Source organism: Mustela nivalis, assembly GCF_964662115.1.
Source record: "Mustela nivalis genome assembly, chromosome: 1".
In the NCBI taxonomy this organism is placed as follows: Eukaryota; Metazoa; Chordata; class Mammalia; order Carnivora; family Mustelidae; genus Mustela; species Mustela nivalis.
The window spans coordinates 207,736,371-207,876,442 of record NC_139020.1 but is presented as its reverse complement, the minus strand read 5'-3'; the positions used below and the strand labels follow the sequence as shown (position 1 = coordinate 207,876,442).

The 140,072-nt window shown below is 46.2% G+C and overlaps 4 protein-coding genes and 2 long non-coding RNA genes across 10 annotated transcripts; 3 read left to right on the top strand and 3 right to left on the bottom strand.

The window, feature by feature from the left end:
- The first annotated feature begins 10,373 nt into the window (after positions 1-10,373).
- CNN1 (calponin 1) lies at positions 10,374-16,985 on the top strand. 2 transcript variants are annotated; one of them, XM_082730902.1, is made up of 7 exons: positions 10,374-10,541; positions 12,631-12,752; positions 14,882-14,948; positions 15,051-15,188; positions 15,368-15,478; positions 15,961-16,107; positions 16,212-16,985. In XM_082730902.1, exons 1-7 carry the CDS (start codon positions 10,479-10,481, stop codon positions 16,455-16,457), a joined length of 894 nt encoding a protein of 297 aa, XP_082587028.1. In that variant the 5' UTR covers positions 10,374-10,478; the 3' UTR covers positions 16,458-16,985. The 2 variants fall into 2 exon arrangements, with proteins under 2 accessions (XP_082587028.1, XP_082587029.1); XM_082730903.1 differs by lacking the exon at positions 10,374-10,541 and adding an exon at positions 11,458-11,605.
- A 3,119-nt stretch (positions 16,986-20,104) lies between these two features.
- Positions 20,105-25,804, bottom strand: ELOF1 (elongation factor 1). 3 transcript variants are annotated; one of them, XM_082730932.1, is made up of 4 exons: positions 25,679-25,804; positions 21,287-21,420; positions 21,055-21,125; positions 20,105-20,746 (listed from the first exon to the last, which is right to left on the bottom strand). In XM_082730932.1, the coding sequence occupies exons 2-4, from the start codon at positions 21,400-21,402 to the stop codon at positions 20,682-20,684; spliced, it is 252 nt and encodes an 83-aa protein (XP_082587058.1). In that variant the 5' UTR covers positions 21,403-21,420; positions 25,679-25,804; the 3' UTR covers positions 20,105-20,681. The 3 variants fall into 3 exon arrangements, with proteins under 3 accessions (XP_082587058.1, XP_082587060.1, XP_082587059.1); XM_082730934.1 differs by having other exon boundaries at positions 25,675-25,759; XM_082730933.1 differs by having other exon boundaries at positions 25,422-25,756.
- Positions 25,805-25,867: 63 nt separating this feature from the next.
- Positions 25,868-32,594, top strand: LOC309864962. The gene is made up of 2 exons (XR_014311869.1): positions 25,868-26,177; positions 31,629-32,594. It is a non-coding gene; the product is annotated as an uncharacterized lncRNA (long non-coding RNA).
- On the bottom strand, positions 32,148-34,512 carry ACP5 (acid phosphatase 5, tartrate resistant). Its single transcript, XM_082730891.1, has 5 exons — positions 34,426-34,512; positions 33,920-34,180; positions 33,597-33,724; positions 33,129-33,474; positions 32,148-32,747 (listed from the first exon to the last, which is right to left on the bottom strand). Exons 2-5 carry the CDS (start codon positions 34,178-34,180, stop codon positions 32,475-32,477), a joined length of 1,008 nt encoding a protein of 335 aa, XP_082587017.1. The 5' UTR covers positions 34,426-34,512; the 3' UTR covers positions 32,148-32,474.
- Positions 34,512-36,680, top strand: LOC309864957. The gene is made up of 2 exons (XR_014311867.1): positions 34,512-35,291; positions 36,413-36,680. It is a non-coding gene; the product is annotated as an uncharacterized lncRNA (long non-coding RNA).
- A 52,238-nt stretch (positions 36,681-88,918) lies between these two features.
- Positions 88,919-115,449, bottom strand: LOC309864806 (uncharacterized protein). Of its 2 annotated transcripts, XM_082730620.1 has the most exons (6): positions 115,258-115,449; positions 94,203-94,472; positions 93,729-93,850; positions 93,257-93,383; positions 93,017-93,077; positions 88,919-91,870 (listed from the first exon to the last, which is right to left on the bottom strand). In XM_082730620.1, exons 3-6 carry the CDS (start codon positions 93,729-93,731, stop codon positions 90,139-90,141), a joined length of 1,923 nt encoding a protein of 640 aa, XP_082586746.1. In that variant the 5' UTR covers positions 93,732-93,850; positions 94,203-94,472; positions 115,258-115,449; the 3' UTR covers positions 88,919-90,138. The 2 variants fall into 2 exon arrangements, with proteins under 2 accessions (XP_082586746.1, XP_082586745.1); XM_082730619.1 differs by lacking the exon at positions 94,203-94,472.
- Between the last annotated feature and the right edge of the window lie 24,623 nt (positions 115,450-140,072).

The following is a 140,072-nucleotide window of genomic DNA, read 5'->3' as shown; positions in this document are numbered from 1 at the left end:
CTCTTACAGAGTCAGTGGGGCCTGGGCCCGGCTAGGGTGGGCGGGGGCGGGGCAGGAGGGCCGCGAGGGGAACATTCTTCATTGCACTCCCAACGCTTCATTGCACTCCTGTGGGTGTGGGGAGCTGGCAGCATGGGGAAGTGGGGTGGACACGGCTAAGGATGGCCAGGTGATAAGGGTGAGCAGATGACAAGGGATCTCTTCAGGAAGGTTCTCAGATTGAGGCTGGCCCAGCTGAGGAGGTTCATTGGCCAGCCTGTTGTCTCTCTACCCTAACCCAGGCAGAGGTTGACCCAAGGCCTCCACCCCTCCATGCCAGGCCCCTAGCTTCCCAGTCCAGAGCTGTCCCGGGTTCAGTGAGCCGCCTGCTCACCCCACGGACTGTAGCTGCTGCCTCTGGTTACCTGCCCAATGTCATAGAGGATCCAGCTGGGTGGGACCCCAAGGTCACATTCACACAATTCCCTGCACCCTTCTGACCCCTGCTTCCTCCAGATCTGGTAGAGATTCTCCACACCTGGGATCAGATACCATGAGGTTTCTCTCTCTGGCTTCTACTGCTTTGGTAAAGACCCCTGGACATACACATCCCTCCCCTGCTCCATACCCACATATATTGAACATTGCCTGTGTGCCCAGTTACTATAAACTCCATGAGGATAGGGGGAGAGGGGGTGCGGTTTGTTATGTGTGGTGTTCCCAGCTCTATGGACAGGGCCTGGAATGGGGTACACACTCAATAGATGTTAGTTACAATAATGAATAAATTAATGGATGAATGGGCCTGATGCTCCTCCTGATCTTGAAACCCTACCAACAGTCACTTGTGACAGCCCCATGCAACTCGCCTTCCACATGCCTGACTAATTACCCTACCACTGCCTTTCCTCCTCTTTCCCCAGCCCCAGGGCAGTCTGCATTACCTTGCAGACTTCTATGCCAGTGGGGTCTGCTCAAAGCCCTTCGTTAATCGTGGGTACTTGGGTTTGGGTACTTCGGGTTTGGGACCTTCCTGGTCTTCTCCTGCATCCCCCTCCCCTGCCTTCAAGCTCCGAATCTCCAACTGACCTGTCCACAGTTGGTTCCTGAGTACATCGAGCTGCCCCTGAAACTCACTAGTGGTCTTGCTACATAATCTATGTAGCTGACATCGTTATGATGCTGTTCTCAAAGCCGAGGGGTTTTGACCATGGCTCTGCTGGTCCTGGACCTCCTCAGCATGTTGTAGATGTACCACTTCACATGGTCCAAGGCCTGAGGCAGAGGAACTCTCATGACCCAGAGCAGAGAGTGGAAAGTTATTGAAAAGATCCAGAAGAGCTTCCTCAACCCTGCAGCAGACTTGGACCCTGGGCCAAAGAGTGTAGGGGGTTGTACCCAGGAGCCTGTGGCTCTTCCCACCCCACCATGGGGAAGACTCATACTCACTCAACAGGAATTCATTAAGTGCTGCCTTTGTAACAGGCACTGTTCTAAGCATTGAGGAATAACAGTGAGCACAGACAAATTCCTGGGGGAGACAGACAAAAGACCCTCGTTCTATAGAAACATCTCACAACTACTTACAACTTGAAAAAAATTAAGTGCAACTTCAAATCATCTTATTGACATTAATTGCTTCTCAGCCTTTTAGCTAAGATCAAGTGTATCATTTTGTTAATGTCAATCTACCTGGAACTTGGAACATTGACCTATTGTAATTAACAAAAAATTTTAATCCCTTCTTGCTTGTGTATAGAGCCAGATTCTGTGTGTCCTGTGTATAATTTATTTAGATTTATGCCTTCCATCAATCTTTCATCTCCAACAATACATTTATCAATTCAACAAATATTTATATGTTTTAAAAAACAAACTCAGGTGTGTGCCAGATCTAGAAGGAAATGTAATATTTTTTTTTTTTAAAGATTTATTTATTTATTTGACACGGAGAGATTACAAGTAGGCAGAGAGGCAGGCAGAGAGAGAGAGGAGGAAGCAGGCTCCCCGCTGAGCAGAGAGCCCGATGCGGGACTCGATCCCAGGACCCTGAGATCATGACCTGAGCCGAAGGCAGCGGCTTAACCCACTGAGCCACCCAGGCGCCCCGAAGGAAATGTAATATTAATTTGAGAATAGGTAAAGAGATTTATGTTCTCCAACTGGGGGTCTGGGTGGCTCAATTGGTTGAGCGCCCAACTCTTGGTTATGGCTCAGGTTGTGATCTCAGAGTCATGGGATTGAGCCCTACGCTGGGCTCTGTGCTCAATGTAGAGTCTGCTTGGGATTCTCTCTCCTTTTCCCTCTGCCCCTCCCCGCCGCTGGCATGCACTCCTGCACTCTCTCCAAACAAATAAATAAAATCTTTAAAAAAAAGAGAAACTTAAGTTCTCCAAGTACTTAGAATTTTCCAAGGAAGGACATATTTTCATGAAGTAAAAATGTAAAATGCTACACGTGATTATAACTGAATGTTGACATTAATAAAGGAATTTTAAAAAGAAATATTTTATAGTTTGAGCTATGTGATGATTACATGGGTGTATATGTATGGAAACATTCATTGAGCTCTCCATTAAGATTTGTACATTTTTAGGTAATAGCTCAATTTAAAAGTTTTTAAAAATGATAAATGACTCATTGAGCTATAATTTACACACCTTTCTGTATGTATAATGTATTTTAAAAGTCTAGACAAGTGTCTGAGGATTTGAAGAAAGTGGAATGCTTGTACATTGCTGGTGGGAATATAAACTGGTTCAGCCACTAAGGAAAAAAGTATGGCGGTTCCTCAAAATATTAAAAATAGAACTACCATATGATTCAGCGATGCCATTTCTGGGTATATACTCAAAAGAACTGAAAGCAGGGACTTGAACAGATAGTTACACACCCATATTCATGGCAGCATGATTCACAATAGCAAAAGCAACTCCAGTGTCCTTGGATCACGAATGGATAAACAAAACGTGGCATATACATACAATGGAATATTATTCAGCCTTAAAAGTTAAAGAAATTCTGACACACATACAACATGGGCGAACCTTGAGGACATGGTGCTAAATGAAATAAACCAGCCACAAAAGGACAAATACTGTATTATTCCATTTATATGAGGTCCCTAGAAAAGGCAAATAATACCGACAAAAAGTAGAATGGTGGTTGCTAGGAGCTGGAGGGAGGAGAGCATGGGGAGTTAGCATTTACCGGCTACAGCTTCAGTTTTAGAAGATGGAAGAAAGTTCTGGTGATGGATGGTGGGATGGTTGCACAGCAATGTGAAGGTACTTAGTAACACAGAACTGGACACTTAAAAATGGTAAATTTGGGGGCGCCTGGGTGGCTCAGTGGGTTAAGCCTCTGCCTTCAGCTCAGGTCATGATCCCAGGGTTCTGGGAGAGGGAAGCCTGCTTCCTCCTCTCTCTCTGCCTGCTTCTCTGCCTACTTGTGATCGTTGTCGGATAAATAAATAAAATCTTTTTTAAAAATGGTAAATTTTATGTTATGTACATTTCATCACAATTTTTAAAAAGACTACTTAAAAAAAAAAAGACAAAAAAGACAAGTGATGGGGCGCCTGGGTGGCTCAGTGGGTTAAGCCGCTGCCTTCGGCTCAGGTCATGATCTCAGGGTCCTGGGATCGAGTCCCGCATAGGGCTCTCTGCTCAGCAGGGAGCCTGCTTCCCTCTCTCTCTCTCTCTGCCTGCCTCTCCATCTACTTGTGATTTCTCTCTGTCAAATAAATAAATAAAATCTTAAAAAAAAAAAAAAAAGACAAGTGATAAGGGATGAAGTCAGGCTGGAGTACGGGGCTCCTGGGCTGAAGGAGCGGGGATGGGGGGGGTGGGGGGAGGGGTTGGGAAGAGCCAATTGAAGGCTATTAACCTAAGCGGATTAGCGCACAAAACCGGGCTTGGCAGTAACAGAGGCTCCAAGCGAGTGAGTCATCCGCCCCCGAATAGCCGTATCTGCAGTCCCTAGGCCTTCGTGACACATGGCACTGCCCTGGGGACCGGCAGCTAACCTTAGCCACGGGTAGGATGCCTCAAAGACTGCTAAACCTCCGCACTTCCGCTTCACTAAGAGTCCTGTGATTGGCCAGGCTGAAAGGAGCGCCAGCCAATCACCTGCGGGCCCAGGGGGCTTGTGCACCCCCACCCCAGCACGTTGACAGCCACGTGGGCAGCTGCTGGGAAAGCTCCTGCCCCTGGCTCCGGCGCCCAGCTCTGCGCAGGCGCACTTCGTTCTGCTCAGCTGGGACGTGGGTGAGGGCACGCGTGGGTGGTGGTGGTGTCGCCGACCTGGCCGCGGCCTCCGGAGCTCCCAGTGTCCCTTCTCCTTTTGAGGCAGTTATGGCTCTCTTTTTCTTATTTATCTTTATTGAAGTAGTGGATTCAAACACAAGCGTTTACATGGATTTTTTTTTTTTTTTAATTAACACAGAGCCCAACAGTTTGCGTGGAAACCCGATATAAACCCTTTAACGCAGAGTCCTCAAAACAACCCTAGGAAAAATAGCAGCTTCACAGGTTTGGATCCTGGCAGACAGCTCCGTAACTAGGAATGGAGGTTAAAATCACCAGCAGTGAGTCACTGTGACATCATAAGCCCCGGGTATGAGAAGGGAACATCACCTCTCTGGTATCCTTCCCAGTAATGTGAAAACCTCAATCTAATCGACATAAACCAAACTGAGAGGGTCTACACAGTCACTGGCGGGCTCTCTTCAAGAGCGTCTGATCATGAACGACTGAGACTCCGTCACCGACTGGAGAAGTCCAAGGAGACATGACAACATAATGCAATGAGATCTTGGATTGGGTCCTGGAACAGTAAAAGGACCAGCAGAAAACCTGGAGAAAGCCAAATCAAGTCTGTAGTTTATTAATAGTATTGTACCAAGGTTAAGTTCTTAGTTTTAAGAAATGTATTATGGTTATGTAAGATGTTAGCACGGCGGGCAGCAAGGTGAAGGGTATACGGGAACTCAGTGCTATTTTTGCAACTTTTCTGTAAGTCTAAAATTATCTCAAAATAAAAAGCTAAAAAATAAACCTAGGAAACAGGCACTATCAATATGCCCATTTTCCAGAGGAGGAAACTGAATCACAGAGAGGTTAAGATACCTATCCAAGGTCACACAGCCAGGAAGCACAAGGGCATGCCCCAAACCCATGGAATATGGATCCAGGGCTCCCCCCCCCCAACTCTTAACCACAACACCACAGAACTGTTAATGTCATTGACACAAAATGCTGCATACTCTGCCTTTATCTGTGTCTGTCTCACCTGTTCCCTGTTGATGGACCTACAGAGTAATTTTATTAAAAGGCCACTGCAGGGGCACCTGGGTGGCTCAGTGGGTTAAAGCCTCTGCCTTTCGCTCAGGTCATGATCCCAGGGTCCTGGGATTGAGCCCCACATGGGGCTCTCTGCTCAGCAGGGAGCCTGCTTCCCGTTCTCTCTCTGCCTACTTGTGATCTCTGTCTGTCAAATAAATAAATAAAATCTTTAAAAAAATAAAAAAATTAAAAGGCCACTGCAATAAATGTTCTTTTCACAACTACGCTTGTACTTCTTAGGTATATTCTTAAAAAAGAGATTTTTCTGGATCTGAAGGTGTATTAGGTAGCAGGATTCTCCAGAGAAACGGAACCAACAGCAAAGACAAAGACTGTGTGTGTGTGCGCGCAATTATAAGGAAATGACTCACATGATTATGGAGGCTGAGAAGTCAAGTATCTGCAGTTGGCAAGCTGGAGACCCGGGAGAGCAGACGATGTAGTTCTAGTCCCAGTCTGAAGCCCCGAGGACCCAGGGAGCCCATAAGTTCCAGTGTGAGAGCTGGCAGGCTTGAGACCCAGGCTGATGTTCCAATTTTAGTCCAAAAGCAGGAAAATACCAATGTTCCAGCTCAAAGAAGTCACATATAAGGAGTTTCTCTCTTTCTCTCTCTCTCCTTTCTATAGATTTTATTCATTTATTTACTCTTAAAAGATTTTATTTATTTTTGCGTGCACATGAGAGAGATCACGAACAGTGGGGAGGAGTAGAAGGAGAAGCAGACTCCCCGATGAGCAGGGAGCCCAATGCAGGACTCAATCCCGGGACCCTGAGCCAAAGACAGACGCTTAACCACCTAAAGATCTTATTTTTAAGTAATCTCTACCCCCAATGTGGGACTCAAACTCACAACACCAAGATCAAGAATCTCATGTTCTACTGACTGAGCCAGCCAGGTACCCCATGAGGAATTTCTTCTTATTGAACAGAAAAGGTCAGTCTTTTTGTTCTATTCAGGCCTCCAAGTGATTGAGTGGGGCCCATCCATATTGGGGAGGGCAATCTGTTTTACTGTCTATAAATTCAAATACCAATCTCATCCCCAAAATACCCTCACAGACACAGCCAGAATAATGTTTGAATCTCTGGGTACCCTAGGGCCCTATCAACTTGATATGTAAAGTTAAGCACCAGAAAAGGTAAGGACTGGGGCAACAGGGTGGCTTAGTGGGTTAAAGCCTCTGCCTTTGGCTCAGGTCATGATCCCAGGGTCCTGGGATTGAGGCCCACTTTGGGCTCTCTGCCTGGCTGGAAGCCTTCTTCCTCCTCTTGCTCTGCCTGTCTCTCTGGCTACTTGTGATCACTCTCTGTCAAATAAATAAATAAAGTCTTAAAAAAAAAAAAAAAGAAAAGGTAAGGACCTTGTCATTTTGAAAGATATCAACACATCGCCCACACCCATCAACCCCGTTACCACAGCTTCCACAGCACCACCTGTTGTCAAATGTTCTGAATTTTGCCAATCTGGTAGGCTCTTCTTGTTCAAGCAGATGTTTTTCCTACAAAACATCTTGCAAAGCTCACAGCTGGGCAAGGCAGCGGTGGAATGACCTACATAACCCCAGCCACATCCCCCATCCACCCTCCAACTGATCTTCTAGGGGAAGGTTGGTATGGAAACACAAAAGAGACACCCAGCTCCACTGTCTTTAGTCCAGCAAGTGCCTGGAAAGTATGACCTTCCTCTGGGCATGGTTAAACACCAACATTTCAGACAAATGTGGTTTGAGTCCTGGATCACAAGCTTTAATTCCATTTATCCAGGGAGCATTTTTTGTTTGTTTGTTTGTTTGTTCGTTTGTTTGTTGAGCCCCTGTTGAGTGCAGACACTGTACTGGCCACTAGAGTCAGAGCAGTGAACAAAACAAGCAAAGTCCAGGGGTGCATGGATGGCTCAGTTGGTTAAGCAACTGCCTTCAGCTCGGGTCATGATCCTGGAGTCCCAGGATGGAGTCTGACATTGGGCTCCCTGCTCAGTGGGAAGTCTGCTTCTCCCTCTGACTCTCCCCCTCTTGTGCTCGCTCTCTCTCTCTCATTCTCTATTTCTCTAACAAATAAAATCTCACAAACAAACAAAAACCAAACAAAGCCCAGGATCTGTGGAGCTTTATATTCTCATAGGATGAAATAGAAGTAAGCAAAAGGAGATGATAAGAAAAAGAAAGTCTGGAAGCGACATAGAGAGCGGTGTGGTTTTTAAAATTTATCTAATTTTTGTCATTAAAATACACTTAACATACAATGTCATATTAGTTTCAGGTGTAAACGGGGGCTTTAAAAATGATATACTGTTAAAGATTTATTTATTTATTTGACAGAACTCAAAAGAACACTAGCAGGGGGAGTGGCAGAGAGAGAGGGAGAAGCGGGCTCCCTGCTGAGCAGAGGTTTAACCAACTCAGCCACCCAGGTGCCCCGTTAAAAATGATTTTTTTAAGTAAAAGTTTTTATGGAGGCAGACATAGCTAGGTCAGGTGCAAACGCTAATTCAGTAGTTCCTCGTGCCCCTCTTTTCCCAGTCAGTCTGAGGGCGGGAGATGCTATTGTCTTAGAGCAGGTCTGGAGCAAGGAAGGCCTCTCCAAAGTGAGTGACATTTGAGCAGAGGAAGTAAGGGAGGGGCCATGCAGGCATCTTTTGGAAATGTGTCCACTGGAAGGCACTGCTAGTGTGTGTGTATGTTAGATGGCCCTGAGAGAAAGGAAGGTTTGGGGGCTCTCCAAAGAGTAAGGCAAGGCAGAGATTTTCTTTTCATGACTGTCCTAGATCCTTCGGGTAAACTCCATTTCTTATGAGATCCCACCTTTCATTTATATGGGAAACTGAGGCACAGAGGCGCTGGAGCTTGGGAAACACCAGAGAGGAGTTAAGTAGGGGACTGAGCAGGGGGCCAGTAATGTTGGGGGGGGGTGTCCCCAGGGGTTGGACCTCTGGATGGGTTCAGCCTTCTTGTTCTGCTTCTGCCCCATCAACCAGACAGAGACACACAGAAAGACAGAAACACAGAGACATCGAGTGAAAAAAACAGTGATTTAGAGAGGTGAAACAGAGACCCGGGGATGGCAAGATATTGGAGAGAGACGGGAACAGAGAGAGAGAGTGAGACAGTGAGATAGGCAGATTCATATACAAAAACAGAAAAAGACTAGGCAAGGTCGAGACGGGCAAACTGCAACCTAGAGACAGCAAGAGCTGCAGACACAGAATCCGAGGGACACTCCAGACCCAGAAAGGGCCACCCCCTAGGGAGACCCCGGGCTGCCCCGTCGGGGGACGCGCCACGAGCGTCCCCGCCCCGCCCCCGTCGTGCCTGGGCCGTGACTTCAGAGTCCGCGCGGATTCTATAAATGGCCAAGCGGCCGCTGGCCGGGGGCGGAGCCGACTGAGTCAGCGCTTTGCGTCACCGCCGGCTCGACCCCGCCAGGCCGCGGCCCCGCCCTCGCCGCTCCTGGGCCGCCAGGGGGCGCCGGCCGCCTGCTCTGTCACGGCGCCGGCTCTCACTTGCGTAGTAGCGACCCGCGCGGCCCAGCCCGGGCAGAGGTGGGGCGGGGAGGGGCCGCGCCACTCCGCGTGGGCAGGATCCGGGAATCTGCGCGTTCGAGTCCTGGCCGCATCGCTCTTGTGCTGTGCAACGCCAGGCGCTCGTCTTCACCTCTCTGTGCTTCATACAGGCCCCACCTCCGAAGGCTGTTGTGAGGAATGTGTTAACAGACCCAATGCACTCAGAATATAGCAGGAGCTAATTGTTAGTTCATTCTCCCTTGTCCTATTTTAGTCCCCTTGTCCTTAGCATACTGGTTTAACCCAGTGGTTCACAAACAGGAAGGATATGCCCTCCTCCCTCCCCCCCCCCCCCGCCCCCGAGGGACATTTGGCAATGTCTGGAGACATTTCTGTTTGTTAAGACTAAGGGAGTAGATAGAGGCCGGAGATGCTGTTTAAAGTCTTATCCAGCCTTGATGTCCACAGTGCTGAGGGTGAGAAACCCTGACAGCCTGGCGACATTAGGCACAGGGCCTGGCTTCAAATTCTGCTCTGCCACTTGGAAAGGGATTCCATGCTCCGTGCCTCAGTTTCCCCATCTGTAAAGTGTGCATAAAAACAGCATCCATTTCTGAGGGTGTTGTGAAGCATGAATTGATACACATACAGTAATTGGAACAGGGCCTGACATTAGCATGTTACAGCCATGCCCTAAGCATATGGCCAGCAAACTGTATGTCCTTAAGATATCTTCAGTGTTTGGCAGGTTGCTGAGATGTCTGTCGTTCAAGGGTCACTAATGTTGCCTTGACATAAGTGGCATGATGTGGTCTTGTCATCAACCTCTGTGGTCCTGGGGCTGTTTGCAGGTGTTTCCTCCAGGCCACCCTGGCTGGGACAGGGAAACACAGGGGGTGTCCGCGGCCTGAAACCTACTAACACAGTCACTCCATGATGACCCACAGGTAGATGGAGAGGGTGGCATCCAGGATCTCTGCTCCCCCAGATCCTTATGAGGGACTGGAGGGGACAGAAGGGGGGTGCCAGATGTTCATTGGAAATATTACAATTTTGTGTCAGCCACTACACAGTGAGTACGCACTATCCATCAGTGCATTACATAGACGTGGCAGCAGAGGCCCACTTAGAGCTTAGAGACCGTTGGTGTCTCAGGTTAAACCCAGGGTGATGCTCACTAAGCTACCACAGGCTGCAGGGAGACCTCAGAGATGACCTCAGAGATGAGGAGAGATGGCCTCAGTGACCGACACAAAGAAACCAGGAGGCCTAGCCAGAGGTCCAATGAACAGTAGAGGGTCGGCAAGGTTGGGGAACACTTCATCTCTTATGACCATGCCCCCCTCCCAAATAATAACCCAGGCTGCCCCCCTAGGTGGAAACAATGACACAATCAGCTCCCAATACCAAGGCCCTGACATCACGGGGTGGGGGGGGGATGGGGGAGGGAGGAGGATGGCCGAGGTTGGGGGGGGTGCCCCGCCCCTTGGCAGGCCCCTGCGGCCAATGGGAGGGCCTTGGAAGAGGCCCGGGCCGCCTCCGGAGCTTCAAAAACATGTGAAGAGGGAAGAGGTTGCAGAAGGAGCCTTAGCAGCTGCCTCGGTTCTCAGAGGGTCCTTGGAGCTACTGCCACTGCCGCCCACCGCGAGCCAGCATGTCCTCTGCTCACTTCAACCGGGGCCCTGCCTATGGCTTGTCTGCTGAGGTCAAGAACAAGGTAAGGCCCCCCCCAATGGGTCGTCAGCTGAGGTCAGGAATGAGGTAGGGCCCCCGCCTGGCCCACACACCCTAGCAGGCCAGAGGCCCACTCTTGGGGTTCCCTGGACCCCCTCTTGCCTATCCCATGTGACTTGGAACCAGAAAGGGAAAAAGGACAGATACAGGGTAGGGTCCGCCTTAATCCCCACCCTGAGCATCCCAGAGCCCTCAGCTACTGTTGGGGGGCGGGCAAAATGGGGTCATACAGGCAACCACAGGTCAACCGAGGGAGTCGGTCTCTTGTAAAGATCCCCACTTGATCAGAATCTTCTGTTAATCTGTCACCTGTTGCTTATGTGTTCCTGGGGTGCTGGGAAAGGGCTTGATTTTCCTCACACACCCCCATCTCGGAAGGAAACCGGAGAGTGCTTTAGAGCTGGGATTCTGGGGAGATCCTGAAGGGAGAGGCAGACAGCTGGGGAGATCAGTGTTGTGTGAGCATTAGGGACACGGCAGGGGTCTCCTAATTTTGAGCTGGAAAAATATCCAGACACCGCCTTCCTGATACGGCTGAGTATACTGAGGTCCCGAGAGGAGAGGCGAGGAGCTTGGGTTTCTACATAAAGGAGTTTCAGAACTAGGATCCTGGCCTCACGTCCCTGGAAACACACACACACCACGGAATGGGGTTCAGCTTCTCCAGGGCAGTGAACTTCCAACTCCCTGGAATGCTCCCGTGAGCGTTGCCAGGAGAGGAGTCCCAGCGCCCCATTTGACAGAGGGGATCATTGAGGCCCAAGGTGGCTTTTCCCAGCGTACAGGGAGGAAGTGGGGAGCTGGGATTGGATCCTGGGTCGGGGGATCCTCGCGGCTGGAGGAGGGGGCTGGTGGGGGGCGGGTGCTCGGGCCAGGCGGGATCCAGCGCCCCCCTCCTCCCCCCGGCGCCGGCCCCAGAGCTGCGCGAAGCCGCCGCGCCATATAAGGCGGCCTCAGGGAGCCCGGCCCGCGGGGCCGCGCTATATAAGGGCGGTTTGCTTTATAAAGCCGGGCTGGTGGGGAGGGGGGCGGCAGGGCCGGGGCCAGGTGAGGGGACTCCCTCTCCCACCTCCTCCTCCCCCAGCAGAAGGGCCAGCTGGGTCCCCCAGAGTCTTGGAAGCCTGTCTGGGCTGGGGCGGAGGGTTCTGGAGAAACGGAGGGGGCAGGGTTGGGGGGGTGGGGAGAGGGTGAGAGACGCAGACAGAGATTCTGGGAGCCTGAGACTTGAGAGGGACGGATGGGGAGGGGAAGCCGGGAGCCAGATAAGACTGAGACAGGGATGGAGAGGCCGAGAGAGGAGACAGACGAGCCCCACCCCCACAGAGGCAGGGAACCTGGAGTCGGAGACCAGAGCGACTGGCGGGAGAGAGGGGCGTGCCAAGCGCCCTGACCCAGCCAGACACGAAGAGATGGGGACAGGAAGACAGGGCCGTGGAAAGACAGAGCTGGGGAGAGACAGAGGCCATGGGGATGGGGATGGAGAGAGAGAGAGAGAGAGATACAGCCATGCGTGCATGCGGCCAGGATTAAGACAAAGACAAGCCCCCCCCTCCAACCCCAAGCCTCCAGGGAGAGCCCAGGGGATGAGGACCTAGGGAGACACTGAGGCATACAGACATGCAAGACAGAACAGTCCCAACGCAACGCAGGACTCAGAGCCACCTCCCTAAGGCTCCTCCTCCCCTGCTTGAGGCGCCCAGGGTCCCAGCAGAGGGTTGGGGGGGCAGGGCGGGGGGTCGGGGGGGGGAAGCTAAGCCCCAAGTTTGGCTTGGAGGGGGAACCGAGAAGCCAGGCACCGCCCCCCCCCCAGCTGAGTACCCCGCTCTCCACCCTCCCCTTGTCTTCATCCTCTGGTGCCAAACCTCAGAATGTCCGGAATGGCCCCCTGGGCAGGTGCCACCTCAGCCCTGGCCCTCAGCCCACTTCAGCGCCCCCATGGACGCTGGGGCAGAATTGCCTTCATTGGGAAGGGATGAGAAAGATCAGGCCTAGGGAACCTTGAATTGGGTCCGGGGAGCTAAGTCTGCTCCCCAATGCATCCTTACCACCTTTTCTGTGTCCCCCACCCCCAGCTAGCCCAGAAGTACGACCACCAGCGGGAGCAGGAGCTTCGAGAGTGGATCGAGGGGGTGACAGGGCGCCGCATTGGGAGCAACTTCATGGACGGCCTCAAAGATGGCATCATTCTTTGCGAGTGAGTGGAGCTGGCTCTGCCTGGGCTGCCCCCGATCTGGGCATTGATCCCTTCCCCCTCCCCCACTCAACTGGGAGCTCAGAGCTGGGTTAGGCACTTTATAGCTGAAGCCCTGAAAGAGCGGTGGTAAAGAATCATTGTACCCATTTCACAGGGAAGAAAACAGAGGCTCAGTTCAATAAAACACATCACCCAGAGTCCCGTTCTGTTCCCAACAGAAATGACCAGAATCTAGGCTTAACCACCATGCAGAGAGGGCAGGCCCATTTATGGTCTCCAGAGTTCCAAGAAAGAGGTTCCAAGAAAGAGTTCCAAGCATAGTGTGCTCAAGGAGCAGCTAAAAGGCAGCGGGCAACAAGGGCCTTTCGTCACTGGCTTGGTGACAAGAGAATTATGCCATGGTAATTTGAGTAGGTCTTGGTTTTCTACTCTTCTCAGAACTTAAATCACCGAGAGGAATGTTTCCCTGGTTCCAGATTCCACAGTGACACTACTGCAGGATAGGGCCCTGAGGCCATTGGGGTCCTGTCTGTATCTCTGAGTCTCATCCAGGGCAGGGTGACTGTGATGGCCAAAGAGTGACCTTGGGAAGCTTCCCAATGGTGCAGGCATAGCAAGATCTAGGTGCTAGAAAGGTGGCACGGTGTGGAGATGTTGTTCTACCATATCCAGTGGGAATAAGGAGGACGGGGACATCTTGGTGTCCCAGCTCAGACAGGATTGCTCGGGCCTTAAAGATCTAGAACTACCCACCCACTCAGTCATTCATGCACCAAGAATTTACGGAGCACCTGCTGTGTGCCCCCTCTAGGCACTGGGGAAAGTAAACAAAACAGACTCACCTCTGAGCCCACATAGAGCTGGAGTCCCAGAGGGGGAGAGTGATCAAGTAATTAATGAAATAATCCAGTACTTGCCTGTGGTGGCAAGTGCCATGGAGAAGAGAAGCAGGGAAGGATGGGGGAGGGGAGGGGCGGGTAGAGCAAGGGGTTGCTGCTTTGCACAGAATGGTCTGAGAGGTCTTTCGGAAGAGGTAGCATTTAAGCAGAATCTTGGATGAAGTGAGTGAGGGGGCTGGGAGGGCATCTGAGGAAAGAGTGGGCCAGGCTGAGGGAGGAGGAGAGGGACAGCTGTGCAAAGGCCCTGAGGTGTGAGCAAGCATCTTGTGTTGAAGGAACAGTGAGGAGAGATTAGGGGAAGTGGAGGGAGTTAGCTGGGGGTCTTTTAGTCACGCTAAGGATTAGGATCTGTATGCTAAAGGGAGACTGGGAGGCAGATCTGAGCTGGGAGTAGCTAGAATTATTTTGGAAAGGCTATTCTAGCTACGAGAGTCTGCAGGGGACAAGGTAGAAGCTGGACACCACAGGAGGCCCCTGCAAGAGCCCCGGAGAGACACACCGGGCAGCTCAGAGCAGGGCAGAGGTGGCAAGGAGCCATAGGCTTCTGAATATCTTCCGAAGGCAAGAGCCAATGGCCATGTGGAGGGGTTGGGTGTGGGAATGGGAGAAAGGGATAGGAGAGTCAAGTGCAAATCTGACGGCTTTGCCTGAGCCCCTGGGAGGGTGTGTTTCCTGAGCCTGGGAGTATGGAGGGAGCTGAGTTGGGGGAAGTGGGTGCCAGGAGTCTGGAGTGGGGTGTCTTTGATTCAAGATGCCATGGAGGGCGCTGGACTGGGGACTGGGAGGCCCGGCTGCAGGGAAATAGGGGGGAGTTGGGCGGATCAGTGGCATTGAAGGGCGAGAGACTGGAGGAGATCAAGGCGGTGAGTGTGGCCAGAGAAGGGAAGTCCGAGGCCTGAGCTGTGGGCTGTCCACAGTGCAGGTACCCCCTAAAGCTCAAGGAGATGGAAACGTGGTTGCCAGGGAGATGGGAGCGCAGCGGGAGACTTGCTTAGGGGGGGATGAGGGGGCTTTCTGCTAGAGACCTGAGCCCAGCTTCCGGGAGGTTCGTTCTCCATCTCAGCGCTGCCTACGTGTGCGGGGTGGATCGGGGGCTGCGGCTGGGCTGGCTGTGGTAGGAAAAGGCAAGATGGCCACTGGCTGTCATTCCTACCCCTTTGCCCACGGCGTTGGGCATGGGTGCGGAGGGCGGGGCTCACCTTTCTCCCTGCCCTCGCTGACCCCTTGTAGGTTCATCAATAAGCTCCAGCCAGGCTCCGTGAAGAAAGTCAATGAGTCGACCCAAAATTGGCACCAGGTGAGCCCAGGCTCTGTTTTACCTCTCTCAACCCCTGGCCCATAGCCTCTCAGCCCCCCCACCGTGCTCCCCCTCCACTGACCGCCTCCTGCTCCCCTCCAGCTGGAAAACATCGGCAACTTCATCAAGGCCATCACCAAGTACGGGGTGAAGCCCCACGACATTTTTGAGGCCAACGACCTGTTTGAGAACACCAACCACACCCAGGTGCAGTCCACCCTGCTGGCGTTGGCCAGCATGGTGAGTGGGGCCGAAGGGTAGGGGTGTGGGGCTGGGGCGGGGGTGGCTTTGGAGGGTCTAGGCTGTGAGGGGGGACACCCAAAGGCAATGTGGGTGGGAGGGGGAGAGAAGGAGCCAGGGGGGGACAATGTAGCCCTGAGGCTCCCCCGCCAGCCCGCTGCTTCCTTCGCCCTCTCCAGGCCAAGACGAAAGGGAATAAGGTGAATGTAGGGGTGAAGTATGCAGAGAAGCAGGAACGGAAATTTGAGCCAGAGAAGCTAAGAGAAGGGCGGAACATCATCGGGCTGCAGGTACTGGCCCTTCCTCACCGGGGTCTTGCTGCTGAGCTGAGCAGGGATGGGGATGGGAGGGGTGGGGGGCATCGAGGCGGCCAGGAGGGCACCCAGGTCCTGCAGGCTTTGTGGCACAGAATATTTGGCTTTAACTCACACGTATGGTAGGTACCACGCTTGCCATTTTCGTACCTTAACTCACTCCTCCACACAGATGGGGGAACGGGGGCCTGGAGAAGCGAGCTCACTTGCCGGGACTGCCCAGGAAGATAAGTGGCTGGGCTGGGGCTCGAACCCTGGAGGTCAGGCCCTGGTGCTCTGAACCACTTACAGATCATGGGACATGCCTTCTCTAGGCCTCAGTTTCCAGTCCGGACCCCTGAGACTGGACGCCGTGGCTTGTTAGAGGGCCGCGCAGGCATCCGGTGACATGTGATGTCTCATGGCTGGGGGTGAGGCTCTCTGCGATCTTTGGGGTGACTCTCCTTCTGCTTTGCTAGATGGGCACCAACAAGTTTGCCAGCCAGCAGGGCATGACGGCCTATGGCACCCGGCGTCACCTGTACGACCCCAAGCTGGGCACGGACCAGCCCTTGGACCAGGCCACCATCAGCCTGCAGATGGGCACCAACAAAGGAGCCAGCCAGGTGTGTGAGGGGGGATCCTGGGGTGGGGCTGGTGGGGCCCCAGTCCTCCGCGGTTCCCCCCTCCCCCGCCCCCACCCCAGGCCTGACCTCTCTGCCCTCTGCAGGCCGGCATGACTGCACCTGGGACCAAGCGACAGATCTTCGAGCCCGGGCTGGGCATGGAGCACTGTGACACGCTCAACGTCAGCCTGCAGATGGGCAGCAACAAGGGGGCCTCGCAGAGGGGCATGACGGTGTACGGGCTGCCGCGCCAGGTCTACGACCCCAAGTACTGCCTGACGCCCGAGTACCCGGAGCTGGGCGAGCCCACCCACAACCACCACACGCACAACTACTATAACTCCGCCTAGGGCCCTGGGCCCCCACCCCGCCTTCCCCACCAGGGAGGCTGGCTGCTGCTCTCGGCAGGGCCAAGCTGGCCCCGCCGACCCCCTCCCCCTGCATGGCGTCCTCCAGCCCCCTGGCACCTGCCTACAGGGTTAGCGTTTGGGGGGGCAGACTGGGGGGAGTTGTAGGTTGGGGGGGAAGGGAGACCCTCTTCCCCGGAGCGCCGCAGGATTCTACATTGAGCCGGGTGTGCCCAACAGCACCCAAAGGACGCACTAAGCGCAGCTACCCCAGCTGTCCCCCCTCCACTTCCTCCCAGGTGGGTCCCCGCAGGACAAGAGGTCCCCCCAAGCAAAGCCCCCAGAGCCCAGGCTCGGCCTGCCCCCACCCCATTCCCGCAGTGGGAGCAAAGTGCATGCCCAGAAACCCAGCGGACACACGCGGTTTGGTTTGCAGCGACTGGCATGTGTGGATGTGACAGCGGCGTTTGTCAACGCGAGCACTTTCTTTTTCTATTTCACTGGAGCACAATAAACAGCTGTAAAATCATTGCCTCGGGGCTGCTCTGTCCTGGAGCTGCGTGGCTCTGGCGCATGCGCCGACAGCCAGGCCTCAGAAGCGCTCCGTCTCCCCCCATACGCTGGGGCGCGGGCACACATACCACACACACCGTGAGATAGACAGACAGACACACACATGGAGCCCACAGCCCTCGGCTGGACCCAGGACAGGCACGCACTCACACACAAAATCCACACGCACGCACTGGTGTGTACAGTGTGCATATACTCTGCAGCCTTGGGCACACACACACTCCCCTTTCACAGACAGATTCATGCAGGACCCGCTTCCATTCAAGACACATCAACACACAGCCTCCCCCCCTCAACACACATGGTACCCACACACACGCTCAGCTCTGGCGTGCCTCTCTGGGAAGCCTGGGGTTGGGGTGAAAAAGCGCCCTAGCACTGGGACAGGCACAATGGGGTGTGAATCACGGTTCCGCTTCCCACTAGCTGGGTGACCTGCGGCAACTTGCTTGCCTTCCCTAGGCCCATTTTCCCATCAGGAAGAGGACAGACAGCCTCCTGGGGACAGGGGGAGGTTGACATGAAACAGATGGGGGATGACATTTGGCACTGACTGATGAAAATGGACAAGCCGGGTCCTGGAGGCTCCTGTGGGCAGCAGGGCCCCTTCCGCCATGGGAGGGCAGGTGGACAGGTGGGAGGAGATGAGGCAGTGGAGGACGTGGGCACTTTGGGGGCCCAGAGCAATGGCCCTTTGAACACTGGCACGGAGCCAGTGAGTAGCATTGCCTGGCACAGCTGCCCTGTGCACTCGGCTCACCTCTTAGGGCTGATTCCTGAGCCTGGCCTGCCAGCCCAGGGCCCTAGGAATGTGTGGACAGCCTCAACCTCCCCACATTTCAGAGGGGACCCTGTCTTCCCAGGGATGTGGGCCCTATGTCATCCTGCCTGGAAGCCACCACCTGCAGAATTCTAAGGAGAGAATGCAGCCATGGCGGGGAGGGGGTTAGAGAACAGTGCTCTTCCCTTCCTTCCCCATAGCAGGGATGATGCTGGGACACGGGGACTTGCAGAGACAGACACCAGACGACCGACACGCACAGACGCATGCAACCCCTGGGGCCTCGTAAAAGGGATTCCAGGCGCTCTTGGCCTGTCCAGGGCAAGTCCTGCTCCCCCAGGACCAGCCTGGGGAAGCTATGCCGAGGAGGATCCACGCCTGGCCCAGGGCCTGCCTCCTCGGGAAAACAGCACCATATTAGCACTTGGCCTGTGTGCTTGGGGTGGGCGGGCCCTGGAAGCCAGAGGAATGAGCCCCCTTTCTGCTGGACCCCTGAGGGCACCCCCCGACCCAGGCTCCTGTCCATGGCTCTGCCCACCCCCACTGGCTCCTTCCTGGGCCAGATGACCTTACCTGGGACTTTGGAGGGGGAGGTGGGAACACCAGGGAAGGGCATGTCAGGGGCTGGGTGGGCCTGTGGGGGTGGGCCTGTGTGTGGGGGGGTGCATGCCAGACCCAGCGCCTGGCCTAGTAGCCCAGGCTTTCAGCCAGCTCAGCATCTCCCTCCCTTGGCTGTTCACACCCCTTACTGCCCTGGGTGGGTTCCAGAGTCATTCAAACCTAGGCACTATGCTGGGGCCCTTCCAGCCTCAGCATGGTCCAGAAGGTTCCATCATCCTTCCTGCTATACCAAGGAGGAACGCAAAGCACAGGTCACCTGGTGCCCAGGCTGGAGGCTGGGAGCAGGTGCCGATCAGCCCCAGGCAGCCAGAGCACCAGGATCTCCATAACTGCGGGACTGCCTAAGGCCACCGTGCAACACACAGCTGGTCACCATAAGCTGGGTTCAGAGGCATTTTTTTCCAGAATCACCAAGCGATTCACTCAATTGCACCATGACCTAGAGGCCATATCAGGTCCCACAGGATAAGGGCTCCATCTCATGAGACTGTCCCTCTGCTTTTGGGCCCATTGCCAAGTCCAGGTTGTCACCTGTGCTTCTGATCCATCAGTAATAGGTCAGGGCTTCCCATGACCACCTCCCCAGGTTTGACTCAGTTACTAGAGTGGCTCACAGAACTCAGGGAAACATTGTATCTTACTAGATTAGCAGTTTATTAGAAAAGAACATAAATCAGGAACAGCCAGAGGGAAGAGGCCCCTAGGCCGAAGTGCGGCGCACGGAGCGTGCAGCTCCCACTCCCTCTGCAGGTGCCCCGCTCTGCCGGCAGCTCCACAGCTCGCCAGCCCCGAGCTCAGCGGATCTCACTGAAGTCTTTATACAGCTTAACCTGCAGCTCTCCTTGATCTCCTCAGAGCGCGTGGGAGTTACTGAGGGGCCCACCTGGTGAGCACACCGTCTTTTTGGTGACCAGCATCAACTCAGGTGTGTTCAAAAGGAGCACTGTTGAGTGACACCATCATTCAGGAAACTGCAAGGGTTTGAGGAACTCTGTGCCAGGAACCAGGGACAAAGGCCACTATTTATTGTACCTCGCACGTGCAGCTGGCCCCATGTCCAGCCTTCAGTGACCCCTCATCGCCCCTGGAAAAAGGTCCCTTCTGTGGACCCTACCCTCTTCTACCGTGCTCTCAATTCCTCCCCAAGGAATCTGCGAGCTGCTCCCTCAGCCTGGACCCTGGACTCACAGGAAGACAGACTCTGGGCCATGAAGCCAGGCCTCCCGGGCTCAATGCCCAGCTCTGCAGCCTTCTGGCTGGGGGACTTCAACCAGTAACTTGCCATTTCTGGCCCAATCTGTCACCTGTGAGCCTGGAGCACCTGCCTCATGGGGGGACAGGGTGGGCCTGGAGTGTTACTTCTGTCAGGTCACCCCCCCACCCCAGGAAGCTGCCTCTGATCGTCCTGATCAACCTCCCACCCCACCCCAGGCTCCACTGGTCCCATTTTGTTGTGCGTAAGTGCCTGGCCAGATGTCCGTGGGTTCCTTGGGCCCAGCACTGCCCTGGTTTCACCCCGAATGCGTGTCACGTGGACAAGATGGGACAGTTTGGACTAACCAAACCCCATCTCCAAAGGCCCGCTGGGCCACCTCCAAATGTCTCTGTCTCCTCCTCTCCCTCACTGAGCCCCTGGGCCTGACCCAGAAGCCAGGAAATCACAGGGAGGCAGGAGTTTGCATCGGCTGTTTTATTTAAGGGCTTGTGGCTGACAGCTAGCCCCGACCCAGCCCCTTCTCAGCTACAAAAGCAACTGAACATGAAAAGGGGCTGTTCTGCCAGGGCCTGGCCAAGGGGGCTACGGGACCGTGGCTCTCAGTCTCAGGCCACAGGCCTTGGAAGGCAGGGAAGGAGGGAGGGCAGTCCAGTTCAAACGGGCAAGGTGCTGGTGAAGTGGCTGAGGAGGCCGGAGGGTCCCGAGGCAGCCTCTGCTGGCCTTGCCCTTGCCCAGGAGGTCAGGACACCGGTTCCAGGCAGGAGCAATCAAGTTCAAGGCTTTCAGAGCCCAGTGATGCACTTCAGACCCCCAGGGGGCCCAACAACCCCACCTCACCTCCAGTCCCTGCCCACAAGCACACCGCCAAGGTCACACTTACAACCGCACTCACTCACAGCCACACACACTCCATATCCGCAGAGGGCTGGGAAGGCCCTGGACCCACACCCTGGACCCTGGAATGTCTCTGGACTGGCAGCCAAAGGGGCAGGTCCATGGCAGGTGGCGCTGCCAGGGGAGCGGGTCCTCTGCGTCGCTACTGATTGGCTGCCTCACAGGCATCTATCCAATCGCTGTACACGTCCACTGGTTCTGACAAGTCTAGGCCGCTGAAGTCAAGGACGACCGGTGGCACTGGGCCCCTTCCCCGTATACACCTCTCACTGGTATCAGCCAGGTCCCCGCCCTGCACCCTACGGAAACCAGCAGGTGGCTCCTCTTCCCCTGGGCAGCCCCAGCCCTGCACTGCGGCAAAGAGCAGGGCCAGATGAGCAGAGACCTGAGTCCGGTCCCTCTGCTCCTGGCCAGGTGCCCTGGGGCAGCCCACCTGGGGCAGGGGAGCCCTGACTGCCCCCAACCCTTCCCACCCGACCCCACCTTCCAGGAAAAGCCTGGTTTCCCAAGGATACATGTGATGGGCGTCTGGAATTCCTCTAGGCACACGGTACAAGAGATGACTCCAGTGTTGCGGGCACGATCCCTGGAAGAGGAGGAGGGGGAGAGACTGTGAGTAAAGGAGCCTGTGTCTCTCGGTGATGATCCCCCCACCTGGGAAGGCCTGGGGCAGAGAGGAGGATGGTGGGAGCAGGGAAGCCGCCGCCCGACTTTGGGAGGAGGGAGGAGGCCGGGGCCCCCACTCACATTTTTACGTCACAAGACTTCTCGTGGTTGCAGAAGGGGCAGGTGAACTGGGTCTCTAGGGTGCCGGTCATCTTCTTTTTGGGGGGTGGCTTCCGTTTTGACTTTCTGCGCCCCATGTCTGAAGGACGGCAAACCTGGGGGGGGCGGTGGGAGCGGAAGTCAGCAACTCGGGGAATCCACAGAGCCCTCCAGCTTGATGCTCTAGGAGGCAGGCTGGGAAGGCGGCCTGGCTGGCACCTCAGGCCCTGCCCCTGAGGGAGAAGGCGCCCAGTCCCCAGGCAGGTGGACAGTCCGGGCACACTCTGGGCAGGGGCCATGGCAGCAGGCTCTGGCATCAATCAGGAAGCCCGAGTTCTTTTTTTTTTTTTTTTTTTAATTTTTAAATTTTTAATTTATTTGACATAGAGATCACAAGTAGGCAGAGAGGCAGGCAGAGAGAGAGAGAGGAGGAAGCAGGCTCCCTACCGAGCAGAGAACCCGATTTGGGACTCAATCCCAGGACCCTGAGATCCTGACCTGAGCTGAATGCAGAGGCTTAACCCACTGAGCCACCCAGGCACCCAGGAAGCCTGGGTGACCCCAGGCTGGTGACTTAAATTCTCTGTGCTTCAGTTTCCTGTCAGTAAAACAGAGATGAAGCTGCTATTTCAGAGGGGTCTTGTGGAGCTGCTACGACACATGATAAGTGAAGTAAGTACAGGACCTGGCCCGTCCATCACTGGCGCCCAAAAAGGACGCCACTGTTCCTGGTGAGGACGACACAAGGGACTCCAGCCGACCAGCTGCACAGGGCTGGGCAGGGCCTAGGCACTCAGAAGCCGATGATTTTAGGAGCAGCTGCTCCTCTCGTCAAAGGGACATGCAAGGAAGGAACGACACTCAAGGCATTTGACAGATTCTCGGGATGAACCTCCTGGGCTGCTCTCCACAGATAAAGAACTGGTGGGCAGAAGAGATGGGAGAAGCATCAAGTCTACAGAAATGCCACATACCAAGTCTGAGGACAGGTGCCTGAGGCCAACATTTGGGGACTACACAGGTGGGGTGAGGAGCAGGGTAAGGAGGGAGGAGGGGCAGGTGGGGGGGTTTGGACGGAACCTGGGGGCAGTGAGGAGAGGAAGGATGAAATCTCTCTCTTTTTTTTTTTTTTAATAAAAGATTTTCTTTATTTATTTGACAGAGAGAGAGAGAGAGATCACAAGTAGGCAGAGAGGCAGGCCGTAGGGAGGAGAAGCAGGTTCCCCGCTGAGCAGAGAGCCCGATGCGGGGCTCGATCCCAGGACCCTGAGACCATGACCCGACCTGAAGGCAGAGGCCTAACCCACTGAGCCGCCCAGGTGCCCCCGAAATCTCTGCCTTTCTAAGGCATCATGGAGAACCGGGCAGAGGTCTGGATGAAGCCAGAACCAGGGCTGGGCTGTTCAGCGAGGAGGGACCTCAGTGGCTCAGAGTCTGAGATGCGTCAGCTGAGTGGGTGTGGCGAGAGGAGGGGTCCAGGATGACTCCCACAATGGTGGCGGATGGAGAGGGTGAGTGGGAGAGAAGGTGGCATCGTTCTCTGATGTCTAACACACAGGAAGAACAACACATCTTGGAATGTCCAAGAACAGACATCTTGGAAGCAGGGGGGACCACTGAGCACATCTCCCATGCCAGACACTGTGCTCAGGGCTCCATGATCACCGAACCTGGGAGTGCCTTCCCAAAGCACTCTCCCCCCTTGCTGCTGCCCCTCTCCCCAGTCCGTGTGGCTTTAACTATTCCACACTGACTCGAGAGGCCAGAAGCCTGCCACAATCAACAGAAAAATAAATTTCACTCATATTTAGTGATCGCTCTCTACATCCCATCCTCATTCTTGACCTGGGGTGTTCCCAATTCTCAGAGTGTCCAGAAGTAGTCACACAGAATACCCACAAGCCCCAGGAACCCCCCATTCTGCCTCCCCTCCTTTGCTCTGAATCCCACCAATGCTGTCTCTCTCCTCTAGCTCATTAACAAACACAGTTATTATATACATCCTTAAAAACCACCACCTCATGGGGCACCTGGCTGGCTCAGTGGGTTGAGCGTCTAACTCCTGATTTACGCTCAGGTTATGAACTCAGGGTCACGGGACGGAGTCCCGCGTAGGACTCCCTGCTCAGCACACAGTCTGCTTGAGATTCTCTCTCTCTCCCTCACAAGCTGGAGCGCTCTTTCTAAACAAAAAGACAACCACCTCTTCACTCTCTGGGCTTTTCTAGAAGAGCTGTCTGCACTCACTGTCTGCATTCATTTCCTCCCACTCTCCCCCTACCTCCCCACCATTCTGCTCATCCCCGCCTCAGGGCACTGAACACTGTTGGTCCCTCTTCCCACCCTTCCCCCTGCGGTTCTCAGAACTCACTGATGGCTCCTTTCGGTTTCTGCTGCTACTGCTCCCCCCAGCCCCAACGTCTCTAATGGTACATGAGCCCCCAAGGTCAATCTTTGGGGGTCTACTTCATTTGCATTCACCTCCGTGGAGATCTCGCCCCACCTCAGGGCTTCAAATGCCTCCTCTATACTGATGCCTCCTGATCTCACCATCCTCAGTGTCTCCTCTCAGCCGCAGACTGGCTCGTTTAACTGCCTCGGCTACACCTTCACCTGATGCTAAGACACATTTAAACATAACTCAGCAGCTTGGTTTTTGTTTGTTTGTTTTGTTTTAATTTATTTGACAGAGATCACAAGTAGGCAGAGAGGCAGGTGGTGGCGGCGCGGGGGGAGCAGGCTCCCTGCCGAGCAGAGAGCTGGATGTGGGGCTCGATCCCAGGACCCTGAGACGAGGACCTAAGCAGAAGGCAGAGGCTTAACCCACTAAGCCACCCAGGCACCCCAGCAGCTTGGTTTTGGGATGCTCTTCTGGTCTTCCCCATCTCAGCAGACAGCAAATCCATCTATCCAAAAAAACTTGGACTCACCCTTGATTCCTTTCTCTCCCTCTGACACCCGTTATCTCATCGTGATCTTACCGCTCTACCTCTAAAAGAAATCCAGAATCTGTCCACTTCTCGCCAAGACCAAGGTCTGGGTCCAGAGTCCCCGTCATGCTCACACAGCCTCCTCACTGGTCTCCCTGCATCTCTTTCCCCGCCCACCTCCCTCCAAATGCAAATTATGTGGCGGCAGGGATTTCTGTCTTTTCTTTGTATCCCCAGAGCCTGGAGCTGCTGGCACACAACCAATGTTTACGGAATAAATGAATGAATGAACCGATGCCAGGCCCTTTGCTAACCACAGCAAGGCTGCATTCGAGGCAGACAAAGTGCATGCTCTCACGGAACTTCTATTCTAGTAGAAGACGACAGACCCTCAACAACATCGTGAGAAAAATTATTTCCAACATCAGTAAGTGCTATGAGATTAATCAATCAGGGCTAAGTGAATACCTCCGGAATGGGGCTACTTCAGGTATGAGTGGGGTGGCAAGGACCCTTTGGCTAAAAGTCATTTAAGCGGAGGCCTGAATGATGAGACAGAGCAACCACGTGAAACAGTCCAACCTGATGGAACAGCAATTGCAAGGGCTGAGGTAGAAGCAGCTTTTCCCCCGCCCTTTTCCCATAAAGGGAAAGATTGGTACAGCAGAAGCTCAGTGAGCAATGGGAAAGGGTACGAGATGGGGCAGCCGAGGAATGCAGCCAGACCTCAAAGGTGTGGCCATTTCTACTGACCCATGTCTCTCCACTGCTAGGGGCAGTGTTTTGTTTTCCCAAAGCCGGTCGCGGGTACCATCTGTAACAGAATCACCTGGCGGGGGAGATGGGGGTGGTGGTGGATATTTCCGAACCTCATCTCAGATCTGCCCCCAATGGAACAGCGTGGGAGGCACGATTTGCCCACCGCTGAATCCCCAGCACGGGTAGTGCCTGGTATGCATTAAGCGCTCAATAACTACTTGTTGAATGAATAAGTCTCTTGAATCAGAAGGTACGGATGCACCCCAGAATCTCCTTTTACCCAGCATCTGCAGCAACCCCACAGCGAAAAAGGGGTCTGGCCTGTACACAAAGATCCAGGGGCCTTAGCCTGCCCTGTGGCGACCTAAGTCCAAGCGCGCCAAGGGGGCCCGGAAAAGGAATCGGTCCTCAATCCTGCCGTTACTCACGAGGCGGCGGGTGAGCGGTCCGTCCAAGCTCACCGAGGTTTCGGTGACGTCTCCCGCCGGCCGCCAGTGGGAGCCCGGCCACCGTGCAGCCGCGCTTAGCCGGCTGGGGTCCGAGGGAGCCAAGCTCCCCGGCAGGCCACCCCCACCCCCAAGCCCCAGGTCCTCGACGCCTCCTCTGGGACCCCCTGAGCGTCCCCAAGCGGAAGATCGCCCAGTCACGCCAAGCCCAACGCCCGCCGGTGCGAACAGTCACCTACACTCTTCTCCCCTCGTTGCGACGGCTCGTTCACCGGGAGACAGTGACTTCCGTCTCCCGCCGGAAGCGGAAACCCTTCTCCTCTTCTTACCCGCGACGAGGACCGCCCCGCGGGCAGGCCCCGCCTCCTCCAGTGCACACGCGTACTCGCGTACCGGGCCCGGACGGCAGGGTCGCAGTGCGCCTGCGCGGAGGCGCGTGCGCCTCGGTATGTGGTACTGCGCCGCATCACTTTTGCTGAGTTCTCAGGAGGGGCGATAACCGAGTTTCGGGAGCGGCGGTGACTGAGTTTCCAGCGAGGGAAAGGCTGACTTGCTCTTGGCCGCAGCATCTTCACTTGTCTTTTCTCCTAGTTCAAGCCCCAGCCCCTCGCAGCCCACCAGGGTCTCCCCAACGGCGGACACATTCAAACATCTCAGGGCTAAGGAATTGCAGATACCATTACGGCGGAATCGGTGACGGGGGAGCTTGTCGGACTGTCTTCTCAAACTTTAATAAGAGTCTGCGGATCTTCTTAAAGTTCAGGTCTGATTCTTTAGGTCAAGTGTGCGGTCTAAAAGTCTGCATTTCCGACAAGCTCGCCCGTGACGTCCATGCTGCTAGTCCACGCACCACGCTGGGTGCTGAAGTTGTAAGAAAAGACTGGATAGGCATATATGGACCAGACCACGTGGAGTGTTGTGGGCCATGTTAGGGACCGCTTTGGAGTTGGAGGTAGAAGGAATAAGGCTTTACGAATCCCACAACTTAGGGAAGAGGCTGGACATAAAGAATCAATTACTACACTCTTCAGGGTAGTACCGCACTGCCGCAGAGGAGAATGTGTGGCTCTCAAAGCATATGATGGCGGTGGGGACTGCCAAGCCAGCCTGAGAGCTTAGGGAAGGCTTCTCTGGGAGGCTGACGTTAAGGTTGAAATCGAAGGCTGGGCCGGAGTTACACAGAAACATGAAATTTCTGGAGTGAAGGAGAGAAAGGAATCAAAGATGAAAGCCACTGTCTGGAAGCCCTGGGTGCTGCCTCTCAGGGAGATGATTTCGAGGAGAAATTAAGCATTGTATTCTAGCCATGATTTTTGAGACAAGCAAAAAGAGGTATGGGACAGGCCATTGGAAGTGGAGTCTGGGGCTCAGAGGAAGGATCTGGATGTGATTTTGAGAGCCACTCACCTATAGAGGTGATCTGAAGCCTTGGAGCCGGAGGAAGTCATCTGGTTTCAGGGTGAGGGGCAAAGTATGGCCAAAGAAGAGGGCTAAGAAGGAGACTAGGGGCACCCCATCCTTGGATGTTAGGAAAAGGTGTCAGCAAGAGACAGAACAGACTGATGAGGTAGAGCGGGGAGAGGTAGGTGTCCTTTTCCAGCAGCCTCCAGAAAAAGGTATTTCAAAACAGGGAGAGTTGGTTAGCTGTCTCACATGTGGTTGAGACATTCACTGAGATGAGGAAAGAGAATTGACTCTTCTGACTCTGCAAGTATTTTGGTCTCTGGTGACCTTGATAAGAGCTGTTTTCATTAGAGCGTTCAGGAAAATAATTTGTATTGAGAGGTATTTTAAGTTGAGCTATCTTCAAGGTAACCCCTAGGGGGCAGTATTAGCCTTGGAACTGACTTAGCGACCTTTTTCAGTGCGGATACAAACTTGTATACCCTGTGGATGGGATCCCACTGTATGTTACCTTGAAATTTGCTATTACCCTGAATAGTCAAAACACATCCGAGTAGCTTTTGTTTTTAGTAGCTACACAATTCGTATTGCAACTCAGCCATAGTATATATGGACAATCCCTTATATGCTCATGATTGGCGGGTTTGTTAGTTTCTTTTCTTTCTCCTTCTATTTTCTATTTCTGTCTTTCTCACTTTCTCCTACCTTCCTTCCTACCCAGCTTTATTGAGATAATAAGTGACAGAAAATAAGTCTCAGGTAAAGTACAAAATTTCACGTTTTGACATAAGTGTCCACCCATGAAACCATCACCACAATTAAGATAGTGAATGTATCCGTCACTCCCAAAAGGTGTCTTTTTAAAAATTTTTTAAGATTTTATTTATTTAGGGGCACCTGGGTGGCTCATTTGGTTTAGTGGATGCCTTCGGCTCAGGCCATGATCTCAGGGTTCAAGTCATGATCTCAGGGTCCTGCGATCAAGCCTCATATTGAGATCCCTACTCAGTGGGGAGACTGCTTCTCCATTTCCCTCTGCCTGCTGCTCTGCCTTGTTGTGCTCTCTCTCAATCTCTCTGTCAAATAAATAAATAAAATCTTAAAAGAAAAGAAAAGAAAAAAGACCAAACTCCTAGCATGGCCCATAGGGTCCTGCATGGCCTGGCCCTTCCTATTAAAGAAAAAAAAAAAGATTTTATTTATTTGAGAGACAGAGACAGAGCATGAGGAGGGAGGAGGAGCAGAGAGAGAGAGAGCAAGAGGGAGAAGCAGACTCCCTGCTGAGCAGAGAGCCCAGTGACAACATAGGGCTTGATCTCAGGACCCTGAGATCACAACTTGAACCCTGAGATCATGGCCTGAGCCAAAGGCAGAGGCTTCTCCGACTGAGCCACTCAGACGCTCGAGCAACCCCCAAAAGTTTCTTTATGTTTCTTTGTAGTCAGTTCGTGCCCCTGCCCCTGCCCCCAGCCCCTGGCACCAACTGATCTGTTTTTAGATCCTATAGCCCTTATATTTTTCAGAAAGTCCTATGGACAGAATCATACGTTATGTACAGTCTTTTGACTTTAGCTTCTCTAGCTCAGCTCAGTCAGTTTGAGACTTGTCTGTGTTGTGTCTATCAGTTGTTTCCTTCATTCTGTCACTAAGTTGTATCCCATTGTGTGGATGGACCACAGATTGTTTATCCTCGCCCCTGTTGATGGCCGTGTGGGTTGTTTCCAGTTTGGGGCAGGTTATGAGTAGAGCTACTCGCAACCGTCTCATTATTATCTTTGTGTGGATGTACTTTTTCTTCTATTGTGTCTTCTTTCTTTCTTTCTTTGATTTTATTTATTTATTTGACACAGAGAGAGAGAACACAAGCAGGGCCAGTGGCAGAGGGAGAAGCAGGCTCCCCGCTGAGGAAGGAGCCTGAGCGGGGCTCGATCCCAGGACCCTGGGATCAGGACCTGAGCCAAAGGCAGATGCTTAACCAACTAAACCACCCAGGGGCCCCTGTGTTTTTTTTCTATACTAAAATATGTGATCCCTCCGGGTTTTAATTTTTGTCTCTTGTCTGAAGTAGGGCTTAGGCTCTGTCTTCTGGGAAAATTGACGAGGCAAATAACACCTTTCTGCGAAGTTACAGCACTGCCTTCAACCTGCGTCACGTTCTCATGTGTTCTTGAATTTGTTTCTGGATTTCCTCTGGATGTTTTCTCTGATCTGATGTCACATTGTTTTGATGACAGTGCATTTCGTAAGGCAGGTCTCTTACCTTCTTATTTCCGATTCTTGGCCTGCGAGGTTGTGGAGGGTATACACTGACCTCCACGACCAGCTGCTGGCCTCAAGAGAATGCTACTGCCTCTCCTGGCCCTGGTGTGAGGAGCAGAGTTGGGGAGATAATAACATCCATGGTGATGGTGGTCGGATCACTAGAGGTTGCCTGTGGAGAGTGAGAGGAGGTGAGAGCCTGTGAGTGGCCTTGAGGAGCTCTGCCATCATGTGACAGACGTTTAGAAGGCTTCTTTCTAACAGTGGCTGCATGCTAACTGGCATTCACCCCGGAGCAGGATGGAAGCCTTCCGAGGGTGAGGGTCTGCCCTGTCTTATTCTTTTTGGCTTTTCTTGGGTCTGCAGCTGCCTGACACAAGGCTAGGTGCTTGGCAGCAGTACTTGGTCGTTGCAGAGAAGGGGGCCTGGCTGACCATCCCGCTCCCTGCCCCTCATTCCCTGTGTCAGCTTGGATGTGTCACTTCTCCTTTCCATGTGCTGGGCCTGTGAACAGGGACATTGGGCTAATTCCACGCTCTGGGCCCTGTGAACAGGGACATTGGGCTGACTTCTGATTCAGATCCCCGCCTGCCCGGAGCCTCTGAGTCAGTGGGAAGAGCTGGGTAGCTGTGAACCGCCTGGACAGTTGTGGTTAAGATTAAGGGTCTGCCACTTCCTGGGCTTGACCTTGGGCACATCACTTAATCTGTCAAGCTTCTCGAATATCCTCAGAGAAGCAAGGATGACTCTGGCCCTGGCCTCATGGGTCGGGACTAGAGTGATGGTGTTTTGTTGTTGTTGTTGTGTTTTGTTTTGTTTTAAAGATTTTATTTATTTATTTGACAGACAGAGATCACAAGCAGGAAGAGAGGCAGGCAGAGAGCGAGGAGGAAGCAGGCTTCCTGCAGAGCAGAGAGCCCGATGTGGGGCTCGATCATGACCTGATCTGAAGGCAGAGGCTTTAACCCACTGAGCCACCCAGGTGCCCCTTTGTTGTCAGCTGGAAGGAACCCAGGGCTAGCATTTTGGTGGGAGGGCTTTGCTTCATGTCCACAGGAACCGGCCTGTCTATAACAAATGTAACAAGATCGACTTCTATTAAGTAGCAAATGAAAGGTGCCCCTTTCAGCCTGTTCCTCTCCCTGGAAGTAACTCAGTTGCATTTTGTCCAGGGTGTTATTTCATTTCTCTTGGGGGGGGGGGGGCCTGACAGTTGGAGCCCCACAGATGGGTCCCTGCCCTGTGGCAGCTGAAGTGACAGTTGAGGGCGGGCCAAGGGAGCAGCGTCTGTGACCGGCCTCTCCCTGGCTGGTTCAGGCAGTGTGTGGGTGGGTGTTACTCAACTCCCCCCCACCCCGCCCCCGCAACCCCCTGGGGGAACTAGACTTCTCTGCAGTTTTCGACTTAGGATGTCCAATGTCCATTCTGCTTTCAACATTTTATTGTAAGAAACGGGGCCTGACATAGTTCTGCTTCTGTAAGTTTTGCTATGTACCTACTTGCACAGATATACAAAGGCACATGGCTCCAAGGGTATCCCCTGCAGATGTGTGTTTTGTTTTTGTTTTTGTTTTTTAAGATTTTATTTATTTATTTGAGAGAGTGAGAGAGAGATTGAGAGAACAAGTGGGAGGAGGGGCAGAGGGAGAAGCTGGCTCCCTGCAGAGCGGCGAGCCCAATGTGGAACTTCATCCCAGGGTCCTGGGATCATGACCTGAGCCAAAGGCGGGGCTCGATCCCAGGACCTGAAGACCATGCTGTGAGCTGAAGGCAGACCCTTAACCAACTGAGCCACCCAGGCACCCTGAAGCTGTGCTGGAAAGAGGGAAGGATTGGGAAAGATTTTCGCCAGACCCCAGCCAGGAGCCAAGTTCCATGGCCATTATAAAGAAGGGCGGTCCTACTTGTGGGAATGTACCCAAGTTATCCTACAAACATATTTGTACACGTAGGTAATGAACGCATAGAGGCATTTCCTGCAGCAATGTTTGAGGATAGCAAAATTATTGGAAGCAATCCAGACAATCCTCAGTAGGTAGCTGGCTAGTTAGATAGACAGCGGGACCAGGCGGGGCCTTTGTAGCTGGGGCAAGAGCCAGAAGCTCCCCTGAGAGCTGATGGGCAGATCTCCAGGTGTAACAGGGCAGCAACAGCCAAGTGCAAAGTGAACCTTTGGGGCTGTGGGAAATGCTTCTACCTTGGTGGTGCGTTTGTGGCTATGTGCCTGTGTTAGAACTCAAGGAGCTACACCCTTTAAATGTGTCAATGTGTCAATGACACGGCCATACCACAGGTTTGAAAACAAATAAGCAAGACGCAGATCCATGGGAGAGGGGGAGAAAACAAGGTCACGTACGCTCTTCTTTGAACAGAGAAACCCTGGAAGGAAACAAGGCATTTACAAAAAGGTTTGTTTTTTTTTTCCTTCCAAGAGAAGGGGACGGAAGAACAGGGAGGGGAGCAGATAGTTCATTTTTCTTTTTTTTTTTTTTTTCTTAAGATTTTATTTTTTTATTTATTTGACAGAGAGAGAGATCACAAGCAGGCAGAGAGGCAGGCAGAGAGAGAGGGGGAAGCAGGCTCCCTGCCGAGCAGAGAGCCCGACGCAGGACTCGATCCCAGGACCCTGAGATCACAACCCGAGCCGAAGGCAGAGGCTTAACCCACTGAGCCACTCAGGTGCCCCGATAGTTCATTTTTCTAGAAACCTTAGATTTTTTTTTTTTTATTCCCATGATGGCATTACCAATTCCACACAGAGATGAGCGAAAGGGAATGTTCTGTTATGGACAGTCACGTTGTCGTGAGCAGGAGGGTGCGTCCAACTCTGTTGTGTCTGTCGTGTTGTCTTATGCAGGAGGAAGGCTTGCCTGGCATGGCAACCCTGCTTTCTGTTTGGTCTTTCCTTAAAATCTCATCCATGCCTCAGGCCAGCTGAGAGCTGGAGACTCAGAGCAGCGAGGGGGAGGGTCCCCAACCCTCTGGGACCCAGGTGATGGGACATGCCAGCGAAGGGAGGAAAGAGATGCTCAGGGCATACGTTCAGCCAGTGCAACTGTTCTTTTATTGAATATTCGGCAGTGACAGAAAGATGCTCCATTCAGGAGAAGGCTTTCCCTCCCTGCCCCCCATGCCCAGAGCTTGAGTTGCACAAGCCCGGCTACAGGGGCGCAGCGCTCCAGCTGGTACACGTGTCCCTGTGTTTTCCACATACGTGGGCGTCTTTGTCACAAGGGCCACCAGGGACCACAGCTCCTCGTCTGTGGTTCTACCCCTGCTCCGCTGCGGCCCGGCAGGCCTGTGAGAAAGCCTGCCCATGGGCATGGGTCCCAGCAGAGCCCACCCACCCCCTGGCAGGAAGGTTCCTCTGGCTCAGGCCTTAGGGTGGTGGACTCGTGGGCGCTCGGGCCTGGCTCGCCTTGGCAGTCTGGTCTTGAAGAGGGACTTGCCTGAGGCTTCGATGTAAGTGACGCTCATCTCTTTGGGGCTGATCTCCACGTAGGCAAAGCCACCCAGCGAGTCCTCAGCCCCATAGTGGAAGCGCAGGTAGCCATTGGGGACCTTGCGCTGATGCTTCTTTGAAGGGTCCATGAAGTTCCCGGCCCCGCTCAGCACGTAGCCCACGCCATTCTCATCCTGAAGGTACTGTGCGCGGAGGGCACCGGGTTAGTGGGGGGCCCCAGCCCCTTCGAGAGTTTGTTTGTGCCCCCCTGTCTGGAGTCCAGGGTCAGGTCTGTCCCTGACCAGAGAGTCACCCTGGGCAAGGACCAGAACCCCTTGGGGTCTCAGTTTCCTTCCCTATGGCCATGTATCCATCCTGCTTCACAGCGGGAGAACTGAGTAAGCAATTGGCCACTGGTGGCTAGGATGCTGACTTTTAGGAAGCTTTGGGCTGTTTCCGTGGTTAGACAGCATACAGCTTGAGGGACATTTGGGAGCCCCCCCCCGCCCCAGCAGCAGAAGGATCCCATGAAGCACATTGGCTGGGCTGGGCTCCCCTTCCCCACCTCCCCTGCAGACCCTCACCTGCAGGTTGTGGTCATGGCCACACAGGTAGGCGGTGACCTTGTACGTGGCCAGCAGAGGCATCAGATGCTTGACCAGGCAGCGGGTGGGCCCGTGCTCAGCGATGGACCACACGGGGTAGTGGCCGGCCACCAGCACGTAGTCCTCCTTGGCCGCTGCCAGCTGCTTCTTGAGCCAGGCCAGCTGTGTGCGGGCCAGTGCCGGGTCCCGGGGCCTCTCGGGCTGCTGGCTGAGGAAGTCGTCTGAGTTGCCACACAGCGTCACCGTGTCCAGCATGAAGATGGCCACGGACACGTTGGACCGTGGGACTTTGAAGCGCAGACGGTAGTAAGGACTGGGGAAGTTCCTGCGGGGGAGGCGGAGGCAGGGGGTACGTGTCTTGAGCAGAGGAGCCCCAGGTTCAGCGCAGGCCTGGGGGCCTCTCTGTCCACTGGGGCGAGGCAGGGCAGGGGGGTGGGGCAGGCTCACCAACGCTGAGAGATCCTGGAATAGGCTATTTGTGCCGAGACGTTCCCCAAGTGGTCGTGGTTTCCAGCCAGCACGTACCAGGGCACATTGCGGAGGGAAGAGGCAGAGAACACATCCTCGAAGGTCTCCTGCAGCCCACAGAAGGGACCCCCCCCAAACCCCACGGTCAGGCAGCTACCCAGGTGCTCCCACCAAGTTGGGGGCTGGAGACAGGGAGTGCTCTAGGTACCCACAAATGCCCGCTTCCCCCTGCCCTCTCCCGAGCCCACAGGTCAAGTGGCTTTTCCACGTGGGTCCCCCACCCCACTCTAAGTGGCACACACCTGAAACCTCTTGTCGTTGGCATCCTGCACCCCACTGAAGTAGAAATTGTCCCCCAGGGACAGGATGAAGTCTGCACCGAGAATCTGCACGGTCCTGGCAATCTCCTTGGCATTGGCCATTTCCCTGGCAGTGTGGAATGGGGCATTGGGGACTCCTCCCCAGTCCCCCAGGGCCACAAAGCGCAGGACGGGATTGGCTCCATCAGCCAGGGGGAGCACCAGCCAGGCTTGCAGGATGAGCAGCACGGTCTGTGTGTCCATCTGGGAGGAGGAGAGATGAGTCCTGGGCTGAGGCACGGGCAGTGGCCTTTGGGACCCCTGATCAGAGAGGGGGAGACAGCTCCCTGCAGGGCTGGCCCAGGGGGAAGCCCTGGGTGTGGCCCTTGTTCCCAGGACTTCAGGCAGGAGCCCACTGGGAGGGTCAGAGGGTAGGCGGGTTCCAGGGGCAGGGAAGGGTGGCTGTGCTGGCCCATTCTGGTCACCCTCATCCCACACCCAGCACTCACCCTGGGGGAGGCACAAGGCAGTCAGCCGGGGGCTCAGAGGCAGGTGAGCTCCTGGGCAGAACTGGTGGGTCACCGAGCCTTTATTCCCTGGGGCGGAAATGGATCATTAGTGAGGATGATGCAGTTTCTCCACAGGCTGTTCCAGAAGCCCTCCCCTTGGGTCATGTGAGCTTTGGAGTTCCCCAGTGCTGGACACGGGATTCGGGTGGGGGTCTGGCCCCCGAGTGAGTGCAGCCTCTGTGTTTGCCCACATGAGCTTGTTTGTGTCATGGGCCCGAGGCTCCCCGTTATCTGTGTGTGCTGTGTCTGTGGCTGTATATCTGTGTGCCCCAGCCAGACCCATCTTGTGTGTCCATGCACTCCCAGGACATGTTTGTCTGCCTGTGTCTGGGTGTGTCTGCGCTGTTTCCTGTGTGTAGCCAAGCGTGCCTGCCTGGGTCACATGTCTGCGTGTGCCCGGGAGTCCTTTGTCCCTGTAGATGTGCACAGAGAGCTTGGCAAGGCCCGTGTGGCATGTGGGTGACCTTTGCCTGGGATCTAAAGTGGAACTGCGTGGGCCATCGATTTGTGACCCTGCACTGTGGACTGACTTGTGTTGTGGGTCTATGTTGTGTCTCACATGAGTTGTGTGTTTGACAACATCTGGGTTTGAGTCCCAGGGTCACCTCCCTCCCCCAAACACCAGGGTCTCCCTTTTCCAGGAAGTCCTGCCCACATCTTCCCCTCTTCCCCACCCCCCATTCCCCACAGGAGGAACCCAGGCGGGGGCAGCTGGTGACACGCCACGTGACCACCGATTTTTGACCCTCACACACTCAGCAGCTGCTTGCAGGCCTCCCAGTGCCGGCTGCCCAGAGAGTAGGCAGGTGGGTGCTTGGGCAGTGCCCCCCCCCCACCTCCCTGCCCCGGTGCCCTGTCTGACCTGCCTGACCTGCCCCTCACCTCCCTGCCTTCCTCCTTCCGCTCTGACTTGTCCCCTGCACACTCACGATGGGCCAATTGTGGGGGGGCCCTCTTTTCACGCGGAGGTCACCGGCTCAGGGAGGTGAGGTGACCTGCCCCAGGTCAGCCAGCAGAGGCCGGCTGTTTGTGCCTCCCGCCCCCGCAGAGCCCGGACAAACAGGAAGTGGGTCACCCGGGCAGGCGGAGCACCCCCCCCCCCCCCCCCCCCCCGGGCCCCAGCGGCGTTCACACCCGTGGGGCCGTCTCACCTACCGTCTGCGGCCGGAGTAGCAGTGGGCCTGGCGGCAGGGGTGCGGGGCGCTCGCGGTGGCTTGCAGGAGGCCGTGCCTTCCCGCCAGGTCCGCGGGCCCTGGGCAGGCCCAGGTGATCCCCCGCGGGAAGGGCAGGCGCCTGGGCCTCTGGCCCCCGGCCGCCGCGCCTCCGAATCCGGCTGAGCCACCCAGCGCCGCCACGCCTCCTCTGGGGCGCAGGCGGCACATCTATAGAATGGGGGTCAGCACCCCAGGGGGAGGCGCCCACTGGGCTACAACTGGGGCCAGCGACGGGGCTTAGCCACCGGAGTTCCTCCCTCTGCCCCCACGCAGGCCGAGTCGCTCCCCCTTCCTTCACACCTGGGGCGCCCACAGCCCGCGATGGCTGGGTAGGGCCTCACTCTGGGCCACCCTCTAGTGAGGAAGTATGTTGTCTTCAACCTCAGCTTCCTCGTCTTTAAAATGGGTGTGACTGGCAGACAAGTCAAATCTTCCCTAGAAAGAATTCCAAGTAAGTGTTAAGTGGAAAGGGCCCTTCCGGGAGCTGGAGTTAACCCTTCCAGCCTCCTTTTGAGTGTGGTCTAGAGTCAAAGGAGTTAGTGACTTTCATCCAAAGAATAAAGTATGGGAAAGCAGAAGGCAGGAACCTTCCCAGGGGAGACACCTGGCAGACACCCTCTTAACCAAACGGTCCAGGCTAACAGCCCTGGGGATAGGTCTCACTGACATCATGTCCTGAGAAGGACACCTTGCCTCTGTGGGTTTCTTCCCAGGAACCTGTAACCACAAGTGGAGGGTGAGAAAAATAACACCCAGCAAACACCCAAATTGAGTGATATTCTACAGAATACCTGACCTGTATTTGCAAAAATGCACCAGTCCTGGAGAAGAAAAGTTAGAGGAGTGGCCACAGATTGCAGCAGATCAAGGAGACATGAAGGACAAATTGAAATGTGGGATCCTGGACCAAAAAAGCGCCAATTGTGGAAAAACTGGTAACATCCAAATAAAGCCTGAATTTCGGTGGAGTACCCTGCACCACCTTTTGCCACTTTTCTGGAAATCTAAAAATATCCTAAAATTAAAAAAAAAAAAAAAAAAAAGTTTTCTTTTAAAAAGGGGACTGGTCCAAGAAACCTAAAATTTTATTCAACACGTATTGAACACCCACTGTATGCCCAGTACTGGCTGACCCAGCAGTGAACAAGACAGACAGGAAAACCTGCTCTGTTGGGGCAGGGAAATTTATACGCTAGCTGTTAATTACTTTCCTTTCTTTGGGGATAGGGTGGGGCATTCTCTTTCCATTTTATATTTTATGTGCTGTTTGGATTTTGGCTTGAAAAGTATTGTTAGTCATTTTGCTAGACGTCCTCTTGACATATCTATATGTTAAAATGTAAACCCAGGAAACAAAGATCTCATTTCAGATTCAGGGCAATGGGTGTTTTCTGGGGAGATGTGCTGGGGACAAGGGGGCTGGGAAGGGGGCTTCTATTTCTCCTTACTGTTTCCATTCACACACCCACACAATACCTGAAGCATTTAGGACTAAGTGTTAATATTTGCTTCTTTATGTGGAGGGTATTGGGGTATTTTAGGGATTATCTTCTTTGCTTCCTGTGTTTTTTTATTTTTTATTTTTGAGATCCCACAAGATTATATGTATTATCTTTTTTAGTACATAGTCTTCATAAAAAGGTTAGAAAATACTGAAGTCTACGGCCATACCACCCTGAACGCGCCCGATCTCGTCTGATCTCGGAAGAAAATACTGAAAAACAGAAAGAAAACCATTATACTTACCTGTCATACTCCTGCCCAGAGAGTCACTATCCATTAATTTCTTTTTCCTGTCAATTCCTGTTAATTTTTCCTGTTAATTAATTTCTTTTTTCCTGTCAATGTATGCCTACATTTGTCTTCAAAAAAGTGGGAAACAGTATTACATACTATTTTATAGCTTTTCCAAGTGTTAACATTTTCTATATATTTTTTAAAATGAAAAAGTGCAGGGGCACCTGGGTGGCCCAGTTGGTTGAGTCTGACCCTCAGTTTTGGGTCAGGTCCTGATCTCAAGGTTGGGAGATCAATCTCCATGTCAGGCTCTGTGCTGAATGGCGAATCTGCTTGAGATTCTCTCTCCTTCTCCCTCTGCCCCTCCCATGTCTCTCTCTCATATAGATAAATCTTAAAAAAAAAAAAAAAAAGAAAGAAAGAAAAAGTGCAAAAGCATGGGCACATGATCAAAATAAACCAGACTTTGTGTTGAGCATGTAAGGAAACCTGTGGATTCCTGGCTTTATCTCTCTGGTCGCCTCCTGGATTCTGAATAAGCTCTTATCCTTCCATTTGCCCAGCAGAGCCCTGTTCTGCCCATTTTCTATGGAGGTGGATGAGGATTTGGCTCCCTCTTGCCTTGTGTCCCAACACCAACGTCAGTCCTATGGCTGAGTTCCTTCTTTGGCTTCTGAAGGTCCTGCCCCCCCCTCCCCCCCCCCCCCCGCCTTGCAGTCACACTTCTGTGGCCTCTCACCCTTCCTGGAATAGAGCTGACCTCAGGGCCTTGGCTCTTGTCATTCTACTTGTCTAAAAGGCCCTTCCTTCCCCAGAGACTCTGAGGCTCCTCCCCATCGTATTCAAGTTCATGTAACGTGTCAAAAATGCATCCCACCCCCACCTGACTCCCTCTTACCCTCTTCACTCTCTGGAACCCTTATCACTGGCCGACAAACCCCACAACTGCTTATCTCATTTTCTGTCTCCCCACCAGAATGATCTCTTAGGGGACACAAACTCTCTTGGCCTGGTTCCCTGCTGTTTTCTTGGGCATCTGGAATCTGGAGCACAGAAGGACCATTGCTGAGGAATTATTTGGGGAATGACGGAATAAGCAGCACCCTCAGGACACACACACTCCTCCCTTCCATCTGAGTGTCCAGCCTCCTCCCCTCCTCTCCTGGCTCCATCCCTTGAGTGGGTGCCACCAGCTCCCTTATAGCTTGCTTTGGTTCTAACCTGGTTGTTGTTGTTGATGATGATGATAATATGCCCAGGACAAGACTCTTGGAGATATTTCAATGACCCCTGATTAGATTCTGCATCTCTCTTTTGTCTGGGTCACAGTGCTCAAGGAACACCAAGGACAACTAATTCCTACCTCAGGGCCTTTGCGCTTGCTGTTCCCACTACTAGGCCACTCTCCCTTAACGTCTTGTTAATGAGTATTTGGCTTAAATGCCACCTTCTCAGACTATCCTGACCTCTTGACTCAATTAGCAGTACCCCCACACCCCCACTCCCCAATCTCTATGTTGTCAAGCACCCCTCTCTACCTCCCCACTGGGATTTCCCATGAAAGCACATCTGCATGGACAAGCAATGTACACTCAGTGGGGGCAGATGGGGATACAGTGTTAACATGACTCTGACAAGGGTAGGTCAGTGAAGGGCTCTGTGTACCAGACTGCCATGTGTGGTGAGGAAGCCCCAGGTGGGAGGTAGGTAGATGGTCTCAGGAGGTAGGGATAGGGGGCTAATGGGAACACGGGAACAAGGTCCTGGAGCCAGGGACTGTGGCCTTGATGTGTAGGTGAGAGGTTTGGAGAATGGGTTCTGAAGTGTGTTTTTACAAGATCAGTTTGGGAAAAAACAAGACAAAGGCAGATCTGCCTGTATATCCTCTATATCAGTTTTTCTCTCTCTATTTAGCTGTCCCTCCATTTATCCATCTCTATATTTGTCTGTCTATCTATCTATCCGTCCATCACAGTATGTTGTGATTTAGAACTAAAAGTGCTGGTTGCTATACTCCACGAGGAAATTCTGGAACCAACAGAAGCGCCGTTAAAAGTGGTATCCCTGGAGTGCCTGCATGGCTCAGTCGGTTGAGTGTCTGACTTTTGATTTTGGCTCAAGTCTTGACTTCAGGGTCAGGAGATAGAGCCCGAATGCACGCTCCCTGCACAGTGGGGTGGGGGGAGGGTCTGCTTCTCTCCTTCTCCCTCTGCCCCTCCTCTGCTCTCTCTCTTGGGCTTTCTCTCTCCCAAATAGATAAATATTTTTAAAAGATTTTATTTACTTGTCAGAGAGAGAGGGAGGGAGAGCACAAACAGGGGAAGGGCAGAGACAAAGCAGACTCCCTGCTGAGCAGGCAGCCCAACGCGGAACTCAATCCCAGGACCCTGGGATCATGACCCAAGCAGAAGGCAGAGGCCCAACCAACTGAGCCACCCAGGTGCCCCGGATAAATAGATCTTTAAAAAAAAAAAAAAAAAAAAGTGGTCTCCTGGGGGAGGATTGCTATGGGAAATTATTACTTTCTACTTTATTTATTTCTTTATTGCATTCGTCTTTAAAGATTATAAGCTGGTGATATGTGGGTGATGGGGGAAACAATATTTACCTATGTAATTGTTCTGATGAGATCATGGATGATTGGGTGAAGGCGCAGATGATTGGGGTGAATGAGGGTGAACCTACAGTGAGCAGAGCCCTCCCCCCTCCCCGCGTTGGCTGGCACGATGGAGTCAGCGCTCCAGGAGGGCTATCCAAAGTAGTTGACCCTGGGGGCTCTGTGGCCATCGGCCTGGCTTCAGATGCTGGCACCTCTGCTATTATTTAGCTGTGTGACTGGGGGCTGGTGACTGTACCTCTCTGTGCCTTCGTCCTGCGTCTCTGACATAGACGATATCACGTGGTTCGCTGCAGGGTATTGTGCGCATCAAAAGACCTCACGCGGGTGAATACGTGGAACCGCACCTCGCACATAACGAGCCCTTGAAATAAGCAGTTACCACAGTTCATTGTCATCACTGGAAAGTGTGTTATTAGTACAGACCAGGGCAGTGGTAATTTGGATAAACTGAACATGTTTAAGAGGCAGAAATGATAGGTTGGGGACCAACGCATCTCAATTTGCTTGGGATTTCCCTGATTTTAGCACCGAATGCCCCGCAGCCCGGGAACGCTCACTCTTGGGTAAAACAGGAGGGCAGCTGGTCACCCTGAGATAAATCTTGGGACCCACTGGTGAGACGGAGAAAGCTCTGGCAACTCCCAGCTTTGGGGCCTGGTGAGACAGAAGCGCAAGGAAGAGCCTCGGGGAGAGGAACCATTTTGGGGGAAGCGGACATATCCAAGTGTGGCTGTTTTGAGCTGAGGGGCTTCTTGCCTGTCTTGGCGAGAGAAGACAAGTTTTCCGGTGGAAGCTCAGTTCGGGGGTCCCCACATTTTGTTCTGAAATATTTCGAACATACAGCAAAGTTAAAAGAATTATACAACTGTCCGGTGAATACCCACACAGTCCTACATATTGCAGTGAACATTTGAATGTATTCCAGTATCTGATTCCTACCCACTCGTCCATCTTACTTTTTCTTCTTTTTCTTTTCTTTTTTTTTTTTTAAGAGAGAGGGTGAGAGTTCATGTGGTGGGGGCGGGGGGTGGGGAGCAGAGGGCGAGGGAGAGAATCCCAAGCAGACTCCCCGCTCAGCACAGAGCCCAGTGCGGGGCTCAGTCTCCCAACCCTGAGATCATGACCTCGGCCACAGCTACTTAACCAGCTGAGCCACCCAGGGGCCCCACTCTTCACTCATTTTATTTATTTTTATTTAAAAAAATTTTTTATTTATTTGACAGAGATCACAAGTAGGCAGAGAGACAGGCAGAGAGAGAGGAGGAAGCAGGCTCCCCGCCAAGCAGAGAACCCAATGCGGGACTTGATCTCAGGACCCTGAGATCATGACCTGAGCCGAAGGCAGAAGCTTAACCCACTGAGCCACCCAGGCGCCCCTCTTTACTCATTTTAAAGTGCCACAAACACCTGCACACTCTCCTCCCAGTTCTTCAGTGCCTATACTATCAACCAGAGTTCAATAGCTGTTTATAGCTCTTTTCTTTTATGTAAAATTTGCATACAGTGATGGGAACAGATGTTGTATACACTTCCTGAGTTTTCCTAAGCCTCAGCTAGAGCCATGGAATAAAGACCTTATTCACCCCCAGTGACACTTAAACCAAACAAACAAATCAAAATTACCAGAGGGCACCCCGGCTTTGCCACTTGATAATAAGCTCTGTAACCTGGAGCAAATGACTTTCCCTTTCTGGGCCTCAGCTTCTCATCTCTAAAATGGACTAGTAAGGGTACTATCTAAGATCAGACACAGTTATGTGGACATTAAACTACTTAATTTACATAGAAATACTGGGGAGGGCCTGGCCCCTAGCAAATGCCTTAAGAACACTCACTTTTGGGGCGCCTGGGTGGCTCAGTGGGTTAAACCTCCGCCTTCAGCTCTGGTCATGATCTCAGGGTCCTGGGATTGAGCCCCCCATCGGTTCTCTGCTCAGCAGGGAGCCTGCTTCCCCGTCACCTCTCTGCCTACTTGTGATCTCTCTTTCTGTCAAATACATAAATAAAATCTTTAAAAAAATAACGAACACTCACTTTGAACATTAGCCCATTGAAACAGTCAAAGGAACTAGAGTTGGTGGAAGAAGAAATAATGGGGTCAGGATGTTCCTGAAAAATGTCAAAGAGAGAGAAGGAAGCTGTGAGCTAAATCCTGACCTCCCCACCCCCACGGAAAATCAGCAGGTGAGGGCTCCATTCCCCTACGGGCAACTAGAAGGATCCAGCACCTTCCGAATGATGGAAATGACCAGAGAAAGCCGCAATTCTGCAGGTGTTGGCCATTCATCACACGCGCTGCAAAAGATCTTATTTATTTTATTTTATTTTAATTTTTTAAAGATTATTTATTTATTTATTTGAGAGAGAGACAGTGAGAGAGAGCATGAGCGAGGAGAAGGTCAGAGAGAGAAGCAGACTCCCTGTGGAGCTGGGTGCGCAATGCGGGACTCCATCCTGGTCCTGGGATTATGACCTCAGCCGAAGGCAGTCGTCCAACCAACTGAGCCACCCAGGCGTCCCGATCTCATTTATTTTAATCATGAGCACATGCTTTTGTATTTTCAATTTCAGTTTAATTTGAAAAACACAGGCAAGATTCTGACACCTGTTACAACGCGGATGAATCTTGAGGACATCCCGCTGGGTGAAATGAACCAGTTACAAAAGGTCTGGATGATTCCACTCATAGGAAGTTCCTAAGGTGGTCAAATCCATAGAGATCGAAAGTAGAGGGGTGGGTGCTCGGGGGTGGGAAGTTAAGGTTTAATGGGGACAGAGTTTCAGTTTTGCACGATGAAAAGGTCCTAGAGGTGGGTGGGGCCGGGTGCACGACCTCCTGAGTGTACTTAATGCCACTGAACTGTGCGGTTAAAGATGGTAAAGATGGTAAACTTTCTCTCACTTGTATGTTACCAAAATTAAAAGCTGACAGAAAAGCACAGAAGATAATCCCTCCAAACCCCTGTGTCTCCACATGAAGGAGCAACAGTTAACATTTGGTGGTGATTGCTTCAGGTGTATGTTTTCCTTTTGAAAAAGAAAGAAAACAGGGTTGAAGTTGACCCCTCCCCCAACCCCCCATAATTTCAATTCAGAAAGTCCCTAGTAGTTTATAATGAGAAGTCCCCCTCCCTCTCGGGTCCTCCGACTACCTCCTCCCACCTCTGCTTTGGAAGGAACGAGAGTCCCCAGGTTTTTCTGTCTTCTTCCAGAGATGATTGATTAATTCCAGGCTGGCAACTTTAAGTTGGAAACTACTTAATAATTTGGCCAGGTGTAGAAGTAGTATTTGAATGTTTAAAAGAACATATTTCTCCTTATTTCTATTTAATTTTTAGATTTGTAATAACTGCTAAGGAGTTCAGAAGGGTTTGCTTGGTGGAGGCATTTAACAGGATTAAAGAATCAGATATATTACTTTTATAAATGCTATGTACAATGTTTTTTTTTTTTTTAACGATTTTATTTATTTGACAGAGATCACAAGCAGGCAGAGAGGCAGGCAGAGAAAGAGGAAGGGAAGCTCCCCACTGAGCAGAGAGCCCAACACGGGGCTCGATCCCAGGACCCTGGGATCATGACCTGAGCTAAAAGCAGAGGCTTTAACCCATGAGCCACCCAGGCGTCCCGCCACATACAACGTTTAAGCGATTTCAGCCCACGACATTTCTGAATGGATCCAAATGAATAGCCAGAGACCTCTTTGCCAAGTGATTGTCCACTTATCTGGGTATAAAAGAAACATAACAGCTGTGATTGGAACCAAAGGCTTAAGGGAAACTGTTTCTGTTTCTAAAAATATAATTTATTTGTTTATATATTTTTAAAGATTTTGTTTATTTATTTGACAGAGAGCGAGAGAGCACAAGCAGGGGGAGCTGCAGGCAGAGGGAGGAGCAGGCTCCCCGCTGAGCAAGGAGGCCCATGAGGGAGTTGACCTCAGGACCCTGGGATGATGACCTCAGTGGAGGCAAACACCCAACCCGTGGAGCTACCCAGGCATCCCTAAAAATACAACTTGAATTGACTGTACGTTTACAGTAACCATAACGATGCATTTTTCAAGGCACTAAAGCTGTCCCCACCCAGGCATTGTCCTGAACCTGTTTGCTTTGAGGAACCGGTAGGGCAGTGTGGCCGGAGCGGAGGGAGTGAGGGGTTAAGTGGGAGGAGGTGAGGGCCACGAGGTGAAGAGGGCGTGTGTGGGACAGACAGGGGCTTCGGGGCTGCAGGGAAGGGGGCTTTATCCATAGTGAGGTGCACACCATGGAGGATTCTGATCAGAGGGACTGATCTCACTTGGTTTTGCATAATTTACACTAACTGTTGGACTTGGGGCTTGGGCACTGGGTGCGTGGGGCAGGTGGGAAAAAAAAACTGGGTCGTAGGGGTTTCCCCTCTACACATTTAAAAAAAAGAAAAGAAAAAAAGGCGGAGGTTTTGGCCTGGGAAGCTGGCGGGCTGGGGGAGTAGGGGGGCGCCCAGCAAGGACCAGATCGCCTAGGTGCCTTTCTCCGACCCTTGGTCTGTGCACTGCTGCCCCCGCGTGGCTACAGTGCGAACTGCAGCGGTATCCTGCAGACCACGTTTCCGTTTTGGTGAGCCAAGGCTTCTTCCAGACCCCTTGTGCAGGGCATGGAGAATCCCGAGATGTATCGGTCCAGGAATTGGGCCAGAGAAACTCTGAGTGAAATACCCGAGGATTCATATACTTTCAGGATAACCCGATGGGCGGTGGGCTTCTTTGGAAATTGCACACTGCATCTGCTCCAGAGGGATTCTCAGAGGAGGGGTCCACGCGGCATCTTCAGGGACCAGTAGGAGCATCAGGGAGGCACTAAGAAAAGACATCCTAGGCGGAAGGAAGGGCCTGAGCAAAGCAAGGTCAAAGCTGAATTCCTGATACATCCGCCCGTCTTACTCCTGCTAACTGCTCCTCTCCGCCTGGGTCATGGGGTCACCATTGAGACCCACACTTGGTCCTGAACTCCTCTCTTGCTCTCACTCCTGCCATCCCTGGCCACCACCCAGCGCCAGACACCTGTCACTTGGGTAGCTGTCCCAGCCTTTAATTCCTAGTCATCTACTGCAGTCCCAAAGGGACCTATTACTGTCTCTCCTCTGCTCAGCCCCCAAGCTCCTGCCCCGGCCTCCACTGCTCCGGAGAGCAAGTCCACACCCTTCATCTTGGTGTATTGGGTAGTGGGAGACCCGGCCCTGCCTGTTCCGTCACATCATTGGCATGAACAACTACACGACGAGCAATAACAGTAATAATAACAGCAGCTCCCTCTAGATACACGCTGCAAAGTCTGTGTCATGTGGTTTAGAGGTGGCTTCACGGTGGCTTTATCATTTCCATTTTACAAAAGGGCATGCTGAGGTTCAGAGAACTCAAAGGACTTGTCCAAGGTCACCAGCCTGATGGTGAACTCAATTCTTTCCAACTCCAAAACTCACGTGTAATCCCAACACCCTGTTCCCATCATGACGCATCTCTGCTGTGATGGGTTTAACTTCTTGCCTGTCCCTCTGTCTTAGTCACTCAGCCTGCTCTAATGGGATGCCATTAGCTGGGTGGTCTAAATGGCAGACATGTATTTCTCAGTTCTGAAGGTTAGGAAGTCCAAGGTCAAGGTGCCAGGCGATTCAATTCCTGATGAGGGCTCTCTTCCTGGCTTGCAAATGCTCACCATCTCACAGTGCTGTCACATGGCAGAGGGAGACAGAGGACAGAGGTGGTAAGGGGGAGGGGGCGGCTCCCTGGTGTCTCTGGTCCCTGGTGTCTCTTCTTAGAAGGGCAGCATCTCATCAAGAGGGCCCCACCCTCATGGCCACAATCAAACCTAATCTCCTCCTGAAGGCCCCCCGTCCAAATTCTATCACATTGGGGATTAGGGCTTCAGTATATGAATTTGGAGGGAACAAGCATTCAGCCCCCAACATCCTCCTTTCAAAGGATGGAACCTAATTCTCGAACTTTGTTTGAGTGTGGGTCAGACTTTAGGGACTCTGTTTAAAAGAAGAAAACAAACCACTTTTTACTTTCCTGTTTTTCTAGGCACCTTCGCTGAAGATCTTTCTTTCTCTCTGTGGCTCAGGTTACTGCCTGATATCCTTTCATTTCAACCCAGAGGACTTTTTCCACCATTTCTTGCCGGGTAGGTCTAGTAGTAATGAATTTCATCAGCTTTTGTTTAAATGAGCATATATTAATTTTTACCTTATTTTTTAAAAAGAGTTTATTTATTTATTTGACAGACAGAGATCACAAGTAGGCAGAGGGGTAAGCGGGGGGGGGGGGGGGAAGCAGGCTCCCTGCTGAGCAGAGAGCCTGATCGATGTAGGGCTCGATCCCAGGACCCTGGGACCATGACCTGAGCCAAAGGCAGAGGCTTTAACCCACTGAGCCACCCAGGTGCCCTCCCCCCAGCACTTTCAATATATCAACCACTACTTTATGGCCTCCAAGATTTCTGATAAGAGCTCTGCTAGTAAAGAAGGATGCTTTTCATTCTCATTTACTTCAGTTGTCCATTTTTCAAGTTTGCCAATTCTTTCTTCTTCCTGCTTAAATCTATAAGTCCCTGTAGTAGATTTTTTTTATTCATTTCAGTTGTGCTTTTTAGCTCCCTAATTTCCCTTTGGTTACTTTTTATAATTTCTATCTTTATTGATGTTCTCATTTTGTTTATACATCATTTCCCCGTTTTTGTCCATGTTTTCCTTTCACTCTGTGGGCATATTGAAGATAGTTATTTTATAGGTTTCTTTCCCCTAGTAAGTTCAACATCTGAGTTTTCTCAGGGCTGGGTTTTTTTTTTTTTAATATTTTATTTATTTATTTGAAAGACAGAGATCACAAGTAGGCAGAGAGGCAGGCAGAGAGAGAGAGGAGGAAGCAGGCTCCCTGCTGAGCAGAGAGCCCGATGTGGGGCTCAATCCCAGGACGCTGGGATCATGACCTGAGCTGAAAGCAGAGACTTTAACCCACTGAGCCATCCAGGTGCCCCTCAGGGCTGGTTTTTTGTTCGTTTTGTTTCTATGAATGCATCAGATCTCTCTGTTTCTTTGCTTTGTTGTGTTTTGTTGAAACTGATCATTGAACCTTATAATATGATAATTCTGGAAATTTAATTCTCACCCTTTCTCCGGGGTTTCCTTTTTCCTTTTCTTTTTAAAATTGTTGTAAGGGTCTCTGTTCTGTAGATCAGCCTGAGGTGGAAGCTTAAGGGCTCCAGAGGTCTTTTTTTTTTTTTAATATTTTATTTACTTATTTGACAGAGAGATCACAAGTAGGCAGAGAGTGAGGGGGAAGCAGGCTCCCTGCTGAGCAGACAGGCCAATGTGGGGCTCGATCCTAGGACTCTAAGATTATGACCTGAGCTGAAGGCAGAGGCTTAACCCACTGAGCCACCCAGGCGCCCCTCAGAAGTCTTTTCTGAACCTTTGTTTTTCCTTGGGCATGTGCAGTGGTTTTCTAAATTCACCCATAGATCTGGTTGCTTATGAGTGTCACCATCCTCACTTAAATAACTGGCTCCCAAAAGGAGCAAAATGGTGGGGGGAGGATCCCAAACAGATACTATTCCTTAAAATCTCATGGAAGCCGGGGTGCCTGGATGACTTAGTTAGTTAAGCATCTGCCTTTGGTTCAGGTCATGATCCTGGGTTCCTGGGATCGAGCCCTCCATCGGGCTCCCTGCTCAGAGGGGTCTGCGTTTCCCTTTCCCTCTGCCCCTGGTGCTTACTTGTGCATGAGTTTAGGCACACATGCTCTCTCTCTCTCTCTCTCCAGTAATTAAATAAAGTCTTAAAAAAGAATCTCCCAGGATTAGCTGGTGGGGGTTGAAATAATGACTGCCAGCCTTGGTGTCTGTACCTCAGTGATCGAAAGCAGTAAGCAGCAATCAGAACATAGATCCCAGATAACTGGAAGAAAGTCTTTTTGTCCCACCTTGGTTCAGGAATTACAGGCCACTTTCACCAAAGCTGTCTGCATGGAGTGGGTGGTGGGGAATAGGTAGGTTCCTCCACTCCTGCAATAAAGGCTGAAATTAACTGCAATTTACCAGCCACAAGATCAAAGCCTGGAAAGTTAGAAAACTGGAAAGGGAAGTGCAAGTCCAAATAGACTCCATAGTTTCAAAATAGTTAATCCCAGACAATTGGTGGCAGTATAATTGTCTAGGTAGGAAAAAAGATTCCTGGTGTTTCATACGCCGCGTCATCCCTGACATTACTTGCGACACAGCTGCTTTTAGATGGCCTAAAACCTCAGAGAAACTCTCTAGCTTCTTCTCCAGAATTTAGGCAGTCTACTTGTGTCTTAACCCCCTAATCTCTTGCCCTGGGCATTTGTGGGTCTTTATAATGTATAGCTTTTATGAGCAGTGCCTACTGCTTTTCCCACTTGAGATTTGAGTGAGGTTGAAGAGACACGAGCTCCTTGCACCAGCCCTTCAGGCATCTGCCAAAGAAGTTAGAACAGTCTAACACACAGATTAGTGAATAAGGTCTCTCTGTTCCTCCGGCCCAAGGACCAGGCTCCCAAAAGCGGAACACGAGCTTTGGATGCAATCCAAAGAGAAGAGAAGCATAGTAGAAAGAGAAGCAGAGGCTACAATAGAGAGGGAAGAAGTTTCTGAGAGACAGGCTTGGCCAATATGAGGGATCAAAGCCCTCTTTCATGAGATTGGCTTGGTAGAGGCAGGGTCTATCTCTGAGCTCAAACTCCCTTGTTACCCAGGGATGGTAAGAAAGGCATAGGCTTTAGGGAGTTAGAGGACGGTCTTTATATCATCCATGGTCCAGTCAGAAGTTACACGAATAAGGAGAATTGAATATAAACATTTTTGACCAGGTATTGAAGAACCGAAAAACAGAAAGAAAACTCAAAGGTAGAGAGGAGGGAGAAATAGGAAAACTTTGCTTCTCTCTGGGATCAGGGGAATCAGGAAGAAGGTGAGAGAATAAGTATTATAAACTTGGAAGTTGGGCTCTGAGGGGCTCAAACCCAGAATCCTGAGAGTGAAGTTGTGAATCCAAGCAGTGAAGCTCGACTCATGCTAGTCTCCCCCAAGGAGTGTCCATGAGGCTGTTTCCACTAAGCAAAGAAGCTGGTGTGACAGGAAACAGGAAGAAGTGAGTCCCCTTCCCCTCCCTACAGGCTTTCTCTCTGTCACTACCACCTTCTACTGGTGGCATCTAACCAGGAACCTCTGGAAAGCAGACACATGGTTTGCTGAGGCCCCATTCCAGCAACACACGAGAAAGCATAAAGGATGGGGTCAAAGCTGAGAGTTAGTTGTTTCATAAGTAACAAAGTCTCCCACTCTCCCTGAAGGATACAATCTCCTGAGTTGGTAAAATGCACAGATTGAGTGCTGGTGAAGGTTTGTGGTACAAAGGAACTGTTCAATTCAGGAAAAACTCACATGTGTGCTGTCCTTTATAAAAAGAACATTCATCTGGTTTTTCTTGCCCCTTTCATTTTCCCTGGTAAATGGTCTGCTCTCGGGGCACCTGAGTGGCTCAGTTGTTAAGCGTCTGCCGTTGGCTCAGGTCCTGATCCCAGGGTCCTGTGCACCTGGGCCCTGTGCTTGCTATGCCCATCCCAGGTGAACAATCTGAGGACATGAAATGCACCCCACGGACCTAGACAGAGCCAAACCCAGGGAAGAGTCCTGCCCAAGGAAGGGGAACCAGCTCAGGAAGAGGAGACCAGGTAGCCTGAGGAGGAAAGGGTGTCATGGGGATGAGAGTGAGGAGGTATAACGTTGAAACAGAGAGCTGATTTCCAGAGAAGGAAGAGAGAGCCAGAAAGAGAAAAAGCAAAATCCTGAGATATGGGGGAGTAGGAGACCAGCGTGGGGTGAATTATGTAGGATGGGAAAGCGGGATCCCAGTCGGACGGAGTAGTACAGATGAGGAGAGTCACTGGGTTTCAGAGATCAATAGGGTCTAGAACAGGAAGAAGTTAACTATAGGACATTTCAAAACATACTACAAAGCTCCAGTAGCCAAGACAGTATGGGACTGCCATAAGATTAGACACAGATCAATGGGAAAGAATTGAGAATCCAGGAATAATTCCCTACATTTTTGGCTAAGTTATTTATTTATTCATTCATTTAATTTTTATTTATTTTTATTTTTTAGAGAAGGAATCTTAAACAGGCTCCATGCCCAGTGCAGAGCCCGACATGGGGCTCAATCTCACAACCCTGAGATCATGACCTGAGCCAAAGTCAAGAGTTGGGCACTTAACTGACTGAGCCACCCAGGTGTCCTGGTAATTAATTTTTTTTGATTGCCTAAGACAATTCAATGGGGAAAGTCTATCCAACATGGTGATGATGGGACAGTTAGATATCAAACTGCAGAAAGATGACCCGAGAGCCCCTACCTCACATCATACAGAAAAATTAACTCACACTGAAATGGTGAGAAGTAAAAGTATAAAAACATAAAAGTTATCAGCAGATGCAGGATAATATTTTTTGGCCGAGTGGTAGGGAAGAAGCTTGTTTGTTTTGAAGGAACACCAAAAGGAAATATCCTACTATAAAAGCATATGGTGATGTGTGTGTTTCAGTCTCCAAATTCCTCACCAAAATGTGGTCTCTCATGGCTGTCCTAAGTTTCTCTACCTATAGGGTTTCTGAATTTATTTTATAATTTTCACAAAAATAATTATTCCTGACTTTTTTCCACATCATGGTAACACAAAAGCTTATTTTTTTCTGAAATCATTCATAGATATTTAAATTAATAATCAACTATTTAATTTCTGTGATCTTTAAAAATGGACAGAAGCCATAAATAAATACCCCCTTCCACTTAGGTGGATACATCGCCCATTCTCTAAACACCTCTTGGGAACAAGAAACATGATAGTTATGGGGTGGTTAATGTGAGGAGTGAGGTGCAGAGTATCTTAGAGCATAGAATTTTATCCCTCAGAAATAATATGGCATGCCCTAATATTAGACTCTGTGTCTGTGTGTGTGCGTGTGCGTGTAATTTTCTAAGGAAGTGGGATCATTTATTCATTCATTATACTCAGTCATCTTGTTCTCTTATCTTCCAAACATGCCCATCTGATCTTGCAGAAAATGCTACATCTATTGTAAGTGGATTAAAGATATTGTTTTATTTAATGACAATTGGATGTTTTGTCTCCTTTTTTTCCCATGACTATCAGCATCCAATTTATAATGCTTTTATATCTGGTAGTTATGATTCATAAAAAGGGGGGAAACCTTAATGTTTAAGAATTCAAAGGCCAGGGGTATTTTGGGTGGCTCAGTTGTGTAAGCATTTGACTCTTGATCTCAGCTCAGGTGTTATTATAGGGATCAAGAGTTTAAGCTCTGCATGGGCTCAGTGGAGCCCACTTAAAAAAAAAAATCAAAGTCCAATCTCTGTCTTTTGGTTAGAGCATTTAAACAATTTATATGTAAAATAAGTACTGATAAAGAGGGACTTCTGTCATCTTGTTATTTGTTTTGTATATGCCTTGCAAATTTTTTCTCACACACTTTTGAAGGATAGTTTTTCTGGGTATGGGATTCTTGATTGATAGTTTTGTTTTGTTTTGTTTTAATATATCAGCCCATTGTCTTCTGACCTCCAAAGTTTCTGATAAGAAATCTGCTAACTTTTTTGAGGATCCCTAGATTCACTTTTCTCTTGCTTCTTTCAAAATTCTTTATGACCTTGGCTTTGACAGTTTGATTATAATGTGTCATCGTGTGAGTTTCTTTGAGTTCATCTTACTTGGAGTCCATTCAACTTCTTGTATGTGTCTTTCATCAAATTTGGGAAGTTTTCAGCCATTGTTTCTTCAAATACTCTTTCTTCTTCTAGGCCTCCCATGATGTGTATGTTGGTCCATTCAATAGTGCCCCTTAGGCGCTGTTCACTTTTTCAAGTCTTCTTTCTGTCTCTCAGACTCAATACTTTCCATTTTCCTATTTCCACATTTGCTGATTCTTTCTTCTGTCTGCTCAAATGTGCCTTTGAATCCCTCTATGAAATTTTCATTTCAGTTATTGTACTTTTCAGCTCCAGAATATTCCCCCTGAATAGGTTTATTTTTAAAAATTTTTTGTCTTTATTGATATTTAGTTGACAAATAAAACTTTTAACCAGACTTTATTATGTTTTCTATATCTTTTTTTAATTTTTAAAATTTATTTAATTTATTTATGTTTAGAGAGACTGAGGGAGAAAGCAGAGGGGAGGGACAGAGGGAGAAAGAGCCTCAAGCAGACTCAGCATTGAGCACAGAGCCCAACACAGGGCTTGATCTCATGACCCTGAGATCATGATCTGAGCTGACACCAAGAGTTAGATGCTTAACTGACTGTGCCTCCCAAGTGTCCCAATTTTGTTTCCTATTTCTTATTGACATATCCACTTAGTTCATACATTGTTTTCTTTTGCCATATCTTCCCTTAGTTCTCTGAGGAACCTTAAAACAATTGTATTAAAGTCTTTGTCTAGTAGATCTGCCATCAGGTTTTTTTCAGGGGCAGTTTTTGTTGGTTTATTTTTTCCTTTGAAATGGCTGCACTTTCTCATTTCTTTGTATGCCTTATGATGTCTTCATTGAAATCTGGACAACTGAATCTAAAACTGTTGTAACTCAGGAAATCAGATTCTCCCCTTTCTCCAAGGTTTGCTTTATAATTTTGTTGTTGTTGTTGTTGTTGTTGTTTTAGCAGTGCTTGGCTGGTAGAGTGTGTCACTCTTAATCTTAGGGTTGTAAGTTCAAGCCCCACATTCTTTTTAGCACTTACTTAATTTAAAAAATTACAATTTTTTTTGGTTGTTTTATTGTTGTAGGTTGTCTCTGTGCCAAAGATCAGCATGACGTATAAATTTAGGTCTTTTCTGAGAGTATGACTTTCCTTGGGCATGCACAGTTGACTATGTAATTTTCCCTGTATACATAGTTGATTTTTATTATTCTTGTCTGACTCCCAAAAGAAGGGGGAAAAAATGAAAGAGGACAGAAGGGCACTGACACTTCAAATGATACCTTGGAAATGATTTCACTTGTAAAGGGAACTTACAGCAGTGCAGGGATTTGCAGCAACCAACAAATTTGGCTTGCACCTCTGTGATCAGAAGCAGTAATCAGCCGTCAGAGCACAGATCCCTGATATTTGGGGAACCAGGTCCTTTTCCCCCACCCTTTCTTCTACAAGCTGTGTGAAAGCTGCTCCAGGAATACGTGCTCCAGGAATTACTGCCACCAGGCTAGGGGTGGGGGTGGGTGGCTGCTACTGTGCAAAGAGCTGAGATTAATTGTAGTTAACCTCAGTTTGCCTTTCAAACCATCCCCTGGAATTTGCAAACCTTCAATAGACTACAGAGTGCAAGTGCTTCTACCAGACAGATTTTACCAGTGCAACTGTTGTCTAGGTAGGGAGACATTCCTTGTGCATGCTGCTCTGCCATCTTCCCAGCTTCCTCTGCTTTTCTTATACTAATCAGTTATATCAGGTCTCTTCCCTCGTGTGAACTCCTCCAAGAGTGTCCTTCCTCCCACCTTAATGACTCCTACTACTTTCCAAGTGTGGATTTTTTTTTTATCACATTTTTCAGAATTAGGGAAATCAAGGTTCACAGGGTTTATTGCTTTCTTAAGAACTTACAAAAATTAGGGACACCTGGGTGGCTCAGTTGGTTAAGCAGCTGCCTTCGGCTCAGGTCATGATCCCAGCGCCCTGGGATTGAGTCCCACATCGGGATCCTTGCTTGGCAGGGAGCCTGCTTCTCCCTCTGCCTCTGCCTGTCACTCTGCCTGTGCTCGCTCTCGCTCCTCTCTCTATGACAAATAAATAAATAAAATCTTTTAAAAAAAGAACTTACAAAAATTAACCATATAGATGAGATGAAGTTGAACAGTGTTACTCTTAATTCTATTAACTGTATTCTCCTATATAAAAAGTCCTCTGGGAAACTGCTTAAACCATTTCCAGAAATGGAAAGGCAGTGGTGCTCCTTTTTGGGGTGAGGGCAGCCTTAATACCCACACACTCTTTTTTTTTTTTTTAAGATTTTATTTATTTATTTGACAGACAGAGATCACAAGTAGGCAGAGGGAGAGAGGAGGAAGCAGGTTCCCCACTGAGCAGAGAGCCCGATGTGGGGTTTGATCCCAGGACTCTGGGATCATGACCTGAGCCGAAGGCAGGGGCTTTAGCCCACTGAGCCAGCCAGGCGCCCCAATACCCACACACTCTTACAGCAGGGGAGAGTCAGTTTAAAATATTCTCTGTGTGCCCTCAATGAGCAAGTGGTGTTACAGGTTAGGGAGAACAGAAACAAAGAAAATGGATGAGGCACTTAACCAAGATATCACAGCCTATCTTAAAAGATCATTTCAAATTAATAATTTAAATTGAGGAAGGAGCATTTGGCTGGCTCAGTCAGTAGAGCATGTGACTCTTGATCTGGGGATCATGAGTTCAAGCACATTGGGCATAGAGCTTACAATGAATGAATGAATGAATGAATGAATGAAATTAGGGAAATTAGAGAGGTATAGGTGGATTCAACCTGGAGCCAGTCAGATTGCTTGAAAGAAAAAGCTATTTATGTGATGGTTAGGACTTAGCTACAGGAATGATTGGATGGATCAGTAGGGGTGAAAGTTGAGTTGAGACAGAGTTCCAAATTGGCAAATTGGACATGTGTATCCCCAGGGATGGAACATCTGGTGACAACCATGAACTGATGAAGGTTGGAGAGCTCTGAAGCAGAGGAAGAAGTTTAGATTCAATGAGTTGTTTCACATAGCAGTTTGGTAATGGGAAAATGATAGTTTATGGACATCTTTGTAGTCTCAAAGAAATAATTATTTGCCAATACTTATATCCATAAATAATACCTTGGAATTTTTCTTCTCTACCATATGCAAAAATACATTTATGACATTTTGATACATGTATATATTGTAAAATGATGACCACAATCAAGAAAATTAACATATGCAACACCTTACATAGTTACCTTTTCATGTGTGTGATGAGACTGTTTAAGATCTACTCTCTTAGCAAATTTTAAGCATGCAATTTAATATTATTAACTGTATCTCCAGAACTTATGTATCCTGTGTAACGGAAACTTGTTACCACCCTTTGACTAGCATCTTGCCATTTCCCCATCCCTCAGTCTTTAGTAAATATCATCTCACTCTCTGCTTCTGTGAGTTTGACATTGTTAGATTCCACATATAAGATCATGTCGCAGCACCTGGATGGCTCAGTCAGTTGAGCACGCCTGACTCTTGACTTTGGCTCAGGTGGTGATCACAGGGTTGTGATCTCAGAGCTGTGAGACTGAGCTCTACAACAGGCCCCACCCTGGGTCTGGAGCTTGGTTGGAATTCTTTCCCTCCCTTGTCCTCTATCCCTGGCCCCCCTCCCCTGCTCGCTCTCTCTCTCTCAAAATAATAAGTGAGATCATGCAGTATTTGTATTTCTATGTCTGGCTTATTTCACTTAACTAATGTTCTCTAGGTTTATCCATATTGTTGTAAATGGCAGAATTTTTTTTGTTTAATGTTTTGGGGTTTTTTTTTTAAAGATTTTATTTATTTATTTGACAGAGAGAGAGATCACAAGCTGGCAGAGAGGCAGGCAGAGAGGAGGAAGCAGGCTCCCTGCTGAGCAGAGAGCCCAATGCGGGACTCGATCCCAGGACTTTGAGATCATGACCTGAGCTGAAGGCAGCGGCTTAACTCACTGAGCCACCCAGGTTGATTTTTGTATATGGTGTGAGATAAGAGCCCGATTTCATTCTTCTGACGTGGATATCCAGTTTTCCTGACACCTCTATTAAAGAGACTTTCCCCATGTCTGTTCTTGGTATCCTTGTAGAAGACCAATTGACAGTAAATATTTAGATCTGTTTCTGGACTCTCTGTTCTATTCCACTGGTCTATATGACCATTTTCATTTCAGTGCAATACTGTTTTGATTATCATGGCTTTGTAGTACACTGTGATGACAAGCAGTACGATTCCTCCAGCTTTTTTCTTCTTATTCAAGATTGCTTTAGTTATTCTGAGTCTTTTGTGGTTCCATCTGAATTTTAGGAATTTTTTTTTTTTTCAGATTCTGGAAAGAATGACATTGCCCGTTTCTTCTAGGTTATCTGATTTTTTGGTATATAATTGTACATAAAAGTCTCTCATGATCTTTTTTATTTTTGAAGCTGCATTACAATGTTTCCTCTTTCTGGCTTTATTTGAATTGTCTTTTTTTTTTTTAAGGTCTAGCTCATTGTTGATTTTACTTTTTCAAAAATCTAACTTTTAGGTTTGTTAATTAGTTTTACTCTTTCTCTATTTCATTTGTTTTTTCTCTAATCTTTGTTATTATTTCCTTCCTTTTGAAACTTTGGGCTTAGTTTGTTCTTTTTGTAGTTTCTTCAAGTTAAATTTAGTTTATTTGAGATCTTTCTTTTTTGTTGGTATTTATCACTATAAAATTCCCTCTTAGCATTGCTTCCGCTGCATCACATGAGTTTTGTTAGGTTGTGTTTTTATTTTCATTTGTTTTGAGATATTTAGAAAACCTCTCTTTGATTTCCTCTCTGAACCAATGGTTGTTCAAGAGTGTGGGAACTAGTTTCCACATATTTGTGAATTTTCTTGCTGTTAATTCATTTCTTTTTTAAAATGTTTATTTTTTAACTTTTTATTTATTAAAATTTTTTTAAAAAATTTATTTACTTGTTCAAGAAAGAGAGAGAGAGCACAAGCAGGGGAAGTGGCAGACAGAGCAGGCAGAAGGAGAAGCAGGCTCCCTGCTGAGCAAGGAGACTGATGTGGGACTCTGACGTGGGAACTCAGGACTCTGGCCAGGATCATGACCTGAGCCGAAGACCCAAGACCCAACAGACTGAACCACCCAGGTGTCCTGTTGTTAATTCATTTCTGGTTTCATCACATCTCATACTGTGTGAAAGCATACTTGGGATGATTTTTACCTTCTTAAATGTACTAAGTCTTGTTTTGTGATCTAACCTGTGATCCTATGCTCTATCCTGGAGAATGTTCTATGAGGATTTGAGAAGAATGTGTGTTCTGCTTGGATGAAAAGTTCTCTCTCTATATATTTTTCCTTCTCTCTGTGTATAATTGCTTAGTTCCACTTGAAATAGAGTTCAAGGTAGCTATTTACTTTATTATATTCTGTTTGGATGTTCTGTCCATTAATGAAAGCAGGTTATCAAAGTCTCATACTATTATGACATTATGATAATCATACTATTATGATATTGTCAGTTTCTTCCTTCACCTGTAAGTATTTGCTTTATGTACTTAGGTGTATTTATGTGGTGGGTACATACATGTTTAAAATTGTTAAATCTTTCTGTTCAACTGACTTTTCTAAACTTTACATGGTGACCTTCATCTATTTATTATGAAGCAGACTTCTGCCTCTTTTAAGTTCATATTACCATTAATATATAATTTTTATTATGCTGAAAAGAGTTTTTTTTTGCTTCTTTGCCTCAGTCTGTTTCACACATACTGCTTTGCGAAGTGTGGGTCATCCAATTTACTTACCCACCTCACTGCTTATGGGACAGAATTGACTAATTCATTTTTTTTTAATCTTGATGATAATGTCATTCTTCTTTTTGTCTTTAAGTATTGGTGCATTATTAAATTTTGTACACATTGGGAAAAAATTGCTGGGCTACAGATTATAGGTAAATTCAAGTTTACTAGGAAATGCCGATAGAAGGTATGAGTTAACTATCTGACCATTTATACACGTGCATTTATTTATTCTTTGCAATTTGCCAACACCTTCTATTTTTGCCTATATGGTGTTACACAGACTTTCCATGTGATTATATATTGTTTTAGTTAATTACCATTGGTGTTGAGCATTTTTCCTATATGGTCAATCATCTTCTGATTGAAATTTCTGTCATTTTCTTATATTTAATTTATTTGTACATTTATTGATTTCTTGTCCTTTTTTACTATTCTGCACACTAATCCTTCATCATCATTAAAATATTTTCTCCCAAATTCACTTTCTCCCAAATTTTGACTCAATTCTACATTTTGATGGACTTTTCTTAATTTTTAAAAAAGTTGTTATTTATTTATTTCAGAGAGAGAGAGAGAGAGAGAGAGCAGGAACATGGAGGAGAGGGAGAAGTAAGCTCCCCACAGACCAGGTAACTGGATGCAGGACTCGATCCTAGGACCCTGAGATTGTGATCTGAACTGAAGGCAGATGCTTAACTGATTGAGCCACCCAGGTACCCCTGTTCTTAATACACTTTTTAAGATTTTTAATTTATTTATTTGACAGAGGGAGAGACAGTGAGAGAGAGAATACAAGCTGGGGGAGTAAGAGAGGGAGAAGCAGCCTTCCTGCTGATCAGGGAGCCCGATGCAGGACTCTATCCCAGGACCCTGGGATCATGACCCGAGCCAAAGCCTGTTCTTAATTTTAATAGAGTTGACTTTGTCCATCTCTTTGGGTCTACTTCTTTTCTTCCTTTTTTTTTCCCCCAAACTAAAGGTCTCACATATTTATTTCTGAACTCCCCTACTAATGCAGAAGCATCGAAACAAAGAGAAAAGTGATTTCCTGAATAAAATATGCCTGACTATTCAGAGATTGTGGTGATGTTTTCACCGTGGCCCGGTGAGATGTTAAGACCATGGCGCAGCATAAACACATGGGCCATCTCATGTGTGATTCCTTGTAGACCCAGCTTGGTTCTTCTCCAGTGTCTCTTCCTGGGGTTGTACCTGATTTTATTACAGGCTTTCATCTGAGTCCACTGGGGAATGGGACAATTCTGCTTTTGTTTCTCAGCCAGAATCACTTGATTCTACAAATCTTGTGAGAACACATGGTGAGTCAGCCAGACACACGACAAAGGTAGAGAAAGCTCTCCCTACAATGAAGCTGTAAAAAACCCCACATTTGCCTGTAACTTTGAAAGCATTCTATTTTTGTCTTTCATAGGTAGCTCTACAATAATTATTGTATGTGGATATGATGAGCAGGTGATTCATTATTCTACTGTAGGTAACCATTTATCATTTCTCTGTGTTAAAATGTCCATAATTACCTGTTCTGTCATAGGTTCTTGTATTTTAAATTGATGCCCTTGTTCCAGAAATTCCCATTTCGCTCTGGTCTGTTTGTACATATCTCTACTGATACCATTACTACAGATTGAAAAGCCTCGATCGATATGGGCTAAGAAAGTGCCTTCCTAACTTAGTCCATTTGGGCTACTATCACAAATTACCATAGAATGGGTCTCTTCAATGACAAACATTTGTGTCTTATGGTTCTGGTGGCTGGGAAGTCCAAGTTTAAGATGCTAGAAGATCTGGTGTCTGGTAAAGACTGACCTCTTGGTTTGCAGATGGCTGTGATCTCATTGTATCCTCACATGGTAGAATGGAGAGGGAAGAAACAAACTCTTGTCTCTTCATATAACCGCATTCATGAGATTTCTATCCTTATGACCTAATTACTTCTTAAAGGCTCCACCTCCTAATACCGTCACAATGCAGGGCAGGATTTCAACATGTGAATTTTGGAGGACACAAACATTCAGTCTCATGATACTCTCTAACAGCGTTCTGTACAAAATCGCAGCTATTCTTAGACATTTGTCTTATGTTTTGGTTTTTAAAAGGAGTATTAATCGAGCTCAAAAACAAAACATAGGTGTCTGGCTGGCTCAGTTGGTAAAGCACGTGACTCTTGATCTCGGGCTTGTTAAGTTTGAGCACCATGTTGAGTGTAAAGATCACTTAAAGATAAAATCTTTAAAAGATAAAGCAAAAACAAAACAAAACAAAACCCTGATTGTGAATTTAATGGAATTTATTAAAACACTAGATCTAGGGACGCCTGGGTGGCTCAATTGGTTAAGCAGCTGCCTTCGGCTCAGGTCATGATTCCAGCATCCTGGGATCGAGTCCCACATCGGGCTCCTTGCTCGGCAGGGAGCCTGCTTCTCCCTCTGCCTCTGCCTGCCATTCTGTCTGCCTGTGCTCGCTCTCTCTCCCTCTCTCTGACAAATAAATAAAATCTTAAAAAAAAATAAAAACATTAGATCTACATGGGAAGTGATTACATCACTGTGATATTCAGTCTCCTTTTGAAGGACATATGTCATTTTAACATTTATTTCACATGATACTTTGATGTCATTCAATCTATACTTTTTCTACCCTAGCCATTTAATAGGATTTTAAGAAAATTAGCTTTAATAGAAATTTATTAAAACTATAGCTATGATATCTTCTAAAAATTTTCTTCTAGTGTCTTATTGCTAGTAATTTGAACTGCACTGAAAGTTATTTCATTTTTTTAAAGACTTATTTATTTGAGAGACATAGAGAGAGAGAGAGAGAGAGAGAGAGACAGGGAAAGAAAGAATGGAACCAGGGGCAGAAGCAGGGGAAAAGGGAGAGAAAATCCTCAAGCAGACTCCCCACTGAGTGCAGAGCCTGACCCAGGGCTCGATCCCAGGACCCTGATATCAGGACCTGAGGCAAAATCAAGTCAGACACTCAACTGACTGAGCCACACGGCTGCCCTGAGATTTATTTTCATATTGAGTTTTACATTCTGGAAGCTTACTAAAATATTACATATATGGAAGATAAATGAAATAATTGCACAGTCAACTGAAACAGTACAAAGGAAATCCATATAATGTCAATCAGGCCAGGACTTGGAAGAACACTTTATACCACCCATCGCACTCAAGACGTCACCTAAGGAAACAATCATTCCATCTCTTTCCAGATGGAGTTAGTGTCACGAATTATAAGACAACTTCCATGCTTTTCTTCATAGTTTTGTAACTTGTATATGCATCCCTATGTTGATATATTTTATTTTTTTTGTTTTTATGCAAATGGCATCATAATATATATACTATGTCAGGTTTCATTTTTACACACTTATGAATCTTCCATGGAATGGTAATTCATTCTTTCTTTTTAGTTAATAGACTGTTTTTCAGAACAGTTTTAGGTTCACCCAAAAAATGAGCAGCTACTACAGAGTTCTCTTATACCCTTTCCCCCTGACTCACCGTTTCCCCAAGTTTTAACATTTTGCATTAGTGCAGTGCATTTGTCACAACTGATGAACCAGTGTATTACATTTGATGATGATTAGAGTTGACAAACTGATACATTATTATTAACTAAATTCTTAGTTCACAGTAGGGCTCACTCTTTGTGTTTTATAGTTTTATGGGTTTTGACAAATGTGTGTCATGATGGTGATGGTCATACATGGTGTCATGTATCCACCATCAGGGTACCACACAGTAGTTTTGCAGCCCTGAAAATCCCTTGTGTTTCATTTATTCATTTCTCTTCCCCTTCTTTGCTTTGCCTCACCAAATCCCTGGCCACCACTGATCTTTCTACTATCTCAATAGTTTTTCCTTTTCCAGAACGTTATTTGGTGAAATTGTGCAGTGTCTAGCCATTTCATACTGGCTTCTTTTACTTACTAAAATTGCACTTAAGGTCTCTCCATGTTTTTTTCTGTGGCTTGATAGTTCATTTCTATTTATCACTGAATAACATTTAGTTCTATAGATGCACCACACTTTGCTCATCCATTCGTCTATTGAAAGGTGCATCTTGGGTGCTTCAAGTTTTTGGCCGTTGTGAATAGAGCTTCTAGAAACATTTGCGTGAAGACTTTTGTGTGGATATAACTTTTCAGCTCATGTGGGTAAATACTTAGGAGTGAGATGGCTGAGTTTTATGGTAAGGCAGTGTAAGCTTGTAAGAGAAGCCAGAATATCATCCAAAGCGATTGAGCTATTTTCTATTCATACTAAAAACAGAGGAGAGTTCCTGTTGCTCCACAGCTTTGCCAGCATTTTTTGTTGTCAGTGTTTTGGATTTTACTCTATTAGGTGTATTGTGGAACCTCATTTTTTTTTAAGATTTTATTTATTTATTGGACAGACAGAGATCACAATTAGATAGAGAGGCAGGCAGAGAGAGAGAGAGAGAGAGAGAGAGAGAGGAGGAAGCAGGCTCCCTGATGAGCAGAGAGCCTGAGGTGGGGCTCGATCCCAGGACCCTGGGATCATGACCTGAGCCAAAGGCAGAGGCTTTAACCCACTGAGACACCCAGGTGCCCCTCATTGTTGTTTTAATTTGCAATTTCCTAGCTACATATGGTGTTGAGCATCTTGTCATGTGTTTATTTGCTTTCTATCTTCTTGGGTGAGCTACCTTTCCAGATTTTTTGCCTGTCTTTAAATTAAGTTGTTTGTTTTCTTACTGAGTTTTAAGAATTCTTTGTATAGTTTGGATACCAATCCTTTATCAAATGGGTACTTTGCAAATATTTTGTCTCAGTCTTTGGATTGTACTTTCCTTCCCTTAACAAGGTCTTTTGAAAAGTAAAAAAATTTTAATTTTGGTGAAGTTCAATTTATCAATTTTTTCATTCATGGATCATGGTTTTGGGGTTGTATCTGAAAGTCTCATTGCCAAACCCAAGTCATCTGGATTTTCTCTTATGATATCTTTCAGAAGTTAAAATTTTTCATTTTACATTTAGGTTTATGAGTTCCATTTTTAGTGAATTTTTGTGAATATTGTAAAGTCTGCATCTAGTTAATTTCCTTGCCCATGGTTGTCCAGGCAGTCCATCACCATTTGTTGAAAAGACAATTTGTTGAAAGGATTTTCTCCATTGAATTGTCTTTGCTTCTTTGTTAAAAATCAGTTGACTATATACGTGTGCTTATTTGGGGGTTGTCCTGTTCCATTTCTCTCTCCCTCTCTCTCATTTTTGGCAAAACCACACTATCTCGATCACTGTAGCTTTATAGTAAGTCCTGAATTCAGGTATTGCCAGATCTGTGACTTTGCTCTTTATCAGTATTGTGTTGGCTATTCTGAGTCTTTTATCCTTCTTTCTTTTTTTTAAAGTAGGCTTCACACCCACCAGGGAGTCCAATGCAGAGCTTGAATTCACAACCTTGAGATCAAGACCTGACCTGAGATCAAGAGTTGGACATTTAGGGGCGCCTGGGTGGCTCAGTGGGTTAAGCCTCTGCCTTTGGCTCAGGTCATGATCTCAGGGTCCTGGGATCGAGCCCCATATTGGGCTCTCTGCTCATCAGGGAGCCTGCTTCCTCCTCTCTCTCTCTGCCTGCCTCTGTGCCTACTTGTGATCTCTGTCTGTCAAATAAATAAATAAAATCTTAAAAAAAAAGAGTTGGACATCTAACTGACTGAGCCACCCAGGCACCCCAGAGCCTTTGACCTATCCATGTAAACTTTATTTTATTTTATTTTATTTATTTATTTGACACATATCTCCCCACCAAGCAGAGAGCCCAATGCGGGGCTCGTTCCTAGGACCCTGAGACCATGATCCAAGCTGAAGGCAGAGGCCTAACCCTCTGCACCACCCAGGCGCCCCAATCTATATAAACTTAAAAATCGGTTGTTATCCAAAATAACTTGCTAGGATTTTGATTGGGATTATGTTGAATCTATAGTTCAAGTTGGGGAGAACTGGCATCTTAACATTATTAAATCTTCTTTTTTTTTTTTTATAAGATGTTTTATTTATTTTTTTTTTTAAGATTTTATTTATTTATTTGACAGAGAGAAATTACAAGTACACTGAGAGGCAGGCAGAGAGAGAGAGAGGAGGAAGCAGGCTCCCTGCTGAGCAGAGAGCCCGATGCAGGACTCGATCCCAGGACCCTGAGATCATGACCTGAGCCGAAGGCAGCGGCCCAACCACTGAGCCACCCAGGCGCCCCAACATTATTAAATCTTCTGATCCCTGAACATGGAATGTTTTCCCATTTATTTAGATCTTCTTCAGTTTTTTCCAACAAGGTTTTGTAGTTTTCAGAGTCTAAGTTTTACACTTTGGGGGTTTGGTTTATTCTTATACAGTTTATAAGTGCTATGGTAAGTAGATATTAGAAGATGAAGGAGGGTCAGTAATGTGTCCTCCAGACTGAGAAGGCACTTAAAGACCAAAAAATGAAGGAAACCACTCCATGCTGTTTACACAGTTTTATTTAGGGTAATTTACTGACAGGGAGGACTTGGGTGGACAAAGCGTCCCGCTGCTGAGCAACTATTCTCTGCCACGTCTGGACTTTAATCTCCAGCTTTTACTGAACAAGGGTTCATGATGGTGAGGCCACAAGGTAGTTACCTAAAGTGGCACTACCCAGGAGTGGCTCGGTGAGTCAAGCATTCAGTTAAGCATCCACCTCCGGATTTCAGCTCAGGTCATGATCTCAGGATCATGAGATCGAGCCCCACGCGGGGCTCCATGCTCAGCAGGAAGTCTGTTTATGAGTGTCTCTCTCCCCTCTGTCCCTTCCCCTGCTCTCTCTCTTTCTCTTTCTCTCTTAAATAATTATATAATAAATAAACAAAATAATGAATAATTAATTAAGAAAAAAGTGGCACCCTCCGTGCACCAGTTATCTCTACTGGTTATCTAAAGCCGTGCCTTCTCCTTCTGTGAGTCACTTTAGGGAGGATCAGAACAAGTCTTCCCACATTCTGGTCAGGGCACACGTTAGCCTCTGAGGTGCCTGGAACTCATAGGCCGAGGGAAGTCACTGCATCGGCACGAGCAAGAGGGAAGGCCAAAGATTGAGTCAGTGCTGTCAGCACTCTTACCATAGACTTGTTTTCTCAATTTCATTTCAACATATTTTATGGCAAGTGTATAAGAATACAATTGATCCTTGTATATTAATTTTGTCTCTCCAATCTTGCTGAGCTCATGTAGTCATTCTAATAGTTTTTTAGAAGATTCCTGAGGATATTCTACATCATCTGTTTTATTCCTTCCTGTCCAATCTGGATGTCTTTAACTTCTTTTTTCTGGACTAAGTGAGCTGGTTATAACATCTGATACCATGTCGAATAAAACTAGCAAGAGTGGACATTCTTGTCCTCATTCTGATTTTATGGGTAAAAAGATCCTTTCTATCACTATTAATTATGATCTTAACTGTCCCTTGTCAGCCTGTGGAAATTCTCTTCTGTTAATAGTTTGCTGCATGTTTTGTTTTTTTTTTTTAAATCATGAAACAGTGTTGGATTTTGTCACATGCTTTTCTGTCTATGGAGTTGAGTTTTGTTTGTTATTCTTTTGCTATGATGTACTATAATAACTGATTTGGGGGGTTAAACTAAGCTTGTATACCTGGGATATAAAGTCTACTTGGTCATATTGTATAATTCTTTTTTTTTTTAAGATTTTATTTATTCATTTGACAAACAGAGATCACAAGTAGGCAGAGAGAGAAGAGGAAGCAGGCTCCCTGCTGAGCAGAGAGCCCAATGTAGGGCTCGATCCCACGACCCTGAGATGGTGACGCAAGCTGAAGGCAGAGGCTTTAACCCCCTGAGCCACCCAGGTGCCCCAGTTCTTTTATATGTCTCTGAATTCAGTTTGCTAGTACTTTGTTGAGGACTTTTATGCCCATATTTATAAGAAATTGGTGCATGTGTATGTGTGTGTTTGCGTGTGTGTGTGTGTGTGTGTGTGTGGTGTCTTATTCTGACCTGGTGTATTACGGACCTTGTAGACTAAGTTAGGAAGTGTTCACTCTTCTATCTTTTGGAAGAGTTTGTGAAGAACTGGTATTAATTCTTTTTTTTTAAACCCCAACCCTGAACTGGTATTAATTCTTTAAGCATTTGGTAGAATTCAGCAGTGAGGCTGTCTGGGACTGGGTTTTTGTTTTACTTTTAACAAGCTTAATTTTTAATTTATTTTTAAAAGATTTTACTTATTTGCCAGAGAGAGAGAGAGAGAGAGAGAGAGAGAGCATGCACAAGGCAGGGGGAGGGGCTGGCAGAGGGAGAAGCAGGCTCCCCACTGAGCAAGGAGCCTGATGTGGGACTTGACACCAGGACCCTGGGATTGTGACCTGAGCTGAAGGCAGATGCTTAACCAACTGAGCCACCCTGGTGTCCCAACAAGCTTTATTTTAGGGTGTATTTTAGTTTCACACCAAAATTGAACAGAAAATACAAAGTTCTCACATGCCCCTATCTCCATACGTGTGCAATTTCCTCCAATATCAACATCTTACACGAGAGTGGTCTACTTGTTACCATCAATGAAGCTACACTGACACATTATTATCACCAAAGTTTACAGATTACTTTAGAATTCACTCTCGGTGTTGTACATGTTATGGGTTTTGACAAATGTGTTAATGACATGTATCCACCATTAAGGTATCCTATAGATTATCATATAGATTAGTTTTATGCCCTAAAAATCCTCTGTGCTCTGCCTCTTCATCCCTCTTCCCCCCTATAGCTAACCTCTGTCCTTTTACTGTCTCATAGCTTTGTCTTTTTCAGAATGTCATATAGTCATAATCATATAATATCTAATATTCAGATGGGTTGCTTTTACTTAGAGATATGCATTTAAGTTTCCTCCATGTCTTTTAATGACTTGGGAGCTCACTTCGTTTTAGCATTATGTAATATCCCATTGTCTGCATGGAGCATTTGTTTACCCATTCATCTACTGAAGGACACCTCCATTGCTCCCAACTTTTGGCAATTATAAATAAAGCTGTGATACACATTCATGGGTGGTTTTTTATGTAGGCCTGAATTTTCAACTTATGAGGGTAAATCCACCTTTGGGCATTGGGTCAAGGGCTAGGAGACTCCCCTCTGCCACACTGAATCAGGGTAAGACCAGTTTACCCTGTGAAGATCAAGTGAATATTGGACTGTGATGAGGTCTGAGAAATCCCAGTACGGAGGCAGCCCGAGAGCCACATGCAAACGAAAGGAGTTGACTCTTACTTACTCACAGCACATACAATAATCTATCAAACATGAAACAAAGACCCAAACATAAGAGGTTAAAACATAGTACTCTTTTTTTTTAAAAGTAGGCTCCATGACCAGTGTGGAGCTCAGTGTGGGGCTTGAACTTATGACCCTGAGATCAAGAACTGAGCTGAGATCAAGAGTTGGATGCTTAAATGACCGAGCCATCCAGGTGCTCCAAAACGACAACATTCGTAAAAAAAAACAAAAACAAACAAACAAAAAAAAAAAAACAGGATATATTCATGACCTTGGAGTTGGGAAATAATTCTTATATGACACTGTAGGGGCCCAGGACAGACCATCCCAAATTGGTTATTTTGAATTATTTACTTAAGAAATGGTCAGTGCAGGAAGAACACTGTGACCCTCCTTTATCTTCAGAAAGCGGGAAATAAATCTCCCAAGTGAAAAGTAATCTCCCTGCAGCAGGTGGTAGAGAGACATCCTATTGTTAAAGAAAGGGGATTTGGGGCCAGAAAAGCCTATATAAACAAACCTTGTTACCTTTACCAATTTACTTCCCCAGTTCAAATTCTGCTTAGAATGCCTTACTAATTGAAGCTCCCCAAATAAGTTTTCATTGTACTGTTTATTCCTCAAAGATTCATGTTTCTTTGTCTAAAACATATAAAAGCTTCAAGCTTTTGTCTTTCCTTTGGGTCTCAAATTTATTATTGGGCCTCCATGTACACGTTTTCTTTTTCCTCCTCTTAATTCATCTCATGTCAATGTAATTCTTAGGCCACCAAGAAGAATCTTAAAGGCCAGAGAAAAAAATTTTCCTTCCCAACAACACCTAAGGCAAAAATAGGGAAGAAAGAAAGAAAGAGAAAAATATTTTGGACTTCATAAAAATTAATAACTTTTTTGCTCCAAAGGACACTACCAAGAAAATGAATATATCCAGGGCACCTGGGTGGCTCTTGATTTTGGCTCAGGTCATGGTCTCAGGGTCCTGAGATCGAGCCCTGCATTAGGCTCTGTGCTCAGTGTGGAGTCTGCTTGAGAATCTCTCCTTCTCTCTCTGCTCTTTCCCCTGTGCCTGCTTTCTGAATAAATAATAAATAAACTTAAAAAAAAAGATTTTATTTATTTATTTGGGAGAGAGTGAGAGTAAGAGAGATCACAGAAGAAGAATGAGAAGCAGACTCCTCCCTGAGTGGGCAGCCCAATGTGGGGCTCAATCCCAGGACCCTAAAATCATGACTTGGGTTGAAGGCAGATGCTTAAGTGACTTAGCCACCTAGGTGCCCCTAAAATCTTAAAAAGAAAGAAAGAAAGAAAATAAACAGACCCGTTGGATTCCTTGTATACTATTGGTGGGAATATAAAATTGTACCACTAATATGGAAAACAATATGGTGGTTCCTTAGAAATTACAGAGTTACTACACGCTTGAGCAATTCCTCCCCTGTATATATACCCCAAAGAATTCAAAACATGAACTCAGATATATTTATAAACTATTTTTTTAAGTAAAAGGCAAAAGATTTATTTGATCTAAAGAGAAATCAGAGTGTTATGGATATTTGTTCATAGGACCCTTATTCACAATAGCCAAAATGGAAACAACCCAAGTGTCCATGAAGGTATGAATGGATGAACGAAATGTCGTACATACATACAATGGGATACGACTCAGCTTCAACAAGAAAAGAATTCCCGACCCAGGCTACCACATGCATGAACCTTGAGGACAATATGCTAAGTGAAATAAGCCTGTTCTCAAAGCACAAATACTGCATGATTCTGCTTATATGAGGTTCCTATAGTGAAATTCATAGAGAAGGAAAATGGAACTGTGGTTGCCAGGGGCTGGACAGACGTGTGAATGGGGAGTTGCTGTTTAATGACTACAGAGTTTCAGCTTTGCATGATGAAAACAGTTCTGGAGACTTGTTTCCCAATGTCAGTGTACTACATACTACTTAACATACTACTTACATTCACTTAAAATGATATTAAGATGTTGGGGTGCTTGGGTGGCTCAGTGGGTTAAGCGACTGCCTTTGGCTCAGGTCATGGGATCAAGTCCCCTCAGGCTCTCTGCTCAGCGGGAGTCTGCTTCTCCCTCTGACCCTCCCCTTCTCGTGCTTTCTCTCTCTCTCTCTCTTTCATTCTCTCTCTCAAATAAATAAAAATTTATTTTTTAAAAATAAATGATTTAAAAAAATGATTAAAAATGATTTTCCTTTTAAAAATGATTAAGATGTTAAATTTATAGTATGTGTATATATATATATTTTTAAAGATTTTATTTATTTATTTGACAGAGAGATCACAAGTAGGCAGAGAGGCAGGCAGAGAGAGAGGAGGAAGCAGGCTCCCTGCTGAGCAGAGAGCCCAGTGTGGGGCTTGATCCCAGGACCCTGAGATCATGACCTGAGCTGAAGGCAGAGGCTTGAACCTGTCCAGGGCCATAATAGAAAAGTGCTGAGCCAGGCTATAACAAGCAATTGAGGAACGGAGTGTGATGGTCAGATGCATGATCACTGCATGGGAGCAATGTGACCATATATAGTTAGATAGGCGCTCACGAGGAAGCTGCATGCACAGTGCGGTGATTGGCTAGGCGGGCTAAGCTGCCGGTATATATATGCTTGAATGTACTTGTAAAGGGGAAGAAGATAAAAAAGAAGCCATTAAAGAAGCTTGCCTCCACGTGTGTCTCCGTGTCGTTCTTGCTGGCAAGAGCGACATGAACCCACTGAGGCACCCAGGTGCCCCTATAGTATGTGTATATTGCCACAATAAAAAATAACATGTTTTAGAGCAAGAGAGAGAAAACATGCCCCACAGAATGGAAAAAAATTTTGGAGAAAATATATTTGATAAGGTATTTGTATCGAGTATCCACCATATAAAGAACTACATATCAAAAGTAAAAAGTCAAATAAACCAATTTAAAAATAGCAAAGCACCCAAACAGATATTTTTCCAAGGGAGTTATACCAATGGCGAAGAGTATATGAAAATTCGCTGGACGTGATCACACATCAAGGAAAAGCAAGTCAAAATCACAATGAGATACAACTTCACACTCACTAGAATGGCTAGTCTCAACAAATGAGAGAATAATAAGTGTATTCGAGTATATGCATACACTGGAGCCCCCATACACGGCTTGTGGAACTATAAATGATTCAGCCACTTTGGAAAACAGTCTGGCATTTCCTCAAAGATTAAATGGAGAATTTCCATATGAGCCGTCAATTCCACTCCCAGGCATATGTCCAAGTGAGAGAAAAACACAACAAAAACAAACAAACAAAACAAACAAAAACGTACATGAATAGCATTCATAAGAGTCGAAAGGTAGTATAACAAACCAGATGTCCATTAATGGATGAAACGGATGAAGAAAACTCACTCGATCCTGTGAAAATGAATAAAGGGAAACCTCATTGACGATGGTGCTAGGAGGCCAGCAGGGGGAGCTCTCGGGCCCTACCGCTCCTGATCAGTTGCAAACTCCACAGAACAGGGGAACCTTGTAAATTCTTTTTGCCGGAGCGACTTGACTACCCCAGCTGCAGGAAGAAAGTTTTTTTCTCCTCCCTTGGCAATAGCCAATGAGAGACTGTCAGACTCCGCCAATGAAAAGCCCCTATACTTTGAACTTCCAGTTTATTCCAATAGACTTTTTGTTCGCAAAATCCTGCCCACTCTCTCCCCTTTCTTCCACAAAAGAGCCTTTTTCTCCTTTTTCTCCAGCCTTGCCTATGGTTTTGCCCTGTCTTGCTTGTTCCAAATTGCAATTGTCTACTTTTCTCGAATAATCCCATTTTTGCTGGTAAAATAACTGCCGGTTTTATTTTTTAAATGTTTTGCTTAAGATTTTTTTTTTAAAGCAATTTATTTGATAGAACCTGAGAGAGAGCCTGAGAGAGAGCGAGCAAGCACAAAGGGGGGCAGGGGTAGAGGGAGAAGCCAACTTCCTGCCAAGCAGGGAGCCAGATGAGGGACTTGATCCCAGGACCCTGAGCTCATGCTTGACTTGAGCGAAAGGAGACGCTTTCCTGACTGAGCTACCCAGGCGCCCTATTTTTGAGGTTAATAATCCACACAATGGGCTATTATTCAGCTGCAAAAACAAATGAGGTATCGATACATGCTACAACATGAATATATTTTAAAAAACGTATGCTAATGTAAACGGTCCAATTTTAGTATATGTGCTGCGGAAGAGAGCAGGATGATGTAAACAAATTCAACAGAGTAAATGAAGTTAACCACAAAGACTACTTCTTACATAATTTCATTCATAAGAAAGTCAATGAATATTAGTCATGATCTCAGGGTCCTGGGATCCAGCTCCACATCAGGCTCTCTGCTCGGTGGGTAGACTGCTTCTCCCTCTCTCTCTCTGCTTGCCTGCCTCTATGCCTACTTGTGATCTCTCTCTGTCAAATAAATAAATAAAATCTTTTTTTAAAAAAGTATATAGAAGGGCCCTTCGGTGGCCCAGTGTGTTAGGCATCCCACTCTTGTTTTCAGCTCAGGCCCGATCTCTTGGTGATGAAATGAGCCTCATGCAGGGCTCACCCTCAGCATGGAGCCTGCTTGAGATTCTCTCTCTCTCCCTCTGCCCCTTCTGCTCATGCTCTCTCTCTCTCCAGAATAAATAAATCTTTAAAAATAAATAAAATCTGGGGTGCCTGGGTGGCTCAGTTCGTTAAGCGACTGCCTTCAGCTCCGCTCAGGGTCCTAGAATCGAGCCCCACATGGGGCTCCCTGCTCAGCAGGGAGCCTGCTTCTCCCTCTCCCACTCCCCTGCTTGTGTTCCCTCTCTCGCTGTGTGTTTCTCTCTGTAGAATAAATAAAATCTTAAAAATAACTAACTAGGGGTGCTTGAGTGCCTCAGTGGGTTAGGCCTTCTGCCTTTGGCTCAGGTCATGATCTCAGGGTCCTAGGATCAAGCCCCACGTCCGACTCTCTGCTCCTCGGGAAGCCTGCTTCCCCCCCCCCCCTCTGCCTACTTGTGGTCTCCCTCTGTCAAATAAATAAATAAAATTTAAACTAACTAACTAAATAAAACCTATAGAGATAGAAAGTAGATTAATAGTTGCCCAGGGCTGAAGGCAGGAAGAGGAAAATGGTTAAGAACTTTTTGAGATTATGAAAATATTATAAAATGGCGATTATTGCATATATTTTTTAATAGATTGTACTGAAAATCATTGCACTGTACACTTTAAAGGGGTCCATTGTTATGTCTGGATAAACTGTTCAAATGAAGGGGTAAACGCATTAAGTTTTTCAGTGCCAGAGTTTTGCCATCCAATCTGTTAAGTGTTTTAGTAGTTTTCAGGTGCAACCCAAATTTATAGGATGATTTGTTTTTCTTATATCAGTGAAAATAAGAATTCAGTTGCCTTAGGAATATTATGGCCTTTCACACGTCAAAGTCCTCTAGGCACACACTCAAAATTTGATGTAAATTTCCTTCCAGTGTGAAAGGTACACCTGAGAACTTATTGAACCCGGCTCATAGTTTGTGGTTGTTCCCAGAGGAGTCCCTGTGCTTAGCATAGAGCTGTAAGATTCTAACTTCCCATCAGAGCCAAGGGGTGAGAGGGTAAGGGGTTCTTTAAATTACCAAATATATGTGGGTGGCCAAGGGAAGGGTGGAAAGCTGCAATCAATGGTCAAAAATCAAAATGGGGAGGGGGCTTCTGGGTTGCTCAGGGGGTTAAGCGTCTGACCTGCTCAGGTCATGGTCTCAGGGTCCTGGGATGGAGCCTCTCGTCGGGCTCCCCACTCAGCGGGGAGTCTGCTTCTTCCTCTAGCTCTCTCTGCTTGTACTCTCTCTCTCAAATAAATAAAATCTCTTAAAATATAAAGATGGGGGCGGACCCATTATTATATATGGCGAGGTGACTTTTAAGCGTCTGTGTTTTTAAACGAGAGTCACAATTCCACGAGCGCTTTCTTGCCAAGCTCCCGACCTCTAGACAACAACAAACCCTCCTATTCCAGTTTTTTGGCATGGCCGCCCCCTCTTCTTCCACCACCGGTAAGACCATCTAGAAACTGAGTCTTTTTTTTTTTTTTAAAGGTTTTATTTATTTGTCAGAGAGAGGGCAAGCAGGGGGAGCAGCAGGCAGAGGGAGAAGCAGGCTCCCTGCTGAGAAAGGAGACCCACGCAGGGCTCGATGGGAGGACACTGAGGTCATGACGCGGGCAGAAGGCAGACGTTTAACAGGCTGAGCCACCTGAGTCTTGAATTCCCTGGGCACACCTGCCTCCCATTCCGGTGCAAGTAAATGCAAACATCCTGGAGAGGCCAAGTACTGGTGCAAAAGTGAAAGCTTTGTCAGTTCACCCACGTGACCACCAGCTGCAGTTACTCTGTCCAATCAGGGGCGCCGCCAGGGCAGGTGGGTGTGGCCACGCTCCGCAGCCACGTGGACGCTTGTGATCTTGCTCATGGTCAAGTCTCACCTCCGCTTAAAGGTCCCGGGTGGCTCTGCTGCCACGTCTATAGCGCGGAGAGCTGTCCCGGGTGCGGGAGCCATAGGGACGACGCTGGTGGATCGAGAAGCCGGGAAATGGTGAGTGTGCGGGGCCGGGTGTGCCAGGAAGGGGGTTAGGGGCTGGCGACGCGCGGTGGCGGGGACCCAACCTCCCGCGGGAGCCCCCGAGTCTGCGGAGCCAGAATCCCTGGTGGCCCGTTCCGACCTTAGTCCCGTCCCGGGTGCCCGCCTCCTGTCCCGTCTCTGCGTGTAGCCGTGTGTCCCCCAGTCCTGCGGTGACCACGGGGATCATCAGGGAACAGTCGTGACTGTTTTTGAGGTTAGCGTGTGTGCGGGTGCTGTGGTCTGTGGGGTCCCCAGTCCTTCCTTTTGTCCTGAGGGGCACCCGTTTTCTCCTGAGGGCTCCACATTTGGGGGAAGCAGAGGGTCAAATCCAGGATCCTTTCCCCCAAATTAGCTCTTCCTAAGGGTAGCAGTAAATCCCGAAATTTCTGTATCGCTCTCCGCGTCCCCAAACGCCGCCTTCTGATTCACAGCATCGTCCACTATTAGTCTCCGTGGTGCGTTTCAACCTGAGCCGGTGTTTTAATTGCTTATCAGTTTCCCATAGTCAATGGCCAGCTGTTTTTAAAAGGTATATTTTTTGTTTGTGGTTTTTTTTTTAATATTGTAATTCTATTTTTCTTTTCAGTGTTCTAAGATTCATTGTTTGTGCACCCCACCCAGCGCTCCAAGCAATACGTGCCCTCCTTAATACCCACCGCCAGGCTCACCCATCCCCCCCCCAAACCCTCAGTTTGTGTCTCAGAGTCCACAGTCTCTCATGGTTCCTCTCCCCCTCCGATTTCCCCAACTCACTTCTCCTCTCCTTCTCCCAGTGTTCTTCGTGTTATTCCTTATGCTCCACAAGTAAGTGAAACCATATGATAAATGGCTCTCTTTGCTTGATTTATTTCACTCAGCATAATCTCTTCCAGTCCCCACCATGTTGATACAAAAGTTGGGTATTCATCCTTTCTGATGGAGACATAATATTCCATTGTCTGTATGGACCACATCTTCTTTATCTATTTGTCTGTTGAAAGGCATTTTGGCTCTTTGCACAGTTTGGCGACCGTGGCCATTGCTGCTATAAACATTGGAATACAGATGGCCCTTCTTTTCACTACATCTGTATCTTTGGGGTAAATACCCAGTAGTGCAATTGCAGGGTCATAGAGTAGCTCCATTTTTAATTTCTTAAGGCAGACACATGATAAAATGTTTGTGGTTATTTTACATGAGAAGCAGCAAATTAACCACCAGGAGCTATGTTGTATGAAATCCCACGCCTCTCCCTCACCACCCTACACCTTCCAGGATGTTTCCTGGGCACAGACATCCTATGGGAAGTCCTTTGGGTAGAGATGTATCTTTGGAAACTTTTCTGAGTGATCCCTCCTGTCAGCACTGCTCCTCCCTAGGTTTGTCCCCTTCAAAGTTTGTTTTCACTTGGGTTTGATTCTCAATAAATTAAAAAAAAAATAAATCAATAAATCTTGAAACACAGTGTAAAATATTTCCAAAGAGGCAAGAAAGAACTAAATTTCAGAACTTAAAAAAAAAAAAAGAAATAATGGATTCCATATTATAACATTCCATTTGCTAAAAGATTCTTCTTTCCCTTTTTTTGTATTCCCCTGGGGGCATTTAGTAATATTTGGAGGTTCTTGGGTTTGGATGATTTTAAATGGAATATTGAGGCTTAGACTTGCAACACCTAGGAGCGTTCAGATAGATTTGTTTTCCAAGCAATTTCTTGCCATGTCAATGACAGTTAATTGACATCTTTATTTACTGAAAGGAATAGAGATTTGTGAATTTTCTGGTTGAACTAGAAAAAGTGCCTTACAATTTTTTCTTTTACACTCAAAAAACTGGGGTTGAGTGATTTTACTGAATTCTCTGAACACTGGGCTTATTGCTTTTTAAATATCAGTGGTGGTCCAAAGCAACCTGGCTTTGAGGTCAGAGTCTCTAAGCTAATGGCACAGGGAAGTACCACTTGGTTCTTCCTGGGAAGCCTCCCCCTGCAGATGTCCTGCTGCTCACAGGAGCCCTGTCTGCTGGGAGAAGCTACACCCCCCTGGATAGCTGGGGATGCATGTTCAGTGGTAGGTGGGTGGTGAGCAGGCTATGGCTTCCTATGGTTGTGGCCGCCAGCTCACAGACACAGGTTGGAGTTCTGCCTCCATAGATAGTGTAGGTGCACTCAGGTCTAAACTGTATACATTTGTATGTGATTGTATACATCAGTTGCCTACATTGAGAAAGTCTGTGAAGATCAGGAGTTCTGTCTTTTGACCAAGGGTCTATGACTGTGGGAGTTATTTGGGTCAGAATCCTGCTGAGATGGTCCTCACTTGTGAGAATGGAAGCCAGAGGGAGGGAGCATTTCCATTATGCTTTTGGGGTGAGTTTATTGGTATGGCTGCTCAGGCATCCCTACCCTCCCTTACCAGGGACTGTGCCACCCACTCCAGGGCTTCCGTCTCCACCAGAGGAGTCCAGAGCCAAAGCTTGGGAAGGTGTTTGAACTTCAGAATGTGGTTTTCCTCTTCAGTTATAGGGAAGCAGGCTGCTTATCTCAGCTGATTCAAAATTTTGCATTTCTTTCCTTTGGGTTCCTTTATCATTTGAACATTGTGGCTCTAATATACCTTTAATTTCCTTTTGTTGTCTGATTGCTGAGGCTAGGACTTCTAGTACTATGTTGAATAGCAGTGGTGATAATGGACATCCCTGCCGTGTTCCTGACCTTATTGTGGCCCTAATATAACTGATTTTCCCTTAGCATTTTGGAATTTGTTTCCTGTGTGAGTATGTAAGAGTTTTCATTTCTTGGGGTTTGAAAATTTCTTGGGGTTTGAGAAGTATGGTGTGAGTTAGGCAAAAACATTCTGGAGCCCGGGCTCTTTGTACCTTTTAGGAGAGAGAACCTCAAGAGGTGAGATGGGTGAGTTTAAGTTCTCAGATGCATTTCCAATTTTTTAAAAAAATTTTTTTATTAACATAGAATGTATTTTGTGTTTCAGGAGTACAGGTCTGTGATTCATCAGTCTTACACAATTCACAGCACTCACCATAGCATATACCCTCCCCAATGTCCATCCCTCAGCCACACCCGACTTCTGCCCCCCACCTTCACTCCAGCAGCCTTCAGTTTGTTTCTTAAGATTAAGAGTCTCTTATGGTTTGTCTCCCTCTCTGGTTTCGTCCTGTTTCACTTTTTCTTCTCTTCCCCCATGATCCTTTGCCTTGTTCCTCAAATTCCATGTTTCAGTGAGATCCTGTGATAATGGTCTTTCTCTGATTGACTTATTTTAGTTAACATAATACCTTCTAGGTCCATCCATGTTATTGCAAATGGCAAGATTTCATTTTCTGATGGCTGTATAATATTCACACACACACACACATCACATCACATCTTCTTTATCCATTCATCAGTCGATGGACATCTAGGTTCTTTCCATAGTTTGGCTATCGTGGACATTGCTGCTATAAACATTGGGGTGCAGGTGCCCCTTTGAATCACCACATTTCTATCTTTAGGGTAAATACCCAGCAGTGCAATTGCTGGGTTGTAGGGTAGCTCCATTTTCAACTTTTTGATGAACCTCCACACTGTTTTCCAGAGTAGCTGCACCAGCCTGCATTTCCACCAACAGTGTAGGAGTGTTCCCTTTTCTCTGCAACCTCACCAATACCTGTTGTTTCCTGACTTGTTAATTTTAGCCATTCTGACTGGTGTGAGGTGGTATTTCATTGTGGTTTTGATTTGTATTTCCCTGACACTGAGTGATGCTGAGCACTTTTTCATGAGTTTGTTGGCCATTTGGATGTCTTCTTTGTAGAAATGTCTGTTCATGTCTTCTGCCCATTTCTTGATTGGATTATTTGTTCTTTGGGTGTTGAGTTTGATAAGTTCTTTATAGATTTTGGATACTAGCCCTTTATCTGATATGTCATTTGCAAATATCTTCCCCCATTTTGTCTGTTGTCTTTTGGTTTTGTTGACTATTTCCTTTGCTGTGCACAAACTTTTGATCTTGATGAGACCCAGTAGTTCATTTTTGCTCTTGCTTCCCTTGCCTTTGGTGATGTTTCTAGGAAAAAGCTGCTGCAGCTGAGGTCAGAGGTTACTGCCAGTGTCCTCCTCAAGGATTTTGTTGGATTCCTGTCTCACACTGAGGTCTTTCATCCATTTTGAATCTATTTTTGTGTGGGGTTAAGGAAATGGTCCAGTTTCATTCTTCTTCATGTAGCTGCCCAATTTTCCCAATACAATTTGTTGAAGAGACTGTCTTTTTTTCCACTGGGCATTCTTTCCTGCTTTGTTGAAGAGTAGTTGACCATAGAGTTAAGGGTCAATTTCCAGGCTCTCTGTTCTGTTCCACTGAGCCATGTGTCTGCTTTTGTGCCAGTACCATACTGTCTTCATGATTACAGTTTGGTAATAGTGCTTGAAGTCTGGAATTGTGATGCCACCAGCTCTGGTTTTCTTTTTTAACATTCGTCTGGCTATTCAGGGTCTCTTCTGGCTTCATAAAAATTTTAGGGTTATTTGTTCCATTTCTGTGAAAAAGTTGATGGTCTTTTGATAGGAATTGCATTAAATGTGTAGATTGCTCTAGATAGCATGGACATTTAAACAATTTTTATTGTTCCAATCCATGAGCATGGAACATTTTTCCATTGCTTTGTGTCTCCCTCAATTTCTTTCATGAGTATTCTATAGTTTTCTGAGTACAGATTCTTTTTCTCTTTGATTAGGTTTATTCCTAGGTATCTTATACTTTCAGGTGCAATTGTAAATGGGATCAATGCCTTAATTTTACTTTCTTCCATCTTATTGTTGGTATACAGAAATGCAACTGATTTCTATGCATTCATTTTTATATACTGACACTTTCCTGAATTCCTGTATGAGTTCTAGCAGTTTTGGGGTGGAGTCTTTTGGGTTTTCCACATAAAGTATCATGTCATCTGCGAAGAGTGATGAGTTTGACTGATATGAGTTTGCTGATATGGATGCTTTTTATTTCTTTTGTTGTCTGATTGCTGAGGCTAGGACTTCTAGTACTATGTTGAATAGCAGTGGTGATGGTGGACATCCGTGTGTGTCCCTGACACTAGGGAAAAAGCTCTCTTTTTCCCCATTGAGAATGATATTTGCTATGTGTGGAGAGCCATGCAGCAGAAGCTGGGAGTCACGTACTAGGCGAGGCTTGAGGAGAAGGGCAGGTGAATGTTTATGTGGGAGCGCTCCAGGCAACGCACAACCTGTACTAAAGTATCGGGACTAGTATAAGATTAACCAGGGACCATGGGAACGGCACAAAAACAGAGTGAACAATAAGTTTTGGGGGCTCACGTCGGTAGGCACGAGCTCCCCGCATGATCTGGATTGAAGTCATCTGTATCCCTTCTGATTGGATGTTATAGTAGTTGTGTTATGTGGTGATTGGTTGCTTTCTATCCACTGTATCCTATAACTTGGGTCTGTAATCGGTGTTCGGGGTCCCGGGGCTGAAGATTGACAATAAAGAAGTTTGCCACCCACCTCGTCTGCGGGTCGTTCTTGCGGGCCGAGAGCGACACTATGGGTTTTTCATAGATGGCTTTTATGACAGAGAGGTATGTACCCTCTATCCCTACACTGTGAAGAGTTTTGATCAAGACAGGGTGCTGTACTTTGTCAAATGATTTTTCTATATCTATTGAGAATATCATATCGTTCTTGTTCTTTTTTTTATTAATGTAATATGACATTGATTGATTTGCAGATGTTGAACCAAACTTGCATCCCTGGAATAAATCCCATCTGGTCGTGGTCAATAATCCTTTAATGTACTGTTGGATCCTATTGGCTAGTATTTTGTGAGAATTTTTGTATCCATGTTCTTCAGGGATATTGGTCTGTAATTCTGCTTTTTGATGGGGTCTTTATCTGCTTTGTGGATCAAGGTAATGCTGGCCTCATAAAATGAGTTTGGTAGCTTTCCTTCCATTTCTATGTTTTGGACAGTTACAGAATATTAGGTATTAATTCTTCTTTAAGTGTTTGGTAGAGTTCCCCCAGGAAGCCATCTGACCCTGGGCTCTGGTTTTTTGGGAGATTTTTAAAATTACTGTTTCAATTTCCTTGCTGGTTATGGGTCTGTTCAGATTTTCTATTTCTTCCTGGTTCAGTTTTGGTAGTTTATACATCTCTAGGAATGCATCCATTTCTTCCAGATTGTCTAGTTTGCTGGCATACAGTTGCTCATAATATGTTTTTATAATTGTTTGTATTTCTTTAGTATTGGTTCTGATCTCTCCTCTTTCACTCATAATTTTATTTATTTGGGTCCTTAATCTTTTCTTTTTGATAAATCTGGTATCACTTATCTCTTGAATTCTCCCCTTATGATCCAGTAATTGTTTATCTCTCTTTTTCTCAGCTTCTCAATTCTCCATCATCTGGTCTTCCATATCACTAATTCTCTCTTCTGCCTCATTTACCCTAGCAGTAAGAGTCTCCATTTTTTATTGCACCTTGTTAATAGCCTTTTTGATTTTGACTTGGTTAGATTTTAGTTTTTTGGGTTTTTTTTTAAGATTTCATTTTCTTTATTCAAGAGACAGAGACAGAAATAGCGACAGAGAGCATGAGTGCAGAGGAGAGTGAGAAGCAGGCTCCCTACTGAGCAGGAAGGGAGAAGTAGACTCTCCGCTGAGCAGGGAGCCTGATGTGGGACTCGATCCCAGGACCTGGGGATCATGACCTGAGACACTTAACCAACTCAGCCACCCAGGTACCCCTAGTTGAAATATTTTTTAAAAGATTTGTTGTTGTTTTATAATCTCTACATCCAACATGGGGCTTAAACTCATGGCCCCAAGACCAAGAGTCACATGCTCTTCTGACTGAGCCAGAGAGGTGCCCCAGCTGAAATATTTTAAAATTTCTCTCAGGACTCCTTTGATGTATGTGTTATGTAGAAGTCTTCCATATTTTGTGGTTTTCCAGCTATGATTCTGCTACTGATTTCTAGTTTAAATCCATTGTGGTCTGAGAGCATACTTTGTAGGGTTTCTAGTCTTTACTGTTTTTCAGGTGTGTTTTATGGCCTAGAATGTAGTCTCTCTGGACTTGTTCCATGTTCTCTTGAGATAAATGTCTTGAGATGAATGTTCATCCTGCAGTCGGATGAAGTCATCTATAAATATCTATAAATCTATAAATATCACAAATATAAATATCACATAAGACTTGTTGATTCTTAGTACTGCTCCTTCAACAATTCATTTGCCAGTTTTCTACCTGCTGGGTCTGTCTGATAGGGGAACGTCAAAGTCTTCAACTGTAATTGTGGATTTGCCTATCTTCTCTTGCAGTTCTGTACATTCTGCATCAGTTATTTTGACAATCTGTTGTTTGGCACATATATATTAAGGTTTGATATGTTTTCCTGAGAATTAGCACATTCACTAGTAGGTAATTCTGTTTTCGCCCAGATAATCTTCTTTGTTCTGAAGTTGGCTTTGTGTGAAACAGTTAAAGTTCATAGCCTGGTCATTCAAAGTCTCTTCTGTACCTGAGTCTTCTTTGATGATTGCTTTGCCCCTTTAGAATGTTTTATCTCAGGGTGCCTGGGTGGCTCAGTGAGTTAAAGCCGCTACCTTCAGCCCAGGTCATGGTCTCAGGGTCCTGAGATCAAGCCCTATGCCAGACTCTCTGCTCAGTGGGGAGTCTGCTTCCCCTCCTCTCTGCCTACTTGTGATATCTGTCAAATAAATAAATAAAAATGTTTTTAAAAAATAATGTTTTCTCTTCCCTTTCAGTATGTCTTCCAATTTGGGGCTGAAAGCCAGACATGGTATTATCAGTTAATAGGATTTGAGGAAAATAAGCCTTTAATTGGGAGGTTTTATGTATTCTTGAAAGCGTTTAATACTTATTTTGGCTGTAGGTATCATGGGCTTCAGTATCCTCCAGTGTCCTTGAATTTTTCTCCCCAGTGTGTCTGGGTATCCCACCAACTCAATCTTAGGTAGAATCTTTGTCTTGAAGCTATTTTAATCCAGTTCTTACATTAGGAATCTGCCAATATGATGAGTAGGTTTTTTGGGAGGGGACATATCCTATTATGATTAGACCTGTGATGTTTCGATGGCATAGAATCCCTGGACTATGAAAATCAGAAAATTTTCTTGGCCTTTATTCCTCCCCTTCTGTCAACAAGGAAAGGTGAAGAGGGCTGTAGTTGTGTAACTGCTCTTTCCCCAATCAGATAAAGCTTTGGCAAATCCCTTTTCTTTGGAGGATGGCTTAAATTACAGAGAACAGAATGCATTGTGTATGTATCAAAACATTTCCTCCTGTTTTCTGCATGAACCACGAGGCAATTTTTTCTGATCTTCAGGGTGAGAACCTGGTTTGGAAGAATTTATGAATTGTAGGGAGCACCCCAAGACTGGGCTCCTCAACCCACTTAATTCTCAAAGCGGTCTGTCCTCAAGCAACTCATCTCTTACATTTTGTGCTCCTATAGGTTCCTTACTCAACAGTGAGTGGAAACTTGCAGTTCATTACTCATAGGCACTTTAAGAAGGTAGGGCAAGTACAGCTGGGTTTGGGTGGCTGGATCAACAGGGGAAGAGCAGGTACACCCTTTAATGTGTCAAGGAGTTGAGGTTGTGGATTTTCAAGCTTTGAGCCCCCTACCGTAAGCACAAATAGAGAAGGGCCATGTGTGAACCCTCTTAGTTTTGTTGTCCATTGTGGGCCAGGCAGGGTGAGTGGGTATCTAAAGCCAACAGTCAAACATCAAGAAAGAGTCGGTGTCTTTTTTTTTTTAATATTTTATTTATTTATTTACAAGAGAGCACAAGCAGGGGGAGTGGCAGAGAGAGGGAGGACGAGGCTCCCCTCTGAGCAGGGAGCCCAACACAGGGCTCCATCCCAGCACTTCAGGATCATGATGTTAGCTGAAGGCAGACACTTAACCGACTGAGCCACCCAGGGACCCCAGGAGTTAGTGTCTTTATTAATGTTCACTCTTTGGTGATTGTTGACTGAATAATGGCATATTGCATTTACACAAATTTGAATATGAATTTTATTTTAAAGATTTTTATTGACAGAGAACATGCCAAAGAGGAGAGAGAGCACAAGCAGGGAGGAGGATCAGAGGGAGAGGGAGAAGCAGCCTCTCCAGTGAGCAGGGAGTCCAATACGGGGCTCAATCCCAGGACCCCAAGATCATGACCTGAGCCGAAGACAGATGCTTAACCAATTGAGCCTCCTAGGTGCCCCGAATATGAATTTTTAAAGCCACATGAAAAGTCCAAGCAACATGTTATAATCAAGATGAGGAAAACTTGAAAAAGCATAAGAATCTAGTCATCCTAAGGTTTTGGGAGAGACCCGGGAATATCATGTCAGTAGGCTTTCAGAGCTCTATTCAATTATTTTAGTAATGTATTTGGTTCTTTTCATCCATTGTCTCATTTGTTGAGTTACTGATGACACTTTGCCAGTGCTGTCTACATGTGCAGCAAGTAATCCCTTTAAGGGACTGGAACTCTCCTCGCCTGGCCAGTAAATAGTCCAAAGCCGAGTAGTCATCAGCTACCGTAGTTGCCAGTTTCCCTCCATGGAAGACATCTAAAGCATCAGCTGTCTGCTACATGTGCTTAGAGTGTTTGGGACATTTTTTGATTGGGACCAATTACATGAGTTTGTTGAATAACGTCATCTGTGCCCGGACAGTGCTGACGACTCCCATGACAATGAATGTGTGAGTGTAGTTGGTAGGAAAATATCCCATTTGTGTTGAGATGGCCCTGAGGTGGTTTTGAAAGAGGGAGCCCAAAATGAAATACTGACACGCAGGGTACAGAGTACAGGCAATGTTAGGAGGAAGGTCCAGGGGTGGGCTTTGAGAGTGTGGGCTGTTGGGCACTATTAGAGTGAATAAGGGCCTGTGAAAATGACCATTTTGACATAAATGTCGGATGTAGAAAGGCCTCTTCTCATAACGTATCAGCAAACATGATGACAAGAACAAAGTAATGGGCCCTAAAGACTGAGGGTTGAGTCTAATGGCTTGAACAGCAGGAAGACCCATTTAGAAGATAGCAAGTTTTGTCTAAGTAAGCCACTCTCGCTTCTATGAGGATCTACAGTCTGGGCTTATAAGAGACAAGCCTCATTGAATGCCTTTTTCAGAAGCTGTGTGTGTGTGTGTGTGTGTGTGTGTGTGTGTATGTGTGTGTCTTTTTTTGAGAAATGAGTAAATCACATCAATGTCTAGAATGTCTTAGTCCTTGCATTTTGGTTTCATCAGTGGCAAGTCTGATAGGCTCAATGAGTAGTTTCTAAGAATCTAGCATGGTTTGATCATAGCAAGTAGCCCTATAGAGGGGATAAAGAGTCATGTATAGTGTATTTTCTCTTTGCTATAACCTTCTACTTGGCCTGGGAATTCTTCCATTCTTTATATTCCCAGTGGTGTGATTTTTCACAACGGGTGTGTTGGTCAGTCACTAAGCCGTGTCAGAGAAGGCCTTTGCATTCTGCCTAGAGCTTTAGGGTAGTGGTCTCGGTGGTTTCACATTTCATGGACGCACAGGGCCAAGGTTAATATTATGTCTGAGATGTCAGTATGAGTCTCAGAAATTTGAGTTAATTTATCACCCTGAGTACTGAAATAAGCCTATGGAGTACTCATTTAATATGTACCAAGTCAGGAGGGATCTGTACATAATTGCATAATTGTGATTAGGATATTCCTAGAGTTCTTTATCCCAAAAGGAGTAACCCTGGATAAGGAGTTGTTTCTATTGGTACAACCAGACAGAAGCTATCATTGGCCCTGGCCAAAGGTTGTGTAAAAATGTGTGGGTGAGTCTGACTCTTGGCCAGAGCATCCTGTAGTGCTAGCGTGATTGCCTGGAGTTTGAGTAACTGAGAGGACACTTGGATGAGGTCTTTGATCATGATGGCCTATTTGATCTGGGAACAGAAAGCAGTTGACTTCATCAGGAAGGGTGGTGGCACAGGGTCCATCAGGTTCATCAACTCTTCTCGTCATTCACGTGGTCCCCCCATCGGACTCCCCAAATGGCCAGTGAATGAGTCTAGAAAAGGGGTGACCTCCTCCAGAATGATCACCTCATCTGGAGGACAGGGGCACACACTTTCTCCTGTAGGTACCAATACCTTTTCAGTGAGGGGCCTCTGTGGTAAAGCAGGCTGGGACTCAAGACCCAAGGCAAAATGGAAGGCTGGCTTCCCCTGGAGCATCAGCTCAGGTCCTGTGAGACCTTCTATTTCCAGGAAGACTATGGATTGCCGACACTGGCTGCTCTAATGGTGTTTAGTACCAGGCTGAGAACAGTTACTTGTACCAGCACGCTGTGGCGATTTCCATGTTTGGAGATCCCGGGAGGTCTGAAAGGAGGCTGTGGAAGCCTCTATGGTATAGGAGTCTGGGGAGGGAGACACGGATGGAGTGACCATTCTTTGGTCAGACTCTAGAGCCATGTGCTTTCCCATTCAGAGTCATCCAATTGTAGGTATCTGGTGACAAGGCCAGCAGAGCAGGTTAACTTTGCAACAGCTCAGATTGTTGTGGCTCAAGGGCACGTGCCCCGTGCTGTGCCTTCTACCCTCTCACCTTACAGCCCCTGCTCTTGGTAGAGAAATCTTCCCAAGTGGGACAGGAGTGGGTTTCCAAAGATGCTCCCCAGTAAGCAGGCAAAGTCCGCTTGAGATGGGAAAATAAGAGCTGTCAGGGACCTCAGGACAGCAAGGGAAGGATAGGGTCCTGCCTCTGAGACGTCAGGAGGTCCTCAGATGGTGCCTGCGGAGAACCGTGGGGTGCGCCGCCATGTTCCAGAACCATAGTATTTCCACAGATAGCCTGAGGAATTTAGATTCTCGGAGCCCTCACACTTCAGTCGAGGTGCCGACGGGATGGCAAGCAAAGGCCTGATGGGGACCGAGTCCTCCCTTCTCAGTCCGTTAGTTCCTCCTAAGTAGTAGCCCCGGTGTGGGGGAAAGAAGAGCTGCACACGACAGTCGGGGCTCGGCAAAATTCAAGATTCTCCCAGCATAGGAAAGCATTTTTGTCGTCTTCTGTTACTCATTTTTAGTCTATACATGCACACTATTTAAAGTGTAGTGGGGGGGTTTTCACAAGTGTGTAGAACCCCATAAAGGATGAACCCCAGGACACTCCTGTACTAAACCCCTTCACCACTGGCTACACTCATCTGCGTTAGGCTCCCAAGTTTGCCTTTCCCAGAATGTAATACAAACAACACACTGCCCTCAGAGCCCTTTGTGGAACTTGATGGCAAATTTGTCAAAGTGGAAATTTCTCGCAGTGCTTTTGAGTTTAAAATTGTGACGATGCCTAGTTAAGTAGGTAGCACCCATCAGACCTCCAAATGGGAGCGAGTCCACTACTGTGAGCTGTGATCCTGGACCCTGCTCTCCTGTGTGCAAGTTTTTCTTTTGTGAGATGAAGGAATGCTGGTGGAGGCGTCCAAAGAGAGACTAATAACCGTGAACTTACCGCGACAATGCTAAAAAAAAAAAATGTCCGTACTAAAAAAATGAACAAGATTGACTTTCCTTTGCTCATAAAACTCACGATGGTCACTTTTATATCCGTCTAGTTTGTCACACGTGCTGGAAGTGGAAGCATTTGGAAATGACACACGTGGACAGAGGTGGGCCGTGGGGCTTTGTGGGTCAAACAGAAAGCTTCCAATTACTCCTCTTACAGAAAGATATTATTTCCTTTTACATAAAATTAGGGTATTACTCAAAATCATACTTTGTGTCTGCAGCTTTCCTTAGTTATTCCTTGAATAACTAACTGCCTTCTAAAGTTAGCTATTTCTGATGTTTCCACTGGGAAATCGCAGTGGGCTTGTGTAAATAGCTCTCTCTGCACAGAATAAACGGAAGAACTAGAACAGGCAGATTATCATAACCCTTTTTCAAACTGGGAGACACCCCAGGGCTTAATGGGGGTTTATATTATGCAGTTAGTACACAAGCAAAATATAGGTGCCAAATACTGTAAAACTTAAATACAGGTAAATTGAAACACTCTTACAGTAAACACGAAAAAATACCATAGATATCTGTGGCCCAAATTAGTGGTAAGTTTCAAGCCCCAGATACCCAGGCCAAACCCAAGATCACAAATTACATACAGAAAACTGCAAAAAGGAAGATGAGCCAGGACTGTATCTTTATGGGGAATCGTTACTGTTAATCACAGCAATGCCGGACTTTCTCCATTTCTACTGCCCTCTGTGTACTTCCACACCCAAGCTGTTCCTGATAGTGTTGACGACGTACTGCATGGTGGGAATTCCAGGGGTCACTCACTACTGAGTGACATCCCTGCTCACTCAGGCTCCTATCCTCATAGAAAACTAATACACACTCCTAGCTTCCCTGTTATTTAATGTCGTTTCTTTCTATCAAAGCCCGTACTTCTCTTATTATCCCAAATGTTACTATTTGTTAACCATCTCTTTTCCCACAAAAATATGAGCACCAAGACTGCAAGAACTTGTGTTTAATGCCTCTATATTGAAATCCTACGCTGATTTTACTATTTTTGCTTGGGTATGTTTTGAGTACACAGTGTCTGACAGAGGAGGGATGTTCAAAAATTAGCATCAAGAGTAGTCGCGGAGCAAGAAAGGCGTGATCAGAACAGTAGTGTTCTCTTTTTTTTCGCCCATTAGGTTTTGTTCTCTCACAATTTACCTAAACTTACAGGCTCAATGACATTAAAAAGGAGATATTAAACATAGTTTACAGAGGAGAGAATTTACATATTTTCACTGAGGTTCTCTGTGGTAAATAGTGTCCGTCAGTTCACTGTAGGAAATATATTGGTGTTTAGATAACAAGTGGGAAGGGCAACAGTTGTAGGAGACTGGCACTGGCCTTGCCAAATCGTACTGTGTTGAAGAGAAAAATACCAAATACTTCCACCAAAGCAGTTTGGTGATCGTGATGGATCAAGAAAAAAAGAAGGGTATTTTTTAACTATGTTTTTTAAAATGGGAAAAAGGTCTAAGTCACAAAAATGACCCAAATTCTCCTCTTCTTAGAAATATATCTGAGTGGAGCTTCTTATAGGCTTAGCCCCACTATACTGGTAATCATAATCATTTTCTGGAAGGTAAAAACAATGGTGGAATTAAGTTTACCTCCACAAAGCATCCAGTACATCCAGAAACTTCTTGCCTTTACTAAATAGTAATCAAATCACCTAGCAAAAACCCAAATCATGTAAGTCCTTTTAACACTCTCTTACTGATAAATCAGTCATTTAGGGTTTGCAGTCCTTTTTTTTTTTTTTTAAAGATTTTTCATTTATTTATTTGACAGAGAGAGATCACAAGTAGGCAGAGAGGCAGGCAGAGAGAGAGAGTGGAGGAAACAGGCTCCCTGCTGAGCAGAGAGCCCGATGCGGGACTCGATCCCAGGACCCTGAGATCATGACCTGAGCTGAAGGCAGCGGCTCAACCCACTGAGCCACCCAGGTGCCCCAGCAGTCCTTTTTAAAGTAGGGCTCCAGGCCCACCTTGGAGCCCAACATGGGGCTCAAACTCACAACCCCAAGACCACGACCTGAGAGTCATATGCTCAACCAACTGAGCCACTGAGGCGCCCGTTATTCCTGAAGTTGATCACACTGCTGCTGACTGCTGATGGAAACACAGTGGGTTTTGTCTAGCAAGAGGACACTGACCAAATGAGAAGTTATTTTCATGACAGAGACTATACCTGTAAAAGAATGAAAAGTACCTCAGCACATACACACAAACTAATATTGAGAATGCGTGCTAAACTTGACAAAATTACAAAGCTGATCTGAAAATTCATAATTACAATGGGATATTTTAATATATACTCCCAGGAAATGAGAGACTCGGTATTTGGTAGCATACAAATTGTATTAAAACAGTTAATAAAATATTTTAAGATTTTGAGAGTGAGAACGACAAGCTCAAAAGCACAAGTCGGGGAGAGGGGCAGAGGGAGCGAAAGCAACAGAATCCCCACTGAGCATGGAGCTTAACAGGGAGCTTGATCTCAGGACCCTGAGATCTTTTTTTTAAAAAAGATTTTATTTATTTGACAGAGAGAGAGAGATCACAAGTAGGCAGAGAGGCAGGCAGAGAGAGAGGAAGGGAAGCAGGCCCCTGCTGAGCAGCGAGCCCGATGTGGGGCTTGATCCTAGGACCCTGAGATCATGACCTGAGCCAAAGGCAGAGGCTTAATCCACTGAGCCACCCAAGCACCCCAGGACCCTGAGATCTTGACCCGAGTCGAAGGTAGGCGCTTAACCCACTGAGCCACCCAGGTGCCCCAGTTAATGTTTTAAGAAATGACTATGGAAGGTTTTGTTTGACAAATGCATTGCTTTTAATCACATACAAACATACTTGAAGACACACTGAGGAACTACACACAGCTGTGAACTAAGGGAAACATCCATAATCAGCCTGATACGGGGGAGGGGCCAGTTCTCACAGTCACAGCACAGCAGAGGACCAAAGTCCAAGGTGGTTCTTTTGGATGGCATCATTGTAGCTATCGCAGTGGAATCAGGAACACGTGGTCGCTAGCAGTATTACCAAAACAAGGTGTTTACTACACAAATTAGACCTTAAATGAATGCAGTCTAGAGGAGAGGAGAGTCTGAGCAGCAGAGAATACTCCCAACCATGAAAGCTCCAATTAGTCGCCTGGATGCACGAGCGCTGGCAGGAAAATCCAAACTGTGGTGGATCCTTGATGCAGAACATGTGAAGGTGTATGTGGAAACCTGGACCTCTGAGAAATGGAAGTCAGGCAGTTAATTGTGGTTTTGAGGGCACTCTTGACTGGCAGGGCAAGCGATCAGGAAAACAGGTTATAAGCAGGTTATCCTCCAAGCTCCTATACAGCTTCTGTCTGTCTGTCAGCTCTGAAACCTAACGCCTCCAGTACTCCGGCCTTCCAAACCTCATGCAAGTGAGGCTACAGGTAGAATCACAAAGGGAACAGATTCTAGGAAATGTCACATTACCCAGGTGACAAAAACTGGTTTTCTCCTAAGAAAGATGGAATATTTGATGGGTAATGGAGATCCAGTAGCTGACAGAGGCGGCCAGTGGGAAAATCCCAACAAATACCAAAATGTCATTTATCAACAATTCTAAACCATTATTTTAAAATTAAACCTACTCGCACATTTAGAAACCACCTCGATTCATCCATGGATCAGACTCCAAAATAGAGAAAAATGTTACTGATTTGAGGAGAAAACAAATATCTATTAATCTTTAAACAACAATAAAAAGAGTACTTACAGAATTATCTCACCTCAATGTTCATTTTTGAAATTAAGTAGTAAATATCCACAGTCCAGAGATCCACTTTAAGAATGAGGCACTGATAAATACAATATATTTATAACTTTTATAATGATTGAGGTTACAGTTTTCTGGAACATTACATAGGGATTCATTTGTATCAGGCTTTCTTATATTTGTTGGACTGCTTTCCCGTGGGGCTTTCACATGTGAGGATGAAGGTCCATTGACATTTTTCCCACGCTGCTTACATTCAGGAAGTTTCTATTCAGTGTGAGATCGCTCATGCCTTCGAAATGAGTTGGGACGACTGAAGGCTTTTCCACATTCTTTACATTTGTACGGTTTCTCGCCAGTGTGCATTCTCACGTGTCCTCGAAAGGTAGTGCGATAAATGAAGGCCTTTCCACATTCCTTACACTCATAGGGTTTTTCTCCAGTGTGCGTTTTCTCATGTGTCCGAAAGGACGTGTAACAACTGAAAGCTCTACCACACTGTTTACATTCATAGGGCTTCTCTCCTGTGTGAGTCCTTTCATGTATGCGAAAGGAACTGGGAAAATTGAAGGCTTTCCCACATTCCTTACATTTATAAGGTCCATCTCCAGTGTGCATTATCATGTGCGTTCGAACGCTTGAGGGAGAAATGAAGGCTTTCCCACACTCTTTACATTTATAGGGTTTCTCTCCAGTGTGCTTTCTCATGTGTCCCTGAAAGGTTGTGCGATAGATGAAGGTTTTGCCACACTCCTTACATTCATAAGGTTTCTCACCAGTGTGCGTTCTTTCGTGTATTCGAAAGGAACTGGGCCAACTGAAGGTTTTCCCACACTGTTTACATTCATAGGGTTTCTCTCCAGTGTGAGTCCTTTCATGAGATCGAAAGGAACTGGGACAAATGAAGGCTTTCCCACATTCCTTACACTTGTAAGGTCCATCCCCAGTGTGTGTGATCATGTGGGTTCGAATGCTTGACAGAGAAATGAAGGCTTTTCCGCATTCCTTACATTCATAAGGTTTCTCTCCTGTGTGAATTCTTTCATGTATCCGCAAGCCTAGAGGGGAGCTGAAGGTTTTCTCACACTGTTTACATTCATACTGTTTCTCTGCAGTGTGCGTCCTTTCGTGTCTTCGAAAGGAACTGGGACAACTGAGGGCTTTCCCACACTGCTTACATTCATAGGGTTTCTCTCCAGTGTGATTTCTTTCATGTATTCGCAGACCCAGAGGGGACCTGAGGGATTTACCGCATTGTTTACACTGATAGGGTTTCTCTCCAGTGTGAGTTCTCTCATGTGTTCGCAACGAAGTGGAACAACTGAAAGCCTTCCCACATTCCTTACATTTGTAAGGTCCCTCTCCTGTGTGAGTTATCATGTGTCTTCGGTAAGTCGTGAGCCACGTGAAAGCTTTCCCACATTCCTGACATTCGTAGGGCTTTTCCCCAGTGTGAGTCCTCTCGTGTCTGTGAACAGATTTGCGGTAACTGAAGGCTTTCCCGCATTCCTTACACTTGTATGGCTTCTCTTCACATTCGTGGTACTCATATGGCTTATGTCCACTGTGAGATCTGATGTGCCTACTAAGGGACGAATGACGCACAAAGACTTTTCCACACACGCTACATTCACACGGTTTTACTCCAGAAGGCGTTCCCTTGTTCAGATTAAGATCTGGAGTCTGGATGATGGTTTCTCTACACTGAAGACCTTCAGGTGGTTTTATTCCAGAAGGACTTTTCTTATTCAGACTAAGGTCTGGAGTCTGGGTGATAGTTTCTCCACACTGATGACCTTCAGGTGATTTTACTCCAGAAGGTGTTTTCTTGTTCAGAATAAGATCTGGAGTCTGGGTGATGGTTTCTCTATACTGAGGACCTTCAGATGGTTTTATTCCAGAAGGACTTTCCTTGTTCAGATTAAGATCTGGAGTCTGGGTGATGGTTTCTCCACAGTGATCCCCTTTGTTTTCATAAGGTTTTTCTACCATATGAATTCTGTAAAAAATGAGAAATATATGAATATTTCTTGGTTATTTGTATTAGCAGGATACTAGAATTACACTTTTTAAAATCTTTTTTAAAAAAACATTTATTTATTCGACAGACAGAGATCACAAGTAGGCAGAGAGGCAGGCAGAGAGAGAGGAGGAAGCAGGCTCCCTGCTGAGCAGAGAGCCCGATGCAGGGCTCAACCCCAGGACCCTGGGATCATGACCTGAGCCAAAGGCAGAGGCTTTAACCCACTGAGCCACCCAGGTGCCCCTAGAATTACATTTTTTATAATTTACAGCAAAATGAAGGTCTCCTGCCCTTTCTTAAATGTTTGAAAAGTTAATAGACTGAATGTTTCATAAATAGAACTGGCCACAGTTATCATGTAAACAAAGATTATTAACCTACAGGGTTGTTTGTTTATTTATTAGAGACTGAGAGTGAGTGAGCATAAGCAGGGGGAGTGGCAAGCAGAAACAGGCTCCCCACTGAGCAAGGAGCCTGATGCAGGACTTGATCCCAGGACCCTGAGATCGTGACCTGAGCCCAAGGCAGGCACATAACAGACTGAGCCACTTAGGCATCTCAACATACAGGGATTTTCTTTACGCTGTTTTCAAGTGGACAGTTTTGCAAACACTGAACACCTATGTCCTATTTAAGTAAATATTTTCAGTGAAAAAAAATTTAAGGATAAATTGGAACACTTTGGGCTTTATTTATTTATTTAAAGATTTTATTTATCCGTTTGACAGAGAGAGAACAAGCAGGGGGAGTGGCAAGCAGAGGGTGAGGGAGAAACAGGCTCCCTATGGGACTCCATCCCAGGACCCTGGGATCATGACCTGAGCTGAAGGAAGACATAGAACTGACTGAGCCCCCGGCACCTCTGATTAATTTGATTTTAGAAAATTCATGCCGGGGCTCCTGCGTGGCTCAGTGGGTTAAAGCCTCTGCCTTCGGTTCAGGTCATGATCCCAGGGTCTTGGGATCGAGCCCCACATCGGGTGCTCTGGTCAGCGGGGAGCCTGCTTCCTCTTCTCTCTCTCTTTGCCTTCTTGTGATCTCTGTCAAATAAATAAAATCTTAAAAAAAATTCATGCCACAGAAGGTTTCTCACGTGGGACACTGCTATACTGTGTGACTCACCTTAGTTTTCTCCCCTGCGTATAGTACCCATCTTCAGTGTCATGATCTTCCCATTTTTTCCCTAAAATGCAAATGGAGAAAAATAATTCCATGTTTTTAGAAATTATAAAAAATTACTAGATTTTAGGTCTTTGTTAGCTTACTAATGTATGCTTTTCCCACATGTTAGAACAAGACTGATGGGCAAGAAATACCTATTCTCTAACTGCTAATGTTCAGTAAGAATGTCATCATCTTTACCTATTGAGGCCAGGTTTCTGAAGGTTTCCCGCATCACATCTCTGTAAAGTTTCTTCTGCGAAGAATCCAGTAAAACCCACTCTTCCAGGCTGAAGTTCACAGCCACATCCTCAAAGGTCACTGAATCCTAAAACATCCCAAATGACAGCACTGGGGATTTATACCCAATTTATAGGAAGGTTATGTTATGTATGTGATTCTGTGGTCTCCAAACATTTACGTCTTGCTTCTCTTGGTCATGAGGAATTTACTTTCTGTTCCCACTTCCTCATAAATTTAACAGTATCATGAACACATGCAAATTATTTACCAATTGTTACTGTGATCACTTTAAATGTTACTGTTCTCTAATGGCGGGGTCCAGAGCACCTTGGAGGAATGAGCGAAATGCTATACAAATGAGACCAGTGTTATTTTAAGCACGCTAATTATTGTTGAGAAGGACGTTCTCATCTCCTTCCTTCTTACATACCATTTAACTCAGCACTCCATGATGCACGGGCTCGAGTCTGCACGAGGTTTTAATGAGTAAAACACAGTGAAGAACTGGAGGCTTGTTCTAGTCCCAGCACCAGCCACGAGCGTCCCGGAGGCCTATGGAAATGCAACTTGTAACAAGGATCAGCTTTCCGTGTCGGCCCGAAGTCCTCCAGGCCATCAGAGGTAGCCAGACGTAGCTGGACAAAGGCAAATATTCTTTTTTTTTTTTTAAGATTTTATTTATTTATTTGACAGAGAGAGATCACAAGTAGGCAGAGAGGCAGGCAGAGAGAGAGGAGGAAGCAGGCTCCCTGCAGAGCAGAGAGCCCGACGCGGGACTCGATCCCGGGACGCGAGATCATGACCTGAGCCAAAGGCAGCGGCCCAACACACTGAGCCACCCAGGTGCCCCCAAAGGCAAATATTCTTGTGCAGAAGCCGTACTCTGCACCGCTGCGGTACTTACTGCATCCGTTTTTCCGTATCTCCGTCCCGTTCACCTAGCCAGAAGTTACTCAGAAGCGACGGCTCAGAGGTCTCCACAGAAACCCCGTCCAGTGAGCCTCAGGGCTGCTTCTCACTTTTTAGGACACATGCTGAGTTGAGAAAGTACTAAAAGAACTCTTATTGGTCAAACCATAACAGCGTCCTTGGCCCAGGCGAACCTTGACGAATAGGTTAAGAGCTGCGGGTTGTAAGGGAGTTCACGAACATCCACAATGGTTTGATGGTGAGTCTGTTCATGAGGAGGAAATAATGGATTCAGCAGTGCTCTCCTCCAAGAGAACATAAAATCTCCATCCTCCAATTTCAGGAGGAAGTTCCCGACCAGTGCCTCTAGAGGGGACCCTCTCATTTTCTCTCATTTATGAGCTGCGACGTGGTGCACAGAAGCGCCACAGCCAACCCCCAAGTACAGGAATCCCTCAGCTGAGGACACCAGCTACTGCCGCGAGGGGTAAGCACGTTCACTCTGGAACTGAGGTCTCCGGGGAGGAAGGCAGGCCTCTCACGCTGGCATGAAATGGCTTGAGAGACCAGGGAAAAGCAGGCAGACTTTTTTTCTGAGGCTCTGAGTGGACTAAAGGCTCACACACAAGGGCAGGAGCCTGTATGAACAGAACCTCTTGCCGCTGCCAAAGCAGGAAGCACTAGGCTTTCTCCCTGTCTTGGATAGAAGCGGACCAAGGAGGGAGGAGGAGGGAGGAGTTTCAAAGCTGTAGGCATCAAGCATCAAAAATCAGAGCCAGAGGGTGCCTGGGTGGCTCAGTGGGTTAAGCCGCTGCCTTCGGCTCAGGTCATGATCTCAGCGTCCTGGGATCGAGTCCCGCATGGGCTCTCTGCTCAGCAGGGAGCCTGCTTCCCTCTCTCTCTGCCTGCCTCTCTGTCTATTTGTGATCTCTGTCTGTCAAATAAACAAATAAAATCTTAAAAAAAATCAGAGCCAGAGATCTGGTTGTTGTTTGTCAAATAATGAACTCAGAAGCAGGCTCTCCCTCACAAGGAAAAAGCAAAAAACTTAAAATGAAACAACTCTTCTTAGATTCCGCCAGAGAACTGAGGACACAGGGCAAACCACAGTCTTCAAAATTGGAGACAGAAAAGAAGCTATTTTGAAATATGCCCAGAATATTCTATTCTTAACAAGGCCTGTCCTCAGAAGAATCTGTTTCACTGGGGCCTAAGCAAACAGGAAAAAAAAAAAAAGAACACACTCTCCAAGAACTTTGGGATAAAGACAAGGATAAAATACACAAAATGGGACTAATTGATGGAAAAGAAAGGCAGAAAGGAACGGAAAAAGTGAATCTTCCTACCATTTGAGAGAAGCTAAGAGAAGACAAAAGGGAAAATGAAGGGGGGAAAAAAAAACCCCAAACAACTGAAAACGCAAATTCAAGCACATCCTATTCAAACTGCAGAAAAATACAAAATGAAGAGAATACAGTGAAGGAAGCCAGGCGTGCGAGGGGAGGAACCAACCTCAGTCACACCGAAACGAAGGTCAGAATCAAATAGGACTTCTTTCCAAAACCATTTCAGCAAGAAAGAGACTGGAGTAAAACACTTCAGGTGTTGAAAAGTAAACCACCACCACCCTACAATTCGGTTAGAACTGTTCTTCAAAAATGAAGAAGAAATAAGGACTTTCTGAGGCAAAAATTGAGGAATTTGACACGAGTACACCTGGTTTTCAAAGAACACGAGAAGAAATTCACTGGGAGGTACGTAAGAGAATTAGGAAAGAAACTAAAATAAAATACCTTTTCTTTTACTAACAAATCTGATAGACCTCACTTTTGCATTCAGTAATAAGCTTTCGGGTAAGTGAAATGAATGACCATGTTACATGGGCCAGGGGAAAATTAGGAATACTCTGACATGAGGTAAACTCGGGAAAACAAAGTAAAGAAACTATAATTGATATGCTGCGAAGAGAGAAAATGTTCAATCAAAGCCAACGAAGGCAGAAAAATGGCAGAAGCCAAAGAAACAGGGACAACAAGAAAGAGTAAAAAGCACTGTAGCTACTAATCAACATTATCAATAACCACTTTAAACATCAATGGTCTAAATCCTACAGCCGAATGATACTGTAACAGCACATTAAAAAGAACTAAAGATAAAGACACAAATATACATAAAAGGAGGGAGAGAGATGTACCACACCAACAGTAACCAAAAGAAAGCCAGCAGAGCAGATTAATTTCAGATGAGGCCTACGTCAAAGCAAGGAAATTTCAGATAAAGAGGGAATCATGTAATGATCACTGGGTCAAATCTCCAAGAAAATTTAACAATCCTTTCGTATATATAACAGAATAGCAAAATATGTTAGGCAAAAAATGGGCCTGTCAACAACCCCGTATCAGTAACGCAAAAGTTCCAGCAGGAAGAAAATCAGGAAAGACAAGTTAATTGAACAGTACCAGTGAGCAACAGGTTTCATTGAAATCCATAGGATATGTCATTAACAGCAAATTTCCATTATTCTCAAGTGCACATGCAACCCTCACCTGGACAAACCACCTTCTGGGCTATAAAACACCTTAAATTTGTGGGGCACCTGGGTGGCTCAGTGGGTTAAGCCTCTGCCTTTGGCTCAGGTCATGATCTCAGGGTCCTGGGTTTGAGCCCTGCATCGGGCTCTCTGCTCAGCGGTGAGCCTGCTTCCCCCCTCTCTCTGCCTGCCTCTCTGTCTACTTGTGATCTCTCTCTCTCTCTGTCAAATAAATGAATAAAATCGTTGAGGAAAAAAAAAATTTTTTTTAAACACCTTAAATTTGAAACAACAGAAATCCTACAAATATGTTCTCAGGAAACAGCAGCATTAATCTAGAAATCAGTAACAGGAAAGTAGTTGGAAAACCTCAAAGACATGGAGATAAAAACTTCTAAATACTGGGAGCAAAAAAGTCTGAAGAAATCATTATATTGAATGATATGAAAATAGAATTTATTAAAAGTTGTCTGGTGTAGCAACTGTAGGAGCCTAGCAGGAAGTTTATACCACTGAACAATAAACAAATAAAGGCAAAAAAAATTGACAGTAACGTGAGCAACTACTTGAGCAAACAATAAAGAACAAACCTTAAGCAGAATAAAATAGTCCAGTTCAAGACGGTGACATGAAACGACCCTCTACCTACTTTCTCCCACAGACACACTGAATCCACACCTACCTATGGAATAATTTCCTTGGAAAAATCCAAACCCCAAAAACTAGCTAAGCAACTCCTGCACGCTGTTGAATGAGGAAACAACCCCCAGGAAGGCAGGTCAGAGAGGCTGACAGACCGTCTTGCCATAAACCCCACCCACAATCACCCACAACGTGTGCAGCAACCCACAGTCAGGAGGGAACTCAGAATCCCAAGCTTCTCCCTGAGGAATGAAGGTTCTGAACCACATCTGGTACCCCCAACTTTTAAGACTTGAACTTGAAGATGAGCCCCCAAACATCTACCTTTGAAAGCCAATGGAGCCTGCATCCATGGGACCAAGAAGGCTACACAACCTGACACAGTTATTAAAAGACTCACGTGTGCAGACTCACCCAGCCCAGGACCCGGCATAGAGGCAGTTGACTGAAAAGCACCCCCACTTTTCTGTTGAAGAGGCCTGCTTGGGGGTGCCAGGGTGGCTGATTCGGTTAAGCATCTGACTCTTGATTTCAGCTCAAGTCGTGAGATGGGCATGGAGCCTGCTTAGGATTCTCTTTCTCCCTTTCCTTCTGCCCCTCCCTGCTCTAAAACAAAACAAAACAAAAAACAAAACAAAACACGAGTCTTCTTGCTTATCTTAAAGTGTCAGCTTGAAAGACAGGCATCTGATTTAACACACATCTAAGGGCTTACTGAAATGTCCTCCCAAAACAGACAATTTTGCGCTCCTCCTCTGTCTCTCTCCAGCTCTCCGGTATCTCCCAGGAGCATGTGCCCTTGCCTGACACTCTTGATTTTTGCAGAAAATTTCTGCTGCCCAGGAAACACCTCTCACTTGCTTGGCTCTGGTGGTCAGAGGGCTTCCGCCCGCTGGGTCCCACGAGACTGTAAGGAATGCAGAAACAGTTCTGAACTGGCCACCACCGTTCCCAGGGCACAGCAAAGAAAGGCACCCAGTCTCTGTGAAAGAGGCCTATTAGTTTACCTTCATAGCTGTGATCTAAGGGGCAAGCTTCTAATTAAACACACACCTAGGACCAGAAGCTGGGGAAGACAGCAGTGTGGGAGGGCTGCCAACACTGACTCCAGCTTTGGCCCTCCAAAGCTGGGCTTCGTGTTCCTGGCTCCTCGGAGATTAATATACACACGTTAGGAATGCCTACCAAGGCCAGAATGAGGGGAGGATTGCTTTGGCCTTTCACCCATCTGTCAGAGATAACACTGCCATCCCCCTTCCTGGCACACAGGTGGTGCCCCAAGAGCCGAGGAAAGGTCAGTAGTCAGCCAGGGGCATGCATGTTCTCTGAGGTACGTGCAGCCCTCTGATCTCGCTACAGTGTCCCTCCGTGTGTCCCCTTCCTCTATAAAATCTGTGGACTGAGGCCTGGGCTTGTGGAGAACAGCTATGCAGCTGCCGTGGCCCAGCCACTGACCGCTCTTCCGTCAGTAAGTTACCCGGAATACAACTCTGTCAACTGTGTCAAGTGGCCTGTTTTGATTTTGGTCTCAAAGCACCTTCTCCATTTGAAGGATACTTCACTGTCTCTCCTCATCTCCTCACAAGTGGACACCATCTTCCCGTGCTCCCTCTATCCTCCCTCCAGCCCCCCAGGCCTATGAATGTCCAACATAAGAGCTTGTATAGAAGCCCTGGAGTCCCTTCACACCCTGCCCTTGGTGGCCAGCAGGGCTTACAGTCAATGCACTGGGACCAAAGAAAGAAAACATTCCTAACTGGTTGTTACTCACGGCTCAGAGCAGAGGAAGCAGGCAGAACTGTCCATCTCCCAGTCTTCACCTGCAAGAGGTTATGTCGCAAACTTTAAAAGCTGCTGCCTGAGGGTCTGCCTTCTAATCAGCCTGTATCTAGATGCTGACGGAGATCCTCCTCTTGGGGCACTGTAGGCCTTGGCACACCCTCAGTTACTGGGAGCAATTACAAATAGCCTTCTTGGACAATCACAAAGGTCTGAGAGACAACAAAGGGCTCTCTTCCATGAGTTCATTCCTTCAAAACTGGGAGAGGGGGCTGTTTTGTCTAACACATAAAAACCAAGAGAGTGTCAAGGAAACCAAAGAAACAGAACAATGTATTCCCCCAAAAAGCAAAATATAAAACCTTAGAAAAAGACCTTAACAAAAAGGAGATAGGTAATTTATCCGATAAAGGGTCCAAAATAACAGTAATAAAAATGCTCACCTTGCTCAGGAGAAGAATGGATGAAAAAAGAAAGAATTCCAACAAGCAGAAGAAAACAAAGTACCAAACAGAAGTCATAGAGCTGAAGAAGAACTGAACTGAAAAATGAAGACAGGGCAGAACTTACCCAATCAGAACAGTATACAGAAAAAGGAATGAAAAAAAGTGAAGACAACTTAAGGGACTTATGGGACTACATCAAGTTGACCAAAGTCTGCATTACTGGATTCCCAAAGAGGAGAGAAAGGAGCAGAAAACTTAAATAATAGCCGAAAACTTCCCTAACCTGGAGAAGGAAACAGCAAATTCAGGAATCCCAGAGAGTTCCAAATACAATGAACCCAATGAGACTCACACCAAGAAGCACTACAGTTAGTGTCAAAGTATAAGGAGAGGCACTTAAAACCAGCAAAAGAGAGAGAGAGAGAGAAACCAAACGTGTTATGTACAAGATAACTCCCATAAGATCATCAGATTTTTTCAGCAAAAACTTTGCAGGCTAGAAAGGAATGGTGTGACATATCCAAAGTGCTGGGTGGGGGGAGGAAAAAAAAGTGCCAGCGACACCAGCGTGGCTCAGTTGAGTAAGCATCTGCATTCAACTCAGTTCATGATCTCAGGGTCCTGGAATCAAGCCCCACATCCAGCTCCTTGCTCACTGGGGAGCCTGCTTCTCCCTCTGCCTGTCACTCCCCCTGCTTGTGTTAGCTCATGCTCTCTGACAAATAAGTAAAAAAATTTTTTTTAGATTTTTTTTTTATTTGACAGAGAGAGAGAGATCACAAGGAGGCAGAGAGGCAGGCAGGGGATGGTGGTGGGGGAAGCTGGCTCCCTGCTGAGCAGAGAGCCTGATGTGGGGCTCGATCCCAGGACCCTGAGATCATGACCTTAGCGGAAGGCAGAGGCTTAACCCACTGAGCCACACAGGTGCCCCTAAAATATTTTCTAAAAAGAGAAAAAAACTGCTAACAAAGAAAACTCAACTCAGCAAAGTTTTCAGAATTGGAGAATAAGAGTTCTCCAACTGAAGCAAAAGCTAAAGGAATTCATCACCATTAGACTGGCCTTGCAAGCCATGCAAAAGGGACTTCTTTACATTGAAATGGAAGGATGTTAATCAGTAACAGGAAAATATGAAAGTACAAATTACACCATTAAAGGTAAATATGTAGTGAAATTCAGACTAATGTAAAGGTGGGAGGTTAATCATATGAAGTTGAGGTTAAAAGTCAAAAGTATGAAAATAACTATACTAACTTGTTAACTGAGACACAAAAATGCAAACTGTGATATCAAAAACATAAAATGGGGGTAGAATAAAAATGCAGAGTTTTAGAATACACTCAAACTTAAATTGTTATCAACTTAGATTACTATAAACATAAGCTATTCTAGTAAACTCATGGGAATCGCAAAGACCTATAGTAGACACACACAAGAGAAAGGAATCTAAACGTAGTCCTACAGACAATCAGCAAATCACAAAAGAACCAAGAAAAGAACAAATTACAAAAAGAGCTAGAAAACAGTGAACAAAATGGCAATCAGTACATACCAACCAATAATTACTTTAAAATGTTAATGGACGGGGCGCCTGGGTGTCTCAGTGGATTAAAGCCTCTGCCTTCGGCTCAGGTCATGATACCAGGGTCCTGGGATCAAGCCCCGCATCAGGCTCTCTGCTCAGCAGGGAGCCTGCTTCCTCCTCTCTCTCTGCCTGCCTCTCTGCTTACTTGTGATCTGTCTGTCAAATAAATAAATTAAATCTTTAAAAAAAAAAACTAGCTATTTTGTCTGACACAAAATAGGCTTTAAGACAAAGACTATAAGAGACAAAGGAGGTGGGACGCCTGGTTGGCTCAGTTGGTTAAGCAGCTGCCTTCGGCTCAGGTCATGATCCCGGCGGCCTGGGATCGAGTCCCACATCGGGCTCCTTGCTCCGCAGGGAGCCTGCTTCTCCCTCTGACTCTGCCTTCCACTCTGTCTGCCTGTGCTTGTGCTCGCTCTCACTCGCTCTCTCTCTGACAAATAAATAAATAAAATCTTTAAAAAAAAAAAAAAAGAGACAAAGGAGGTCATTATATGATAAAGGCATGAATAAGAGGATATATTACTTGTGAATGTTTATACCCTCAAAATAGGAGCATCTAAATATATAAAGCAAATAGTAACAGATCTAAAGGAAGAAACAGCAATACAATAATAGTGGAGGACTTTAATATCTTAACTATCATTAGATGTATCATCCAGACCAAGAAAGAAAAAAAGAAAAACAGTAAGGAAACACTGAAATTAAGTGACCCATTTTTAACAGACATTTCCATCTAAAAGCAACAGAATACACATTCTTACATGCACATAGAACATTCTCCACAATGGATCATATATTAGGCCACAAAACAAGTCTTAATAAACTAAAGAAGATTAAAGTCACATCAACCATCTTTTCCAATCACAATGGTGGGCCTACAGATCAACTGCAAGGAGAAAACTGGACAATTCACAAATATGTGCAGATGAATTAACATGCTACCGAACTAACAGGTGAAAATAATCAACTTGAGAAGTCAAAAAATACCTTGACAAAATGAAAATGGTAATACTACGTATCAAAACTTACAACATGCAGCAAAAGCAGTTCCAAGAAGGAATTTCATAACAATTAATGCTTACATCAAGAAAGATCTCAAATCCAAATTTATACCTCAAGGAGCTAGAAAAAGAAGAAAAAAGTCCAAAGCTAGAAGAAGAAATAACAAAGATCATAGTGGAAATAAACAAAATGCAAATTAAAAATAGAAAAAAAAATCAGTGAAACTAAGAGGTTTTTTTTTAAAATATTTTATTTATTTATTTGAGAGAGAGAGACAGTGAGAGAGAAGAAGGTCTGAGGGAGAAGCAGACTCCCCGTGGAGCTGGGAGCTGGGATGTGGGACTCGATCCCAGGACTCTGGGATCATGACCTGAGCCAAAGGCAGCCGCTTAACCAACTGAGCCATCCAGGTGTCCCTATTGTTTTTGTTTTTGTTTTTTTGATAAATAAAATGGATAGACCTTTCGTTAGAGTCTAAAAGAAAAGAAAGAGAGGACTCAAATATATTAAAAAAATGAAGGAGAAGACATTACAACTGGTACAACAGAAATACAAAGGGTCATAAGAGACTACTATGAACAATTATTCACCAAAAACTGGACAACCTAGAAGACATGGATAAACTCTTAGAAACAAAATACATATCAGGACTGAATTATGAAAAAGCTGAAAATCTGAATAGACTGATTACTAGTAAAAAGAGTCAACCAGTCACCAAAAGCATCCCAACAAATCAAAGTCCAGGACCAGATGGCTTCACTGGTAAACTCTACCAAACATTCGAAGAAAAAGTAATACCAAATCCTTCTCAAATGCTTACTAAAAAATAGGAGGGAATACTTCCAAACTAATTTTATGAAGCCAGTGTTACCTTAATACCAGAAGATGCCATAAGAACATTACAGTCCAGTATCCCAGACGAACATAAGCTAGGAAAGTCCTCAACAAAATACTAGCAAAGTGAATCCAACAACACACTAAAAAGATCATCTACCACAATCAAGTGGGATTAATTCCATGATGCAAGTATGGTTCAGCATCTACAAATCAATGTGATAAACCGTATTAACAAAATGAAGATCAAAAGTCATGATTTCTAAATGGATGCAGAAAAGGCATATGGCAAAATTCAATATCCATCTATGATAAAAGACTCTCAACAAAGTGGTACACAGAGAAAATACCTCAGCATAATAAAGGCCATGACAAGCTCACAGATAACCTCATACTCAGTGCTGAAAAGCTGAAAGTTGTTCCACTAAGATCAGGACCAAGAGGAGGATGCCCACTACACAAAGCTGGAAAGTTCTACCAGGGCAATTATGCAAGAAAAAGAAAAATGCTACCCAGTTTAGAAAAAATGAGGTGAAGTGGTCTGTTTATAGATGATAGGATATTCTGCAGATCTTCCTCAACTTATGATTGTGTTATGTACTGATACATCATTAATTGGAAATATCTCTAAATTGAAAATGTAGGGGCAGCTGGGTGGCTCAGAAGGTTAAGCACCTGCCTTCAGCTCAGGTCATAATCTCAGGGTCCTGGGACCAAAGCACCAAGTTGGGACTCCCAGCACAGTGGGGAGTATGCTTCCTCTGCCTGCCCCCTTCCCCAGCTCATGTGCTCTCACTCTCTCAAATGAAATTAAAAAAAAAAAACTAAAAATATATTTAATATACCTAACTTAATGAACATACAAGCTTAGTGTCACCTACCTTAATCATACTCCACTTACATTAGCCTGTAGTTGGTATAATCAGCTAACACAAAGCCAAATTTTTTTTTTACAAAGCCTATTTTTTACAAAGCCTTTTTAAAAAAGATTTGTTTGGGGGAAGGGATAAAGGGGAAGCAAGAGAGAGAATCTCCAGCAGACTCCCTGCTGAGTGAAGAGCCCTTCACAGGGTTCAATCCCATGACCCTGAGATCATGACCTAACTGACTGAGCCACCCAGGTGCCCAACAAGGCCTATTTTTAACAATGTGTTGAATTTCTCATGTTGTTTATTGGATACCATACCAAGAGTAAAATACAGAATGGTTGGGGCACCTGGGTGGCTCAGTGGGTTAAAGCCTCTGCCTTCAGCTCAGGTCATGATCCCAGGGTCCCAGGATCAAGCCCCACATCGGGCTCTCTGCTCAGCAGGGAGCCTGCTTCCTCCTCTCTCTCTCTCTGCCTGCCTCTCTGCCTACTTGTGATATGTCTGTCAAATAAATAAATAAAATCTTAAAAAAAAACACAACAGAATGGTTGTATAGGGACAGAAGGGTTTTAACAGTAACAGTCATTTACCCTCACAATTGTGGGGCTGACTGGAAGCTACAGCTGGGGCTGCTTCTGCCACCCAGCAGGACAGGAGAACACGGAATTGTATACTGAGAGTGGAAAAAATCAAAATTCAAAATATGGTTCCTACTGCATGTATGTTGCGTTTGTACCATCAAAAAGTCAAAAAATCTTGAGCTGAACCATCATTAAGTTGGGAACTGTCTGTATACAGAAAACTCTAAAGATTCTACCAAAAAAAAAAAAAAAAAAAAGGTTACATTCCTCTACACTAATAAGGAACGATCAGAAATTAAGAAAACATATTCACTTTTTCTTAATTTCTGATCGTTCCTTTTGTGTAAAAAAAATTTGTTTAAAGTTAAAAAAAAAGAAATTAAGAAAACAATCAACCTTAACTCCATAAAAATATTTAACGGTATGTTAACTATATTGAAATTAAAATGAAAAACTTAATAAAATTTTAAAAATAGTCCAGGGGACACCTAAGTGGCTCAGATTGGTTAAGCACCTGCCTTCAGCTCAGGTCATGATCCCCGGGTTCTGGGATGGAGCCCCCTATTGGGCTCTTTGCTCAGCAGGGAGCCTGCTTCTCCCTCTGCCTGCTGCTTTCCCTGCTTGTGCTCACTCACTATCTCTCGGATAAATAAATAAAATCTTTTTTAAAATAAATAAATGACGTCCACTTACAATTGCATCAAAAAGAATAGGAATAATCTTGATCAAAAAGGTGAAAGGCATATACACTGAAAACTGTAAGACACTGATTAAAGAAACTGATGACACAAAATAAATGGAAAGATATTCCATGCCCAGTGGATTGAAAGAATTACTACTGTTAAAATATCCACACCATCTAAAGCAATTTACAGATTCAATGCAATCCCTGTCAAAATCTCAATGGCATTTCCACAGAAATAGAACAGTCCTATAATCTGCATGGAACCACAAGGACTCTGAATAGCCAAAGCAATCTTAAGAAAAATCTGGAGGCATAACATTCTCTTATTTCAAACTATGTTACAAAGCCCTAGTAATCAAAACAATAAGGCATTGGCATAGAACAGACATACGGATCAATAGAATAGAACAGAGAATACAGAAATAAACCCATACTCTGTGGTGAATTAATTTACAGCAAAGGAAATAAACATTTACAATGGAAAAAAGGACCGTCTCTCCAATAAACAGTCCCGGAAAAACTGGACCACTTTCTTACACCATACACAAAACTCAACTCTAAATGGATTAAAGACGTTGAGTGTAAGACATGACTCCATAAAATTTCTAGAAGAAAACAGGTGGTAAGCTCCTTAACATCAATCTTAAAGATGACTATTTAGATCTGACGACAAAAGCAAAAGTCAACAAGTGGGTCTATATCAAACTAAGAAGCTTCTGCACAGCAAAAGAAATCATCCTTAAATGAAATCCTTAAATCATCCTTAAAAAGAAATCCTATTCGATGGGAGAAAATTATTTCCAAATTGTATCTCTGGTTATATCCAAGGGGTTATATCCAAAATACATAAAGAAACCCTAAAACTCAACACCAAAAAAAGAACCCAATTAAAAAATAAAATGGAGGGGCGCCTGGGTGGCTCAGTGGGTTAAAGCCTCTGCCTTCAACTCGGGTCATGATCTCACCGTCCTGGGATCGAGCCCTGCATCGGGCTCTCTGCTCAGCAGGAAGCCTGCTTCTCCCCTCTCTCTGCCTGCCTCTCTGCCTACTTGTGATCACTCTCTCTGTCAAATAAATAAATAAAATCTTAAAAAAAAAAAAACGGGCAGAGGATCTAAACAGACATTTATCCACAGAACACACACAGGTGGCCAACAGGTACATGAGAAGGTACTCTACATCATGATCACCAGGGAGAGGCACATCAAAACCACAATGAGCTATCACTTCACACCTGTCTGAACAGCTGGCATCAAAAAGACAAATAGCAAGTGTTGGTGAGGATGTAGGGAACCTTTGTGCACTACAATGACCACGTGATCCAATAATACCACTTCTGGGTATTTATCAGAAAAAAACTAACTCTAAAAAATATAAGCAACCTATATTCACTGCATTATTACTTACAATAGCCAAGATATGGAAACAAGTGTTCACCAATGGACAAACTGATATATATTAATAGAATACTATTCAGCCATGAAAAAGAATAAAATACTGCCCCTTTGAGAGAGCAGGAAGGGCAGAGGGAGACAAACTTAAGCAGGCTCCAGGGGTGCGGAGCCCCACGTGGGGCCTTATCTCACGACTTGAGCCAAAATCGAGAGACAGAGGCTCAACCCACTGAGGCACCCCAAAGTCTTACTATTTTTAACACATAAACTTTGAGAATATTATGCTAAGAGGAAAAGTCAGAAGAGAAAGACTCACTTATATGTGGAATCTGAAAACAAAACCACAGGGGAGCCGGTAGCACAGTCGGTTCAGCATCCCACTCTTGGTTTTGGCTCCAGTCATGATCTCAGGGTCGTGAGATCAAGACCCACGTCGGGCTCCGTGCTTAGGCAGAGTCTGCTTCAGACTCTCTCTCCCTCTGCGCCTCCCCACCATGCGTGCACACAAGCTCTCTCTGTAAATAAATCCTACAAAAAAATAAAAACTAAAACAAAAACACAAACTCATACGCAAAGCAAACTGTGGTTGCCAGAGGTGAAGGGTGGGGAAAATGGGTGAAGGGAGTCACAAGGTACAAACTTCTGGTAATAGGGGCGCCTGTATGGCTTATTTGGTTGAGCAACTGCCTTCGGCTAGCGTCAAGATCTTGAAGCCCCGGGATCGAGTCCCACATCGGGCTCCCTGCTCAGTGGGGAGTCTGCTTCTCCCGCTGACCTCTTTCCTCTCATGCTCTCTCTCTCTCTCTCGCAAATAAAAAAAAAAATCTTAAAAATAAAAATTAAATTAAATTAAATTAAAAAAAACCTTCTGGTAATAAAATAAGTCACTGGATGCAGCATGCGACATGGTACCCACAGCTCTTAACACCGTTAACACTGAATATTTGAAAGCTGCTAAGAGAGTAGGTGTTAAAAGTTCTATGGTAAGTAAAGAAACTGTAACTATGTGCAATGAAGGATGTTAACTAGACTTAAACTGTGGAAGCATTTCACGGTATACACAAATACTGAGCCATTATGTTGTACACCTGAAACTAATGTTACATGTCAGTTATATCTCAATATAAATAAGGAAAATAAAATAGTAAAACTTATAAAAGACATTAAGAGTTACAGGAAGTGGGGCACCTGGGTGGCTCAGTGGGTTGGGCCGCTGCCTTCGGCTCAGGTCATGATCTCAGGGTCCTGGGATCGAGTCCCGCATCAGGCTCTCTGCTCAGCAGGGAGCCTGCTTCCTTCTCTCTCTCTCTGCCTGCCTCTCAGTGTACTTGTGATTTCTCTCTGCCAAATAAATAAATAAAATCTTTAAAAAAAAAAAAAAGAGTTACAGGAAGTGAAGAGACAATATCAAGAAAACCAAAGGCTAGTTCCTTGAAATGACGAATGGAATTGGTGCATGTTGAGTCAATCTAAGTGAGAAGAGAAGGAAGACAGAGATTACTACTATCAGGAGTACAAGGAGGTGAAAAAGAAAAAACATGTGAGAACTCAACACACACGGTAACACACTAGGAATAGAGGGGAGGAGTTCCTGTTCTTGGAAAAGAACATCGACATAAATCTTGTAGTTAACACGATGATAATGGCGAGAGACTCGTTGCTTTTCTGGTAAGCTAACCAGCAAGGTACGGAGTCTCCTCTCTCTACTCCTATTCCCCATCATCCTGGAAGACCTAGCTAATGCAGTAAGGCAAAAAAAGGAAATAAAAGTTATATAGATTGAGAAGCAAAAAATAAACCTGTGAATTACATAGCACATGGTTTACTATGTAGACTATCTGATAGAGCCCCCAGCAATTCCAGAGATCACTCTGAAAAAATCAGTAACAGAGCACAGCAAGGTTGAAGGAAGCAGCAGTCAACTGTTTTCCTACAGACTCACACAAACACAGTCAACTGACCTTTGACAAAGGACAAAAAGGCAATACATAGAGAAAAAGCCTTTAAAAAAAAAAAAGATTTGGGGCACCAGGGTGGCTCAGTGGGTTAAAGCCTCTGCCTTTGGCTCAGGTCATAATCCCAGGGTCCTGGGATCAGGCCCCACATCGGGCTCCCTGCTCTGCAGGGAGTCTGCTTCCTCCTCTCTCTGCCTACTTGTGATCTCTGTCAAATAAATAAGTAAAATCTTAATAAAAAAAAAGATTTTGAGAGAACACATGCATGAGCAGGGGTAGGGGCAGAGGGAGAGAGAGAATCTGAAGCAGACTCTGTGCTGGGTGTGAAGTCCGACATGGGGATCAATCCCAGGATGCTGGGACCATGACCTGAGCTAAGATTACGAGTCAAATACTTCATGGACTGAGGGAGCCAGGCGCCCTGAAAAAATTCTTTTAAACAAACAGTGCTAGAAAGAGTGGCTATCCACATGCAAAGGATAAACAAACAAAGAATTTAGACAGTGACCTTATGTTTTTCCCAAAACTCAACCAAAAATATATTGTAGGGGCGCCTGGGTGGCTCAGTGGGTTAAGGCCTCTGCTTTTGGCTCGGGTCATGATCTCAGGGTCCTGGGATCAGGCCCCGCATCAGGCTCTCTGCTCCGCGAGAGGCCTGCTTCCTCCTCTCTTTGCCTGCCTCTCTGCTTACCTGTGATTTCTGTCAAATAAATAAATAAAATCTTTAAAAAAAAAAATATATATATATTGTAAATCTAAAGTTATATATTGTAAATCTAAAGTTAAAAACTCCTAAAAGATCACATAGGAGATGATCCTGGATTAACTGATGTATTTTAAGATACAATACCAAAAGCAAGATCCATGAAAGAAAAAAATGGGAAGTTTCATTTCATTAAAATAAAAATCCTGTTCTACAAAATAGAGTGGTAAGAAAATGAATAGTCACGGGATGCCTGGGTGGCTCAGTGGGTTAAGCATCTGCTCTCGGTCAGGTCATGATCCAGGGTCCTGGAATCCAGCCATGTGCCGGGCTCCCTGCTCAGTGGAGAGCCTGCTTCTCCCTCTTCCTCTGCTGCGCCCCCTGCTTGTGCTCTCTCTCTCTCACTCTATCTCAAATAAAAATAAAATCTTGAAAAAAGAAAAATAAAATGAACAGTCACATACAGGGAGAAAATTCTTACAGAACAGTTATCTGATAAAGGACACCCAAAATGTCCAAAGAATTCTTAAAGCTAAGACAAAAAATCCAATTTTTTAAAAAGATTTTATTTATCTATTTCACAGACAGAGATCACAAGTAGGCAGAGAGGCAGGCAGAGAGAGAGGAGGAGGAAGCAGGCTCTCTGCTCTGCAGAGCAGAGAGCCCGATGCAGGACTCGATCCCAGGACCCTGAGATCATGACCTGAGCTGCAGGCAGAGGCTTTAACCCACTAGCCACCCAGGCGCCCCCAAAAATCCAATTTAAAATGGGCAAATGATTAAAAAAAAAAAAAGCAAATGATCTGAACACAGACCACAAAAGACTGTACACCACAGACTGCAAATAAGCATATGAAAAGAAGTTTAACTTCAAATGTCATCAGGGAATTAGAATATAAATGGGTGTCACTAGACACTTATTTATAAGGATACAATTTTTCAAAACACTCAGAACACCAAACGCGGGTGACGATGTAAACCTACAAGAATCTCATTCACTGTTGGTAGGAAAGGAAGATGGTAAGCTTACTTAGGAAGACAGGCAGTTTCCTGTAAAACTAAACATACTCTCACCAAAGGATCTAGTGATCATACTCCTTGGTAGTTCCTCAAATTAATTGAAACTTCGTACTCACACAGAAACATGCAAATGAATGTTTACGGATGTTTTTTTTTTTTTTTTTTTTTTTTTTTTTTTAAAGATTTTATTTATTTATTTGACAGAGAGAAATCACAAGTAGGTAGAGAGGCAGGCAGAGAGAGAGAGGAGGAAGCAGGCTCCCTGCCGAGCAGAGAGCCCGATGCGGGACTCGATCCTAGGACCCTGAGATCATGACCTGAGCCGAAGGCAGCGGCTTAACCACTGAGCCACCCAGGCGCCCCATTTACGGATGTTTTATTCATAACTGCCAAGAGTTCAGCAGGATATCCTTCAGTAGCAGAATAAGGAAACAGCCATGATATATGCATGTGATAAATACTGCTAAGTGATCAAAAGAACTAAAGGATAAAGCCAACAAAACACCAGCAGGAACCTTTAAAGTATATTAAGTGAAAGAAGACACTCGCACAAGGTGAAACGCAGTTTTTTTTTTTTTAAAGATTTTATTTATCTATTTGACAAGAGAGAGAGATCACAAGTAGGCAGAGAGGCAGGCAGAGAGAGAGGAGGAAGCAGGCTCCCTGCTGAGCAGAGAGCCCGATGCAGGGGCTCGATCCCAGGACTCTGAGATCATGACCTGGGCCGAAGGCAGCGGCTTAACCCACTGAGCCACCCAGGCGCCACCTGAAACGCAGTTTCTAAGCGCAGGACATTCTGCACGTTAAAAATCTTTCCGGTTAGAGACTGGGGTGTTGGAGGGAATGCTGACTGAACAAATAGGGGGAGCACAGACTATTTTTAGGAAAGCAAGAGATTATTCTACACTAGAGAGAAATGATGGACACGGGGTGCATGGTGGAGCAGTTGGTTAAGCGCCCAACTCTTCGTTTTGGCGCAGGTCGCAATCTCAGGTCCTGGCATGGAGTCCCGCGTCGTGCTCCACGCTCAGCAGAGTCGGCCTGAGACTCTCACTCTCCCTCCTCTTCACCCCGCCTCTCCCCACACATGCACGTGCTCTCTCCAAAATCAGTAAATAAATCTTAAAAAGAAATGATAGACACTTGTCATTGTACCTTTGCCAAAACCCACAGATTGTACTGAATACAAAACATCTATGTTTGTATCAACAGCGGACTTCAGGCCAGGACTACTGCTCCATCAGTTGTAACAAATACACCACAGGAACAGGAGATGTAAAAAATACTGCAAACTGTGGATGCAGAGAGGTCAAGTGGGACCTCTGTACTTTGTGATCAATTTTTCCGTAAACATAAAATGCTCTAACAAAAAAACCCTGAACTTTCGTCTTTTCGTATCTTGACATTTTTTCTGGTCTACTAGTTTTTTATGAATTGTAATCCTTAGCATGCAATTAATACAAAAGAAACACACTTATATACACTATATTTTACTACTTAATAGTGTTTTCAACTTTTGCTACTTTAAATTCAATTTTAAATTAATTTAAATTTGGGATGCCTGAGTGGCTCAGTGGGTTAAAGCCTCTGCCTTCGGCTCAGGTCATGATCCCAGCGTCCTGGGATTGAGCCCCGCATCGGGCTCTCTGCTCCAAAGGGAGCCACCTTCCCCATCTTTGTCTGCCTGCCTACTTTTGATCTCTGTCAAATAAATAAAATCTTTTTAAAAAATTAATTTAAACTTTTCTACACAGGAAATCATTCTAAGATCTAATTCTTTAAGTACTAGCCAAGTATAAAAGTGCAGCCCATAAAAAATGAAAAATTTCAGTGCTCTAACTAAAAGGACAAGGGACAAATAAATAAAAGGACAAGGGACACCACAGTTTGTCCCTCTGCCACATGTCACACTAGGGATACTGTCAGGAATGAACAGTATGTTGCACTGCATTAGGGGACTGCATTTAAATCCTGAAACCTACTAGGATTTTTAAGATTTACATAAGCTCGGGTAGTTTTTCTGACATCAATTAAAACAAATTCATTTGCCTTAAAAAAATAGTAAAGCCTTTTAAACATCAAAGTTCCCTGGAGGGCGCCTGGGTGGCTCAGTGGGTTAAGCCGCTGCCTTCAGCTCAGGTCATGATCTCAGGGTCCTGGGATCGAGTCCTGCGTCGGGCTCTCTGCTCAGCAGGGAGCCTGCTTCCTCCTCTCTCTCTCTGCCTGCCTCTCTGCCTACTTGTGATCTCTGTCAAATAAATAAATAAAATCTTAAAAAAAAAAGTTCCCTGGAGACCTGCACATACAAAAACGGCTCTATATGTGAGAAATGAGGGGTGTCCTGCAGGCTCAGTCAGTAGAGCATGCGACTCTTGATCTCGGGGTTGTAAGTTCGAGTCCCAAGTTGGATGTGGAGATTTCTTAAAAATAAAATCTTTAGGGGCGCCTGAGCAGCTCAGTGGGTTAGGCCTCTGCCTTCAGCTCAGATCATGATCTCAGGGTCCTGGGATCTAGCCCCACATCTGGCTCTCTGCTCAGCAGGGAGCCTGCTTCCCCTGTCTCTCTCTGCCTGCCTCTCTGCCTACTTATGATCTCTCTCTGTGTCAAATAAATAAATAAAATCTTTTATAAATAATAATAAAATAAAATCTTTAGGGTACCTGGATGGCTCAGTTAGTTGAGTGACTGCCTTCAGCTCAAGTCATGATCCTGGAGTCCCAGGATTGAGGCTGGCTCTGGCTTCCTGCTCACCAAGGGGGCTGCTTCTCCCTCTGACCTTCCCCCTCTCATGTTCTCTCTCTGTCAAATAAAATCTTTAAAAAAATTTTTTTAAATAAAGTATTTTTAATAAAAGACTTTATTAGAGAGAGAGATCACAAGTAGGCAGAACAGCAGAGAGAGGGAGGCAGGCTCCCTGCTAAGCAGAGAGCCCGATGCAGGGCTCGATCCCAGGACCCTGAAATCAAGAAGTGAGCCAAAGGCAGAGGCTTAACCCACTGAGCCACCCAGGTGCCCCCAAAATAAAATATTTATATTAAAAAATAATAATAATAAAGATGAAAAAATGTGCCTGAGAACTTCAATATGCCCACCTCACAGCTTGAGACTGTGCCTAAAAGGAATAAAAATTGTTTGGTTTCAAGATTTTCTTGCCTCACACATTTTTCTCAATCAACTTACATTTTCAAAGCCCGAGAAATAAAAATAAAAAATCTTACCCATTTGGACAGGAAATAAAACTGCAAACTACTAAGGAAGACTAGACTGAAAGGACTGGAGTATGCAACAGATAAAAAAGAATGCCAAGGAAAGAAATGCAAACATTCAAGGCCGCTCAGATAAGCAGCCTGCTTACCCAGAGCTAAGAAGGAAAACCCATATTCAGAAATTAAACCCACTTCCAAGCTGGGCTCTAGACATTCCCAGGTGAGACAGCACCTCCACAGAGGGTCAGCCCCTGGTGCAGGAAAGGATCACCTGAGAACCTGCAGGAATGGGCTCTGGGAGCCCCGCACACCCTCCTTTCTCCGGGCAGCTTATGGGAACTTCCTCCCCCAGGAAAGGAAACTCTCAGGCAGATTCAGTTTAAGGTTGTGACCCTAATAAATGCCCAAATTCATAAACATCTTGTCCAGGAGACAGAACTCCAGACTCTCACAATTTCTCAGTACACAAATTCCACTCTGAGTGCACCTGTATCATGGATGCAAAACCCAAACATGCAAAAACATCTAGGACTGAGAAAACGCCCTGTGCCTTTGCCAGCTCAGAGCTGGTCTCAGCTTGGGAGTTACTGGCCTCAGGCCTCTGCTCCCCAATCGCAATGCTCCGGACCACCACTGGTCATTTAAATGACAGAAACCCAGGGGTTCAAGAATCCCGCAAAATCTCACACATCAGTGTTTATGTGTAAAGGAGGAAAGAAAATTTTAAGGAATTGTACTAGTTCAACAAGAAAACCAACTTTCTACTATCAGAAAATGAAAATGTCCATTATTTCCAAGAAAATAAATCGATTTGTAAACAACTGGGTTGGGAAACTTATTGTCACAGGTCTAGGCCCTGCTATGCCATTTAAAATCACCTGAAAGAACTAAAAGATCTCAGAATATTACTGTACCCACTTAGAAGAAAAAAGGGAACAAACTGTAACAAATAGGAAGGAATAATTCTTTTTTTTCTGAAATTCACCTTTTTGGAAATACTTTATACTGTCTCCCAAGTGAAGTCTCAAGTGAATAAATCTTTTCAGAATGACAAATGCAAGGAGGGCAATGCTGACAGGACAGATCACCAGGAAAGTTTTAAGGAAGAACCTCCACTCAAAGGACATCCGACAGGATGTCAGTGTCCAGGAAAGATCCTGCTGGGGTCGGGACACAAAGATTTCATAAAACAGTTCCAGGTGGTTATTCTCCGCTTTCTTCTCATGTAAAATACCCACAAAAATAAACCTTTAAAAAGAGCCATCCATGGCTCTGTGGATAAATGATAAAATACTGCGTAATATGAAATGCATCCCGGAGAACAAATAGTTAATAATGATGCTCTGAACTGGAGAGGAAAGATGGCGTTTCAGAAAACACGGAAAGATCTGGAAATTGAGGCATTTATTGCCAGTCCCATGAAGAGCTAGGCTGGGGGCACAGGGTCGTGACTTTGAGACCCTACTCCCCAAATGTTTGGAAAAGTGCAGGGACACTGGGTCCCCCCAGGGAGAGAGGAAGGGGACCCCACAGACCACAGCATCTCCCGCGCACGAACCCGGGAGACCGAGGCATGACCGTCCCCTGATGACCCTCCCTGTGGTCACCGCCCGATCTGAGGGGGCGGCCACGCAGGGACGGGACAGGATGGCATGGGTCCCTGCGGCCGGGCCGCCCCGCGCTGCGTGCCGCGCCATCCGCGGCCTCGGGTCCCCAGACTCCGGAGTTCACCGCGGGGAAGCCAGGTTCCCCCCATCGACCGATTCCAGCCGGTCCCACCGCCCCCCTCTCCCGACTCCCGGCCCCGCACACTCACCATTGCCTGCTTTCTGGGGTACCGGGTCGACCACCATGCGATTGCCGCGGCCGGCGGAGCTCACGGCCACAGAGGACGTGGCGGAAGCTCCCCAAGCCTTTCAGGACAGCGCGAGGTGATGCGAGCCTCAGCCGGACAGCGGCGACGGCACCGAGTCCCCACCGTCCACAGCGCGTCGCCCACACGTACCGTTCCAGCGACTCCCCTGATTGGGCCGTTCGCGAGGCCCCGCCCCCGCCCGCCTGAGTGACAGCGGGCCGGAGGTCACGTCTTTGAGTCGACCTTGCTCGGGCGGCGGGCTGCCACCTGGTCTCTGCGAGGACGTCGCTCTGAACCGCGAGGCCGCCAGGCCACTCACGGAGCCGGGACCCTTCCTCACCAGCACGGACCCAAGTGACCTCACTTAGTGCGGAGTCTGGTTCCCTTTGGATCCTGGACCGTCTGCCACCAGGGAGTCTTCTGCCCACCACGCCCCCCAACCGCACTCGTTTGTATGGAAAGAATCTCGAAGCCTTGGGCCACTTAGCGTGCTGGGAGGTTTGAACCCCACAGTCCTAGACCAGCCCCGAAGCCTCAGGTGCTCGCAGGTCAGAGACATACTGAGGCAAAAACCCACTGGAAAACCTTTCAGCGTCATTCCGTGGATACTTACCTGCTCAAAGGTCAAAGGAGGAAACCGCTTAGGGACAAATGAGAGACGGTGAAGGTACCGAGGATAAAGCATGGGGACAGCGGCCATCGAAGGGGCAGGACAGAGGCGAGCCACGGAGGGGAACATGAGACTCTCACTACTGCCCACACTTAGGAATCTTGATGATGACTTCGGGGATGTTTATATTATTAGCAAATCCTACCGCAAAACATTTTGTACATTCTTTCCTCAATATATGTGATGATAAAAATCTTAAGAAATTCTGTTTGAAAAGAACATAATTTGTTTATGTTTGTTGTAATTTGGCAATCTGAGTTTTTACTCATGGTTTCGGTGACAAAATTGGTTAAAATCCAACTGTCTATTTAGAAAGAATTGCTTGCATAAACTCATTATCATACCTACTTTTTTTTTAAAACAAAGGGTGGCACGTATTGATATGAAAAGATCTGGACTATTTATTAATAGAATAATTAAGTAAAGTGTATTACAACATATATACCATGTTACCCCTCCTGTAACTGTCACCTGAAGAGTCAGGCTGGGGGTGGGGGGTGGGGGTCACTCTAGGTTCGGTTGACAGCATATCCCTTCCAAGAACAAATGAAAAGTTTAATTACTCTGATAATGGAAGTGTCCAGGGAGGGCAGGCCTCCCAAGCAGGTAGGAAGTGCCTTGAAAGAGCAAGGAAAGGGGGCACCTGGGTGGCACAGTTAAGCAACTGACTCCTGGTTTCAGCTCAGGTCCTGATCTCAGAGGCATGAGATCGAGCCCCATGTTGGGGCTCTACACTCAACACTGAGTTTGCTTAAGACTCCTCCTCTCCCTCTTCCCCCCCACCAAAATTAATAAATAAATAAAGTCTTTAAAGAAAGAAAAAGGAAAGAAACAGCAAGGGAAAGAGCCTGTCCTAGGTTTTCTTGACGTTCCAGGGTTGTCTGGAATGAGAGTTTAGGCACAAGGGCAGGGCCTCCCGGGATGGAATGTCTTGTCGGCACCAGAGCAGTGAGCAGCCGGACTTTCTTGTCACCTTGTTCAGATGCAGGGCACAAGGAGGAGGAGGAATGAGGCTTTTACAGGTGTCAGCCAACAGACATTAAGAAATAGAGACCTCTGGGTTGTCATCTGGTATGTAAGGAACTTAGAGGAGACATTCCTATCCTCGCCAGAAGACTTAAAATCAACACCATGTAACTGTGAAAGCACTAATCACAGGGCAAACTGCGGTCTCTAGAATTGGAAACAAGAGACAGAAATGTAGCCATTTTGACATATGCCCATATCGTTCTCTTTAACAAGACCTGTCCTTAATATAATCTCCTTTTCAAGAGCCTGACTGACTTGGGATTTTGCCAGAATCGACCTGACATGGCGGGCATGGGGAGGTGGAGGGGGGGGGGGATGAAACAGCCAACCTGAGTTCCCTTTAGCTTTCCTCCATGACCTGTGCTGAGGGGAGGTGGGGCTTAGAAACACTTGTAAGGTTGAGAGGGTTTTTGTTTTTGTTTTTTCTAACTCCCGAGAGCAAGTACATGGTGTGTTTCTCACCACCGGTTTTCCCAGCTCTCCAACACTAAGGGTGAAGGTGGCCTACAATTCTATTTAGTTCTTTTTTTTCTTTTTAAACATTTTATCTATTTGTCAAAGATGGGGGGGGAGAGAGAGAGAGAGAGAGCGTGCACAAGCAGGGGGAGTGGCAGGCAGAAGGGGAAGCAGGCTGCCTGCTGAGCAGGGAGCCCCACGCAGGACTCGCTCCCAGGACTCTGGGATCAGAGTCCTGACCGAAGGACCTGACCGAAGGCAGGTGCTTAGCCGAGTGAGCCACCCAGGCATCCCAACAATTCTATTTAACTCTGACACAAAATACAGTTAACATCACATTCCACAGTTTAAGGGCTCAGTCCCACAAAACTGCCCCCACACTGGAAGGCAGCCACAAACAGGGGAGAGGCGGCTGGCTACACTCATTTCTGCATGGCCAACTACAGATTCAAAAGTTCCCTGAATCATGTTTGTTAATTTGACAGCAACACTTTACAACTAATAAAATGCTCTTATTATTACTGATTCATTGTAAAAGGTACAAGTGAGAAACAGCCAAATGGAAGGGGCATACGGGGCAAAGGACGTGGGAGAGGTAGGGGACGTCCATGCCTTCTCCAGATGCAACACACTTCCAGCACACTGATCGGAGAATCTCTCTGAATCCTGAGGTTTTGGGAGGTTTATAGAGTTTCCTTACGTAAGCATGAATGACTAAATCATTGGCAGTTAGCTAATAACTCCGTCTCCAACTCCTTTCTCCCCACTACCCAGGGGCTGGGGGCTGAGCTAAAGGTTCGAAGCCTCCAAATCCAAGCTTGGTCTTCCTGGTGACTCACTGCCATCCTGAAGCTATCTAGGGACCAGCAAACAATTACCTCCTTAGAACATAAGGTCACCCTCACCACTCAGAAAGTCCAAGGGCTTTAGAAAGTCTTGGCTGGGAACCATGGACAAAGACCAAATATCTTTCCTATTATACCAAAGAAGGTCACAGTCCAAGGACACATGCTCATTAAAATCTACGGAGAAATCCATGAATCCACTCATAGTTGGAGACTTTACCATCCTCCGTCAGTAATTAAGAGTTTTGGCAAGAAAAAAATCAAGAAGAACATAATTGAATTAAGCAGCACCGTCAAATAAGGGGATATAATTGAAATTCACGAAGCACTTCATTCAAACACAGCAGGATATACATGCTTCTCAAGTTCACATGAAGCATTCACCAAAACAGACCATACTTTATGTCTCAACATAAAAGAGAGCTTAAAAAATTTAAAGAAAAGAAATCATACCAAATATGCTGCAGAGCACAAGAGTACTAATCTAGAAATCAGTAACAGAAAGATAGCTGGAAAACCCCCAAATACTGTGAGATTAAACACCACACTTTTAAATTACATGTGAGTCAATAAAAGAATGACATCACAGGGGCGCCTGGGTGGCTCAGTGGGTTAAAGCCTCTGCCTTCGGCTCAGGTCGTGATTCCAGGGTCCTGGGATTGAGCCCCGCATCGGGCTCTCTGCTCCAAAGGGAGCCTGCTTCCTCCTCTCTCACTGCCTGCTTCTCTGTGATCTCCATCTGTCAAATAAATAAAATCCTTTTTAAAAAAAAAAAAAAAAAGAATGACATCACAAAGAAGGTAGATTAAGACTTTTCTCCTAAAATCTCCCAGTGCACGAGTTTTGACAACCACCCAAAGCTGAGAATACCTTTCGGGAATTCCAGGGGCGAGTTTCCAGCACAAACTGGAGCAGATAAACTGAGAGCAGACAGACTGCAGAGAGGACGAAGAACACTTTCACTTCACCTGTGTCCCCCCGCCCCCGCCCTCAGAGCAGCACACCTCATTGGTGAGACCCCCCCCTCAGGTTGCCCTGGGATTCCTTCCATGGGGAAAGAGAGAGCAAAGTGACTGAGCACTGGCTTCCCCAGTGGTACAGGACACTGCAAAAGAGACCCATTGCTTTCTTCTCTAAAAATATGTAGGGGAGGGGCGAAATATGTTCACAGGGCGAACTGGGGGGCTCAGTCAGTTAAGCATCTGCCTTCAGCTCAGATCATGATCCCAGGGTCCTGGGATGGAGCCCTGCACTATGCGCCCTGCTCAGTGGGGAGTCTGCCTCTCCCTCTTCCTCTGCCCCTTCCCATGCTTGTGTGTTCTCTCTCCCAAATACAGAAAAATCTTTAAAAAAAAAAAAAAGAAAGAAAGAAAGAATGAATGAATGAATGAATGAATATGTATAGGATGGCAATGGATGGGCAGCTGGAAGGCTGACACTGGCTAGTCTGCAGGGCTCATACCATCCGGGACCTGGAAATTTTTTAAAAGGCTGCAGACCCTAGTGTCTGCTACAAACACCATCAGGAGGCTCCCAGAACAGCTGCTGGGGACAGTTCCGACTGGCTTATGGGTGTGCCTGATGCTCTACGTGCCTCAATTCTAACCCTGTGTCCAGCTCCCTGCAAACCCTGAGATCGCGAGCACAAGCAGATGTCTTTCAAGCATGTGCATTCAGCCAGTCTGACTTGGAGGAGTTGGGAGAAGACACAGACACTTGAGTATTTCAGAGGACAGAAGAAGTATTTCATTGAGAATTCTGAGTATTTCAGAGGACAGAGAGAAGCTCTCAGCACCCATCTTGGCTTTGAAAGAGCAAGAGAAGGCATAGAGCCTTAAGAATATCCCCCAAAGGGGCGCCTGGGTGGCTCAGTGGGTTAAGCCTCTGCCTTTAGCTCCGGTCATGATCCCAGGGTCCTGGAATCGAGCCCCGCATTGGGATCTCTGCTCATCGGGGAGCCTGATACCCACCTCCCCCCCCCCCCCGCAGCCTGCCTCTCTGCCTGTGCTCTCTATCTGTCAAATAAATAAATAAAATTTTTTTAAAAATTTTCCCCACATTTTGGCGACCGTGGCCATTGCTGCTATAAACATGGGGGACAGATGGCCCTTCTTTTCACCACATCTGTATCTTTGGGGTAAATACCCAGTAGTGCAATTTCAGGGTCATAGGGAAGCTCTATTGTTAGTTTCTTAACCAAGATGCCCTTCAACGGACGAATGGATAAGGAAGATGTGGTCCATATACACTATGGAGTATTGTGCCTCCATCAGAAAGGATGAATACCCAACTTTTGTAGCAACATGGATGGGACTGGAAGAGATTATGGTGAGTGAAATAAGTCAAGCAGAGAGAGTCAATTATCACATGGTTTCACTTATTTGTGGAGCATAAGGAATAACATGGAGGACATGGGGAGATGGAGAGGAGAAGGGAGTTGGGGGAAATTGGAAGGGGAGGTGAACCATGAGAGACTATGGACTCAGAGAAAGAATCTGAGGGTTTTGAAGGGGTGGGGGGTGGGAGGTTGGGGGAGCCAGGTGGTGGGTATTATGGAGGACACCTATGGCATGGGGCACTGGTTGTGGTGCATAAACAATGAATTCTGTTACGCTGAAAAGAAATTAATAAAAAAAAATTTTTTCCCCAAAGAGATGGTGCCTGGGTGGCTCAGTGGGTTAAAGCCTCTGCCTTCGGCTCAGGTCATGGTCTCAAGGTCCTGGGATCAGGCCTCACATCAGGCTCTCTGCTCAGCTGGGACCCTGCTTCCTCCTCTCTCTCTGCCTGGCTCTCTGCCTACCTGTGATCTCTCTCTGTCAAATAAATAAATAAAATCTTAAAAAAAAAATTTCCGCCAAAGAGGCAGCAAAAGAGGCATGATGTGGGTGTATCCATAGAAAAGGTTTGAGACAGCCTCAGAATATCTAGTTGGGCTGACTGGTGAAGGTGTTTCTCTCCCAAAGTCAGTCAGTAAATACTATGAGTGCTGACCACGTCTTCAAATGCAAAGACAGCAACACAAAACTTCAAGAAACACAAAACAACAAGGAAAAATGATACCACAAAAGAACACAGTATTTTTTCAGTGACCAAACCCACAGAAATGGAGATCTACAAATTGTCAGACACGGATCTTCAGGGTTCCGGGGTCTAGCCCTGCGTCGGGCTCTCTGCTCGGTGGGGAGCCTGCTTCCTCCTCTCTCTCTGCCTGCATCTTTGCCTGCTTGTGATCTCTGTCTGTCAAATAAATAAATAAAATCTTTAAGCAAAAAAGAGAGAGATTTACTGACTAATTTTAAGGACTGTGCCACAGGGACAGGAATCTGTAGGAAGTTCCCCAAGGAAGGAGGCACTGCCAAGAACCAATTTTCTTGCACTCCTTCAGACTAGCTGACCGATGCTAGCAGGTGCCAGTTGTGACGCTCTCCATCTGCCTTGCTAGCACTGTTCCCCTCACCCCAGTGTCCCCTGCAGACCCACCCTGGCAGGTGCCATCCAGACACATCTTAGGACCAAAGCCCCCCAAAAGCAGCTACTGCACCATCATATCCAGCAGCTGGCCTTGGTCAGCACACCCCTCATAGCTCCTGCACCCATCTCCACCATCAAACATAGCACACAGCCCTGGCCAGGACTGGTCCCCCTCCAAACACCTCCTATACTGGTGGGTGCGGGAGGCCCCATGCACCAGTTTGCCCACAACAATCACAGCGGGGCCTTCCCACAAGCAAGCCTGCTGCAGTCATGGCCCATCCACAAGAGGAGGGCATAGGCAGTCCACGTGGGTAACACCACTGGAGTGCCTGGTTCTGGTGACTAGGGGAACTGTACTTCTGGGCCCCAAAAGATGCCTTCTACATAAGGCTACTCCTTCAATATCAGGAGACATAGCTGATCTACCTAAAATAGAGAAACAAACACAGAATCAGGCAAATTAAGGAGAGAGAAGAGTAAGTTCTAAATTAAAGAACAAGACAAAACCTCAGGAAAAGAAATAAATGAAATGGAGGTAATCTACCTGATAAAGAGTTCAAAGTAATGGTCCTGTGCTCATCAAACTCAGGAGAAGAATGGGGGAACACAGTGAAATCTTCAACAAAGAGAAACTATTAAAAATGAGCCAATCAGAACTGAAGAATACAAATAAGAAATGAAAAATACACTAGAGGGAATTGACAGCAGATTAAAGGATGCAAAAAAAAAATCAGGAATGTGGAAGATAGGGTAATGAAAATTATCCAAACTTAACATCAAAAAGGAAGAAAGAATAGTAGAAATGAGGATAGTTTGAGGGACCTCTGAGATAACATCAAACACTGACATTCACATTATAGGGGTCTTAGAAGGAGAAGAGAGGGAAAGGGGCATAAAACATATTTGAAGAAATAATGGTTGAAAACTTCCCTACTCTGGAGAAGGAAACAGACATTCAGGTCTAGGAAGCACAGAAAGTGAGAAGCTAGATGAATCCAATGAACTCCACACAAGACATATATTAATATGTCAAAAATTAAAGAGAAAGAAAATCTTAAAGGCAGAAAAAAAAGAAAAAGCAACTAGTCACATATAAGGGAACACCCATAAGACCATAAGCTGATTTTTCAACAGAAACTTAGCAGGCCAGAGGGGAGATCAAGTCCTACAGTGGGCTCCATGCTGGGCATGAAGCCTACTTAAGATTCTTTCTCTCCCTCTCTTTCTGCCCCACCTCCCCTCTAAAAATCAATTAATTAATTAATAGGAAAATAGATAATAAGTAAATAAATGACATCCAAATTGGTAAGGAAAAAGTAAATCTATCATTTATTGCAGATGACATGATATAATATGTAGAAAATCCTAAAGATTCCACCAAAAAACTATTAGAACTAATAAATAAATTTAGTGAAGTTGCAGGGTATAAAACCAGTATACAATCTGTTGCATCTCTATACAATAACTATTAAAAAAGAAATTAAGAAAAAAATTCCATTTGCTATTGCATCTGAAAGAATAAAAAGACCCATGAATAAATTTAACCAAGGAGGTGAAAGACCTGTACTCTAAAAACTATGATAAGATGATGGAAGAATTATGCTATACCATGTTCATGGATTGGAAGAATTAATATTATTAAAGTCCATACTACCGAAAGCAATCTACAGATTAAGTGCAATTTCTATCAAAATACTAATAGCATTTTTGGCATTCTTCACAGAGCTAGAACAAATAATCCTAAAATTCTGTGGAACCACAAAAGACTCTCAATAGCCAAGGAAATCTTGAGAATGAACAAAGCTGGAGGTTATCATGCTCCTAGGTTTCAAATTATACCATAGAGCTATAATAATCAAAACAGTATGCAAACAGACAACACAGATCAGTGGAGCAGAATACAAAAACAAACCCACGCTTACAAGGTCATCTATGACAAAGGAGGCAAGAATATATGATTAGGAAAAAGCCAATAAATGGTGTTGGGAAAACTGGACCTCAACATGCAAAAGAATGAAACCAAACCACTTTCTCATACCACATACAAAAATAAACCCCAGATGAATTAAAGACCTGAAACTACAACTCCGAAAACAAAAACAAAACAAAACATGGGCTATAAATCTTGGACATTTGTCTCAGCAGTATCTTTTTTTTTTTTTAAGATTTTATTTATTTACTTGAGAGAGAGACAGTGAGAGAGAGCATGAGCGAGGAGAAGGTCAGAGAGCGAAGCAGACTCCCCATGGAGCTGGGAGACTGATGTGGGACTTGATCCCGGGACTCCGGGATCATGACCTGAGCCAAAGGCAGTCGTCCAACCAACTGAGCCACCCAGGCGTCCCTCAGCAGTATCTTTTTGAAGGTCTCCTCAGGCAAGGGCACCAAAAGCAAAAATAAATAAGCAGGACTACATGAAAGTAAAAGGATTTTTACAACACAGGAAACCATCAGCAAAATGAAGAGGCAAACCACTGAATGAGAGAAAATATTTGCAAATGACATATCAAAGTAGTAGTTAATATCTAAAATATAAAGAACTCTTACAACTTGGGGCTTCTGGGTGGCTCTGTCAGTTAAGCATCTACCTTCGGCTCAGGTCATGATCCCAGGGTCCTGGGATTGAACCTCATGTTGGGCTCCCTGCTCAGCAGGAGAACCTGTTTCTCCCTCTTCCTCTGCCCCTGTTCATGTGCTGTCTCTCACACTCGTTCTGTCACTCAAATAAATAAAATCTAAAGAAAGAAAGAAAAGAAAAGAATTCATACAACTTAACACCAAAAAAAGTCTTATTTTAAAATGGTCAAAGGGGGGGGCGCCTGGGTGGCTCAGTGGGTTAAGCCGCTGCCTTCGGCTCAGGTCATGATCTCAGGGTCCTGGGATCGAGTCCCGCATCGGGCTCTCTGCTCAGCAGGGGGCCTGCTTCCCTCTCTCTCTCACTGCCTGCCTCTCTGTCTACTTGTGATTTCTCTCTGTCAAATAAATAAATAAAATCTTTAAAAAATAAATAAATAAATAAATAAATAAATAAATAAATAAATAAATAAAATGGTCAAAGGGGGACGCCGGGGTGGCTCAGTGGGTTAAGCCTCTCCTCTGTCTTTGGCTCAGGTCATGATCCCAGAGTCCTGGGATTGAGTCCCCCATTGGGCTCCTTGCTCAGCAGGGAGCATGCTTCTCCCTCTGCCTGCTGCCCCCCTGCTTGTGCTCTCTATGACAAATTAAAAAAATCTTTAAAAAGAATAAAAATAAGGGGTACCTGGGTGGCCCAGTAGGTTAAAGCATCTACCTTCGGCTCAGGTCATGATCCCAGGGTCCTGGGATCGAGCCCCACATTGGGCTCTCTGCTCAGCAGGGAGCCTGCTTCCCTCTCTCTCTCTCTGCCTGCATCTGCCTACTTGTGATCTCTGTAAAATAAATAAAATCTTGAAAAGAAAAAAAAAGAATAAAAATAAAAATGGGAAAAGGACCTGAAGAAACATATGTCCAAAGAAGACACACAGATGGCCAACAGACACAGAAACAGATACCAGCATCAAGGAAAATCAGGGAAACACAAACCAAAACCACAGTGAGATATCACTTCACATCTCTCAGAATGGCTAGTATCAAAGACAAAAAAAAAAAAAGAGTAAAATCTTGCCATGTGTAACAACCCAGATGAGCCTAGAAGGTATTAAATTAAGTGAAAAAAAGTCAGAGAAAGACAAATACCACGTGATTTCATGTGTACGTGGAACCTAAAAAACAAAACAGAAATATAAATACAGAGGACAAACTGGTGGTTACCAAAAGGGAAGAGTCTGGGTGATTGATGAAATCAGTAAAAGTTATTAAGGGGTGCAAACTTCCAGTTATAAAACACATTAAGTCACGGAGATGTAAAGTAAAGCACAGGGAATATAGTCAATAATACCGTAATAGGGGCGCCTGGGTGGCTCAGTGGGTTAAAGCCTCTGCCTTCGGCTCAGGTCATGGTCCTGGGGTTCTGGGATCGAGCCCCGCATCGGGCTCTCTGCTCAGTGGGGAGCCTGCTTCCCCCACCTCTCTTTGCTGCCTCTCTGCCTACTTGTGAACTTTGTCTGTCAAATAAATAAATAAAATCTTTAAAAAAATAATAATAATACTGTAATAATTTTGTATGGTGACAGATGGTAACCAGCCTTCCATTTTATACCTATCTGTCACACCGTCTTTATTCATCTATCACTGAATACTTAGGTTGCTTCCGTATCTCCACTATTGCAAATAATGTAATGAACATATGGGTGCATACACCTTTCCAAATTAGTGTTTTCACTTCCTTTGGGTAAATACCCAGAAGTGAAATTCCGGGACTGTATGGTATTTCCACTTGTCATTTTTTGAGAAACCGCCACACTGTTTTCCACATGGCTGCACTGATTTCCATTCCCACCAACAGTGCAGGAGGATTCCCTTTCCTCCACATCTTGCCAACACCTGTTATTTCTTGAAAACATGTCTGTATTCCCATGTTCACTGCAGTATTGTACATCATAACCAAGATATGGAGACAACCTAAGTGTTAAAGAAAGTGGGGCATATATATACAAAGGAATACTTTCAGCCTTATGGAACAAGGAAATCCTGACATTTGTACAACCTGAATGAATCTGGAGGACATTATGCTAAGTGAAATGAGTCAGACACAGAAAGAATACACTTGATCTTAGCCAAAAGGCCGAGAAGCGATAGACAGACACAGAAAGAATAGCACATGGATTTGCTTAAAGCAGAATCTGTAGGGGCGCCTGGGTGGCTCAGTGGATTAAGCCTCTGCCTCGGGCTCAGGTCATGGTCTCAGGGTCCTGAGATTGAGCCCCGCATCGGGCTCTTTGCACAGCAGGGAGCCTGCTTCCCCTCTCTCTACCTGCCTCTCTGCCTACTTAGGATCTCTGTCAAATAAATAAAATCTTTTTTAAAAAGCAGAATGTAGGGGCGCCTGGGTGGCTCAGTTGGTTAAGCAGCTGCCTTCGGCTCAGGTCATGATCCCAGCGCCCTGGGATCAAGTCCCACATTGGGCTCCTTGCTCGGCAGGGAGCCTGCTTCTCCCTCTGCCTCTGCCTGCCATTCTGTCTGCTTATGCTCACTCTCTCTCCCTCTGACAAATAAATAAATAAATAATCTTAAAAAAAAAAAAAAGCAGAATCTATAAAGTTTCTTCAATACTAAATTGTGGGAAATTTTTCACACGAAAGGGTGTTGAGGTTTGTCAAAGGCTGCTTCTGCACGTTTGAAGATGACCATGTGATTTTTATCCTTCATTCAGTTAATGTGGCATAGCTCATTGATTTGTCTAGCTTTGGTATCCAGGTAATGCTGGCCTGATAAAGTAATTTTAGAAGCGTTGTTCCCTCCACTTCAGTTTTTGCAAGAGTTTATGAAGGATTGGTATTAATTCCTCTTTAAATGGTTGGTAGGATTCACCACTGAAGTCATCTGGTCCTGGGCTTGTCTCTGTCGGGACTTTATCGATGATGCCATTTCTTTACTCATTATTGGTCTCTACGATTTTCTGTTTCTTCGTGATTCAGTCTTGGTAGGTTGTATGTTTTGAGGAATTTATCCAAATATATTAGGTTACCCCATTTGTTTGCATGTATATAGTCTCTGACCATCCTTTGTATTTCTGTGATGTCAGTTTCTCCTCTTGCATTTCTGCTTTTAGTCGTCTGAATATTCAATACTTTTTTCTTAGTCTAGCCAAAGGTTGTCAGTTTGGTTTATCTTAAAAACCTACTGGGTGGCTCAGTCGGTTAAGCGTCCGACTCTTGATCTCAGGGTCGTGAGTTTAAGCCCCACATGAGGCTCCACCCTGCTCATGGAGCCTACTGAGCCTTTGGCTCAGTTCATGATCCCAGGGTCCTGGGATCGAGCCCTGCATCAGGCTCTCTGCTCAGTGGGGAGCCTGCTTCCTCCTCTTTCTCTGCCTGCCTCTCTGCCCATTTGTGATCTCTGTCATATAAATAAATAAAAATCTTAAAAACAAACAAAAATAGGGGTGCCTGGCTGGCTCGGTCAGTGAAACATACAACTCTTGATTTCAGGGTTGTAAGTTTGAGCCCCACGTTGGGTGTAGCGATTACTTAAAAATCAGATCTTTAAGGGGCATCTGGGTGGCTCAACTGAGCACGTGACTCTTGATTTCGGCTCAGGTCATGATCTCAGGGTAGTGAAATGGAGGCCCATGTCGGGCTCTGTGCTCAACAGAGTCTGGTTGTGATTCTCACTCGCTCTCTCTCCCTCTACCTCTCCCCTGCTCATTCTCTATCTCATAAATAGTTTTTAAAAAATCAAATACTGAAACAAAACAAAATATTAGTTAGACCAGTTTCATACATCCATATTTTTTTAAGATTTTATTTATTTATTTGACAGAGATCACAAGTAGGCAGAGAGACAGGCAGAGAGGAGGAAGCGGGCTCGCTGCCAAGCAGAGAGCCCGATGTGGGGCTCCATCCCTGGACCCTGGGATCATGACCTGAGCTGAAGGCAGAGGCTTTAACCCACTGAGCCACCCAGGTGCCCCATACTTCCACATTATTTTCATGTTGCTAATTAGCATCCATTCATTTAAGCTTGAAGAACTCCCTATAGCATTTCTCTTAATGCTATTTTATCACCAGTAGGTCTACTGGTGGATAAAACCCCCTCAGGGATTGATTGTCTGGGAAAGTTTTTCTTTCCTTCAATCCTGAAGGACAGCTTTACTAGGAAAAGCATTCTTGGTTGTTTCTTTCTTTCGGCACTTTGAATATAGCATTTAATTCTGTTCTGGATTGTAAGTAGGGTTTCTACTTGAGTAGTACACTGACGGTGTAACTGGGATTCCTTTGTTTGTGATGAGTCACTTTCCTCTTGTTACTTTCAAAATTCGGTCTTGATTTTTGATGATTTGATGATAATGTGTCTGTGAAGTTTTCTTTGGGTAGAACCCATCTGGTGACATTTGACTTCATTTACCAGGGTATCCATATCTCTCCCAAGATCTGGGACATCTCCAGCCATTATTTCTTTTGTCTTTTTTTTTTTTAAACTGAATCATAGATGTGTTAATTAGCTTGATTGTGGAAATCACTTCATAGTATATGTGCATATCTGCACATCATACATCTTAAATATATGCAAATTTTATTTGCCAATTATGTCATAATAAAGCTATGGTGGGAGGGAGAGAAGCTGTCACAAGAATAGAAGTATATTATTTTACTATTCTTTTTTTTAAGATTGTATTTATTTGACAGAGAGAGACACAGCGAGAGAAGGAACAGAAGCAGAGGGAGTGGGAGAGGGAGAAGCAGGCTTCCTGCCGAGCAAGGAGCCTGATGCTGGGCTTGATCCCAGGATCCTGGGATCAGGACTTGAGCCAAAGGCAGATGCTTAATGACTGAGCCACCCAGGCGCCCCTGTTTTACTATTCTTAAGGCAATTGTAAGAACTGAAAACAGTGTTTGTAATGCAATATTCTGTTTCCATGATTATTATCTGCAAGAGAATAGAACCTCAGATGGGATCTTCTCCGATCCTTATCAAAAAACTTTGTAAGTTGTAGTTTCATTAACTGATCATTTTCCCTCCCATTTTCCTCCCATTTTTTCTAATTTATCAAGGAAGTTTTAAAACAATATCACTGACTGATGTTTGTTAATTTGGATTGTTAGTTTGGGTTATGTCCGGGTCCCATTCTTTATCAAGGATGCCCCAAGAAAGTGATAAAAAGCAGCAAATCTCACTGAGCCCCATCATGTACGAATGTGGTGATGTCATCCAAAAAGGTAAACTCCCGGGTGCCTAGGTGGCTCAGTTGGTTAAGCAACTGCCATCATCGGAGTTGCAGGATTGAGGCCCGGAACAGGCTCCCTGCTCAGCGGTGAGTCTGCTTCTCCCTCTGACCCTCCCCCCTCTCATTCTCTCTCTCATTCTCTTTCTCAAATAAATAGTCTTCAAAAAGATAAACTCCCTACTGCAAGTTACTCAGTTAAACCCAAGGAGCTCCCCAAGGACCCAGTGGGTCTGGGACAGGGGTGACCTCTTCTAGAACAACGGCACTTCGCAGGGCACTGAGGAGAGGGGAGGGCCAGCCCTCCTGCAGCAGCATGCTGGGGGCGTGGGTTTGCTTCCTGTGTCTCAGGGTCTCAGCAGCTGTGCTGAGCTCATGGGCTGCTGTTTCCAGGACCAAGCGCATAATGGACAACTGGGTGGTCCCATGCTCAGGGTCCAGGGGAACATCTGTTTTCAGGAAAGCCCAGTACCTCGTGGTAACTGCAGCTCTAATGGCATACAGTGTGGGTGGAAAGTGGCAGGTTCTTGCCTAGGAAGCCTACAGACAACTTCAAGCCGCATGTGTAACTCCCGAGGCATGAGAGGTCCCTGGAGCCTTGAGAGTAGAGGAGAACCTGGGGGCATTAGCAGGAGTATGTCTTCTCTAGCGGTTTAAACACTCTGGAGCCTTCTGTGGGGTGGGCAGGCTCATTCAAGGTGGGCCAATTTGCACAGAATAGCATAAAGAGGCTCAAGCAAAATTTTTTCTTTTGAGATTTTCTTTATTTGACAGAGAGAGAGAGAGCACAAGCAGGGGCAGCAGCCGGCAGAAGGAGAGGGAGAAACAGGCTCCCTGCCGAGGAAGGAACCCCAGTTTGGGATTCGATCCAGAACCCTGGGATCATGACCTGAGCCGAAGGCAGACGCTTCACTGACTGAGCCACCCACGCGTCCCAGAGTTTCCTTAAACACTAACAATTACAAAAGTGTAAACCATACGAAGAACATTTCCAAATCTCTAAGTAAAAGAGCACATGGCATTGTTAAGCAGACAGTTACGGGTCCCCAGCAAAAGAAAGATGAGACACGGTTTTCATGACTCAAGAGAGGCTGTGTTAGGCCCCCAGCTATTCTGTGATCTGTGCCTTCCCGGCTCCACTCGCCCTAGCACACCTCTGGCCGAACTTCCTAGGAGCAAACTCCCATTAGTTTGGTTCCACATCACTGATGAGAGAGCCAAAGGCAAGCTGAGGGCAAAACGGGAGCAGACACCCTGAAACCACCCCCTTTATAAAGATTTAATGATTTATTTGTTTATTTATTTATTTGACAGAAAAAGATCACAAGTAGGCAGAGAGGCAGGCAGATGGGGGGAGGGGCAGGCTCCCCACTGAGCAGAGAACTCGACTAGATCCCAGGACCCAGGGATCATGACCTGAGCTGAAGGCAGAGGCTTAACCCACTGAGCCGCAGGTGCCCCGAAACCACCCCCTTTACGGTGAGATATACACAGGATGTTCCTGAGGCACTAGTAGTGCCCGAGAACAAAGGCAGGGGAAAAACAAATGATCAGCTGATAAAAATCACAGTCATTTAGAACCTGAAACTACACTCCAGTTGCTGTCTTAATGATTTACAAGAAAAACACCACCTTAATAATGGGCCTCCAGGAACGGAGGGCTCAATTTCCTGGGGCCCTAACGTCACCTTCACCTCCAAAGGAGAGAAAACCCTGTGTAATCAATGACTCCTCACAATCACAGTGTGGCTCTCTTTCGCACCATAAAACATCACAAGAACTCTTTCTTGACCATTGTGGTCAGCAATCTTCCATCAACGGTGCGTCCTATCCCTAAGCCACACTCAGGATATTTTCAGGAATAGGTAGCATATTTTAAGGCTTTAGGGGTTTGAGTTTAGCTCCTTTTTTTTTAAGATTTTATTTATTTATTTGACAAAGAGAGACACAGCCCGAGAGGGACCACAAGCAGTGGGAGTGGGAGAGACAGCAGGAAGCCTCGTGCAGGGCTCCATCCCAGGGCACTGGGATCATGCCTTGAGCCTAAGGTAGATGCTTAACGACTGAGCCACTCAGGAGCCCTGAGTTTAGCTCCTTAAATGCACTAGATTTTCAAAGATTTCCATAAGATTTGGGCCATTTTCTTCACATCGATTAAAATAGTTATTCAACTGCTGTAGCCTGTTGAATGTCAGTGTTCTCCAGGGACACCTATAAACAAAAGCTGATCCAAAAATTAAAAATAACCTGATAACTTAAATACATCCATCTCCCATCTCGAGGTTCACTTGACTAAGCAGATCACAGATTCTACTTGGTTTCCCTAGCGTTCTAGCTTTCTATCCTGTCTCTCAATCAACTTACAGCCAAGGAGCCCAAGTACTGAGGGAAGCCAGAGCCAGTGGGCTGCACTGTTGGATCAGGAAAGGAATCCAGGAAACAAACATGGGACTCAGCACAGAGGGGCAGCCCGCTTCTCCCAGGACAAAAGGGGAAGGCACGTTCAGAAGGTTCCACATTCTAGACTCAGCCAGTGGAGACAGAAGCCTCAGAGTGGGTCTGTCCCTGGTGAGGGAGGGTGTCACCTAGGAGGCAGGGGCACCTAAGAAGCCACAGGCATGAACCCTGGGAGCCCTGCACACCCCCCCTCCCCAGGGTGAAATGGAACTGCTTTCTCCCTTAGGCTTCCATTCTTCCAAATGAGGAAACTCTCACCAGGATTCAGTTCAGCCGAACAACTTCCCCATTCACTGACCCTAACCCAGAACACAGAACTTGACTTTCACAATGGAAACAATTTACACTCTGAGTTCCTCTACATTGGGAATGCAAAACTCCAATTTATGTTTAGAAAAGGCCCAAAGGAAAGCGCTGCAAACTCAGAAAGAGTGTCTCACGGACCACCACCCCAACCCCATGCACTCCCATCCCCCACTTTCCAGGGCTCTGTACTTTCTCTCAGTATAAAGGGCTCCTTCTCTATGGTCAAATAATCTTCGACAAAACAGGAAAAAATATACAGTGGAAAAAAAGACAGTCTCTTCAATAAATGGTGCTGGGAAAACTGGGCAGCTATAGTTAGAAGAATGAAACTCGACCATTCTCTTACACCGTACACAAAGATAAACTCAAAATGGATAAAAGACCTCAACATGAGACAGGATTCCATCAGAATCCTAGAGGAGAACATAGGCAGTAATCTCTTCGATATCAGCCACAGCAACTTCTTTCAAGATATGTCTCCAAAGGCCAAGGAAACAAAAGTAAAGATGAACTTTTGGGACTTCATCAAAATCAAAAGCTTCTGCACAGCAAAGGAAACAGTCAAGAAAACAAAGAGGCAACCCATGGAATGGGAGAAGATATTTGCAAATGACAGTACAGACAAAAGGTTGATATCCAGGATCTATAATGAACTCCTCAAACTCAACACACACAAAACAGACAATCATATCAAAAAATGGGCAGAAGATATGAACAGACACTTCTCCAATGAAGACATACAAATGGCTATCAGACACATGAACAAATGTTCATCATCACCAGCCATCACGGAGATTCAAATTAAAACTACATTGAGATATCACCTTACACCAGTTAGAACGGCCAAAATTAGCAAGACAGGAAACAACATGTGTTGGAGAGGATGTGGAGAAAGGGGAACCCTCTTCCACTGTTGGTGGGAATGCAAGTTGGTGCAGGCTCTTTGGAGAACAGCGTGGAGATTCCTCAAGAAATTAATGTTTATAGCAGCAATGGCCACGGTCACCAAAATGTGGAAAGAACCAAGATGCCCTTCAATGGATGAATGGATAAGGAAGATGTGGTCCATATACACTATGGAGTATTATGCCTCCATCAGAAAGGATGAATACCCAACTTTTGTAGCAACATGGACGACACTGGAAGAGATTATGCTGAGTGAAATAAGTCAAGCAGAGAGAGTCAATTATCATATGGTTTCACTTATTTGTGGAGCATAACAAATAGCATGGAGGACAGAGGGAGAAAGAGAGGAGAAGGGATTTGGGGGAAATTGGGAGGGGAGGTGAACCCTGAGAGACTATGGATTCTGAAAAACAATCTGAGGGTTTTGAAGGGGCGGGTGGCGGGGGAGGTCGGGGTACCAGGTGGTGGGTATTATAGAGGGCACGGATTGCATGGAGCACTGGGTGTGGTGCAAAAATAATGAATACTGTTATGCTGAAAATAAAAAATTTTAAAAAATTAAAAAAAATAAATTGAAGATTAAAACATAAAATAAATAAATAAATAAAGGGCTCCTTCTCGGGTGTGTTTGAGTGTATAGAACACCTGCAGGGGGAGCTCCACAGAAAGAACTGACTGGGCTTTGAAGTACTTTGAGGGCAGGATGGACCTTATTTTAGAGGTGAATGCTTCTGACACCCCCCAGAGTGGCTCAAGACCACCGCTGCTATTTGAAGTAACACAAACCCAGTGTCTGAACAATCCAGCAAAATCCCTCAAACACGGGGCACCTGGGAAACTCGTGGTTGAGAGTCTGACTCTTGATTTCAGCTGGGGTCATGAGCTCAGGTGGTGAGGCTGAACCCCAGCCTTGGGCTGCATACAGCTTGTCCCTCGCTCTCTCGAGCGGGTGCGGGTGCGTGTGTGCTCTTTCTCTCTCCCAAATAAATAAATAAATCTTAAAGAAAAAAAAAATCCCTCAAACCCAGGGATTATGTAAAAGGTGAGAAGAAAACTGTCAGGTATTTTTCTAACAAGAAAACCCACAATTATATCCTGCTTTCAGAAAATAAAGATGTCATTATTGCACTATTGTATTAAAGAATAATTAATTCATTATTATTGCATGACATCGTTTTATAAACGATCATGCTAGAACACTCTGGTGTTGCAAGTCTAAGCCCTGGAATTTCATTTGAAATCACCCAAAAGGAAGGAAGAGACCTCAGAAACAAACTCCACCGTCTAGGGGAAGAAAAAGAGAAGCAAAAAAACCTTAACAGGCTCAGGTCATGGTCCCAGGTCCATAGTCCCAGGGTCCTGGGATCAAGCCCCGCATCAGGCTCTGTACTCAGCAGGGAGCCTGCTTCCTCCTCTCTCTGCCTGCCTCTCTACCTGCTTGTGATCTCTGTCAAATAAATAAATAAAATCTTAAAAAAAAAAAAAACCTTAACACATGCAATATAATACTATTTTTTCCCAAATTTTTCCTCTTTCTTGCCTCTGGAAATACACTGGTTTTCAAGGACTATTGATTAAATATGTTTTACACTTATCGTACAAGAGAGACTTTAAAAGAGTGAAATAAATGCTTTCTATGTGACAAACCCAGGAAGGGGCAGTGGGGTCAGAACAGACCATCCAAGAAAGTTTCAAAGGTTGTTCAAAGTTCCAAAGCATAGCTGAGCCCAGAAAAGACCCTGGGAGAGGGGCACAAGGATATCGCGCAACGTTGTTCAAGATGAGTATTCTCGGCTTCCTCTCGTGTAAAATATCCAGAAACAAAAAATAAACTTTTTAAAACGAGCCATCCACTGACTGTAGATAAATGATGTACAATTAAAATACTGAGCTGTGTGAATTGCACCGCGGAGGACAAACGGTTGATGCGGATCCCGTGAACTGAAGAGGGGAAGCTGGCGTCGGGCCAGGCGGGCGGGACTGGGAAACAAGCATTCATTGCCAGTCCAAGCAAAGGATAGGCCGAGGGACAGCGTCGTGGATTGGACCCTCTGCTTCCCGAACAGCCGGAACACTCAGGAGAAACGGGTGCGCCTCGACAGAGAGGAGGGACTGGGGCCCCGGACCACAGCACCTCCCGCGCACGAACCCCGGAGGCCGAGTCACGACTGTCCCCTGACGACCCTCTCTCTCCGTGGTCACCGCGCGATGAGGGGAGACGCGGCCGCGTGCAGGGACGGGACAGGACGCCGGGGTCCCGACTGCCAGCCCAGCGCGCGCGCCGGAGGGGACTAAGGTCCGAGCGGCGCCACCGCAGACTCGGAAGCTCCTGCAGGAGGTTGGGTCCCCGCCACCGCCCGTCGCCAGCCCCTCCGCCCCTTCCTGGCACACCGGCCCCGCACATTCACCATTTCCCGGCTTCTCGGTCCGCAGGCGTCTTCCCTACGGCCCCCGCACCCAGTGGAGGTCTCCACGCTACAGACGCGGCAGCAGAGCCACCTGGAACCGCTAAGCGCAGGTGAGACTCACCCCCAGCAAGATCACAAACGTCCACGTGGCTGCGGGGCGTCGCCACACCCCCCTGCCCCGGCAGCGCCCCTGATTGGACAGCTCGCAAGGACCCGCCCCTCCGCTCCAGAGTGACAACAGGGCAGGAGGTCCAGATCTCTGCGGCGCAGGGATCTCTCTGCTGAGGGTGGGGAACCCGCCCCCTCCTTGGACGTTGGCTTTTATTTTATTTTATTTTAAGATTTTTATTTATTTATTTGACAGAGAAAGAGATCACAAGTAGGCAGAGAGGCAGGCAGAGAGAGAGAGGAAGGGAAGCAGGCTCCCTGCTGAGCAGAGAGCCCCATGTGGGGCTTGAGCCCAGGACCCTGAGACCATGACCTGGGCCCAAGGCAGAGGCTTTAACCCACTGAGCCACCCAGACGCCCTTGGCTTTTAGGCAATACTTGGTCCGGACCCTGGAGGGACAGTGGCGTCTTCCTGCAGCTCCTTCTAAACGTGGGGACGCAGATATGCGCAGTGAGTTCTAGAGTCCGTTCAGGGGAGCTACACCCTTATTCAGAGCAAGAGGGTCCCCGACCAGACTAGACCAGGCCAGATGGAAGTAGGGGGTTGGCATGAGGCTGCAAAGTGACTCTTATGTAATATGACCCTTTTTGACAAACACCCTTAAAAATGACTTCACCCCCCCCCCCCCCCCCCGCTGCGCCTGGGCGGCTCAGTTGGTTAAGCGTCTGCCCAGCTCAGGTCAGGATCGATCCCAGGGTCCGGGAATGGAGACCCTGCCCTGAGCTCCCTGCTGCCCCACCCATCCCGACCGCTAGTGCTCTCTCTCTCTCTCTCCCTCTCCAATAAATAAATAAAATCTTAAGAAAGCAATTACCTCACTGGACACAATAAAGACTGGCTCCCTATTGATCTTTACCTGGGAGCAGTGACGAGACTCCGCCCATCCCTTCTCCACCCAGACTTCCAGTACTTCCGTGACCTCCGAAGCACTTGGTTCTGTTAGGATTTGAACCCCGCAGCCTGAGCCTCATCACAGGGACTCTACTCCTCCAACCATAACCTGTAAGATGAGTTCATTAAAACTCCCAGGTACCCGTTTTAAACTGGCAGGAAATTCAGCTTTTCAGTGTGTCCCTAGAGATTTTGAAATGTGTACAACATGTACAGCTCAAAGGTTTTCAGTACATTGATCGAAACAGCCTATTAGCACAATTTTTGAACATGTAGCATAGGTCAGAATGTCCTTTTTTTTTTTTCTTTGCAGTGTAACAGAATTCATTGTTTATGCACCACACCCAGTGCTCCATGCCATAGGTGTCCTCCATAATACCCACCACCTGGTTCCCCCAACCTCCCACCCCCCACCCCTTCAAAACCCTCAGATTCTTTCTCTGAGTCCATAGTCTCTCATGGTTCACCTCCCCTTCCAATTTTCCCCAACTCCCTTCTCCTCTCCATCTCCCCATGTCCTCCATGTTATTCCTTATGCTCCACAAATAAGTGAAACCATGTGATAATTGACTCTCTCTACTTGACTAATTTCACTCACCATACTCTCTTCCAGTCCCATCCATGTTGATACAAAAGTTGGGTATTCATCCTTTCTGATGGAGGCACAATACTCCATAGTGTATACAGACCACATCTTCCTTATCCATTTGTCCATTGAAGGGCATCTTGGTTCTTTCCACAGTTTGGCGACCGTGGCCATTGCTGCTATAAACATTGGGATACAGATGGCCCTTCTTTTCACAACATCTGTATCTTTGGGGTAAATACCAAGTAGTGCAATTGCAGGGTCATAGGGAAGCTCTATTTTTAATTTCTTGAGGAATCTCCACACTGTTTTCCAAAGAGGCTGCACCAACTTGCATTCCCACCAACAGTGGAAGAGGGTTCCCCTTTCTCCACATCCTCTCCAACACACGTTTTTTCCTGTCTTGCTAATTTTGGCCATTCTAACTGGTGTGAGGTGGTATCTCAATGTGGTTTTAATTTGAATTTCCCAGAATGTCCTACTTTTTTTAAGATTTTATTTATTTATTTGACAGAGAGAGATAACAAGTAGTCAGAGAGGCAGGCAGAAGAGAGAGGAGGAAGCAGGCTTCCTGCTGAGCAGAGAGCCCAATGCGGGGCTCGATCCCAGGACCTGAGCCGAAGGCAGAGGCCCAACCCACTGAGCCACCCAGGCACCCCAGAATGCCCTACTTTTTAAAGGTTGAATACTATTCCATTGTTCAGATGCACTACCCTTTGCTCTGGCATTCATCGTTGGTGTACGTTGGGTCACTTCCATTGGCCAGTTTGAGGAATAATGTCATGAACATAGGTTTCTATCTCTTTGAGACTCTGCTTCCAACTATTATGGGTCTATTTCCAGAAATGAAATTGCTGCGTTGTATGGTTATTCTGTTTTTAATTAAAAAACAAAATCTACTATATCTTTTTTCCCTCCTGGTGCGCCATTTTGCATTCCCACCCTCAATGCACAAGAGTTCCCATTCCTCTATATTCCTGCTGACTCTTATTTTTGTTTTGATTTTTGTTCTATCCCTCATTCTGATGTGCTTTGAGAATACCTTTATTTTTATAGGAATCATGACTCTTCCCCACAAAGGCAAGAATGTCTGTATCATACTACTGACACTCACACCTGAGCCATTCCTGAGACAGTGTGAATTAAAGATGTTAATAGGTGTTGGGAACAGAAATGCCTCACGATGCCATCCTTAGGGACTGAGGCCACCACCCTCCCAGAGAAGACAGAAAACACACCCCTGGGTCCCATTACCTCACATGCCATCATGAACTCACTTTCAAAGCTCATATTTCTGGCGAATAAAGCAAGCCTTATCATTTGTTTAAAAATGTCTCTTTCCCCATAAAATTAAAAGTACCAGGACTCTGGGGGGTAGGAAAAGAATAAATGAAACAAGATGGGATTGGGAGGGAGACAAACCATAAGAGACTCTTAATCTCACAAAACAAACTGAGGGTTGCCAGGGGAAGGGGGGTAGGGAGAGGGTGGTGGGGTTGTGGACATTGGGGAGGGTATGGGCTGTGATGAGTGCTGTGAAGTGTGTAAACCTGGCGATTCACAGACCTGTACCCCTGGGGCTAATAATACATTATATGTTAATAATTTTTTAAAAAGGACCAGAACTCCAAGAACTTTTTTAATGTCTCTATATCCAGAACCTGGCGTGCCTTGATTAATTTTGTGCTTATTATGCAGGTTTTGAGTCAAGAGTGCCTGGTAGACAAAGGACACTCGAGAAAGTTAACATTCAGATGCAGTTCCTCAGCAAGACAGGCCTACTTTGAATCCTGGTCCTGTCTTTGTCCTTTAGTATCCAAAGATGCAGGCCTCTGCTGACTCATTAAATAAGTTAAAATAATGAACAAGAATAATCTAGTTGCTCTAGGCTAATTTTATTTCATGGCTCATGAAATGTGCAGTCTCCACTCTAAAAAGAGTCCAGAGAATGGGATGCCTGGGAGGCTCAGGTGGTTAAGCATCTGCCTTCAGCTCAGGTCACAATCTCAGAGTGCTCGGATCGAGTCCTGCATCGGGCTCCATGCTCATCAGGGAACCTGCTTCTTCCTCTGCCTGCTGTTCCTCCTGCTTTTGCTCATTTGGTCTCTCTCTCTCTCTCTCTGACAAATTAATAAATAAATCTTAAATAAATAGTCCAGAGATGCCTGGGTGGTCCAGTTGTTAAGCATCTGCCTTTGGCTCAGGTCATGATCGGAGGGTCCAGGGATCGAGCACCTCATCAAGCTCCTTGCTCTGCAGGAAGCCTGCTTCTCCCTCTCCTGCTCCCCCACTTGTGTTCCCTCTCTCGCTGTATCTCTCTGTCAAATAAATAAATAAAACCTTATAAAAATAAAAATAAATAGTTCAGAGATCTGCAAAGCAAGGAGCAAGGCTTTGTAGAGGAAAGCATTTGGGGAATAAGGAAAGAGTATTTGGATTCTATTGATGGGCTGGGGTTGTATATCTGACTTGACTTAATGACCAAACATTCCAAACAATTATGGTTACCAGTCAGTTACACTTAACTCCTCACGGCATCCAACAGACAGCAATGTGTTCCTTCATGGACTATCATTCAGCTCACTTAACACCAGGCCACATTTTCTGGAAGCCCATTTGGATACTTTCTTACTGATACACCCACAGTCACTTATCCTTTGCAGTCCTGCTGATGACAAGGGGGTTCACTGCTCTCCATGACTGCAGCTACGTCCTGGTTTCTGGCAAAAGGTACTGATGCAAAACACGATTTAAGCGTTGGGTATGATGAGTGAATGA

Excerpts from the sequence above, each read along its gene's own strand:
- LOC309864806 (XM_082730620.1), bottom strand. Across the intron at positions 93,078-93,256 it reads CAGAAACCTGGCCTCAATAG|GGAAAAAATGGGAAGATCAT; the intron begins GTAAAGATGATG and ends TTTGCATTTTAG. Across the intron at positions 91,871-93,016 it reads ACGCAGGGGAGAAAACTAAG|AATTCATATGGTAGAAAAAC; the intron begins GTGAGTCACACA and ends CATTTTTTACAG.
- ACP5 (XM_082730891.1), bottom strand. The coding sequence starts at position 34,180 with ATGGACACACAGACCGTGCTGCTCATCCTGCAAGCCTGGCTGGTGCTC. Across the intron at positions 33,725-33,919 it reads CCAACGACAAGAGGTTTCAG|GAGACCTTCGAGGATGTGTT; the intron begins GTGTGTGCCACT and ends TGTGGGCTGCAG. Across the intron at positions 33,475-33,596 it reads TCCAGGATCTCTCAGCGTTG|GAACTTCCCCAGTCCTTACT; the intron begins GTGAGCCTGCCC and ends CCTCCCCCGCAG.
- ELOF1 (XM_082730932.1), bottom strand. The coding sequence starts at position 21,402 with ATGGGGCGCAGAAAGTCAAAACGGAAGCCACCCCCCAAAAAGAAGATG. Across the intron at positions 21,126-21,286 it reads AAGTCTTGTGACGTAAAAAT|GGATCGTGCCCGCAACACTG; the intron begins GTGAGTGGGGGC and ends CTCCTCTTCCAG. Across the intron at positions 20,747-21,054 it reads ATTCCAGACGCCCATCACAT|ACTTGTCAGAACCAGTGGAC; the intron begins GTATCCTTGGGA and ends TCAGCGGCCTAG.
- CNN1 (XM_082730902.1), top strand. The coding sequence starts at position 10,479 with ATGTCCTCTGCTCACTTCAACCGGGGCCCTGCCTATGGCTTGTCTGCT. Across the intron at positions 12,753-14,881 it reads GATGGCATCATTCTTTGCGA|GTTCATCAATAAGCTCCAGC; the intron begins GTGAGTGGAGCT and ends GACCCCTTGTAG. Across the intron at positions 14,949-15,050 it reads CGACCCAAAATTGGCACCAG|CTGGAAAACATCGGCAACTT; the intron begins GTGAGCCCAGGC and ends GCTCCCCTCCAG.